The sequence below is a fragment of the Xenopus laevis genome, chromosome 9_10L, assembly GCF_017654675.1.
Source record: "Xenopus laevis strain J_2021 chromosome 9_10L, Xenopus_laevis_v10.1, whole genome shotgun sequence".
Taxonomy (NCBI): Eukaryota; Metazoa; Chordata; class Amphibia; order Anura; family Pipidae; genus Xenopus; species Xenopus laevis.
Window position 1 is genome coordinate 10,304,137 of NC_054387.1, and position 144,179 is coordinate 10,448,315.

At 41.8% G+C, this 144,179-nt stretch overlaps 1 protein-coding gene and 1 pseudogene across 2 annotated transcripts; both read left to right on the forward strand.

Annotated features, from left to right (window-relative positions):
* Nucleotides 1-15,099: 15,099 nt before the first annotated feature.
* Nucleotides 15,100-27,154, forward strand: LOC108701774 (annotated as a pseudogene).
* A 12,010-nt stretch (nucleotides 27,155-39,164) lies between these two features.
* On the forward strand, nucleotides 39,165-83,720 carry ube2v1.L (ubiquitin conjugating enzyme E2 variant 1 L homeolog). Of its 2 annotated transcripts, XM_041575559.1 has the most exons (8): nucleotides 39,165-39,372; nucleotides 46,850-46,969; nucleotides 53,517-53,608; nucleotides 56,085-56,229; nucleotides 56,640-56,852; nucleotides 77,500-77,648; nucleotides 80,752-80,877; nucleotides 82,916-83,720. In XM_041575559.1, exons 1-8 carry the CDS (start codon nucleotides 39,195-39,197, stop codon nucleotides 83,060-83,062), a joined length of 1,170 nt encoding a protein of 389 aa, XP_041431493.1. In that variant the 5' UTR covers nucleotides 39,165-39,194; the 3' UTR covers nucleotides 83,063-83,720.
* Nucleotides 83,721-144,179: the final 60,459 nt, after the last annotated feature.

Below are 144,179 nucleotides of genomic sequence, written 5' to 3' on the forward strand. Positions count from 1 at the left end.
ACAGATATATAGAAACATTGGGGTAACAGTCACCCTGCTATAGTTCCAGGGGTACCCAGGGCACAAATAAGCACTCACCCCAAATCTCCCCCTAACTGGCGTTCAGACTGGGCCCCTTAGCTCATAACAAGGTTACAGATATATAGAAACATTGGGGTAACAGTCACCCTGCTGTAGTTCCAGGGGTACCCAGAGCACAAATAAGTACTCACCCCAAATCTCCCCCTAACTGGCCTTCAGGCTGGGCCCCCTTAGCTCATAACAAGGTTACAGATATATAGAAACATTGGAGTAACAGTCACCCTGCTATAGTTCCAGGGGTACCCAGGGCACAAATAAACACTCACCCCAAATCTCCCCCTAACTGGCCTTCAGACTGGGCCCCTTAGCTCATAACAAGGTTACAGATATATAGAGACATTGGGGTAACAGTCACCCTGCTATAGTTCCAGGGGTACCCAGGGTACAAATAAGTACTCACCCCAAATCTCCCCCTAACTGGCCTTCAGACTGGGCCCCCTTAGCTCATAACAAGGTTACAGATATATAGAAACATTGGAGTAACAGTTATCCAGCTAAACAGGAAAAATGAATCTGCTCCATGGTATGTGCTGTCTGATGTATTTGAGTGCACTGCACTGTGTTCCTAGAACTATAAAAATCTGCAAAGTGGGGTGTAGGTTGGTATAAGTGGGCATTCATATTACTGCAAGCATGTGGTGGGTGGGTGTGTAGGGATTGTGGAGTTTAAAGCATCAAATTAAAGGGAAACTAGGTTCTTTTAAATTGGACATACTTCCCATACTGTGCACATGTGTTTAAATTGTAGCTCTCAGCTTCATTATCAACACACAATAGGTCTTCACTTATATTGAGACCAAATCGGTTTCAGATTAGTCGCCCGGCAACAAATCTCCTCTTCTTCGGGCGAATAATCTCCCCAAACTGCCTCCCGCCGGCTAGAATGTAAATCGCTGGCGGGATGGCACTCGGAGCGCTTCGGTTTCCGAGTTATCTCAAGAGGAAACTTCATGCGACTTCGGAAAACAAAGCACTCCGAGTGCCATCCCGCCATCGATTTAGATTCTAGCCGGCGGGAGGCAGTTTGGGGAGATTAGTCGCCTGAAGAAGAGGAGATTAATCGGTGGGCGACTAATCTCTCCGAATTGCAGCGTGTGCCCTGAACCTAACAGAGGGTTACCCTTCTCTTTCACCATTGGCACACATACTGATTGGGGAGGGCCAGTAGCTGGTGTATTGCCAGACTTATATACTATACTTAGGATCAGGGAGCAAATGCCCAAAATTGTGACCAATCACATCTTGGCGATTATTATATGAGCTTTAGAATAACTGGTTACCCCAGATGTTGCTGAACTACAATTCACAGACACCTCCAGTATTTTAAATCTGAAATAGAATGCAAAAGGAAGCGCACACATAGAGTAGTATTGTCTCAATTAAGATAAGCAATTAAGCCCCTAGAGCCACAGAGTGTTTAAAAATGGTGCCTGGAGAGCTATATTGCAGAAGATCCACCAGTGTGATATTCTTCAAGGTTCCCCCTTTCGGGTATATACTCACAAGATTTCTTGGATTTTTGATGCATGTAGTAATGTTCGTTCTTCACCTTATAAGTTTTCTCCAGTCATCCACCAAGTAATATAATGAAGATATAAGCAAAATATAGTATAATATTGCTTTAATAAATATTAAAAATCACCATAAAACAAACGATTTTCTACTCACAAGGATCACACGTGATCATCACACCTTCCCTGAGGAAGCGGTCAAGAGAGACTGCGAAACGCGTTGGATATTGGAGCAGTTTGATTTATTCATTGATCACGGATATTGGAGCAGTTTGATTTATTCATCGATCACAGACGCAACAGGAGAAACCTTCCTGGACCCAGAGAACTCTGGACTTTTATTTTGCTTTGGTTACTACGTGCTTTATGATCTGGTGATCCTTGTGAGTAGAAAATCGTTTGTTTTATGGTGAGTTTTAATATTTATTAAAGCAATATTATACTATATTTTGCTTATATCTTCATTATATTACTTGGTGGATGACTGGAGAAAACTTATAAGGTGAAGAACGAACATTACTACATGCATCAAAAATCCAAGAAATCTTGTGAGTATATACCCGAAAGGGGGAACCTTGAAGAATATCACACTGGTGGATCTTCTGCAATATAGCTCTCCAGGCACCATTTTTAAACACTCTGTGGCTCTAGGGGCTTAATTGCTTATCTTAATTGAGACAATACTACTCTATGTGTGCGCTTCCTTTTGCATTCTATTTCAGATTTCCTGTGTCGTTTTAACCTGGTGTGAACGGTGATATTCAAGGAAGCAGCCCCCCCCCCCCCTTTTTGTCAATAGTGCAGTGGCGCAGTATTGGTATAAATTAATTATACCTCTTTCTATCTAAAAATTTTTTACCTCCAGTATTTTAGCATGGTATATGCATGTTGGACTCTGGGGCCCCAAGGTTCAGGAACAGATGTAAAGTCAAATACATAATCAGCATTTCAGATATGAGCTGGAGGGCCCCATCATGAACAATAATACAGTATTCAGTACAGATATTCCATGCAAGCCCTGCGCATGCTTGCCTTTCATTTCTTTGTACCCCGCCGACTCCCTAAATAAGTCTTCTCAGGTACAAGTCTGATAGATGACTAATTATGTTTCATAATGCTCCTGGCTACCGGGTCATTGTATAATGTTTTTTGATCAGTCAGCATTTCAGTTTTCCCCACAGAACTCCTTACATAATGTATGAATGTGCATGCCTTTAGAGCTTAAACGGCACGGCTACTGGAGGAAACGATTTGTGCAAATAAATTCCTTATGGACAAATGCTAGAAACCTTTTTAGTCTTTGGATCTCTAATCTTACCCATGGAATATGGAAGAGCCAATCGGCATACTCTGCACCTTGCTTTATGGCAAGCATTCTCGAGCAGAGCAGTAATCTCAAAAGCAAGGTTACTTGCCCTTTATTTAAAAAGCCTTATTTACCGTACATGTGTAGCACTGCTGCCTGAGAAGGAACAGTAACACAAAAAAAAGTTTTCAGCATTGCTTGGCTCTTACTTCTGCAGTTCAAGGGGGGCTGGCTAATAAATGAAACGCAGCACAGCCGGGCCCCCTTAACATATAGAAGCCATCGGGTCCGGGACAGTTGTCCCCCCCTGATGGCAGCCCTGAATATACTGTAATTATAATATAGTGTTACACTGCACTGGTAAATCTGGTGTGTTTACTTCAGGTAGACTACTATAGTTTAAATAACCAAGCTGCTGTGTAGCCATGGGGGCAGCCATTCAAGCACAGGGTACACAGTAGATAACAGATAAGTACTACTATAGTTCATATAAACAAGCTGCTGTGTAGCCATGGGGCAGCCATTCAAGCACAGGATACACAGTAGATAACAGATAAGTACTACTATAGTTTATATAAACAAGATGCTGTGTAGCCATGGGGCAGCCATTCAAGCACAGGATACACAGTAGATAACAGATAAGTACTTCTATAGTTTATATAAACAAGCTGCTGTGTAGCCATGGGGCAGCCATTCAAGCACAGGATACACAGTAGATAACAGATAAGTACTACTATAGTTTATATAAACAAGCTGCTGTGTAGTCATGGGGGCAGCCATTCAAGCACAGGATACACAGTAGATAACAGATAAGTACTACTATAGTTTATATTAACAAGCTGCTGTGTAGCCATGGCGGCAGTCATTCAAGCACAGGATACACAGTAGATAACAGATAAGTACTACTATAGTTTATATAAACAAGCTGCTGTGTAGCCATGGGGGCAGCCATTCAAGCACAGGATACACAGTAGATAACAGATAAGTACTACTATAGTTTATATAAACAAGCTGCTTTGTAGCCATGGGGGCAGCCATTTAAGCACAGGGTTCACAGTAGATAACAGATAAGTACTACTATAGTTTATATAAACAAGCTGCTGTGTAGCCATGGGGGCAGCCATTCAAGCACAGGATACACAGTAGATAACAGATAAGTACTACTATAGCTTATATAAACAAGCTGCTGTGTAGCCATGGGGGCAGCCATTCAAGCACAGGATACACAGTAGATAACAGAGAAGTACTACTATAGTTTATATAAACCAAGCTGCTGTGTAGCCATGGGGGCAGCCATTCAAGCACAGGATACACAGTAGATAACAGATAAGTACTACTATAGTTTGTATACAAGCTGCTGTGTAGCCATGGGGGCAGCCATTCAAGCACAGGATACGCAGTAGATAACAGATAAGTACTACTATAGTTTATATAAACAAGCTGCTGTGTAGCCATGGCGGCAGCCATTCAAGCACAGGATACACAGTAGATAACAGATAAGTACTACTATTGTTTATATACAAGCTGCTGTGTAGCCATGGGGGCAGCCATTCAAGCACAGGATAGACAGTAGATAACAGATAAGTACTACTATAGTTTATATAAACAAGCTGCTGTGTAGCGATGGGGGCAGCCATTCAAGCACAGGATACACAGTAGATAACAGATAAGTACTACTATAGTTTATATAAACAAGCTGCTGTGTAGCCATGGGGCAGCCATCTACTGTGTTTCCTGTGCTTGCATGGCTGCCCCATGGTTACAACACACCAGTTGTACCAGTGCAACTCTACATTATATTGTCATTCTTTTAAAACCCATTAATTTCTTTGTGTTACTGTTCCATTACCTAAAGACAGTGGGAGAAATAAAAGGGATTAGAAGAAGCAGAGCAAACAAAACCATCCCACTTTGATAATATTTAAATGTCTGTGACACATATCTACCGTAAAACAAAAATAATCAGAGTGTGAAAGGGGAGGTAATTGTATATTGAGTATTTAAGAGGTAAGTATGGCACTAATTGATTTTTTGATATGTTTTTTTTTTCTAGCTTTGCGTTTGGCTCTTTAATATCCGCTGTGGACCCTGTAGCCACCATTGCCATATTGAATGCCCTTAATGTGGATCCTGTACTGAACATGTTGGTGTTTGGAGAAACCATTCTCAATGATGCAGTGTCCAACATTGGTATAGATTCCACACTATAATTTACCCTTTTATGTAAAAGTAGCATATTGCACTCACTCTGGCCTGTATGTGAGCTCTCTAGCTGTTACTTTTCAAGAATCCCTGTCATTTTATGTCCCAGAATTCTCTGGCAATAGAATGGCTGTGAAACAGGAGTTCCAGCTCAATTCCTCTCTTCAAGGCTGTTAACCAACAGTTTCAGTTTTATTTAAGCTGCCGCTGTCTCTGGTGAACTTGATTGTATGGCATGGCAGGGATCGCTGAATTATTCCCCATGATTTTATTAGGTTTGCCAGTGTCCTAAAGGGGCCCTGAATACCATAGACCTTTGCCAGTATTCCTCTGTATTAAGCAGAAACCACTCCCTAAGTTTGCACATAACCTGTACAGAAAGATAAATAAAATGTCTGTATATGTATCATCCTTTAAAACTATGGCAGCATAGGTATTCCCCTGTACTAAGCACAATTCAGCAGGAACAGCCCCTAAGTTTGCTCATAGTCTGTACAGAGAGATCCCATAAAACTATGGCAGCATAGGTATTCCCTGTACTAAGCACAATTCAGCAGGAACAGTCCCCTAAGTTTGCTCATAGTCTGTACAGAGAGATACCATAAAACTATGGCAGCATAGGTATTCCTCTGTACTAAGCACAATTCAGCAGGAACAGCCCCTAAGTTTGCTCATAGTCTGTACAGAGAGATCCCATAAAACTATGGCAGCATAGGTATTCCCTGTACTAAGCACAATTCAGCAGGAACAGACCCTAAAGTTTGCTCATACTCTGTACAGAGAGATCCCATAAAACTATGGCAGCATAGGTATTCCCCTGTACTAAGCACAATTCAGCAGGAACAGTCCCCTAAGTTTGCTCATAGTCTGTACAGAGAGATCCCATAAAACTATGGCAGCATAGGTATTCCTCTGTACTAAGCACAATTCAGCAGGAACAGCCCCCTAAGTTTGCTCATAGTCTGTACAGAGAGATCCCATAAAACTATGGCAGCATAGGTATTCCCTGTACTAAGCACAATTCAGCAGGAACAGCCCCCTAAGTTTGCTCATAGTCTGTACAGAGAGATCCCATAAAACTATGGCAGCATAGGTATTCCCTGTACTAAGCACAATTCAGCAGGAACAGACCCTAAAGTTTGCTCATACTCTGTACAGAGAGATCCCATAAAACTATGGCAGCATAGGTATTCCCCTGTACTAAGCACAATTCAGCAGGAACAGTCCCCTAAGTTTGCTCATAGCTTGTACAGAGAGATCCCATAAAACTATGGCAGCATAGGTATTCCCTGTACTAAGCACAATTCAGCAGGTACAGTCCCCTAAGTTTGCTCATAGCTTGTACAGAGAGATCCCATACAACTATGGCAGCATAGGTATTCCCTGTACTAAGCACAATTCAGCAGGAACAGCCTCCTAAGTTTGCTCATAGCTTGTACAGAGAGATCCCATAAAACTATGGCAGCATAGGTATTCCCCTGTACTAAGCACAATTCAGCAGGAACAGCCCCCTAAGTTTGCTCATAGTCTGTACAGATAGATCCCATAAAACTATGGCAGCATAGGTATTCCCTGTACTAAGCACAATTCAGCAGAAACAGTCCCTAAGTTTGCTCATAGTCTGTACAGAGAGATCCCATAAAACTATGGCAGCATAGGTATTCCCTGTACTAAGCACAATTCAGCAGGAACAGTCCCCTAAGTTTGATCATAGCCTGTACAGAGAGATCCCATTATACTGTCAGTGTTCCCTTTGTAAAAGTGTGTTGGGAGGTGTAGTCCAGCAACACCTACTATATATATACTATATATACTCTCCCTGCAGAATTTTGCTTTGTACAGAAGAGTAGACTTTAACACTTGGGTAACAAGGTAGGAGGGAGGCATTTTTGTTTAGGAATGGCTTCTCATGGGAAACGATATACTTGTATATGGCAGTTGGTCTCTTTTAGAAGGCTTAACCTTCTGTATTCTCTGCCTATGGGATCGCCATATCTTGCTGCATCACCTAGGATGATGTATCCATTAATTATATGTTGCATATTGGGGGTATCTGGGTCCAATGATTAAGAAATTAGGGGGATGAATAGATCATATTAAAAGCACAAGCTGTTTCCTCTAAAGATCAGCGGGAAGGTTAGATAAAGGGGAAATTAAAAGAGAACCCTCTCTTTTCAGCCAGACCCACGGCAGGTTCATCACTGCTATAATTATGTAAGATTTCAGCAGAGCCCGGACGCCTTTGGCAACACAGAGCTGAGCTAGTGAATTGATCAGTACAAGGAAAGGCAGAGATTAGTGCCTCCAGGCTTGTCACAGTTCAGCTCCCAGGAGCGATGCTGAATATAGAACTAACAGCGGCTGCTGAGAAACATAAAGCATCGTACAAGCAGTTGTTCCGGAACAGCAGGAAGTTGAGCTGCAAACACTCAATCTTACTGATAACTTCAGCTATTATTTACCTGTCCTTATTTTACTTCTACTAAAGCCTGCACTGCAAATAAAACTCATTCCCCCAGCCCAGGGGCAGTCAGTATCCTGTGTGCACCAAACCCATTTATACTATCATGGCAAGACATGATCAAATAGAAAAATAAATGGAGAAAAGGGTATCCCCTTTGTAAGCAGCAGTCCTGCCCTGCTTTATGGCTGAGATTCTAGCTATCTGTATAACAGAGCATTCTGTCCCAGTGGCTGCACAGATCCTATCTGATCCCCATTGTAAGCAGCAGTCCTGTCCTGCTTTATGGCTGAGATTCCAGCTATCTGTATAACAGAGCATTCTGTCCCAGTGGCTGCACAGATCCTATCTGATCCCCATTGTAAGCAGCAGTCCTGCCCTGCTTTATGGCAGCTGAGATTCTAGCTATCTGTATAACAGAGCATTCTGTCCCAGTGGCTGCACAGATCCTATCTGATCCCCATTGTAAGCAGCAGTCCTGTCCTGCTTTATGGCAGCTGAGATTCTAGCTATCTGTATAACAGAGCATTCTGTCCCAGTGGCTGCACAGATCCTATCTGATCCCCATTGTAAGCAGCAGTCCTGTCCTGCTTTATGGCTGAGATTCTAGCTATCTGTATAACAGAAAATTCTGTCATAGTGTGGGACAGAAGAGAGAATTCTGACTTTGAATTCTTCTCCGCTTCTTCGGGGCGACTAATCTTCCCGATCTGCCTTCCACCGGCTAAAATGAAAATCACCTGGGGGCAGGCACTCAGAGCACTTTGTTTTCCGAAGTCGCCCATAATTGCCTCACAAGGAAACTTCGGGTGACTTCGGAAAATGAATCGAGTGCCTGCCCTTGGGTGATTTTCATTTTAGCCGGCGGGAGACAGATCGGGGAGATTAGTCGCCCCAAAGAAGAGGAGATTTGTCGCCTGGCGACTAATATCCCTGAATCTGCCTGTGTGCCCGACCCTTAACAGAGGTAACAACTAATCCCATGCTAAAGGAGGCCATATACAGCCAGATCCGCCCATTTGGTAGGTCTGGAGCCCATTTGGCCCCCACATACGGAGCCAAATTGGTTTGATGCCTTAGGACCAACAATTGGATCTTTCAAAAATATCAAATATATCTTTTCTGGTTATATTCTCTGGGCCCCATCGCAAACTGCACAGGGCCCATCAGCTCTGGATATTTCTCATTTCGCATCAGCAGTTTTCGCTCTTGTTATTAACCAGCCAGTGTCAGCCACCCCCAGAGGATTTGACAGTTACACAAGGAATTAATTATGGCTTTGCTACAGAGAGATCTGATGGTGCCCTTTATAGAAACACAAAATGGTGACATCAAGGGACCGGAGTTATTTTCATTTGGGAAATTAGCATAATTTCGTTTTTTATAAACTCGTTCTGTGAGAGGGAGACATTTTGTCTCATTTGAAGGTTTGTTATTTACTCCGTGTGCCAAGGCCAAATATATGAGCTTTAGATAATCTATCCTTAGCTAGTACAGTATGAGGGTATAGCTTATTGTGTGCCCAGAACATTCCTTCTCTGTATATTTGTATTTATACATATGGGAAGGAGGTGCCATATTGTTTCCCTTAGACAGTACAGTATGAGGGTATAGCTTATTGTGTGCCCAGAACATTCCTTCTCTGTATATTTGTATTTATACATATGGGAAGGAGGTGCCATATTGTTTCCCTTAGACAGTACAGTATGAGGGTATAGCTTATTGTGTGCCCAGAACATTCCTTCTCTGTATATTTGTATTTATACATATGGGAAGGAGATGCCATATTGTTTCCCTTAGACAGTACAATATGAGGGTATAGCTTATTGTGTGCCCAGAACATTCCTTCTCTGTATATTTGTATTTATACATATGGGAAGGAGGTGCCATATTGTTTCCCTTAGACAGTACAGTATGAGGGTATAGCTTATTGTGTGCCCAGAACATTCCTTCTCTGTATATTTGTATTTATACATATGGGAAGGAGGTGCCATATTGTTTCCCTTAGACAGTACAGTATGAGGGTATAGCTTATTGTGTGCCCAGAACATTCCTTCTCTGTATATTTGTATTTATACATATGGGAAGGAGGTGCCATATTGTTTCCCTTATACAGTACAGTATGAGGGTATAGCTTATTGTGTGCCCAGAACATTCCTTCTCTGTATATTTGTATTTATACATATGGGAAGGAGGTGCCATATTGATTCCCTTAGACAGTATAAAGATAGAGCTTTTGAGTATTTATGGGTAAAAACCTCTATTCCTTTCTATCTGCAGCACAGCGGAAGGTCTCACCAGAGGCAAAATGGCTGACGTGAGCAACTGGCAGACTTTCCTGCAGGCCTTGGCATATTTTCTCAAGATGTTTTTCGGTTCAGCAGCCCTCGGAACACTGACCGGACTGATTTCCGCATTAATATCCTTTTTTTTTTTATTTTGGGTGAATGGCTCACACAGTAATATTCTCATGCAACAACAATGTTCCCATTCAGTCACTTTCCAACCCCTCCCAACCGCAGGGAATGGCTTTATTGTGTGTCTGCTGATGGAAAAGTGCACATCGCTTGTCTGGGGGTTTTAATCTCATTCTACTTAAATTACCCTCCGAGAACTGAAGAGCCTTTATAACCAATAGGAGATATTCTATCCATCTCTGCTAGCTCCATGAGACTCTCATCATCAGGCTGGGGGTCTTGTGATGGCTGATGGCTTCTTATTCCCAGTTCACTAGTTTAATGGTGCTACTTAGAAAGCTTAGTATTTATCAACCTTTAAAAGGAAGACTAGCACAGTCAGAATAAACATATTATCAACTAACTTTTAGTATGACGTAGAGAGTAATTTTCTAAGACAGTTTCCAACTAGTTTTCATTTTTTATTATTAGTGGTTTTTGAGTTAGTTAGCTTTTTATTCAGCAGCTCTCCAGTTTGCAAGTTTATCCCTCTGGTTGCTAGGGTCCAAATTACCCTAGCAACCATGCATTGATTTCAATAAGAGACTGGAATATAGAAGAGGGACTGAATAGAAAGATGGGTAATAGAAAGTAGCAATAACAACAATACATGTGTAGTCTTAGAGAGCATTTGTTTTTAGCTGGGGTCAGTGACCCCTATTTGAAAGCTAGAAAGAGTCTGAAGAAGGCCAATAATTCAAAAATGACTGCTCCTAGGTCCTAGCAGGCCCCATCTTTTTTTTTTCTGCTTATTCACAGCACATGCTCTGGGCTGCTGTACCTTACCCTTACACTGTATATATATATACAATATAAATTTCACCCCTACGATTTCCTACGATCCCTAAGTTTGGCTCCTCCGCAGCAGCAGCAGCCCAGAGCGCACTGAGCATGTGCAGTGCCACTGACACACAAAGATGGCCTAACTGCTGCTGTGGAGGCTATAAACGCCTTTCATGGGACTACTGAACATTCTGGGCTGGTACATGAGCACACAGAATTTCTAGTCATATTCATTTTTAGACTTTAGTTCTCCTTTTATGTCCCCTTCTGTCTGCACTGTTTTAAGAGTAGATGACAGCTGCTGCCACACCAGAGAGAGGGTATCGCCTGTGGGTTTATACAAGGGAAGTCGATGAGGATTTCCGTTACGATAGAACAATAAAGGCTGCGTGCCTCGTTTCTTTATGTAGTTTATGGAACTCCAGGGTGATTTCCAATATCCTTATTTATTGGCGTAGGGATGTTTGTACATTGCAGTGCATTTTATGGATTATGTGGGGCAGTTGGTGAAGTTATGAAGAGCAGGGCTGCCATCAGAAATTATGGGGCCCCGTACAATATTTCCTGGGCCCCCTAGTCCCCGCCCATCTCAGATCCCGCCCATCTCAGCGCTAAAAATGGTAAACCCATCCCCCCACACACAAGTTCTAAAAAGCAATTGGTTGTCAGGGCCTCCTTATAAGTTAAAAAAACAAAACATTGGTGGCCAGGGTAAAAAGATTTTTTTAAAAAAAATTAGTGGCCATGGCCCCTCCTTACAAGTTAAAAAGAAACATTGGTGGCTCCATAGAATATTTTTTTAAAAAAAACATAGGTGGCCAGGGGCCTATATAGTATTAACATAATTTACTGGTGGCCAGGGGTTTAATAAAGTTCAGATGGTTCTAAGAATATTCAAGGCAGTCGATAAGTTGCCTGTCTAAATCTTAACCTATCTCAGAAGTGCTGATACAGCTATGTATTCCTATGCAGTCCATGGTAAAAGTATCTGCACACCTGAGCAGGTCCGGACTGAGAATTACAATAGGCCCTGGCATTTCAGGTACACAAAGGCCCAATCAGCCCACATAGAGGCCCAAACAGCCCCCACCAGCCCACTAAATACTGACTGTCTCTGGCACCTTATAGCAGCCCCTCTTGCATTTGCCAGAACCCACAGATTGCCTGCAACTGAGTGTCCAACATCTTATTCCCAAAACCATGGGTATGAGTATGTAACTTGGCCCCTCCCTTTGTTTTCTCAACAGTCCTTACTCTTCTGGGAAGGTTCCCACTAGATGTTGGAATGTTGTTGTTGGGAGTTGCTTCTATTCTTCCATAAGAGCATTACTGAGGTTGGGCAGTGATTTTGGAGATTAGGCCGGCGTCACAGTCAGGGTTCCAGTAAATCCCTCACGTTTGGGTTGAGGTCAGTGCTTTGGAAAGTCAGGTTCTTCTCATCTCAGGAACTCCATGCTGTAGGGACCTGGCTTTGTGCATGGGAAAGGGTCTTCCCCAAACTACAAAGAAGGAAGAATTGCATTGTCAAGAATGTCATTATACACGGTAGCCTTAGGAGTTGCATTCACTGGAACCAAGAAAAACTGCCCTATACTATTTATGTCTTCAAGCAAGTGGTGTTCTTCTGGCATCCACCATGCCTAGACTTGATCATCACATTGTCCCATTGAATGGTTTTAGCTCCAGTGAGTGTGGGGGAGCAGAGTCCATGTGCTTTTAACCATATGTTGTATCCGTAACCTTCTTATAATATAAGATCCAAAGGAGATGCTCAAACTCAAACAGGACAAACCACTGTGAATAACTTCTTGTAACAGGGGAATTGCAGAAGTACAGTAAAGGGAAGTGCTTGTAGCTGCCATTTAGGCCGATACTTTAGTTGATACTCGCGCTGCTATGTTGGAAGCAATATGTGATATTTGATCAGGTTTTGTCACTGTGACTTTCTTTTAGAAAACTTAATCCGTGTGTGAAAAAGTCTTACACTGAATAAACGCATGTAACAAGACTTTAGGTATGTGTTGGAACGCGGCCACGAAGCTCTGTAATATTTAATATTTTACACTTGGCCTTCGGAGCTGTGATCTTCGGCAAGTGAAGTCAAGAGATAAGTGCACTTAAGTTACAAATTACATCTGTGTAAGTCTTGTCAGCGTGTATAGGGTTCAGGGCATGACTTTATCACAGATAGGCAGTCATTAATGGCTTTTAAAGGGGAGCCGTCAAAAAAATTTGTCTAAATCCTATTTTATCATGTTAGTCAAGCCAAATGAACTTTAATTACACTGTATAAATTATTTGTATCTTATTTCCATCAGTCTGGGAACTCATAATTATAGCAAGCCGGCATTTTGTGGACACTGTTATTAAGGCAAGACTTGTATCATCTCAGAATCTTGTTTGTGCACCAGAATGGGGGACCTGATGTCCATCCCTGTGCCCTGGCTACACAATTAAATGGTTAAGGGAAGTGGGGGAATGTGGGGAGACTAATGGCATCTAAGAAATGCTGAATTGAAAGTGAAAGTAATTGTCTGCCCCGCCTCTATGCCTGAAGGTGGCCATAGACGCAAAGATCCTATCGTACGAGTCAAGGATTCGTACGATTTTCGGACTGTGTGTGGAGAGTCCCGACATTTTTCGTCCGGCGGAGATCGGCCATAGGGGCCGAACGTTCAGATTACCCCCGATAAAGCCTATAGCCATGCCCGTTAGTGGCATATCAGGGAAAGATCAGCTCGTTTGGCGATGATGCCAAACGAGCGGATCTTTTCGTCTATAACCACCTTAAGGCCTGGAGTAAGGGCAGGCAATATTTGATTGACAGCTGAGAATGTTAAAATGAGTTGAGGATTTCATGTTTACTTTGAAAAGGACTTTTAATACACAGCATTTTATTTCTGGGTGACAGGTCCATTTTAAAAGATTTGACGTCTGCAAGGCTTTTGTATCGTACCCAAGTCATAAGAAAAGAAAATCAAGCTGCCTTTGCTTGGCTAATCACCGGCAGTTATTATAAGAACTGAGCAAATGATCCACGGTCGTTCGCTAGTAATTAAAGGGCATCTGGTATGTAAATGAATTTTGCTCCATTTCAGCAGCGTAGAAAAATAGAGGTGGAGGCCTCTTTATCAAAGGTCGGATTTTAGTGGTTTATAGAGGCTTTTGAAACCACGACTAAACTTACAAACTCAAACTATGAATGTTATTGAATTGTAAAAAAGTATGACCGAAAATAACACGCTAAAAAATCAGAATACCTCAGAAACCTCTAAAAAAAAAATTCCTAGCGGGGAAAAAAAATGCAAAAACCAATTGATTTGAAACGGCCTAGTAGGGATCAGCGTAGATTCCATTGACTTCTATAGGACCTCGACCGCTTTTACCCAGCAAATTTTTGTATTGGTGGTTTTTACACCTTATGAATCTTGATTTTGTTTTTTTAGAGCTTTTTAATAAAAACAAATTAAGAATAGGAAAACCTGAAATTCTATTCGGCACATTTACTTAGGGTCGAATATCAAGGGTAAATTAACCCTCAACATTCGACTGTCAAAGTTGATTCAATGGATTTTAAAAGGATTTTAATCCATCGATTTAACAATTTTCCTTCAATCAGAAATTGGTTAGAAAGCCTATGGGGACGAAGTAGGGGGTCGAAGTTTTTTTTAAAGAGACAGTACTTCGACTATCGAATGGTCGAACGATTTTTAGTTCGAATCGTTCGATTCATAGTCGAAGGTCGAAATAGCCAATTCGATGGTCGAAATAGCCAAAAAAAGTTCGAAATTCAAAAGTATTTTTTCTTCTATTCATTCACTCGAGCTAAGTAAATGTGCCCCTTAGTATGCTTTAGAATGGCCAATTCTAAGCAACTTTTCAATTGGTCTTCATTTTTTTTTTTTATAGTTTTTGAATTAAATGCCTCCTTCTGATTCTTTTCAGCTTTCAAATGGGGGTCATTGACCCCATCTAAAAACCAAATGCTCTGTAAGGCTACCAATGTATTATTAAGGCTACTTTGTATTACTCCTCTTTTTTTATTCAGGCCTCTCCTATTTATATTCCAGTCTCTTATTCATATCCATGCATGGTTGCTAGGGTTATTTGGCAACCAGACGGCTGAAATTGCAAACGGTGGAGCTGCTGAATAAAAAGCGAAATAACTCAGAAACCACAACTAATAAAAAATGAAAACCAATTGCAAATTGTCTCAGAAGATCACTCTCTAGAAGATCATACTAAATGTTCATTTAAAGGTGAACAACCCCTTTAAGGCTTAATAATAAAGGTGAACAACCCCTTTTACAAGGTTCAAGCCCAGTCTTTCCTCTAACATGGAGGGGAAACCAAACAAAACTTCTGTTTGTCAAACCTTTTCCGTTCAAGCCTTTCTTGAGGGTCCAAGATTAGGCTAGGCTTCCCCTTAGCTCACAAACTGAGTACAGATATAGGAAGATAGTTATTTAGTTCCTGCCTAGGGCAGTAAATATAAATGTGCCCAACTCTCAGGAGAGCCTACATTAGTCTCCCTAATTCTCCCTAACTGGCCTTCAGGCTGAACCCCCCTACATTGTCTTCCACCCCCAATGCTATAGCCAATCTGCATGTGAAATATTCCATATACACCTCCATCTAATCTGTGTCAGAGTCTCAGGAACCCACAGCTGAGCGAGGAGCAGAGGGAGATACAGGGAAGGAGGTTATTCATAGCTTGGCCATGACTTGGCATGTTAACAGAAAGGTAATTTGAATTATTTATAGCTTGAAGTGAAGCCTGACTATGATCTGAGCTACAAAGGTGCAGGTGGAGTATTTATGGACAGAGAATTACTGCCCGTTCGTAGCTGGGGTTGGCTGGTATTTTACTGGCCTAACCAGTAAAAATGATGCTTGACCCCAATGTTATTAATAGGGAAAAAAATCTAAATGTACAGGAAGGACAGAATTTTTTTTCCAAAAGTGAGAAACCCTATTTGTAGCCAATGTCCTTATTGTATCTTCATTTTGTTTAATTCTTCATTCTCAATCCAGAAACCTACAGAGTAAATAGGAAGTACATCTTGAAGACGTTAAGGGGTGGATTTCTAAGGAGCGGTCGCACCCACAACCGTCAAACATTTTTTGCATTAAATAAAGTAAATGGCTGCCATATTGTTTTCCTTAGGGCTAATTAGATCAGTAGAACACTAACAGGGATAGACCATTCTGTACCCAACCAATGGCACATGTGCAGGCAACTGCAAAACTGTCAGTCTGTCCCTTCATATGATGAATCTGTGAATATTGTCGGTTATAGGGTTTGTGCCTGGGGAACAGCTAATCATGTACACGGCTTGTGCTGTTTCTGCGGGTATCATGGCGATCCTGTTCTCTGGGATTGTGATGTCCCATTACACACATCACAACCTGTCTCCGGTCACACAGATACTCATTCAACAAAATCTGCGGACAGTGGCCTTCTTGTGCGGTAAGGTACTAATTAATATATAGTTCACAATTGCATATATCCTTATAAACTGTGCTTAGTGATGTGAAGATACTGTACCCTGTTGTTGTAAACTATAAGGATAATAGAAATCATTTTATTGTCTCATGACCTGTATAAAAGTACTCAGTCTTCAGCATTGTACCTTTATATGGCGACTTCTGATATCCTTATCATTTCCACTAGGGGGGTACACTATCCCTTACAATCATAAGTGGTACTTAGAGTTCCTTGTATAACTCAACCTGCTGCCTTGTGCCTTTATATGGTCACAGAACAACCCCTCAGTGACTTCTAATATCCTTATCATTTACAGTAGGGGGTACATTATCCCTTATAATACATGAGTGATACTCAGAGTTCCCTATATAACTCAGCCTGCAGCCTTGTGTCTTTATATGGTCACGGAACAACCCCTCAGTGGCTTCTTATATCCTTATCATTTACAGTAGGGGGTACATTATCCCTTATAATACATGAGTGATACTCAGAGTTCCCTGTATAACTCAGCCTGCAGCCTTGTGCCTTTATATGGTCACAGAACAACCCCTCAGTGACTTCTAATATCCTTATCATTTACAGTAGGGGGTACATTATCCCTTATAATACATATGTGATACTCAGGGTTCCCTGTATAACTCAGCCTGCAGCCTTGTGTCTTTATATGGTCACAGAATCCCTCAGTGACTTCTAATATCCTTATCATTTACAGTAGGGGGTACATTATCTCTTATAATACATGAGTGATACTCAGAGTTCCCTGTATAACTCAGCCTGCAGCCTTGTGTCTTTATATGGTCACAGAACCACTCAGTGACTTCTAATATCCTTATCATTGGCAGTAGGGGGTACATTATCCCTTATAATACATGAGTGATACTCAGAGTTCCCTGTATCACTCAGCCTGCAGCCTTGTGCCTTTATATGGTCACAGAACCCCTCAGTGACTTCTAATATCCTTATCATTGGCAGTAGGGGGTACATTATGTCCTTTATATTATTTGGTGGATAACGCTTTGTACTTGTTAACCACCTACAACCACCAACACGCTGTGCATATTCTGTGTATATGGGTTCTTTGTTGTTCTGTCAGTTCATATGGCAGCCAAACATTAACAACCTGCATTTATTGCCTCGCAAATATTGTTACAACTGCATCTATATCCTGCCTTTTTACATGTCACTGTACAACAGGGAAAGAATGTTATTTACCAACAATGAATCGAAGCTTAACCCATAGCAACCAAAAGCAGTTTGCTGCTAGAATAGCAAAAGGAGACGTCTTGTTAATCAATGCTAAGAACTGCGAGCCAATAATTTGCCTCCGCACACAGTTTACTGGTTACAGTTATGAGTTTCCTTTCTTATATGTGCAGAGATGGAGCAGAGAGGCTGTCATTGGCTGGGTGAGCTGGTGGGTTTATTAGCCTCACTAGTACTCAACCGGGGTGAGGGGGTGCTTCCTAAATGTCTGCTTTATTGGAATTAAAGGGGAAATATGCCTTGTGTTAAGTGTACCTTGAAACATAGTAGGTCGGACTCCAGATACACCAAGGAGAGTCCATGGCTTTATAGCTGGAGCTATCCTTAAGTAGTTTCTAAAAGCGAACAGGGTTGCCTGTAAAGGTGCCAATGTGTGAAGTTGATCTGCGCATTGACACCTGTAACTTTTGTTACCGTTTCCATAAGTATTATGTTTTTGCTTTCTCCTTATTCTGTTCCAGAAACCTGTGTTTTCGCTTTTCTCGGACTGTCAATTTTCAGTTTCCCACACAAGTTCGAAATATCATTTGTCATCTGGTGCATTGTAAGTAATGGCCTCATGTTATTGTATTAAAAATGTCTCTCATATGTCTGTCTCATGGTAAATCAAGGCATGGTAAATGCTCCCTGTACTAAGCACAATTCAGCAGGAACAGTCCCTAAGTTTGCTCATAGTCTGTACAGAGAGATACCATAAAACTATGGCAGCATAGGTATTCCCCTGTACTAAGCACAATTCAGCAGGAACAGTCCCTAAGTTGCTCATAGTCTGTACAGAGAGATCCCATAAAACTATGGCAGCATAGGTATTCCCCTGTACTAAGCACAATTCAGTAGAAACAGTCCCCTAAGTTTGCTCATAGTCTGTACAGGGAGATCCCATAAAACTATGGCAGCATAGGTATTCCCCTGTACTAAGCACAATTCAGCAGGAACAGCCCCCTAAGTTTGTTCATAGTCTGTACAGAGAGATCCCATAAAACTATGGCAGCATAGGTATTCCCCTGTACTAAGCACAATTCAGCAGGAACAGCCCCCTAAGTTTGCTCATAGTCTGTACGGAGAGATACCATAAAACTATGGCAGCATAGGTATCCTCCTGTACTAAGCACAATTCAGCATGAACAGTCCCTTAAATTTGCTCATAGTCTGTACAGAGATATACCATAAAACTATGGCAGCATAGGTATTCCCCTGTACTAAGCACAATTCAGCAGGAACAGTCCCCTAAGTTTGCTCATAGTCTGTACAGAGAGATTCCATAAAACTATGGCAGCATAAGTATTCCCCTGTACTAAGCACAATTCAGCAGGAACAGCCCCCTAAGTTTGCTCATAGTCTGTACAGAGAGATCCCATAAAACTATGGCAGCATAGGTATTCCCCTGTACTAAGCACAATTCAGCAGGAACAGCCCCTAAGTTTGCTCATAGTCTGTACAGAGAGATACCATAAAACTATGGCAGCATAGGTATTCCCCTGTACTAAGCACAATTCAGCAGGAACAGCCCCTAAGTTTGCTCATGGCTGGTACAGAGAGATCCCATAAAACTATGGCAGCATAGGTATTCCCTGTACTAAACACAATTCAGCAGGAACAGCCCCTAAGTTTGCTCATAGCCTGTACAGAGAGATCCCATAAAACTATGGCAGCATAGGTATTCCCATGTACTAAGTACACTGCAAGTGAACTGTAGGCCCTTGGGGCTATATTTGGGCACAGAGCTAACCTAAATTCTATATGTATATTTTTGCATGTGTTTGAGCTGCCATTGCCTCAGCTGGGATATTGTCCCTAACTAGTAAGGTTTGTATTCAGGAAGCCTGTATATTGACAGAGGTCCTGAGGAAGGCAAATTGTATTTGTCCCACAAGTATTTACAGTAAGCCTCACAGAGAGCCGTACCAACTGGACAGGGATCAAGCTTCGTATGTCGACTTTAAGATATTTTATTAACTCATTGGCTGTGACCCAACAGTTAATTTCCAATAAAAAGCTTCCATTTTCCACAGCCAATAAAATAACCCACTTAAACCCATTATAGGCCACAGTAAATGCAAAAGGAGAACATATAGCAAATCCCATGGTTCTCATTGCTCTTCATCTGCCCGAAATGGATATTGCAGCTTTAGCTTTGCTCTGTATTCCTGATGTGTGCAGGGAAATCTGTGCCACTTCAGAATGTCATGGAGCTTTCTCTGCAGATTTACAGCAGATCACACACAGGGGGCACCGCTTCGCTTTGTAGATACCGTAGTAATTGTGCAAGGCACCGCAAGTAAAGGGGTTGTTCACCTTTAAATTAACTTTTAGCATAATGTAGAGAATAATTTGTAATTGGTTCTCATTTTTTATTATTTGTGGTTTTTGAGTTATTTAGCTTTTTATTCAGCAGCTCTCCAGTTTGTAATTTCAGCCCAAATAAGTACCATATCTGTTATCTACTGTGTATCCTGTGCTTGAATGGCTGCCCCCATGGCTACACAGCAGCTTGTTTATATAAACTATAGTAGTACTTATCTGTTATCTACTGTGTATCCTGTGCTTGAATGGCTGCCCCCATGGCTACACAGCAGCTTGTTTATATAAACTATAGTAGTACTTATCTGTTATCTACTGTGTATCCTGTGCTTGAATGGCTGCCCCATGGCTACACAGCAGCTTGTTTATATAAACTATAGTAGTACTTATCTGTTATCTACTGTGTATCCTGTGCTTGAATGGCTGCCCCCATGGCTGCACAGCAGCTTGTTTATATAAACTATAGTAGTTCTTATCTGTTATCTACTGTGTATCCTGTGCCTGAATGGCTGCCCCATGGCTACACAGCAGCTTGTTTATATAAACTATAGTAGTACTTATCTGTTATCTACTGTGTATCCTGTGCTTGAATGGCTGCCCCCATGGCTACACAGCAGCTTATTTATATAAACTATAGTAGTACTTATCTGTTATCTACTGTGTATCCTGTGCTTGAATGGCTGCCCCCATGGCTACACAGCAGCTTATTTATATAAACTATAGTAGTACTTATCTGTTATCTACTGTGTATCCTGTGCTTGAATGGCTGCCCCCATGGCTACACAGCAGCTTGTTTATATGAACTATAGTAGAGTTTCTTAAGCAAGCATACCAGCTGTACCAGTGCAGAGCAACATTACATTATATTTTAATTACTTTGCTACACGTTCAGTTTTTTGATGTTACTGTTCCTTTAACATATTGGCTAAGGGTCAGTTTGGAAGCAGTTTCATTATTCGTATCCTGCGCAGTGAATGTTAATCTTGTAACCTCAGACCTGTAATCCCCATTATCTATCAACAACACTCTCTTTGCGCTGCCTGCATTCCTTTAGGGCAGTGACCGATGGGGAGATATCCAGAAGCAACTTCGGGCGACTTTGCGATATGTTGGAAATACCAACATACTTAGATGCCACATACTGAGGCTAATTTAGGAAGCACAGACCTGTTGCTATTTTAGTGGTTAATAAGTTATACCCTCATACTGTACTATGTAAATATATACACAATATTGCCCTTTGATCTGTACTGAAGCCTCATTCTATATCCCTTTATAAACTTTCCACTAGTATCCAACGCATTTCTTCTGAGTTTATTGTTTTACTGCACTGTTGTTAATCCATATCTTGTCTTTTATACGCCCAACCCTCTGCTTTAATCAGGCCAATATCAAAGCTGATGTCACAGCGAGTAACTTTCCGGCTTGAGATAAAGTTCAGCTTATTGTAGGGACCTGCAGGTACTTTTGTCCTGTGGCATGATATCTATGTGCCTTAGGGAAGTTTCTCTTAGTGAGAACTGCCAGTGACACATGAAACGTGGCTGAGTCATGTGTGGCCATTGTCAGTGTGCCTTGCTGTATTATTAAATTACTGCTTGGTAATGCTAAGCCAGCACATTATTTTCTTGCCCATTGTTTTGTTTTAGCGCATCAGTCAAGCAGTATGGCTGCTCCTATTAACTTCCATCAATAAAAATATTTAGCTACGTAGAAACAATGGATTCCCTGCCATTTATACAGAATAGAATTGCTATAAAAATAATTGTTTACCTTTAAAGGAGAAGGAAAGGCTAAAATTAAGTAAGCTTTATCAGAAAAGTCTATATAAATACACCAGTAAACCCTCAAAGTAATGCTGCTCTGTGTCCTCTGTCAAAAGAAACATCACATTTCTTTCCTTCTATTGTGTACTCATGGGCTTCTGTATCCGACTTCCTGTTTTCAGCTTAAACCTCCAGGGCTTGGGCTTGAGCATGTTCAGTTTGCTCCTCTCTCCCTCCTCCCCTCCCTGCTGTAATCTGAGCCCAGAGCTATGAGTGAGCAGGGAGAGACTCAGGCAGGAAGTGATGTCACACCAAGCTAATATGGCAGCTGCTATCCTAAAAAAACAGAGAGATTCTAGAGCTGTTTACTCAGGTATGGTAAAGCATTCTACAGAATAAATATAGTCTTATAGCTTGCAATATTGTGGCTAATCTATTGACAATAAACTGCTTCTGTAGCTTTCCTTCTACTTTAAACTGCGTCTGATACTGTTATAAAATGGTCACTTGCTAAATACCCGTTTTGCTTCTGACAGCTGCTGGTCCTACTGGGAAGAGCAGTCAACATATTCCCTCTGTCCTACCTGCTCAACTTCTTCCGGGACCATAAGATCACCCCTAAAATGATGTCTATCGTGGTTCAGTGGTAAGGGATCCTTTTTAAATCGATCATATTAAAGGAGATGTTTTGTGAAAAAAAATAAGAATGTACCAGTTCATTATACTCATTAAGATATAGAAGAATTGCGCTTTAAAAAGTAGTGTTTCGGGCTGATTTATTGAATATTTCTGCAAAAACCCTAATAATCTCTTCCACTTCCTGCTCCCTGAATTCCCAGGCTCTCAGCTCACTGCACTGTAGGACAGGAACCAATCAGCAGCTTGCAGGACCTGATAGGGAACTGAAGCCTGTGCTTGTGTGACTGCAGGGCTGTGATTGGCTGCCCCTATCCTACTGTGCTTCTGGCAGGGACCGTTCAGACACGCCACATTTGAAACACAGACAGGGACTAGAGAACATCCATAGGGAGCTCCAATAAAGAGGCGATTTTTCAAGATAATATTAATTTTTAGCACCATGTAAAAGCAACACCATATATTACTAATAATTGCCTACAAAATTAGTTTTTTTTTTTTCATTTTTCCTATATGTCTACTTCAAAGGGGTGGTTCACCTTAACATTAAGTGGCAGATTTATCAAAGGTCGCGGTGAAATATTCAAATTGAAAAAAAAATTGAATTTCGAGTTATTTTTGTGTACTTCGACTAGGGAATAGTCCAAATTTGATTTGAATTGAAAGAAAATTTGAATATTGAAATTTATCATGTACAGTCTCTTTAAAAATTCGACTCCGACCATTCGCCATCTAAAACCTGCAGAATTGCTGTTTTAGCCTATGGGGGACCTCCTAGAACCTATTTGAAACCAATTGGTGGACTTTTTGGGGAAAAACTTCTAATTCGATCAGATGCGCTATTCCTTCGATTTGAACAATTCGAATTCAGCCGAATATGGACTGATTTGATCGAAAACTGACCTATTCGACCCTATTCGGTTGGTCTTTTTGAATTCGAATATTGAAGTTTTTTCAAAATTGAAATTCGACCCTTGATAAATCTGCCCCCAAGTTTTAGTATGTCATGGAATGGCTTATTCTGAGAAGTGCTTCTATTGGTCTTCATTTTTTGCTATAACTTTTAGATTAATTACCGTCTTCTGACTCTTTCCAGCTTTTACATGGAGGGACCCCATCTGACAAATAAATGATCTGTAAGGATACAAATGCATTGCTATTGCTCCTTTTTATTAATTGTCTTTCTATTCAGGCCTCTCCTATTCATAATCTCAGTATCTTATTCAAATCAGTGCATGGTTGCTGGAGTAATTTGGACCCTAGCAACCAGAAAACTGGAGAGCTGCTGAATAAAAAGCTAAATAACTATAAAAAAAACACAAATAATACAAAATGAAAACCAATTGCAAATTGTCTCAGAATATCACTCTCTACATTCTATTAAAAGGTAATTTAAAGGTGAACGACCTCTTTAAATTGTGGGTGCTGTTGGTTGATTCAACAAATCATCATTTAGTTCCCTGTGATGTCACAGGGGAAAGGGAGCATGGGCAGCTTGTTAGATAGACTTTAAATAGTTTTTTGCTGAAACTGAAGAGGAATTTAGCATTATATTGTCCCTATTATAGTCGTTCCTTTTTCTAACCATCAGGCTTGCGAGGAGCCATTCCATACGTCCTGAGCCTTCACTTGGAGCTGGATCAACAATTAACCTTTCCGTAGTGACTCCAAAACTTCCATTATTTAGCTTGTTCCTCACTGGGGAAGGGGTCGCACAACAGTGGAATCGTGTCTCACTGATTTTTTCTCAGCAACAGAATGAATGTTATATAAAATACTGATCAGAAAGTGAGCCTGAACAGCTTGTTAGACCTATAAGTCTACTAAAAAACAATTAACCTTTCTGTAGTGACTCCAAAACTTCCATTATTTAGCTTATTCCTCACTGGGGAAGGCACTGATTCTTTCACAGCAACAGAATGAATGTTATATAAAATACCCACAGAAAGTGAGCCTGAACAGCTTGTTAGATAAATTCATCAGTCTATGATATGCCTTTTTTTTTTATCTGCTCCTCTATGAAAGCGATAACGTCTTCCCTCCACACTACTGGCTGCATTTAAGTCTCCCCCACCTCACGTACCAGGCTAAAGTACTTCTCTAAATGGCAACGTTGAACTGCGCTGCTGTAGGGCAAATCGATGAAAAGCAGCAGAGACCTCTCTCTATCCGACATCTGTGATTAGTGCTCGGCAAAGTTCTCCAGCGCTGGCATGGCAAGGTCTTTGTTCTCTAAACAAATCTGCCGCTGAAGGAGGTTTGTCAGGGCTAAGTAAATATTTCCATTGCAGCCGGTGCAGGAGCAGCTCTTTATGAACACACTCTCTCCCCATTCTGCTAATCAAAATAACACTTGATGGAAAAGGTCACAGCGGGTAAGAATGTCCAGCGGGGGTGATGGAGAAGCATTTTGCTGTTAATTCTAAAAATGGATCCGTCATATAGATTTCTTTACTATGTTACTGTCATATTCTCTATTCTTTTTCCCTGCTGCAACCAAATGACTTGTGCTGGTTATTCCTGTCCTACGGCATGAGTTCTGCCATTGATTCATGATCTGACTTGTGCTGCCTCAGCATATGAATCACCACCATTAGGCAAAAGTTCTTAGATTGTAAGCTCTGTGGGGCATAATCATTGTAGGGACTACACTATTTTGGATTCGGTTGAATCCTTGGCGAAAAATTCGTCCGAATCCGAATTTTCATATTCAAATTAGGGTGGGAATTTTTTGTACTTCCTTGTTTTGTGACAAAAAGTCATATGATTTCCATTCCACCCCTTAATTTGCATATGCAAATTAGGATTCGGTTCAGCCGGGCAGAAGGATTGGGCCTAATCCGAATCCTGCTGAAAAAGGCCGAATACCGAACCGAATCCGAAATCATTGTGCCTATAATCACTTTAGTGAGCTTTCATTGGTCAGTGGGGGCAGGAGAATGGCAAGTTTTTTGGGGTGAGGTTCCTAGAAAGCACAATCAGTAACAGGGACAGGACTGAGGTGATGGAAGAAAGCTGCTTCCCCCCCAGGGAGACGATTTACATTCTCTTATGTTTGGTCAGGCAAGGACAGGGAGCATCCTGCAAGGAAAGGGAAGAGGAAGGAACATAAAGGATAATGACTGTGTTATGTAATAGCAGGTCCCTCTGGGGCTGGACAGCAACAAACACCTCTAAGTAAGGAATAATGGACCCCCTGCTGTAAATGATAAGGCTATTAGAAGTCACTGAGGGGTTGTTCTGTGACCATATAAAGGCACAAGGCTGCAGGCTGAGTTATACAGGGAACTCTGAGTATTACTCATGTATTATAAGGGATAATGTACCCCCTACTGTAAATGATAAGGATATTAGAAGCCACTGAGGGGTTGTTCTGTGACCATATAAAGGCACAAGGCTGCAGGCTGAGTTATACAGGGAACTCTGAGTATCACTCATGTATTATAAGGGATAATGTACCCCCTACTGTAAATGATAAGGATATTAGAAGTGACTCAGGGGTTCTGAGACCATATAAAGTCACAAGGCTGCAGGCTGGGTTATACAGGGAACTCTGAGTATCACTCATGTATTATAAGGGATAATGTACCCCCTACTGTAAATGATAAGGATATTAGAAGCCACTGAGGGGTTGTTCTGTGACCATATAAAGGCACAAGGCTGCAGGCTGAGGTATACAGGGAACTCTGAGTATCACTCATGTATTATAAGGGATAATGTACCCCCTACTGTAAATGATAAGGATATTAGAAGTCACTGAGGGGTTCTGTGACCATATAAAGGCACAAGGCTGCAGGCTGAGTTATACAGGAACTCTGAGTATCACTCATGTATTATAAGGGATAATGTACCCCCTACTGTAAATGATAAGGATATTAGAAGTCACTGAGGGGTTGTTCTGTGACCATATAAAGGCACAAGGCTGCAGGCTGAGTTATACAGGGAACTCTGAGTATCACTCATGTATTATAAGGGATAATGTACCCCCTACTGTAAATGATAAGGATATTAGAAGTCACTGAGGGGTTGTTCTGTGACCATATAAAGGCACAAGGCTGCAGGCTGAGTTATAAATGTACACACACTGGGCATATACTTTCAATAATTTTGTCACAGTCGTATGTCTGTTAATTAATGTATTGACTCATTTATGTGTATTTTAATGATTTTAGGGAAACACCATTGAATCTGAGCATTTGTCAGAGCTGACAGAAGAGGAGTACGAGGCTCAGTACATCAGACATCACAACCTCAAAGGGTTCATGTGGCTGGATGCAAAGTATCTCAACCCTTTCTTTACTCGCAGGCTGACCCCGGAGGTAAGTACTCTGACTCCACTTATAGTATATACAGTTAGTTTCGTATTTATAACCATGGTTACACCTCCTTCTTCTCCTGTAGGACCTTCATCACGGGCGCAAACAGATGAAGAGCTTGACCCACAAGTGGTATGAAGAGGTTCCGCCAGGGGCCTTCAGGGTCAGAGGATGATGAGCAGGAGCTTCTCCAGGATTTTATTTATACAAAATAAACAGACGTCGGGGAGTTGCTCCAGAACATTGTGCTGGTGTCTCGGCATGGAAAGATCTGGGCAATGTTTAATACAAGTCGCCTATAGACTAATGTTTACATGATAAGCTGTAGGATCTGCTATGGGAACAATGGCAATAATCCCCTCATTTATCATGGTGTGTCATGTGGCTTTAGCGTTTTTTTACTTCTTTTCCATTGGTCTTCAATTTTATAGCTTTTCAATAATTCTGCTTCTTTCCAGCTTTCAAATATGGTTTACTGACCCCCAGCTGCCAAAAGACTATTGTTTTGTTGTCACTTTTTATTCCTTATCTTTCTATCCAGCCACATTTCTATTCATCTTCCATTCTCTCCTTCAAACGACTGCCTGGTTGCTAGGGTAAATCGGACCGTAGCAACCAGACAGCTGCTGAAATTTCAGCCTGGAGAGCCGCTGAATAAAAAAACAAAGCCATTGAGGACCGATTGCAAACTGTTTCATAATGTCGTGGTCTACATTATAGTGTAAAAGCTTATTTAAAGGTTAACTACCCCTTTATTTTGTATATATTATATATATATATATATATATATATATATATATATATATATATATATATATATATATATTATTTTTTTCTGTTATGTGGGAAGGTAGAACACTGCTGTGTTTTTTACTGTGTATATATCTGCCTTTGGTGGTGCATAAAGCACTTTATTATGGGACACTGGAATTATTTATGATGGTTGTGCAGGGTCACTGTTTTTTGGTTGTATGTAAGTAACGCTGGTGCAGCCTGTCCTTTAGTTAACATCATATCAGGCCATCGGGTGCTTGTCCGAGACAAACAAACCAGCCTGTATATAACAAAGTCAGTACCAGGGCCGCCATTAGAAATCACGGGGCCCCGTACAATAAAAAGGGACCCCGGCCCCCAAGACCCACTCCAGATCCCGCCCACTCTACATCACAGTTGGAAAAAACTCTCTCTACCCTATAAGTTAACAAAAAAAAAAAAAACAGTGGTGCCAGGGCCCCGCTTCGGGACTTCAATTTCGGCTGTTTTCTTGACTTCGGGTCTTTTCGCTGACTCAGGACTTCGGCTGTTTGGCTTTACAACACTTCCGCATTCAGGACATCGGCTTTTGGGCACTTCTGCATTCAGGACTTTGGAAGGAGGAGGCACGGCTTCGGGCTTCGACAATGTCAAGGGGGGCCCGGCTCTTACAAAAGTTAGGGGCTTCAATTTCGGCTGTTTTCGTGACTTCTTTTCGCTGCTTTTGGACTTCAATTTCACCTGTTTTCATCACTTTGCATCTTTTCGCCGCTTCAGGACTTCAATTTCGGCTGTTTTCGTGAATTCGGGTCTTTTCGTCCGCTTTGGGACTACAATTTCACCTGTTTTCGTGACTTTGCGTCTTTTCGCCGCTTTTGGACTTCAATTTCGGCATGTTTTCGTGACTTCGGGTCTTTTTGCTGCTTCGGGACTTCAATTTATGCTGTTTTTGTGACTTCGGGTCTTTTCGCCGCTTCAGGACTTCAATTTCGGCTGTTTTCGTGACTTTGGGTCTTTTGGCCGCTTCGGGACTTCAATTTCGGCTGTTTTCATGAATTCGGGTCTTTTCGCCGCTTGACTTCAATTTCACCTGTTTTTGTGACTTCGCGTCTTTTCGACGTTTTTGGACTTCAATTTCAGCTGTTTTCGTGACTTCGGGTCTTTTTGCTGCTTCGGGACTTCAATTTCGGCTGTTTTCGTGACTTTGGGTCTTTTTGCCGCTTTGGGACTTCAATTTCAGCTGTTTTCAAGACTTCGGGTCTTTTGGCCGCTTCGGGACTTCGGCTGTTCGGCTTTACAGCACTTCCGCATTCGGGACTTCGGCTTTTGGGCTCTTCTGCATTCAGGACTTCGAAAGGAGGAGGCACGGCTTGGGGCTTCGTCGCTGACAAGGGGGCCCTGCTCTTACAAAAGTTTGGGGCTTCAGTTTCGGCTGTTTTCGTGACAAAGGTTCATCACTGACGAGCCCCCCTTCAGGCCTGGGCCGGTACACTCGTACCCCCTGTGCCCCCCTGATGGCGGCCCTGTCCAGTACTGTAGCACAGACAGATCTGATCTAATGCTGTGGAAATAGTAAATGGCTGTTATAATGGGCTTTACTTCTCCTTTAATTCTCTGAATACCTTTACCGCCATGATTACAATGTGATATTAAAGTAAAACGTAAACCCTCGCACAAATAATGAATGTAAAATTGATGAGAGTCTGATATTACACTGGAACAACCTCACAAGACTTTTCCCTTTTTTATAATCTAGAGTTTGTGCTTCCTGTATTCTGTACCAAGGTATCCGTTAACGCTGGGTTTACTGTACAATAAACATTATTATAGCTACAGTACAATCCCCCATTTTAGGTTTTTCATGGGACCAGAAAAAAATAGTGCAAAATCAGGGAAATGTATTCTGCACAGTATATAGGTGGGACCACAAAACAAAAATGTAAAATGAGGGAAGTCTTAAAATCAGGGGATGTGAAATTGAGGTTTCAGTGTATATAGAATTTAGCTTCAGTGCCATTGTACTCTCCTGGTATATTTATCATCCCTGCGTGAGATGCAGCACAGATACAGCTGATAACTGATGCCCCACTAACCCTCTGTGTGCCACAGATACCAACGTTAGGCCCCACTCAGAACAGCAAATGGCCCGGGTTACAGTGAATCAGACACTGGGAATACAAATTCTGCTGCAGACAAAGCCGGAGATGAAAGTATAGGGGGTGATGCTGCTGGTAGGATGGCAGTATAAATATGGAGGTTAAATCAGGTTGGCACTGGCCTCATGACAGACAGAGCAGAGAGACTGAATGCTATTCAGGTAGTGATGCCTAATTTAGCTGCCCCAGAGAAACCCCTGTAGGCTAATGAGGGGCATCCAGTTCCTACAATCCATTCTGCTGCTGAATTGCACAGACATTCACCCACACATATTCTTTCCTTCTCTCTCCCCTCCCTCTATCTCTCTCTCTTCTTCCTTCCCTTTCTCCTTCCTTCCCCTCTCTTACCTTCCCTTTCTCTCTCTCTCTCTCTCTCTCTCCCACCTTCCTTCCTTCCCCTCACTCCTTTCCTTCCTTACCCCTCTCTCTTTCGCTCTCTTCCCTCTCCTTCTTTCTCTCTCTCTTATTGCTTCCTCTTTCTTTCTTTCTTTCTTTCTTTCTTTCTTTCTTTCTTTCTTTCTTTCTTTCTTTCTTTCTTTCTTTCTTTCTTTCTTTCTCTCTCCTTCCCTCTCTGTCTTTACTCCTCTTCTCTCTCTTTCTCTCCTTCACCGCTCTCTTCCTGTTCTTTCTTCTCTCCTTCCTTCCTTCTCTCTCTGTTTCTCTTCCTTACCCCCTCTTTTTCACTCTCTCCTTTTCTCTCTCCTTGCTTCTCCTTTCTTTCTTTTTCTTTCTTTTCTCTCCTTCCTTCTTTCTCTTCCTTACCCCTCTCTCTTTCACTCTCTCCCCTCTCCTTCCTTTCATCTCTCTTTCCTTGCTTCCCCTCTTTCTTTCATTCTTTGTCTCTCCTTCCTTCCCTCTGTGTCCTTCTTCCCCTTCTCTCTCTTTCCCTCCTTCCTTTTCTCTCTCCTTCGTCCCCCTCTTTCTCTCTCTCCTTCCTTCCTTCATTCTCTCTCTCTTTCTCTCCTTCCCTCTCTTTCTCTCCTCCCTTCTCTTTCTCTATCTCCTCCCTTCTCTTTCTCTATCTCCTCCCTTCTCTATCTCTCTCCTTGCTTCCCTCTCGCTCCTGCCTCTACAACAAAGGGGAAGAAAAGCAGTCAGAATAAGCAGAATAAATACTGCCTATAGCACCAAGAAATGTATTAAGGAGGGATATTGAAAGTAAAATTTAGTGATATTATTTGTGAGACTCTATAATTCCATGAATTAAATACAATAATCAAAAACGCTGTTCAAGTAGAACTAACATGCAACACAAAATAGGCTGGAAATGCAAAAGCAAATTATGTTGGGGTTGTATGAATATCTTTGCCTCTGAAGATGTCCCCACAGTAGCTCCCAGTCTACTTTTCTGCTCATCCCCAGCACATGTTCTGGCCTTCTGTCACTTACCTGAGCTTTGGGTCGGCAGGAGAGGCATTTGCTTTGTTATTGGGCCAAGTGGTATTGCCCAATCTCTGTTCTGTTGCCCCCTCACTGCCACAGCTATTTCTATGGAAAATACTATAATATATATATATATATATAATGTTTGCATGTGAAATGCATGTGCTTGTAGTTCATCTGAAAGATGGGACATAAAATCAGATCTCAACCTGGCACAGAGATGGGCACACAAGGCTCCCAGTGCACAAGCCGTTTCCAGGCCTTTGTTTGCCCAATTCCTTCCAGCCATGGAGGTTGCCAAGGAGGGAGCAGGTGCTGAGCAATCGGTTATTAGAAGAATCACTGAACCATAATCACTGGTAACCAGGGAGCTTAATAATAGATGTGCCCCTGGTTTATTCCTCTGCACCGTCACTCTATGATAATTGCTCTGTTATATTTACTGACACCCTCCTAGCAATAGAATTGCCTCTGCCCCCCAGAGACTGGAATATGTACCCACTCTCGTTTTATCTGAGACAAGACCATTCCTGCACTGCTCCCCAAGTCCTCCAGCCCCCCAGTCTTATTCCTGTGCTATAATATAAATATAGACTTCTTAGCAGGAGGACTACAAACTGTAACCTCCTATACATTATGTCATTATATATAGGAGGTTACAGTTATGTCATTGAGGAGTTATGTGGCCATATAAAGGCACAAGGCATCACTCATGTATTATAAGGGACCCCCTACTGTAAATGATAAGGATATTAGAAGTCACTGAGGGGTTGTTCTGTGACCATATAAAGGCACAAGGCTGCAGGCTGAGTTATACAGGGAACTCTGAGTATCACTCGTGTATTATAAGGGATAATGTACCCCCTACTGTAAATGATAAGGATATTAGAAGTCACTGAGGGGTTGTTCTGTGACCATATAAAGGCACAAGGCTGCAGGCTGAGTTATACAGGGAACTCTGAGTATCACTCATTTATTATAAGGGATAATGTACCCCCTACTGTAAATGATAAGGATATTAGAAGTGACTGAGAGGTTCCTCTGTGACTTATAATATCTGTGTACATCATCATTAGATAATATACAGGTCATCTGTTTCCCCCTCCTCGCTCCTGTAATATAATAGAAAACCCCAGCGGGTGACCGTGCCATACTAAACCACACATCCTGAGCTAATGTCTATGGGCTTCTGAACTCTGTCTCATTTAGTGGGAAGTTCTTATCAATAAAATGGCTCCTGAACAATAATAATAAAATGAATAAATCATTTAACTGCTCAGTAATCTTGGGCACGTCGCTGCTCATGACAACTGGGAGAGGTATTTATTGCCCTCTTGTGAACAGAATAGATAATGCACCTTATCTTCTGCCCTTTCCTTGAAATATTTCATGATTAGGGATACACTGAATCCAGGATTCGGTTCGGTATTTGGCGAGGATTCAGCCTTTTTCAGCAGGATTCAGATTCGGAAGAATCCTTGCGCCTTGCCAAAACGAATACTTAAAACCATGTGACTTTTTAATACAAAACAAGGAATTAAAAAAATGTTTAGCCCCGCGCTGCGCATGCAGCTATTTTTTCCCCTACCCCACACTGATGTTCATAAGCCAATGAGGGTTTGATTTGGTATTCGGCCTTCACGAAGGGTTCGACCGAATCCAAAATAGTTGTATTCAGTGCAAAAATTGTGGATTCAGTGCATCCCTAGTAATGATGCATTAAAAGCAGCATCTGAAAGAATTTTGCTTATTACAAATATCATTATATCTGTAGAGTTCAAGCCAAGACGAAGGTCGGGGCGTCTTTTCATTCTTTCATAGAACTGAACCCCAACCTGTGTCTCTCTGCTCCCAACCTCAACATCTTTGTCTTTTGTGCATCACTTACATGAATACTAGGGATGCACCGAATGGTTCACGATTCGGCCAGGATTCGGCCTTTTTCAGCAGGATTTGGCCTAATCCTTCTGCCCAGCCGAACCAAATCCGAATCCTAATTTACATATGCAAATTAGGGGCGGAAATGGCGTGACTTTTTGTCACAAAACAATGAAGTAAAAAAAAATGTCCCCTTCCCACCCCTAATTTGCATATGCAAATTAAAGGGATACTGTCACGGGGATAATTTTTTTTCCCCAAAATGAATCAGTTAATAGTGCTGCTCCAACAGAATTCTGCACTGAAATCCATTTCTCGAAAGAGCAAACAGATTTTTTTATATTCAATTTTGAAATCTGACATGGGGCTAGACATATTGTCAATTTCCCAGCTGCCCCAAGTCATGTGACTTGTGCTCTGATAAACTTCAATCACTCTTTACTGCTGTACTGCAAGTTGGAGTGATATCACCCCCTCCCTTTCCCCCCCCAGCAGCCAAACAAAAGAACAATGGGAAGGTAACCAGATAACAGCTCCCTAACACAAGATAACAGCTGCCTGGTAGATCTAAGAACAACACTCAATAGTAAAATCCAGGTCCCACTGAGACACATTCAGTTACATTGAGAAGGAAAAACAACAGCCTGCCAGAAAGCATTTCTCTCCTAAAGTGCAGGCACAAGTCACATGACCAGGGGCAGCTGGGAAATTGACAAAATGTCTAGCCCCATGTCAGATTTCAATATTGAATATAAAAAAATCTGTTTGCTCTTTTGAGAAATGGATTTCAGTACAGAATTCTGCTGGAGTAGCACTATTAACTGATGTGTTTTGAAAAAAACATGTTTTCCGATGACAGGATCTCTTTAAGGTTCGGATTTGGTTCGGTATTCGGCCGAATCCAAAATAGTGGATTCGGGGGTTCGGCCGAATCCAAAATAGTGGATTCGGTGCATCCCTAATGAATACAGTATGAAACATTCTAATTTCTACATGTCTTTATGTGCACTATATCAGTTTAAACAGCTTCCCCTCCCAACACTCAACCTTTCATATGAAATCCCCAGTATAATGCAACAGTCTCATTTAATCAACCTGAATTTACCAACAGCAGGAGGGCCATCTCCAGATACGTAAACGAAATACCTTATATTTTTAATGCTCCCCTCCAGATGTGAGCAAGGTATAACAATTTCCAGACAAGGGCTAATGCTAGTTTATTTCTGGGCCAGTTAGGGTCTTATCAGTCCCTGGATCAGCTTTATATTAAAGGGGTAGTGAACTGAAGAAGATGCTCGAATGAGTAGTGAAACGTCTTCAATGATTACTGAGCAAGTCCCGTTGCTCTAAAATGACTTATACTAGATATTAAAGGGGTAGCTAATTATAAGCAACTTTTCAAATTGGCCCTCATTTTTTCTTCTTTTTAGTTTTTGAATTATTTGCCTTCTCCTTCTTTCCAGTTTTCCAATAGGGTCACTGACCCCATCTAAAAAACACATGCTCTGTAAGGATACAAATATATAGTGAATAAAGTACCCCCTCGTGTAAAATATAAGGATATAATACACAAAAGCCATGAATATCTTGTAAATTATATCCTTATAAACAGTGAGTTCTGATGTCATCAGTTATAAACGGTGAGTTCTGATGTCATTTCTGTCACATGAATCACTGAAACTTGTGTATTATAATAAATAAAGTACCCCCAGTTGCAAAATATGAGGATATTAGAAGTTACCTCGGAGTTCCATGACCTGTATAAAAACACTCAGCCTTCGGCCTCGTGTTTTTATATGGTCATGAAACTCCTCGGTAACTTATAATATCCTTATATTTTACAAGAGGGGGTACTTTATTCACTATATTATAAATTACCGAGGAGTTTCATGACCATATAAAAACACAAGGCTGAAGGCCGAGTGTTTTTATACAGGTCATGGAACTCAGAGGTAACTTCTAATATCCTCATATTTTACAACTGGGGGTACTTTATTTATTATAATACACAAATTTTAGTGAGTCATGTGACAGAAATGACATCAGAACTCACCGTTTATAACTGATGACATCAGAACTCACCGTTTATAAGGATATAATTTACAAGATATTCATGGCTTTTGTGCATTATATAGTTATTACTACTATTTATTACTCATCTTTCTATTCAGGCCTCTCCTATTCATATTCCAGTCTCTCGTTCAAATGAATGCATGGTTACTAGGGTCATCTGGGCAACCAGATTACTGCAACGGCAAACTGGAGAGCTGCTGAATAAAAAGCTAAATAACTCAAAAACCATAGAAAATGAAAACCAATTGCAAATTGGCTCAGAATATCACTCTCTACATCATACTAAAAGTAAATTTAAAGGTGAACGACCCCTTTAACAGTGACCCAGTGTTTTCTTTATTTAGGAATAGGCAATAGAGGATACATGCTAGAAAGTAAGGAATTAATAATAGTCAATCTATTAGGCACATGAGATGCTGGAATACAGTGGAATGACTCCAAGCAGGGGCATAACGTCTGGGGGTCGCCCCTTCGCCCCACAAATTGTGGGCCAGTCTTGGACTAGAATTCAAAATAGGCCCTGGCACTTCAAGCACAGAGGTCCAAACAGCCCACTAAATAGTGATTGTCTATAGCATCTTACAGCAACCCCTATGGCATTTGCCAGAATCCACAAATTGCCATTTCAGACCTATTGAGGGTGAAAAATGACCTCCCACCCCCTGCACAAAGGTACAAGGAGGGTCTGCTTCCTCTATAGCTCCATTACTGATAGCAAGTAGTGAGCATTTAGTAGAGCAAGAAGAGCATTATCAACAATTGCCACTAGATGGCACAGCACCATCACATAATATACAGTAGCTTTATTATACGTTTTAGCCATCATTCAAAAGGACACTATCCAGGGCTGCCTTTATTTATATGAGTAGAATAAAGTCAAAGGCAACTGGACATTTAAGTTGCCTTTGACTAAATACTGTACTTAAAACATGCTATTGGCTGAGGCACAAACCTTATGTTCCCCCGAGATGGGCTAGTGATAACTGACCAGCAGGTGGCGCTGTTCACCCTCAAGTAAGTGATTGCGCATTGGTGTTTGTGATGTTGGCTATTGCCATGGATCTAATCACTTGAGTGGCATTGATTCACTGATTAATAACAAATGTTCAGCACATTCCATAGGGACTGACTAATTAAACATCTAATGAATTTGCTTTGTGTGCCAGAGTCGGGATCATTACTGAGACCGAGAAAGATGCCACTCCCTATCTGTTTGCTTCAATTGCAATTTTTATTCAACTGCTATTTATGCCCTATAGTCTCTCTCTTGCTAAGCTCCTGGCTCATGGTGACTGATAAGATAAGGATAGATCCATGAACAAATATAGAACCTCAATATACTGGCTGATTAAAGGGCTACAGTTCACTTTCCTGCTGAATTGTGCTTAGTACAGGGGAATGCCTATGCTGCCATAGTTTTATGGGATCTCTCTGTACAGACTATGAGCAAACTTAGGGGACTGTTCCTGCTGAATTGTGCTTAGTACAGGGAATACCTATGCTGCCATAGTTTTATGGGATCTCTCTGTACAGACTATGAGCAAATTTAGGGGACTGTTCCTGCTGAATTGTGCTTAGTACAGGGGAATACCTATGTTGCCATAGTTTTATGGGATCTCTCTGTACAGACTATAAGCAAACTTAGGGGACTGTTCCTGCTGAATTGTGCTTAGTACAGGGAATACCTATGCTGCCATAGTTTTATGGGATCTCTCTGTACAGGCTATAAGCAAATTTAGGGGACTGATCCTGCTGAATTGTGCTTAGTACAGGGAATACCTATGCTGCCATAGTTTTATGGGATCTCTCTGTACAGATTATGAGCAAATTTAGGGACTGTTCCTGCTGAATTGTGCTTAGTACAGGGGAATACCTATGCTGCCATAGTTTTATGGGATCTCTCTGTACAGATTATGAGCAAATTTAGGGACTGTTTCTGCTGAATTGTGCTTAGTACAGGGAATACCTATGCTGCCAATAGTTTTATGGGATCTCTCTGTACAGACTATGAGCAAACTTAGGGGCTGTTCCTGCTGAATTGTGCTTAGTACAGAGGAATACCTATGCTGCCATAGTTTTATGGGATCTCTCTGTACAGACTATGAGCAAACTTAGGGACTGTTCCTGCTGAATTGTGCTTAGTACAGGGAATACCTATGCTGTCATAGTTTTATGGAATCTCTCTGTAAAGAATATGAGTAAATTTAGGGGACTGTTCCTGTTGAACTGTGCTTAGTACAGGTAATAAAATGGAGTCTATGGGAGACAGCCTTTCCATAAATCTGAGCTTTCAGGATAACAGGTTTCTGGATAATGGATCCCATACCTGTACCAACTTAAGGTGGCCATATACAAAGAGATCCGCTTGTTTGGGGATGTCGCCAAACGAGTGGATCTCTCCCTGATATGCCCAACTTGAGGGGGGCAGCATCGGGCTGATCCGATTGTCGGGCCCTACACAATTTACCCCACACAATTTACTCCCACAAGTAGGGTTGTCACCTTTTCTGGAAAAAAATAGCGGGCTTTCTATATTTTTTTCCTATAAATAACATTGGCATTAAAGGAATTGTTCAGTGTAAAAATAAAAACTGTGTAAATAGATAGGTTGTGCAAAATAAAAAAATATTTCTAATATAGTTAGTTAGCCAAAAATGTAATGTATAAAGGCTGGAGTGACTGGATGTCTAACATAACAGAACTCTACTTCCTTCTTTCAAATCTCTTGGTTTCCACTGACTGGTTACCCTGGTTACCAGGCAGTAACCAATCAGAGACTTGAAGGGGGACCCCATGGGTCATATCTGTTGCTTTTGAATCTGAGCTGAATGCTGAGGATCAATTGTAAACTCACTGCACAGTTATGTCCCATGTGGCCCTCCATCAAGTCGCTGACTAACTCAGAGTTAGAGAGCTGAAAAGCAGGAAGTAGTGTTCTGGCTATTATGTTTGACATCCAGTCACTCCAGCCTTTATACATTACATTTTTGGCTAATTAACTATATTAGAAACATGTTTTATTTTGCACAGCCTATCTATTTACACAGTTTTTATATTTATATTGAACAATTCCTTTAAGCAACATTTTTACTGGCCAGGTGGCACCCCCCACAGATTACCTCAGGATTTGCCTCAGTCGGGGGCAGACAGGAAGCAGAGACCACTGAGGGGCAGTGGAACCTATGGATGATATTGCCCTTTCTGGATACGAAGTTTAGCAGCTTTAATACATATATATGCCTGGATACAGTGATAAAATGTAGAATAATCAATTAGACACACATCAATAAATGTTTTTCACTTTGATGAAGAGAGCTAGCCAAAATGTCAGTACTTTTTAATAAATAACTTTTTCACTTTCTAAGACCTGAGAATGCGGACATTGCGGTTCGATTGTATAGTGAATACAGTACCCCCTCTTGTAAAATATAAGGATATTATGTTACCGAGGAGTTTCATGACCATATAAAAGTACGAGGCTGAAGGCCGAGTGTTTTTATACAGATCATGGAACTCTAAGGTAACTTATAATATCCTCATATTTTGCAACTGGGGGTACTTTATTTATTATAATACACAAGTTTTAGTGAGTCATGTGACAGAAATGACATCACTACTCACTGTTTATAAGGATAAAATTCACAAGATATTCATGGCTTTTGTGTATTATATATATAAATGTTCAGAAAGTACCTGCACTCAATACCTTCCGATTCATGGTGGGTGCTGGGTCAAGTTTATAACATACAATTTTTTCAGAATGGACCCGCACTCCAAATAGTTCAATCAAAGTGAATTTTATTGAATCATCACTCACGTGTCCAACATTTCGGCCCACATTAGGGCCTTTATCAAGGATATATATATATATATATATATAATTATATAACCATGATTTCAGGCTTAGAAACTCAGAAGAAAAATAAGCAGCCCACCCCCCCTTTCTAACTTGGTACATTCCTCAAGTCAAAGGTCAGACATAGGACTGGCTACCCCGTCTAATGGCTCTTTTATTACTGCGTTAATGTCACTGTCCGCTATATATATATTCCCACAAATGTACAACCGTCCCTGCTCAAGTTAAGAGAAAGGCGGGGCCTCGGTCTCAAATTCGGTTCTAAACATAAACACCCAACCTTCCCTGAAACAGGCAGCCGCCCACTGACCAGCACACTGCGCCACCACCCTATCTCATCCCACAGCTATCACCCTATTGGCCGGCTGTCACTGAGATGCCTTGCGTGTGAGTCTGAGGATTGGTCAACATTTGACAATACTCGCCAACTATTGGTTCCTTGTTCCCGCCCCTCATCCTGCTCCTCCCAATCAACGTCCGAACTGGCGGCACCGTGCTGTGGGATTGGCTGGTGGGGAGGGGAACATGGCGAGGAAGGCGCAAGAAGGAGCGGAGAGTGAGAGCCGGCTCTGCCCGATGGCCGAGGAAGGGGTGAGCACCGAACGGTGCGGGGAGGCTAAGAGCGATCCTTGTATGGAGGGCAGCCCGAGGTGGGGGCCCCAGCACGCAGGAGCAAAAGAGTTGGCGGAACTTTACTCTTCAGGTAAGAGCAGGGTTCGGGCGGCACAGCGGGCTCCGATAGGCTGGGCATGACTGGTTCCTATCCACGAGCAGCTGCTGATCTTAAACTCCATCTCCCAGCATCCTCTGAGGACACGCCGCCGACACAGCCTGGCACTGTATTCTGTATACCCAGCCCAGGCCACTAATGCCCTCACCCCTCCCTGACATGTCTCTTACTGGCAATGTTACACAATGGTAAACTGGTTTTAGGGGATGCCAGGGCCAGCAGTAATGCCATCCTTATTGTGTCCCCTCCTTATTCTGTCCTTTCCTTGTTATGTCCCCTCCTTATTCTGTCCCCTCCTTGTTCTGTACCCTCTTTGTTCTATCGTCTCATTATTCTGTACCTCTGTACCCTCCTTGTTCTGTCCCCCCTTATTCTATCCCCTCCTTGTTCTGTTCCCTCCTTGTACTGTCCCCTCCTTATTCTGTACCCTCCTTGTTCTGTACCCTCCTCGTTCTGTCCCCTCCTTGTTTTTTACCCTCCTTGTGTAATACCCTTCTTGTTTTGTACCCTCCTTATTCTGTTCCTTATTCTGTCCCCTCCTTGTTCTGTCCCCTCCTCGTTTTGTTCACTCCTTGTTTTGTACCCTCCTTGTTTTATACCCTTCTTGTTTTGTACCCTCCTTATTCTGTTCCTTATTCTGTACCCTCCTTGTTCTGTACCCTCCCTGGGAATGACATAGGCTGTTCCAGGGTACCTGATTCCCAAGCAACAATGGCATCTCCAGTCCAAAAATGCTGCCGCTGCCAACCCTGGCATCATGTACCTGAACTGGACTGACACAATGTATCAATGGAGTGTTCTTGCCAACTGTCATCTCTCATTTATCCCTATGTAGAACTGGCACAAGCTGACAATAAGTGCCCAAAGACAAACTGCTGCCAGTCTCATCATTTGCATGTGTTTGAATTGAGCACTATTTACTCTCCGATGCTTCAGAGCTGGCACCTTACTTTATCTAATTTTCCCTGCTGGTCCTACGTTGGCACAGCTCCTTCATGCCTTGCCCATGCCAGCAGCTCTGTATGTTGGTATTGTGCCTTATCTTTGGGCTTTTAGTTTTATATTAGGTATGGGGCACAGGGAGTTAACATGACATTCCTTGGCATTCCAAATGCTCCCGGAATCTGTAGCTTATCCGTATGCTATTCCACTCTGCACTTTGCCTGTACCTGCTGATCGCTCCTTATTCTGACTCCTGAAACAATGTAGCACAAGTCAGTGCTCCAGATCTATTAATCAGTTGGCTTCTGCTGCATTGTGGCCAAATATCCGTGCGATTGCAGTTATAAATAACGCTGATCTTTATCATCATGTCTTGGAAAGTTGCTCGGAATGATATTTTCTTTCATTCTGTGAAAAAAATAAATACAAACCAAAACAGATTATGTGCGTAGTTGCCCTTTAAAATCAATGCTTACAGTATATACACTGGCTGGCTACAGCACATTAGTCACGTACCAAATGCTGTCTATAGAAGGGACGGCAACCGGATTGGTTAGAAGTTTCGGTCACCTACACACACTCCCTATTACTCACGGAACCCTATTAAAGGCACAGATTAATTAAACGTAATTGATTTTTCAAGTTCACCTTTAAGCCTTTTATTCGTCAGCTCATAGTCACATGATGTCTTTTTGTTCCCCTTTTCTGTATGCGGTGTATCTCTCTCTAATGCACTGGATATGGCACATAGCACAGTAGGGTGGGTTCACTATACACAGAACTTTGGGTCTCATTGCTTAGAAAAAGGGAAGACTCTTTCTTGATGTGAAATATGGCAAATGAAGTCTAGAGTCCAGGGTTCTATTTATCTCTAAAAACAAGGCCTGCCTTGAATCAATATCTTGACAGCTTGCATTATCACACACAACTCGCATTAGTTCCCCTTTAAACGGGGCTGTACACAAATGAGTGCTTTGGACCTGAGCGAATCACAGAGATCGGTGCAGGAAACATCTGACAGCTCTCTCTACTGATTGGCTACATGGAAAAAAAAAAATCTGTGCCCTCTGTTCAAGGTGTTTTATTCCCAGCGAGGCGTTACCTGTGCTGCACATTCCATTTTTATCACTAAATACTCATGGATTTTCATTGTGTGGAAATTGAAATTTGACTCGTACAACTGGTTGGTTTGCAGTATAGATCAGCTTGTTGCTTAGTTACAACTGCCTGTGGTATGTGTTTATTATATGGTGTTAATACAGCTCTCAGCTATTTGCAGTGTGGCATCAAACTCTATAATGAATAACTTGTATATCCTTACTATATATCCTGACTGCAGCAGTGTCATGGCTCATCCAAACTCATTAATTCCCCTTATAAATATATGAAACAATCACTGATATCTATGCCCTGCATTTTTATATGTATATACTTACATTGTCCCTTACTCCGAGTCCCCTATAACTCAGCCTGCAGCCTTGTGTCTTTATATGGTCACAGAACCCCTCAGTGACTTCTAATATCCTTATCATTTACAGTAGGGGGTACATTATCTCTTATAATACATGAGTGATACTCAGAGTTCCCTGTATAACTCAGCCTGCAGCTTTGTGCCTTTATATGGTCACAGAACCCCTCAGTCACTTCTAATATCCTTATCATTTACAGTAGGGGGTACATTATCCCTTATAATACATGACTGATACTCATAGTTCCCTGTATAACTCGGCCTGCAGCCTTGTGCCTTTATATGGTCACAGAACCCCTTAGTGACTTTTTATATCCTTATCATTTACAGTAGGGGGTACATTATCACTTATAATACATGAGTAATACTTTGAGTTCCCTGTATAGCTCAGCCTGCAGCCTTGTGCCTTTATATGGTCACAGAACCACTCAGTGACTTCTAATATCCTTACCATTTACAGCAGGGGGTACATTATCCCTTATAATATACAAGTGATACTCGGAGTTCCATGTATAACTCATCCTGCAGCCTTGTGCCTTTATATGGTCACAGAACCCATCAGTGACTTCTTATATCCTTATTATTTACAGTAGGGGGTACATTATCCCTTATAATACAACAAGTGATACTCAGAGTTCCCTGTATAACTCGGTCTGCAGCCTTGTGTCTTTATATGGTCACAGAATGCCTGGATGTTGGCATTAATTGGGGCCGGTGAAGAAGAAAGCTGATTATAAGCCTAATTTACTGCTTAATTAGTTTAACTGTTAAATTACACTCCGTTAACAACAGCTCTTCCCAAGTGATATTTTAAAGGCACTAGCCAGTACAACACTAGTGTGTGCCCCAGCAGCACTTGGTACCAGTAACCAACAATAGTCTCTTTGATTATAAGAGCAGAAGCTTTTTCTTGCTGAGCGTATGCTTTTAGAAGAGCTCTGTTTGATTAAATGTTAACATTAACCCAAATGTCACACAAGAAAAGCCCGGAAGCCTCTGAATATAGAAAGGTTTTATAAAGTTCATTTCTAGTTTGTCATTTCCTTCATCATAACATTCCTTTACACCACATAAACACCAGCTTTTTCAGGGGATTATTAGTGGGTGTGTAGCAGAACATTTGAAAAAGTTGTAATAACTGTTGTGCTTGCATGGGAAAGTATGGCCTTCTTCCTCGTGTTTTATGGCTGAGATTCTAGCTATCTGTATAACAAAGCATTCTGTCCCAGTGGCTGCACAGATCCTATCTGAGCCCCATTGTAAGCAGCAGTCCTGTCCTGCTTTATGGCAGCTGAGATTCTAGCTATCTGTATAACAGAACATTGTGTCCCAGTGGCTGCACAGATCCTATCTGATCCCCATTGTAAGCAGCAGTCCTACCCTGCTTTATGGCAGTTGAGATTCTAGCTATCTGTATAACAGAGCATTCTGTCCCAGTGACTGCACAGATCCTATCTGATCCCCATTGTAAGCAGCAGTCCTGCCCTGCTTTATGGCTGAGATTCTAGCTATCTGTATAACAGCATTCTGTCCCAGTGGCTGCACAGATCCTATCTGATCCCCATTGTAAGCAGCAGTCCTGCCCTGCTTTATGGCTGAGATTCTAGCTATCTGTATAACAGAACATTCTGTCCCAGTGGCTGCACAGATCCTATCTGATCCACATTGTAAGCAGCAGTCCTACCCTGCTTTATGGCAGCTGAGATTCTAGCTATCTGTATAACAGAGCATTCTGTCCCAGTGGCTGCACAGATCCTATCTGATCCCCATTACATACCTCCCAACATTTTGGAAGTAAAAAGAGGGACAAAAAATTTTTTCCCGCACGTAGCACAGCAATTTTTTCGACCACACTCCTTTCTGTGGCCACACCCCCTAATTACCATGTTTGTTTTACAAAATTTGGCAGGTTATGAAAGTTTGAAAATATTTCTCCTTATCTAAACTGTGTTTTTGTGTCTCAAAATTGTTACAAAGTATCTTATTTGCACCTGTTAGCTGTTCTGGGCTCTCTGCTAAAAGCCAATCAAGTGAGAAACTTTGTTTCTTTTTCTGGCTGTTCAGTGCAGAGAAAAGAGGGACTTTCCAGTACAAATGAGGGACTGCGGGTTGAGCTGTCAAAAGAGGGACTGTCCCTCCGAAAAAGGGACAGTTGGGAGGTATGCCATTGTAAGCAGCAGTCCTGACCTACTTTATGGCAGCTGAGATTCTAGCTATCTGTATAACAGAGCATTCTATGAATTATGTGAATTACAATACATATGCTCTATGTAGATTTAGACTTTGGGCAGGCCATAAGATAAGCCTCCAGTAATTTACTGACAATGTTGTTGGGGGACCCAATGTAATTGGCTGGTTACATAGCAGCGTTCATACAGCCTACTGATTCTGTTGCCAGTCTATTGCACAGGGCCCTCTTTGGCAATTCAGATTTGTGCCTGAGCATTGAGCTACTGGTTTAATTTTGAACATAGAAAAATAATCCTGATAATAATATAGTCGCATAATTAATCTGTTTTTTTTTATACTGGGGGTCACTGACCCTAGCAACCAAATATTAAAAGAAATATATAATAGGTATATGATTAAAAAATAGTGCAGTTCTCTATTGCCTAGAGCCGTCACCCCCCTCAGTCTGTGGGGCTTCCAACTGGGAGTTGTAGATGGGTAACAGCTGGGGAGTCCCAGGATGCAGATCCCCGGCCTGTAGAACAATTACATTATAAATAATATAGAAAGTGGCTGTTGCGGCTGAGAAACTCGAGTTGAAATTAAAGGCCGGAAGTGGTGCAGTGTCGCTGCTGTACATTGCCCCCAGCATGTCTGCAATAGAGACTCGCACACTCCCTTCCTCGTCACAGATCTCTGTTACTCACACTCACTAGGGGCCACTCAGCTGCAGTACCTGTTGGGATAGAGATGCAATTAGCAGCCAATAAACCGTTGGTGCAGGAACATCTCACCCAGCGTCTGGGATTATTGCTTAATTATAGAAAGGAGAACTCACTAAATCCTCTTTGTCCTGTAACTTCTCGGAACTCAGCCATTATTGTTACAACATTAAACCTGCAATGTACCATAAGGCAATATATAATAATTTAATAGCTTTTCTTTAAAAAGCATGATCTCTCCTCTTCACCTCTATATTGGTGCCTATAGTAACAGTGGATAATAGTCTCTGGGAAGGGAGTGTGACTGTGGGATAGCAGGTATAGTAGGGAGAGATGATGTCTATAGTAACAGTGGATAATAGTCTCTGGGAAGGGAGTGTGACTTTGGGATAGCAGGTATAGTAGGGAGAGATGGTGCCTATAGTAACAGTGGATAATAGTCTCTGGGAAGGGAGTGGTGACTGTGGATAGCAGGTATAGTAGGGAGAGATGGTGCCTATAGTAACAGTGGATAATAGTCTCTGGGAAGGGACTGTGACTGTGGGATAGCAGGTATAGTAGGGAGAGATGGTGTCTATAGTAACAGTGGATAATAGTCTTGGGAAGGGAGTGTGACTGTGGGGATAGCAGGTATAGTAGGGAGAGATGGTGCCCTATAGTAACAGTGGATAATAGTCTCTGGGAAGGGAGTGTGGCTGTGGATAGCAAGGTATAGTAGGGAGAGATGGTGCCTATAGTAACAGTGGGATAATAAGTCTCGGGAAGGGAGTGTGACTGTGGGATAGCAGGTATAGTAGGGAGAGATGGTGCCTATAGTAACAGTGGATAATAGTCTCTGGAAGGAGTGTGGCTGTGGATAGCAGTATAGTAGGGGGAGAGATGGTGCCTATAGTAACAGTGGGATAATAGTCTCTGGGAAGGGAGTGTGACTGTGGGATAGCAGGTATAGTAGGGAGAGATGGTGCCTATAGTAACAGTGGATAATAGTCTCTGGGAAGGGAGTGTGGCTGTGGGATAGCAGGTATAGTAGGGAGAGATGGTGCCTATAGTAACAGTGGGATAATAGTCTTACATAGCAAGGGAAGAACTAAATCCCTGCTCCCCTATGCCAGTTATTGCATTACATACTTCCGTGTATTAGTTGACTCATAGTGCAGTAATGAGACATCAGGCAGCTTATAGGCCGGACACAGCAATTGACTCTCTCAGGCTTCTGGTTTCCTACTCACTCCCTTATTGGCAGTATTAACCAAAAAGTAGAAAAAAACAGGACGTGACATATTACTAAGTCAGTGTCAAAATCTAAATGGAATTAAAAATGGAAATTGTGCACTTCAGGCCAGTCCCTGTCACGGATAGAGCTGGAACTAAGTAATGTTTTGTGGCTCTATATTGTAGCCGCTGTAGTAGCACTACAACTCCATTGTTCTTTCCATTTCCATTATGTCCTTTATTGGAAATTGGGAGCGTGTGTCTATTTAGGAGGCTTTTATCGGTTTATAAGCAAGAATTGTTTTTGTATGCCATGCTGTTCTATCTTTCTATCTCACATAATTTGCTAAAAATTGTGTATTAAAAAAAAAAAAGTACCCTCTGTACATAAGCAGTGTCATAAGTTTATATGGTCACAGAACCCCTCAGTGACTTCTAATATCCTTATCATTTACAATAGGGGGGTACATTATCCCTTATAATACATGAGTGATACTCAGAGTTCCCTGTATAACTCAGCCTGCAGCCTTGTGCCTTTATATGGTCACAGAACCCCTCAGTGACTTCTAATATCCTTATCATTTACAGTAGGGGGTACATTATCCCTTATAATACATGAGTGATACTCAGAGTTCCCTGTATAACTCAGCCTGCAGCCTTGTGCCTTTATATGGTCACAGAACAACCCCTCCGTGACTTCTAATATCCTTATCATTTACAATAGGGGGTACATTATCCCTTATAATACATGAGTGATACTCAGAGTTCCCTGTATAACTCAGCCTGCAGCCTTGTGCCTTTATATGGTCACAGAACAACCCCTCAGTGACTTCTAATATCCTTATCATTTACAGTAGGGGGTACATTATCCCTTATAATACATGAGTGATACTCAGAGTTCCCTGCAGTAAATGATTTGTTGTCTGACTTCTCACAGGAAAGCGCTTGCAAGAATGGATTTGTGTGATTCTCTGCTTCATTCTCCTCTGCTTCAACTTCGTCAGCCTCATTCGATATTTCAGCTTCGAACACACGGCCAGCATCATTATTAGCATCTGTAAGTACTGAGACTTTTATCATTTAGGGCATGAGTGATGTGTAAACCTGGGTTCTGGTCAACTTTGCTCCCTATTCTTCACATCAAATTCATACACACACAGACATACATTTACATGTGTACACATACATGTGTATATATATATATATATATATATATTATATATATATATATATATATATATATATATATATGTGTACACATATATACATACACTGAATTACGGGAAGGTTATCTTCCATAGACTTCATTTTAACATAATTCAAGCTTTTTAAAATAATTTCCTTTTTCTCTGTAATAAAGGCGCTCCTTGTACTTTATCCTAAAATACAATTAATCCTTATTGGAGGCAAAACAATACTTTTAGGTGTAAAGGGATTGTTCACCTGCAAACACCTAGTTGGTTTCAGATTGTTCACCAGAAATAAAGACTAGGGTCCAAATTCCCTTAGTAACCATGCATTCTTTTGAACAAGAGACCGCAAAATGAATAGGCGAGGCCTGAATAGAAAGATGAGTAATAAAAAGAAGTAATAACAATACATTCATAGCCTTACAGAGCATTTGTTTTTAGATGGGGTCAGTGACTTCCTTTTAAAAGCTAGAAAGAGGCAGAAGAAGGCAAATAATTCACAAACTATAAAAAAATAAATAATGAAGACCAGTTGAAAAGTTGCTTATAATTGGCCATTCTATAACATACTAGGGATGCACCGAATCCAGGATTCGGCCAGGATTTTGCCTTTTTCAGATGGATTAGGATTCGGCTGAATTCTTCTGCCAGACCGAACCTACTCCGAATTGGCATATGCAAATTAGGGGAGGGAAATCTCGTGACTGTCACAAAACAAGGAAGTAAAAAATGTTTTCCCCTTCCCACCCCTAATTTGCATATGCCAATTCAGAGTTGGTTCGGTATACGGCCAATTCTTTTGCGAACGATTCGGGTTTTCAGTGCATCCCTATAACATACCAAAAGTTAACTACTCCTTTAATCCAAGATCTTACATGATCTCCGCCTGTGAATTTAAAGGTCTGCTGAACATATGGATTGTCTTACCTACAGGTGTTACCGGATCTGCAGGGGGAGGAGGGTTACGCATACATTCCAAGGCTATGCCTCCTTACAGGGATCTTTTCGTTCTCATTACTCTGCCCATTAAGACTCCAGCATTATTTCTCTTACCCATAATGCACAGTTATATTGCTCTATAGAAACTACTGGAAGGGCAGTGTCTGTTCTAGGCTGTAGTTGCCCAGGTCACGGAAATATATCATTGAATCGACTGAAACCCACATGTATTTGGATGTGTATTTTATTTCAAAATAGTATTATAGCCTGTGCCTTCTATATATACCTTCTCTCTATCACTGTCGGTTCCTACTGTCAGAAACGCACAGTGAATCTCAGTCTGGAACTGGAATGACTGGTGGGCTTGGAAGTAGGGATGCACCAAATCCAGGATTCAGCCTTATTCAGCAGGATTCGGCCGAATCCTCGTTTGTGGCCGAACTGAATCCAAATCCCAATTTGCATATGTAAATTAGGCGTGGGAAGAGAAATCACATGACTTTTCGTTTCAAAACAAGGAAGTAAAACATTATTTTAACACTTTTTCCTTTCTCGCCTCTAATTTGCATATGAAAATTCGGATTTGGTATTCAGCCGAATCTTTCACGAAGGATTCAGTGATTCGGCTGAATCCCAAATAGGGGATTTGGCTGAATCCCAAGTAGTGGATTGTTGATAATATGCTAAAGTATGTAGGAACACATGAGCGAAGTATTACCATCCCCTTAAAGGAGAACTAAAGCTTAACTAAAGAAGTAGTTAGAAATGTTGTACATTATGTTTTGTGTTTTTGTACCAGCCCAAGGCAACCACAGCCCTTTAGGGCAGAGACAGACGGTCAGATTTGGAGAAATTAGTCGCCCAGTGACAAATCTCCTCTTCTTCGGGTCGACTAATCTCCCCGAACTGCCTTCCCGCCTGCTAGAATGAAAATCGCCCGCGGGATAGCAATCCGAGCACTTCGTTTTCCGAAGTCACCCGAAGTTTCCTCATGAGGTAACTTCAGGAAACAAAGTGCTCTGAGTGCCATCCCGCCGTCGATTTTCATTGTAGCCGGTGGGAAGGCAGTTCTGGGAGATTAGTCGCCCCGAGGAAGAGGAGATTTGTTCCCAGGCGACTAATCTCCCCGAACCTGACCGTGTGTCCCTGCCCTTAGCAGTATAGATCTGGGTCTCCAAAGATGCCCCAGTAGCTCCCCATCTTCTTTTCTGCTGATTCACTGCACATGCTCTGTGCTGCTGTCACTTACTGAGCTTAGGGACCCACTCACAATATACAGTACACATATAGAAATGTCACAATATAAGGCTGATTTATTAATACAGATAATTACTACATGGCAGCACAGAAACCAGTGCAATTAGCATCAGAATTTAATAATCAGCAAACCTGTAGCATCAGCTTATATTACAGGGGAAGCTCATTTTCTGCTGGATAATTAGTGACGAGCCCTAAGCTTAGCTTCTCAACAGCCAATCAGAGCCCACTGAGCATGTGAGTGTCACAGACACTTTCCAAGATGGTGACCCCCTGTGACAAGTTTGAAGTCCTGGATCATTGCTGCTATTGACAAGCTGAAACTTTAGCCTCGTGCAATAAGTTCAGTATATAAAATATGACATTTTTAGCCCTATTCATTTTTAGGGTTTAGTTCTCCTTTAAAAGGCCACAGCTTCCTGGGAATATTCTTTGCAGCAGTGTCACAGAGCATTGTCCATATGATTATCCAGTTAGAAGCTGCAATTAATATTCCTTTATGTTTAAACCAGAAATAATACAGAGGAGAGCAGCAAAATTAATAAGTGGACTGAGGATGAGGATACTGCAGCATTTCTTGCATGAAGGTTGCGACATTGCTTTATACTTAGTGTATGGATATAGACTCAGGCTGTCGGTGCCACTGGTAGAGGAATTACAGTAGCTGGTGCCTGTATGCAGTGAGACCACATTGTATTGCTGAGTTGGCTCATAGGAGCACATTCTGCAGGATATATTCCGCTGCTAATTATAACTGTATTGCATCTGTACACAAACAGAGCGAATTAATTGGCCGGCGGCACAAGTCTCTCGTGGGGGGCAATCTCTTTCCTGCATTAACACATCTCCCACGGGAGTAGGCTGGGATCTGAGAAATCTTTTGCATTCCATATAATATGAGCTTTCTGCCAGCTGCAAGATTCGACATGAAAAGGCAGAAAGCAGGGAGCACATTAGGTACGGCTAAAAGGTTCTCCGTAGCCGCGTATTTTCTTTATCAGCCACCCGTGCGATATTGATATCAGCCCGTGTGTTTGTTTACTATGAGTTACTGCAGATCACACAGTCATTTGTATTGACAACTAACCTTTTACTAAGGGGGATCCAAGGATTATAAATGTATCGTTCTTTGCTTTATGCCAATTGCCTTTCTATCTAGCAACAGAAATGAGCAGAGAAGTGTCAGAAGAAGCCTCTTGTACTGGTAACTTAAAGGGAGTCTGTCATAATTTTTATGATGTCGTTTTTATTTCTAAATGACACTGTTTACACTGCAAATAATTCCCTCTACAATATAAAGTTTCACTCCTGATCCAATAAGTGAATATTTTTTAGTTGTAATATTAGTGTGTAGGTGCATCTCAGGTCATTTTGCCTGGTCATGTGATTTCAGAAAGAGCCAGCACTTTAGGATGGAACTGCTTTCTGGCAGGCTGTAGTTTCTCATATTCATTGTAACTAGGGTTGCCACTTTTTCCAGAAAAAAATACCGGCCTTCCTATATATTTATTATTTTTCCCTATTAATAACATTGAGATCAACCATCAGTTTTACCGGCCAAGCCGGTAAAATACCGGCCAGGTGGAAACCCTAATTGTAACTGATTGTGTCTCAGTGGGACCTGGATTTTACTATTGAGTGCTGTTCTTAGACCTACCAGCTGTTATCTTGTGTTAGGGAGCTGTTATCTGGTTACCTTCCCATTGTTCTTTTGTTTGGCTGCTGGGGGGAAAGGGAGGGGGTGATATCGCTCTAACTTGCAGTACAGCAGTAAAGAGTGACTGAAGTTTATCAGAGCACTAGTCACATGACTGGGGGCAGCTGGGAAACTGACAATATGTCTAGCCCCATGTCAGATTTCAAAATTAAATATAAACAAAATCTGTTTTGAGAAACTGATTTCAGTGCAGGAGCAGCACTATTAACTGATTCCCCCCACCCCCCCGTGACAGTATCCTTTTAAGGTTCTCACACAATTCAGGATAATGGCAGTGCTAAATTGCTAATATAAAAACTGAAAAAGTGAAAACAAATTATTTTATGTGAAGTTGTTTGGATGGTAATATGTTTTGATCGGGAATTGTAGTTCTATAGGCTGAATTGGCCTCATGCTTGGATGGGGAAAAGGTATCATCTGCTCATTTAGCCAATAGAAGAAGAAGGGCGGAGCCGCCTCTGTTTCTGCTCAGACAGTGGCAGCATGGTGGTCATTAGTGATGGGTGAATCAGTCTCATTTCCGAGAAATTTGTTCCAATGGGCATCCAATTAATTTTGAAGTGTGACAATTTTGATGATTGTCCCACAGTGACAGTTTCACGAAAACATTCGTCCTCTGCGGAGTCTGGAAATTCGCCGCAAATCCAATGTTTCTGAATAAATTCGCCCATCGTTAGTGGTCTTTTATCCAAACTGGGAAAATTTGCACCTGGAGGTAACCCACTAGCAACACGTTCGCGATTAACTTTTTTCAGGCAGTTGATCAACATACAACAGTCAAAGTAAAGATTTGATTGGTTGCCGTCGGTAACTGCTCAAGTACAGATTAGCCCAGCGTTGATAAATGAGTGGTAAGACTGCAGGGCAGTTAATCCTCAGATTTTGTTCATTATGGTGATATAAATGATTGAACATTTTAGGCCTCATGTCCTGACCACCACCAGTTTCTCAGATCTGCTTCCAGCCTCAGAAATGGCAGGGCAGGGGTGGCCTATGGAGTGTAGCACAGCTTGTGGCTGGTGTATATATGGGATGTAAAGTCCTGGTATAGTCTGATGTCTATTCTGTTGCTCTTCCAGCCAGAGTAAACACAGCGTTATCTCTAGGGATGATCATATCGGCCGTGCTCTGATACAAGTGTTTAAACAGTAGCAAGTGATTAGGGAAATGATTAGGATACAGCTGTAGCCATGAAGAGGCGCCATAAAGCCATAAATTAGACTATGATAATAGCTGTGTGCCTATTCTCTGGCAAACAATGTACATGTAATATTATAGACTCTGTGATTCCATACTCTGATTGGTTTTTAGCTGCTTTAATAAAAAGGGAGTTTTCTGGCCAGTGTCGCATTCCTGATTGGTCAGCCGATGTGACATTTAGAGCGGGCAGTTGCACCGGTGGGTTTGCCTTTAAGTTAAATTTTTAGTATGTTATAGTATGACCAATCCTAAGCAACTTTTCAATTGGTCTTCATAGTTTTTGAATGATTTGCCTTTTTCTTCTGACTCTTTCCAGCTTTCAAATGGGGGTCACTGACCCCATCTAATAAACAAATGCTCTGTAAGGCTACAAATGTATTGTTATTGCTACTTTTTATTACTTATCTTTCTATTCAGGCCTTGCCTATTCATATTCCAGTCTCTTGTTCAAATCAATGCATGGTTGCTAGGGTAATTTGGAGCCTAGCAACCAGATTGCTGAAACCGGGAGCAGCTGAATAAAAAGCTAAATAACTCAAAAAACACTAGTAATAAAAAATGAAACCAATTGCAAATTATCTCAGAATATCATTCTCTACATCATACTATCAATTAATTTAAAGGTGGACAACCCCTTTAACATTACACAGGGTGAGGCTTACACACGCCACACGGATCATGTCAAGGGGCTGCATGTGATATGAATTCTCTATAGGGGAGAATAGAAAGGGGATGGGTAAAAGGGGAGTAAAAAAGAAAAAAATGTATGAAAAAAGCAGACAGGAAAGGCGAGCTAAAAGGAGCAGATGGGCAGATACAAAAGGGAAGGGAGAGGAGGTCAAACAGTTGGCAATTGTGATCCGTTGCTAGCCTCACTGGCCATAGCAACCATGCATTTGCTCAAGTTCCAGACTGATTAATAAACAAGACAGGGCCTAAAAGGAAAGATAAGCAAGGCAATGTGATGACAATACGAATCTAGCCCCACTAGCGGGGGGGGGTCACTAATCCCGCGTTTCACTTTGGAAAGATGCAAAATGCAAGGGAACAAATCGGGATCAAAAGCCCATTGTCAAGTTCAAATGACATTGCCTGCATCATGCGAACATGTCATTTTATTGTTAACTTCCCCTTTAATGACTGCTAATGTTTTCAGCCTTCTAATAAGTATATAATTACATTTCCAGGGAGTCATGGGATACAATTTTGCGCAGCCATTATGTTCCCCAGAATCCTGGTTCTTTTAATTCATTAGATACAAATCAGACATTAACCCTCTTCTCATCATTCTTTTTCTACAGTTGCAGGGATCATTACTGCAGATTTTGCCTCTGGACTAGTCCATTGGGGAGCAGACACTTGGGGATCCGTGGACCTGCCGATTGTTGGGAAAGTAAGTTTTGTTAATGCACCGTGAGAGCCACTGAGATGAGCTTTACTAAACAGCCACGATTTATGGTCACAGAACAACCCCTCAGTGACTTCTAATATCCTTATCATTTACAGTAGGGGGTACATTATCCCTTATAATACATGAGTGATACTCAGAGTTCCCTGTATAACTCAGCCTGCAGCCTTGTGCCTTTATATGGTCACAGAACAACCCCTCAGTGACTTCTAATATCCTTATCATTTACAGTAGGGGGTACATTATCCCTTATAATACACGAGTGATACTCCGAGTTCATTGTATAACTCAGCCTGCAGCCTTGTGTCTTTATATGGTCACAGAACAACCCCTCAATGACTTCTAATATCCTTATCATTTACAGTAGGACGTACATTGTCCCTTATAATATACACGTAAAACTCCCATGTATATACACGCGAATATGCCCGTAAATTATATTCTTATAAATGGAGCTTAGTGATTTCATTGGTTTTAATCGGAGCGTAGTGATTTTTGTCACATGACTCACTGAAACTTGTATATTATAATAAATAAAGTGCCCCCTGTTGCAAAATATGAGGATATTAGAAGTTACCTTGGAGTTCCATGACTCGACCCTCTGCCTCATCTTTTATATGGTCATGGAGCTCCTCTGTAACTTATAATATCCTTATATTTTACAATACTTTATTTACTATATATCAAGACTGCAGCCTAGTGCCTTTTTACTTATTTGCTTTCTACTACTGTTTGTATATTTACTCCATTTGTATTATCAGTGACTGTACAAATACACAGAGAGTCAAACATATTGTCTCCTAGCTACTGTTCCCATTACATACAGAGACCAGATTTTCCAGTTTGGGTCTCTGAAATCTCCAGTGGGAGACAGCAAGGAGATTCACTGTTGCTTGTGTAAATGATATATGTTAAGGGCAACACAATCCTCCCTACAACTATGACCTGGCTTTCAGTGCATATGTTTTTATGCCTCAGGCCTGGGCACTGGATGCAGGAAAAATATGGCAGCCCCCATGTCTAGGCATGAGGAGGAAGAGGCAGACTCTGGTTGAGCTGCTGGGGAGGGGGGGGCTGTGAAGGGGAGCTACAGGTATGGGACCAGAATGCTCAGGCTTGGGGTTTTCTGGATAAGGGATCTTTGCATAATGTGTATCTTCATAGCTTAAATGCCCCATACTTTATACTTACCCCTCGTCGCAGATTCTGGCTCGCAGACTTCACGGCATCCATCTTCAGGGTCCTTGGTAAGCTGACTGGGAGATCGGCAATCTCCGCCAATTTCGTTGTATTCGCAGTTGTCGAAAGCCGCCAAATTGCTCCAACTGCGCATGCGCCGACATACCGATCTCCCAGTCAGCTTATTGAGGACCCGGAAGATTGATGCCGTGAAGTCTGCTGCCAGAATATGCGATGAGGGGTAAGTATAAAGTATGGGGCATTTCCCGGGGGGGGGGGCAGTTAGCCTGGGGGAGGATGGAGTGTGGTCTACGTAGGGGTGGGGGGTATGTGTTTTTTTCTACAGGGTTTCCTTCTCCTTTAAGGACAGAGACACGTGCAGAGATACGGCGAGATTTAGTCGCCCTGTGACAAATCAGCTCTTTTCCCCAAGCTGCCTTCCCGCCGGCTAGAATCTAAATTGCTTGCGGGACGGCACTCCAAAGTTGCCTGGAAACGCGGAGATTCAGGGAGATTAGTTGCCCGAAGAAGTCGCCGGGCGCCTAATCTCCCCGAATCTCCACGTGTGTCTCTGCCCTAAGTATGCTAAAAAAATCTTTAAAACATTAATTAAACCCAATAGGCTGGTTTTGCCTCCAATTGAGATTAATTAGATCTTAGTTGGGATCAAGTACAAGCTACTGTTTTATTAGTATAGGGAAAAAGGAAATCATCTGTAAAAATTGAATTATTTGATTATAATGGAGTCTATAGGAGATGGCCTTTCTGTAATTCAGAGCTTTCTGGATAACGGGTTTCTGTAGAGCCTGTACTGAAATACGGGTAAGGCTAACACCAGCCTGTAGCAAATAGAGCATTAGCTGCAGTAGAAAGGGTGGTTGTGTATTGTTTCTGTATGTTAAATTCCATTAGTTCCAGAAAATCTTCAGTATCCAGTTCAAATGATATAAACGAGGTAAATAAATAAATGCGTGCTTTTCTTCTATGCTCAGTACAGTTGTCGCTTTGCTCTGCCACCCGCTGGTCAGGAATATGTAGTTCAGTCCTGTCTTCTAACGAGGTTCTGGTTATGCGTGGGGCCATAGCTGAGCTTTGTGACATCCGCCCAACAGGCACGAAACGCGTTAGGCCTTCTCCTGTATGTCCCAATAAATGGATTGAACTTTTAACTATATTATGGTCATTATTTTTGGAGAAATAACTCACAATTTCAGCTTTGTGACATCAGAACATGCTACAAACTAACACTAAAATACTACTCACATCCTTTGTTGTGTTCTAGGCCTTCATCCGACCTTTTAGAGAACATCACATCGACCCTACTGCAATTACAAGACACGACTTCATCGAGACCAACGGGGATAACTGCATGGCAACGCTCATTCCCTTGGCCTGCATGGCCTACAAATTCATGTTCTACACTCCAGGTATGTAGATGAGTTGAATGAATGAATGTTGTCAGTATTTATCTATGAAAGCAGCAGAGTATGTGAGTCGGTCAGAACACCTGCCGCTAAGCTCTATCAGCAGCATCTCCCCGGGGAACCCCCAGAGCTTTCTTTTCAAAGCCAATCCTAAAATTAAGTTGGACTGGCGTAGTCATATAGTAAGAAGCTAGGCTTTCAACTCATAATAGAGAACCTGCTGATTAAAGGCAACATTGCACGGATTCTCTTGCTAAGTTTGTCCCTGAATCCAAAGTTTGACTTCAGATATTGTGCATCACAACATAAATGTAAAGCAGTCTATTGAGCAGTTAATGTGGGCTGAATCAGGATTGTGTATTCTTCATGGTTCCATGTATATGATTCATGTGATTCTCTTCCCGCTGCTGCAGATCTCATTTACAAAACGTACCAACTTGAGTGCTTCATCTTTGCCCTCGCCATGTTTGTGACACTTACAAACCAGATTCACAAATGGTCTCACACCTATTTTGGTCTTCCTGGCTGGGTGGTCTTCCTTCAGGACTGGCACATCATACTGCCCCGCAAACACCACCGTATCCACCATGTGTCTCCCCACGAGACTTACTTTTGTATCACTACAGGTAAGAGCTTTGGCATGTGTTCCCAGCTAAGCAGCTCTTTGCAGTGACTGAACAGGAGCAACGGCAGTTCATTTCATTCTTACTTCTGTATATTTGTATCATATGGGAGGTCATATGGCAGCTTCTGAGCTTGAGGCACAATAGCAGTTTAGAGTGAAACTGTGACCAAATAAAGGCACAAGGCTGCAGGCTGAGTTATACAGGGAACTCTGAGTATCACTCATGTATTATAAGGGATAATGTACCCCCTACTGTAAATGATAAGGATATAAGAAGTCACTAATGGAGTTCTTTAACCATAAAAAGGCACAAGGCTTCAGGCTGAGTTATACTGGAAACTCTAGGTATCACTCATGTATTATAAGTGATAATGTACCCCCTACTGTAAATGATAAGGATATTAGAAGTCACCGAGGGGTTCTGTGACCATATAAAGACACAAGGTTGCAAGCTGAGTTATACTGGAAACTCTAGGTATCACTCATGTATTATAAGGGATAATGTACCCCCTACTGTAAATGATAAGGATATTAGAAGTCACCGAGGGGTTCTGTGACCATATAAAGACACATGGTTGCAGGCTGAGTTATACAAGGAACTCTGAATATCACTCATGTATTATAAGGGATAATGTACCCCCTACTGTAAATGATAAGGATATTAGAAGTCACCGAGGGGTTCTGTGACCATATAAAGACACATGGTTGCAGGCTGAGTTATACAAGGAACTCTGAATATCACTCATGTATTATAAGGGATAATGTACCCCCTACTGTAAATGATAAAGATATTAGAAGTCACTGAGGGGTTGTTCTGTGACCATATAAAGACACAAGACTGCAGGCTGAGTTATACAGGGAACTCTGAGTATCACTCATGTATTATAAGGGATAATGTACCCCCTACTGTAAATGATAAGGATATTAGAAGTGACTGAGGGGTTGTTCTGTGACCATATAAAGGCACAAAGCATTCTATTTTGTATTATGAGATTTATATCTTTCCATCACAAGGTTGGTTGAATTACCCGCTGGAGATTATCGGATTCTGGAGACGTCTCGAAGACTTCATCCAAGGAGTCACGGGAGAAAAGCCGCGGTCCGATGACTTGAAGTGGGCACAGAAAGTGAAGTAGCCTTTGCGCCACCCTGCACGAATCCTTGAATGAGTTGCCAACCTTTTTAAAAGAAAAAAAAAAGTAACATGAAAACTAAAGCCATTAGCCAAATATGTAAGCGGACTTACAGAAAATAACTGATGTTTGAGCGCTAACTGTTTTAACAATGTACAGACTGCAAGAAAACAAACTGTCACGCTCTCTGAAAAGGATCACTGGAAACCCTGGGCACGGAGGAGCGGCCCAACTCTGTTACAATGAGCTATATCAGATTCCGTTTCTTTTTTTTTTTTTGCTGATGTTTTGATGACATTTCACCTTTTTTGGCGAGTCTCATGAGGCCATCACGTGAGTCAGGAATGAGGAAGATTGTGTACTAACTTGCACTATACAGAAACACATCACATCAGTGAAAATTAATCGGCATTTTGTTGTATCAACATGAATTTGCTGCCCTCGAAATCTAACACATCGTTCAAACTTAGCATAGAATGAAGTTTTATTATTCTTTTTATTTTGTAGTTGTCACCTTAATCTGCTAGAAGGGCTAACGATGCACGGCATATCAACCTAACGAAGGCCTAACGGTGAGATAAAGAGAATGCCACCAGTGCGGGCCTTCTTAAAAGGATGGTTCACCTTTAAAGGAGAAGAAAAGTCTTCTTGCACTTGGGGTTTCCAAATGTTAGGCACCCCCAAGTGATTGTATTGACTTAGCAGAAACCCTGAGCCGGTGCTCCTATCAGCAGAAAACTGCACCGGCCCGGGTTGACACCAGTGAGCACCACAAATCGATTCTCTTCCGGCTTCTTCTTTCTTCAAATTTCCCGGAGCAGACGCATGAGCAGTAGAACGAAATAGCTGAATTTGTAGTTGAAGTTCGGGTTTTTTTTCCGATCTACTGAGCATGCGCAGCCGCGAGAAGAAAGAAAGAAAGAAGACGGAAGAGGATCTCTCCGTGGTGCTCATTGGTATAACCCAGGGCTGGTGCAGTTTTCTGCTGATAGGAGCACCGGCCCGGGATTTCAGGTAAGTCAAGTCAAATTACTTGGGGGGTGCCTAACATTTGGCACCCCCAAGTGCAAGAAGACTTTCCTTCTCCTTTAAGTTAACTTTTAGTATGTTATAGAATGGCTAATTCTACGCATCTTTTCAACTGGCCTTCATTTTTTCTTTGAAATAGTTTTTGAATTATCTGTTTTCTTCCTCTGACTCTTTCCAGCTTTCAGGTGGGGGTCACTGACCCCATTTAAAAACAAAAAAAACAAATGCTCTGTAAGGCTACACATTTATTGTCATTGCTACTTTTTTATTACTCATCTTTCTATTCAGGCCTCTCCTATTCATATTCCAGTCTCTTATTCAAATCAGTGTGTGGTTGCTAGCGGAATTTGGACCCAGCTCTCCAGCTGAAATTGCAAACTGGAGAGCTACTGAATAAAAAGCTAAATAACTCAAAAACCACAAATTAAAAAAAATGAAAACCAATTACAAATTGTCTCAGAATATCACTCTGTATATCATACTAAAAGTTAGCTCAAAGCTGAACAACGCCTCAGTTGCAGTTTTCATTGCGTTATAGAGTTGGCTTGTACAAATACACTCTCCTCTTCCCTGTAATTCCAGTTTAGTTTTGCTTCAGCATTTAATCTAAAATTCGCCCACACCGTTGACAGTGTGCCAGTTTTATATTTTTCACAAATTTTTGTTTGCACGCCTCATTTAACTTGCAGAAACCATGAATTGAGCCCCGTAGCCTCTCACCATTCCATTAATGTTATTAAAGAAACAGAACAGCTTCCTGATACTGACCTCTGTATGTAGCACTGTAGCAATGAGCAGCTGCTTGTATTCATTTATATTTCTTAATGGTGGCCAGGAGCTTATAATTATAATTAATAATTGAAAGCTGACCTCCAAAATCAGTCTGCTTTCTGGTTGTTGGGGTCACTGACCCATCCAACGAGACTGCATTTGAGAGATAGTAGGAAATAATGTAAAACACACACAAAACCCCCCAAACAACAAAAAAAAAAGTTAGATTATGTATCCACTGAACAGATATTTTGAGGTATACTTCCCCGTTAATATATAGGTATCATGGTTGTACAATATATAATATATAGGTACCGTGTGCTAAAGCATCTAGGGTTCAATGCAGTGTGCAATGTAGGGATCAAGCAAATCCAAGATTGTTTGGGATTCGGCCCTTTTCAGCAGGATTCGGCCGAAACCTTGTGCCTGGTCGAACCGCATATGCAAATTAGGGGAGGGAAACCACGTGACCTTTCGTCACAAAACAAGGAAGTAAAAAAAAAAATTGTTTCCACTTTTTCCTTTCCCTCCCCTAATTTCCATATGCGAATATATATAATCTGCATGTATGAATCTTTCACAGAGGATTCGTTGAATCGGCCGAATCCCAAATAGTGGATTCGGTGCATCCCTAGTGCAAAGTCCAAAAAACAGATGCACCCAAATATTGCACTTTGCAGACTGTGCTCCCAGCACTTGTGGTTCCTTATAGTGCTGTTGGCAATCTATTTAAGAAGGGGAGGCACATTAGAATCCCTTCTCTTTCTTTTCCACTTCTGGGGAGCGGCAGAGGGCACAGACTACAATGGGACCCTGTGCTTATGGGAGACGGGCTGGCCTGCACCCTCTGATGCTGCACTCTGCACCTTGCATGGATTTTATATTGGGCGAGAGGCTTACACTGTAGCCATTGCCCTGGGCAGAAGTGATGTCCGAATGAGCACTAAGGGGCATGCTTTTGTATGTGTTGCCCGGGGGAATCATAAATAACCCCAAATGTTTTAATGCAGTCGTTAAGTAAATGTAGGGTGTCCAATCACGCTAGGCCACACTAGGGTTGCCACCTTTTCTGGAAAAAAATATCGGCCTTCCTATATATTTATCTTTTTTCCCTATTTATAACATTGGGATCAACCATCATTTTTACCGGCCAGGTGGCAACCCTAGGCCACACCCATGGCTCATTGTGAGCCACTTGTTTAGTATGTGTGCAATTAGGTCTCTGTGGGTTCATCAGTAGGATCCAGATTTGGACCCTTTACCCCCAGTAGGAGGAAATATGAAGGATTTTGTGACACGGAGCAATAATATTGGCATAACATGCAAACCTTCATCTGGAATTTCATTAAACATCCAACTTTTATTATCCTCAAGGCAAATTTAGTAAGAATATATATATATATGGCGGTTGGCATTTCTTGTTTTGATGTCACAAGAGCGGAAGCTCTGCCCATGGGATGTGATAGATCACCAAAGCCAGTGATTATCTCATGACCCTCTAAAAACCACAAGGTAGAATTGTGATCTTGTTGGCCGGTGCTTGTGCTTAGTCAGCTAGTGAATCACTTCAAAGCAAGTGCAAATACTAAGTCCCTAGTAACCACAACAAATAACTTAGAAGCTTGTGTGGCTATATAATCGATCGTGTTCTAGTATAGACGTCTCTTACTCTATTGTAGCAACTCAAAGTAGTAGCAGCTTGAAATTCTAGCACTTTGCACGTGTTTGTGCAGTCATAGCCAAGCGGCCATTTGCCACCAACCCAGCCACATACCAGTTCTCCCAGTTGCCCTTATTTACACGGGGCCGTCCTGACTTCTGAGCCCCCCCCCCTGTGGGTTGGAGATTATCGGGAACAGGTCCGCGTTTAGGGCACTTTGGGATCACGTCTTTGCAGGTTGGACTTGGCACAAACCACTCCATTTTTAAGGAAGGGAATGTTGGGAGGAAGGTGTTTAATATTTTGTTTCTTGGGAAGCCAGGGGAAAACCCCCTTTTTTTGCGGTGGGGGGGTGGTTCCTGGGACTTAAAGTGGAAAAAATATAATCTGCGAATGTAAAGTTGAGGGTTCTACCATATTTCCTATTTCATAATGATCTAATATACGGTTGTTTGTTTACCCGCTGGAAATGAGGTTATGTCTTTGCTTTAAAGGGGAAAATAAAGTTGTTTCACACTTGGGGGTGCCAAATATTAGGCACCCCTAAGTGAATGTATTTACTTACCTGAAAGACCCGAGCCGGTGCTCCTATCAGCAGAAAACTACACCGGAGCTGCACCACTGAGAGATCTTCTTCTTTCTTCAAATTTCCCGGGGCAAACGCATGCGCAGTAGAACGAAATAGCCGACTTTTTAGTTTAGTTTCGATCTACTGCGCATGCGCAGCCACAAGAAAAAGAATAAGCCTGAAAAGAATCTCTCCGTGGAGCTCATTGGTATAACCCTGGGCCAGTGTAGTTTTCTGCTGTGAGAGCTCTGACCCGGGGTTTCGGGTAAGTAAATACATTCAATAACATTTGGCACCCCCAAGTGGTAAACGACTTTCCTTCTCCTTTAACAGACTCTGAGACGGTGAAATTATTTTTTCTTTCTTTATATGAAATAGAAAAAAATTGTATTTAAATCGTATTTGAGCATGTTGCAGTAGGTAAAAAAAGGAGGCAGAAAATGCATCAAAGTAAAATACATTTATATTTGTACACGTTTAAAATAAAAGCTATGAAATAATCCGAGTGCAGGACTTTGTACCTCCTCCCTGTGGAACTGTTCAACGTTCTCAAGGATCCAGCCTCATCATATACCATCCATTGTTTAGAGGGCTGTAATGTTCATTATGAATTGCATCGTGTTCCCGATACTACTATAAGGTGTGGCCCTTAAAGGGAATGTCAACCCAAAAAAAATATTTTTAACTAATAAAAGAAAACATTATTCTAAGCAACTTTGCATTATACAGTTTTTTTATGTTTTTAATGTTATTTGTATTGCTACTGAAAGCTGGGTTTGTCTGTCTATTCTCTGCACTGATGGTTCAGACTGTTGATACAATGTAAGGCAGCTGATTAACAGACCTGGGGATCTACCAGGAGATGAGCAAATGCTTCTTTCTACAGCAACTGTTTTTACAAATAACTTTAAAAACATTTAGGTGCCGATTCACTAAGGGTCGAATATCGAGGGTTAATTAACCCTCGATATTCGACCAGGAACTAAAATCCTTCGAATATCGAAGTCGAAGGACTTAGCGCAGATAGTTCGATCGAAGGATAATTCCTTCGATCGAACGATTCGAAGGATTTAAATCCAACGATCGAAGGAATATCCTTCGATCAAAAAAAGTTAGCCAAGCCTATGAGGGACCTTCCCCATAGGCTAACATTGACTTCGGTAGCTTTTAGATGCCGAACTAGGGGGTCGAAGTTTTTTTTAAAGAGACAGTACTTCGACTATGGAATGGTCGAATAGTCGAACGATTTTTACTTCGAATCCTTCGATAGTCATAGTCGAAGGTTGAAGTAGCCCATTCGATGGTCGAAGTAGCCCAAAAAAAACTTCGAAATTCGAAGTTTTTTAACTTCGAATACTTCACTAGAAGTTAGTGAATCGGCCCCTAAACATTTATAATAAATCTTATTTTGGAAAAAAAAAATTAAATTAAACTCGATTCGAGTTTTAATTTGAATTCCAATTTTGAGAGTTATCATACTTTGGCCTTTAAGAACTCGAATTCGGCTATTCGCAACCTAAAACCTGCCGAATTCATGTATACGTCAATTGGAGAGGTCCAGTGATCAGTTTGAAGATGTTTGCAACCTTCCTGACATTTGAGTTTTCGAGTCGGTAAAATTCGTCCGAGTTTTAGATATTCGTTTTTTTTAATATATAGTCGAACATTCGAATTTCGAGTAAAATCAAATTCATGTGAGTTAAAAAAAAACACATGAATTCGAAATTCGACCCTTGATAAATGTGCCACTATATGTCTCACCGGGGAACTAGAGAGATTCCTATCCATTACAAATCCCATACACCTACAGTATATTAGTGATGTGCGATTCGGGTTTTACCCGCACCCACCTGATATCCACCCGCGCCTGTCCTCTGGGTTCCTTTTATAGACCTGCCCCACCAATGATGTCACAAAAGGGGCGGGGCGAGCAGGCGTGTCCTTCTATAAATGTTGAACCTGGAAGTCGGAATTGTAAGGTCGCGGGGGTAAACCCGCGGGTATCGGGCCGGCCCGCACATCACTAACCCATATCTTAGCAAACAACTTTGTTTTTTTGGCTGTTAGCCTATAGTAAAATCAAAGGCTCCAGCTCCACACTAGGGTCAGAGTGGCCCACTGGGGCCCTGAAGAAACATCTGATGGGCTTCACGTTGGTCTTTGCCAGAACTCACCAACTGGGTGTCCTTGATAGATTCTATAGTTTGATCTTACTCTGGCAGCAGAAATGTGGGCAGTAATACAATAATAAAAAAAAAAAAGTAAAATTATAGATATTAATCATCAAACATTCACGGTTGTTTGGTGGATATATTTTGTTTCAATGCCAGTGTTACTCCGCTTTGACACCTGGATATAGCCCACAAATACCGACTTACCGTGCATATATAAAGCCCTTGAAAATACTTTCAGCTTGTCCCACGGCAATTAATACTCCAGTCGGTGCTGCGATCCTTCAGAACATTGATCCCTTCCTCTGAAAGTTTTATAGGATCTCCTCCATGATGGATGTTAACGCGGGGTCAGCCGTCCATTAAAGATTAAACTGCTTGCCCGGCACATTCAGCCTGATGCTAAAAGCTTCCTCTGACACTCAAAAACGAATCAGTCAGGGCAGCACAAACTAACATTATGTGGGAACTGACCAGGCAAAGATTGATTATATCGTAGTGTTTTCTCCCAATGAAGCAGGATGGGATTCTGATAGGGTTGCCACCTTTTTTGGAAAAAAATACTGGCCTTCCTGTATATTTTGATTTTTTTCCCTATTAATAACATTGGCATCATTTTTACCGGCCAGGCCAGTAAAATACTGGCCAGGATGGCAACCCTAGATTCTGAACAGAAAATTTTGAGCACATTAATTTTTCACTTAATTCTATCACTTTGGATATTCACAGTCAAAGCTTATGTATAATAAACTCCTCCTGGGTGCAGCTGGCACATACCTCCCAACATTTTGGAAGTAAAAAGAGGGACAAAAATTTTTTTTCCGCACGTAGCGCAGCAATTTTTTGACCACACCCCTTTATGTGGCCACACCCCCTAATTACCATGTTTGTTTTACAAAATTCGGCAGGTTATGAAAGTTTGAAAATATTTCTCTTATCTAAAACTGCGTTTTTGTGTCTCAAAATTGTTACAAAGTATCTTATTTGCACCTGTTAGCTGTTCTGGGCTCTCTGCTAAAAGCCAATTAAGTGAGAAACTTTGTTTCTTTTTCTGGCTGTTCAGTGCAGAGAAAAGAGGGACTTTCCAATACAAATGAGGGACTGCGGGTTGAGCTGTCCAAAGAGGGACTGTCCCTCCGAAAAAGGGACAGTTGGGAGGTATGCTGGCAGATGAAGGAAGGAGATTGTTTATAGAGACAATGTGCAATGTGTTGCTGGTATGATGGGTGGGGAATGGCGGGTTGTGCAGGCCTGGACTGGAATTCAAAATAGGCCCTGGCATTTCAAATACACAGCCCCCATCAGCCCACTAAATAGTGACTATGAGACCTTACAGCTGCCCCTCTGGCATTTGCCAGAATCCACAGATTTCCAATTTGGGCCTGGGTTTGTGCAGTTTTGAGCCTGTGAAATGATTGCTGGAGCCCAGGGATGCAAGTTATGCTGGTTATTAGTCGGCAGGTCACTGAGGTACATATATCCTGACTTTGCATGGGACTTAATAAGGTCTAGCTCCAAATATCTTCTTGGATCTTTATATCTTTTATGCAATTTTAAAGCAGCCTGTGTTGCTCACTTGGGTTAATTCCCCTACTGGCTCTCCCACGAGTACACAGATAAAGAACTAATACAAGGATCACAGAACCAATAAGATAAATCTCATTCTCTGGCGTGAATAGCAGCAGAGGCTTAATCCTAGCGGTCAAATGTGGTTATTTTTAGTGACCTATGGTGGCAAGGGGATTACATGTACAAAAAGCTTGTCAGACAGCTAACAAGAGTTAAAGATACAAGCGAATCTGGTGCCCTCTGCTGGGAAAAATAAATACAATGCTAATCTTGGTTATTCTACTGCAAATTCATGTGAACTGAACTTTCTCTGTGTAAATATGTGTGTGTGTGTGTTTGTGTATAGGTACGGATTCCTTCTCTGTATATTTGTATTTACACATATGCGGAAGGAGGTGCCATATTGTTTCCCTTAGACAGTACAGTATGAGAGTATAGTTTATTGTGTGCCCAGAACATTCCTTCTCTGTATATTTGTATTTATACATATGGGAAGGAGGTGCCATATTGTTTCCCTTAGACAGTACAGTATGAGGGTATAGCTTATTGTGTGCCCAGAACATTCCTTCTCTGTATATTTGTATTTATACATATGGGAAGGAGGTGCCATATTGTTTCCCTTAGACAGTACAGTATGAGGGTATAGCTTATTGTGTGCCCAGAACATTCCTTCTCTGTATATTTGTATTTATACATATGGGAAGGAGGTGCCATATTGTTTCCCTTAGACAGTACAGTATGAGGGTATAGCTTATTGTGTGCCCAGAACATTCCTTCTCTGTATATTTGTATTTATACATATGGGAAGGAGGTGTCATATTGTTTCCCTTAGACAGTACAGTATGAGGGTATAGCTTATTGTGTGCCCAGAACATTCCTTCTCTGTATATTTGTATTTATACATATGGGAGGAGGTGCCATATTGTTTCCCTTAGACAGTACAGTACGAGGGTATAGCTTATTGTGTGCCCAGAACATTCCTTCTCTGTATATTTGTATTTATACATATGGGAAGGAGGTGCCATATTGTTTCCCTTAGACAGTACAGTATGAGGGTATAGCTTATTGTGTGCCCAGAACATTCCTTCTCTGTATATTTGTATTTATACATATGGGAAGGAGGTGCCATATTGTTTCCCTTAGACAGTACAGTATGAGGGTATAGCTTATTGTGTGTCCAGAACATTCCTTCTCTGTATATTTGTATTTATATATTACCTCCCAACTGTCCCTTTTTCGGAGGGACAGTCCCTCTTTTGACAGCTCAACCTGCAGTCCCTCATTTGTACTGGAAAGTCCCTATTTTCTCTGCACAGAACAGCTAACAGGTGCATATAAGATACTTTGTAACAATTTTAATAAGGAGAAATAGTTTCAAACTTTCAAAACCTGCCAAATTTTGTAAAATGAACATGATAATTGGGGGTGTGGCCACAGAAAGGGGTGTGGTGAAAATGTCACTGTTCTACGTGCCTAAAAAAATTTTTGTCCCTCTTTTTACTTCCAAAATGTTGGGAGGTATTTATACAGAATATTCACACAAATAAGCTTTGTACTCTGCTGTTTAAGACAAAGTCTACTGACAAGAACATTTCCACCTGGAGGTAAGTTAGAGTTAACTACTTTGGTAATATGTTTACTCCATTTAGTTTTCCTTTAATATATATCAATTTCACAGTTTTGCCATTTCTACATTTCCCTTATCTCGGATATCCGCCCTGTTGATGACGCAGAACCGCAGCCACTCCGTCTCACGTCTTCCTGTCTCTATGGTGCCTGTCAGTCAGTCGTCTTACCCCGCCCACTCCCCGCCTGACAGCTGGCGAAAGGTCTCCGCCCTTCGTGGCGTCACTGGGAGGCCGGCTCAGGACCACTGCGAAGGCAAGATGGCGGCCACCACGGTCTCGGGTGAGCTGGGTGACGGGGCGCAGCGGGAAAGGGAAGCGGGTGGGAGGGCTGCTTAGAGGGAGGTTTCGCCGCTGACCAGGTCCTGGTTAATGTGTAATTGCTGTTCTGTACCTGGGCGGTGCCTTGACCTGGTTAGCGCTGGGGCCTTCTCAGCTCTCGGCACAGTTCTGCCCTGTCAGGATCCCCAGGCTTCCTGCTTGTGCCGGTGTAGGGCTGAATCAGGGGCCCGTGAAGGGCCCGCGCTTTCCCCTTGTATTTCCCATCCCTTCCTTCTGTGCTGTTACTGCGGACTGGGCCACTTACTCCTCCATGGGGGTGTCTGGGCTCCCTGTACTCACTTCCCTATATTATTGCAGCCCAATGGTACATGTTTGACAGCTGCAGTTTAAAGGGAAACTCCAACCAAAAACACATTTTTTTGCCCAATGAACTTCCTAATATTCATTCCTTATACATTTTCAATGGATTTAGTGTTACAAGTCAATGTATTTAACTCTGAAACCAGCCTCTGTCTGTACACTGCTGGCTCTGACTCCTGAAACAGCCTCTGTCTGCACATCTATGCACTGCTGGCTCTGACTCCTGAAACAGCCTCTGTCTGTACATATATGCACTGCTGGCTCTGACTCCTGAAACAGCCTCTGTCTGCACATCTATGCACTGCTGGCTCTGACTCCTGAAACAGCCTCTGTCTGTACATATATGCACTGCTGGCTCTGACTCCTGAAACAGCCTCTGTCTGTACATATATGCACTGCTGGCTCTGACTCCTGAAACAGCCTCTGTCTGTACATATATGCACTGCTAGCTCTGACTCCTGAATGCAGCCTCTGTCTGTACATATATGCACTGCTGGCTCTGACTCCTGAAACAGCCTCTGTCTGTACACTGCTGGCTCTGACTCCTGAAACAGCCTCTGTCTGTACATCTATGCACTGCTGGCTCTGACTCCTGAAACATCCTCTGTCTGTACATCTACGCACTGCTTGCTCAGACTCCTGAAAGCAGCCTCTGTCTGTACACTGCTGGCTCTGACTCCTGAAACAGCCTCTGTCTGTACATATATGCACTGCTGCCTCTGACGCCTGAAACAGCCTCTGTCTGTACATATATGCACTGCTGGCTCTGACTCCTGAATGCAGCCTCTGTCTGTACATATATGCACTGCTGGCTCTGACGCCTGAAACAGCCTCTGTCTGTACATATATGCACTGCTGGCTCTGACTCCTGAATGCAGCCTCTGTCTGTACATATATGCACTGCTGGCTCTGACTCCTGAATGCAGCCTCTGTCTGTACATCTATGCACTGCTGGCTCTGACTCCTGAATGCAGCCTCTGTCTGTACATCTATGCACTGCTGGCTCTGACTCCTGAATGCAGCCTCTGTCTGTACATCTATGCACTGCTGGCTCTGACTCCTGAATGCAGCCTCTGTCTGTACATATATGTACTGCTGGCTTGACTCCTGAATGCAGCCTCTGTCTGTACATATATGCACTGCTGGCTCTGACTCCTGAATGCAGCCTCTGTCTGTACATATATGCACTGCTGGCTCTGACTTTTGAAACATCATCTGTCTGTACATATATGCACTGCTGGCTCTGACTCCTGAATGCAGCCTCTGTCTGTACATCTATGCACTGCTGGCTCTGACTTTTGAAACAATGTAGCAGAAACCAGCTGGAGTCAGAACCTGTGGACAGACAGACCAACAGACACTGCTTTCCATTGAAATTACATTTACTTGGAATTTTTTAAATCATCTCCAATGCCAGTTGCTTAGAATAAAAAAATCTAATTCTATTCTACAGGCCCAGTGGGTAACACAGGCACTTGTTTCCAATATTTTACAGTCTGGGTGGGTACAAATAGTACATGATAACATCACAGTAGAGAGACAATAAAGCTGCCCATACACTGGCCGATTAAAGCTGTTGACGACCAAGTCGGCAGTTTGTGGGCCCCTCGGACGGGCTTTCCCGATCGATATCTGTCTGAGCCCTAGGGCCCTCGATTGGATCAGCCCGATATCTCCCACCTCAATGTGCCATAGAGCTTATATAACCTATGGACAGGAGCCAGTACCTTGCGTAATTCCTGGTGCACTATTAGTACAGAACATACCTTCATATGCTCAACCCATCAGCTCAACCCAACCGATCCTGATCAATATGCTGCCTCGGTGTATTATTCTCGTGTGCTTTGGTACCTGTTCTGGAAAGACACGGAGACAGTGGGCTCTGTCAGAGGGCAGCATAGTTGACTGTAAGTTCAGGGGCCTTAAAGGAATTGGTCACCTTTATATGAACATTAAGTATGATGTAGAGAACGATATTCAGAGAAAATTTGCGATTGGTCTTATTTTTTTCATTTGTAGTTTTTGAGTTAGTTATTTTTCGCTTTTTATTCAGCCACTCTCCAGCTTGCAGTTTCAGCAGTCTGGTTTCTAGGGTTCAAATGACCACAGCAACCATGCATTGATATGAATAGGAGACTGGAATATGAATAGGAGAGACCCTGATCAGCAATACAAAGCAGCAATAACTATAAATGTGAAGACTTACTGAGCATTAGGTTTTTTGTTTTTTTTTTTAGATGGGGGTCAGTGTCCCCCATTTGAAAACTGGAAAGAATAAGAAGAAGAAGGCAAATCAAATGATAAAAATGAAGACAAATTGAAAAGCTGCTTAGAAGTGGCCATTCTATAACATACTAAAAGTTAACTTAAGAGCAGAGACAGACGAGAAGATTTGGGGAGATTAGTTGCCTGGTGACAAATCGCCTCTTCTTCGGGCGACTAATCTCCCCAAGCTGCCTCCCCGTCTGCTAAAATCTAAATTGCCGGTGGAAGTGCTTCATTTTCCGAAGTCGCCCAAAGTTGCAGTTTGGGGAAATTAGTCGCCCTAAGTAGAGGCAATTTGTCACCAGGAGATTCTCCCCGAATCTTCTCGTCTGTCTCTGCCCTTAAGGTGAATCACCCCCTTTCAAGCTGCTCCAGTAAGCGATTTAATTAACTTTACAAATCAGGGCTGTAAAATTTCCAGCCTAAGGAATGGCCTTAGCTCTGCACTTCATGGTTAGATCTGTAAGTCACATGAAAACAGAGAAGGGGAGTTTCGCAGTTTCATTTTACTCTCAGTACTTTGTGGCTTGCAGGTGACACCAATAAGGAATCTTCAGTTTGCCAAGTACAGGTATGGGAACCCGTTATCCAGAACATTCTGAATTACAGAAAGACCATCTCTCATAGACTACATTTTATCCAAAAAATCCAAATTTTTAAAAACGATTTCCTTTTTCTGTGTAATAATAAAACAGTAGCTTGTACTTGATCCCAACTAAGATATAATTAATCCTTATTGGAGGCAAAACCAGCCTATTGGGTTTATTTAATGGTAGTAGATTTAAGGTATGAAGATCCAAATTATGGAAAAATCTATTATCTGGAAAACCCCAGGTCCCGAGCATTCTGGATAATAGGTCCCATACCTGTATTGCCTTCCAACCTGTAGGCTATCCTCTGATATAATGATACCCAGTTCCCATTCTGTATGATTTCATTGGTAATTGCCTTGCTACTAATTTAACAGGGAATTTACCTCTTGTAGTCACAGCCTTTACACTCGCCCCCTTCCTTCCTGATTAAATGTTGCAAACGTTTGCAGCTCTTCCCTTGTGGTTTATCGTTTTTTTTTTTTTAGCCCTTATAGTTTTTGGTACAAAAAGATCTGGGTATGCTTGGTACAGGTATGGGATCTATTATCCGGAAACCCGTTATCCAGAAAGCTCAGAATTACAGAAAGGCCATCTCCCATAGACTCTATTTTATCCAAATAATCCAAATGTTTAAACATGATTTTACTTTTTCTGTGTAATAATAAAGCAGTCGCTTGTACTTGATCCCAACTAAGATATAATTAATCCTTATTGGAGGCAAAACCAGCCTATTGGGTTTATTTCACGTTTACATGATTTTCTAGTAGACTTAACGTATGGAGATCCAAACTATGGAATGATCCGTTATCTGGAAAACCCCAGGTCCCGAGCTTTCTGGATAACAGGTCCCATACCTGTATTGTAGTTGCTGCCCATGTTGTCTAGACAAATAGCGATGCTCCTGTCTAGATGCTGTTGCCAGCTGCCTCATGCAGAGTTCCGTTTCTTTAAAGGGGAACTATAGCAAAAATTTAAATTTAATAAAAGCTTCCTCATACTGAAGTAAGAAACTATCTAAATACAATCAATTAAAAATTCTGCATTGTTTCTGAAATAATCAAGTTTATGTTCACTATTCCTCTCTCAGCATCTGTTTCTTCTCATTCTCTCTTCATGCAGCAGTTGGGTGTCAGAGGAATGATCCAATATATCTTATAGGGGAGCTCCCTTTGATGAATTAGAGCTCTCTCAGATAATTGATTCCAGTACAGGTATGGGATCCGTTATCCAGAAACCTGTTATCCAGAAAGTTCCGAATTACGGAATGACCGTTTCCCATAGACTCCATTATAATCAAATAATCCAATTTTTTAAAAATGATTTCCTTTTTCTCTGTAATAATCAAACAGTAGCCTGTACTTGATCCCATCTAAGATATAATTAATCCTTATTGGAAGCGAAACCAGCCTATTGGGTTTATTTAATATTTGCATGATTAGTCTTAATGTATGAAGAGCCAAATTACAGAAAGACCCGTTATCCAGAAAGCCCTAGGTCCTGAGCATTCTGGATAATAGGTCCCATACCTGTGCAAACAAAATCTTACAAAATAACTGCCTTTTGCACAAATTCTGCATGTAGAGAGACATGATGTCTGGTGATTTTAATAGTGAGATCTAATACATGTTCTAGGCAAAAGGAGCCCCCCTATAAGATATATTGGATCTAACTGTCAATGAATATCTGACCCCCAACTGCTGAATGAAGACAGAATGAAGAGAAACAGATGCTGAGAGAGGAATTGTGAAGATAAACTTGATTATTTCAGAAACGGTACAGAATATTTAATTGATTGTATTTACAAAGTTTCTTATTTCAGTATGCTGAAGCTTATATTACATTTTCATTGTCACGATAGTTCCCCTTTAATAGTCCAATCCTTTCTTTTGCTTTTATTTTGTAATGACAAATGTCGTTTCTCAGCTAGATTAATGCCAAGGGCAGGCGGTTGGTCAAGTGTTTTCTGTATCACAGAGACCGTTCCCAAATGAAGGCAACAAAAGCGTCTTGCTGTGCTAGCACCTGTGTTTTTTGGCAGGCGATGGGCAAGGGCCGTCTTTGTTGGAAAGTGCAGGTTGTGCCACTGACAGAGAATTAATTGTGCCCTGTTAGATCTGGACAATGAAACGGTGCCTAATTGTATTCATGGGCAGGGCAAGTGCCATCTTTATTGGAAAGAGCCTTAATTGTGCCTTGATAGGTCAGGACAATGAAAAATGTGCCTCTTACCATTCTTGGGAAGGGCAGTTCTAAAATTAGCTTTATGCAAATATATGACAGCAAGTGCTTTGTTCTGAGTCAGTTGATAGGTGTAGCAATGTATTTGGGTATCCAAGAAGAAGGTGTGTAGGTAACTAATGTGTGAGTAAGCAGTATATTACTGCACTGTGATCCAAATCTACCTGGAATGGAATAAATGACCCTGCTGCGCTTCTATTGTGGACAAATTCCACTGAATGCTTGAGACCTGGAGTTTTCTTTATGAGGGATCTTTCTGTAATTTAGATCTTCATACCTTAACTCTACTATAAAATCATGTAAACATGAAATAAACCCAAATAGGCTGGTTTTGCTTCCAATAAGGATTAATTATATCTTAGTTGGGATCAAGTACAAGAAAAAGGAAATAATTTAAAACATTTTGGATTGTTTGATTATAATGCAGTCTATGGGAGACAGCCTTTCCAGACTTTTGAGCTTTCTGGATAATGGGATTTCGGAATAAAGGATCCCATAGCTGTACAATGGCAATTGCAGCCCCTGCCCTTGATTCACAAATTGGGCCGATCCAAGTTGATTCACAAATTGGGCCGATCCAAGTTGATTCACAAATTGGGCCGATCCAAGTTGATTCACAAATTGGGCCGATCCAAGTTGATTCACAAATTGGGCCGATCCTAGTAGATTCACAAATTGGGCCGATCCTAGTTGATTCACAAATTGGGCCGATCCAAGTTGATTGACAATTTGGGCCGATCCAAGTTGATTGACAATTTGGGCCGATCCAAGTTGATTGACAATTTGGGTCGATTCAAGTTGATTCACAATTTGGGCTGATCCAAGTTGATTCACAATTTGGGCTGATCCAAGTTGATACACAATTTGGGCTGATCCAAGTTGTTTTCTCTAATTGGTCCAATCCAAGTTGATTCTCAAATTGAGCCGATCCAAGTTGATTCACAAATTGGGCCGATCCAAGTTGATTCACAAATTGGGCCGATCCAAGTCGATTCACAAATTGGGCTGATTCTAGTTCATTCACAAATTGGGCCGATCTAAGTTGTTTCACAAATTGGGCCGATCCAAGTTGATTGACAGTTTGGGTCGATTCAAGTTGATTCACAATTTGGGCCGATCCAAGTTGTTTCTCTAATTGGGCCGATCCAAGTTGATTCACAATTTGGGTCGATCCAAGTTGATACACAATTTGGGCCGATTCAAGTTGTTTCTCTAATTGGGCCAATCCAAGTTGATTCACATATTGGGCCGATCCAAGTTGGGCTGATCAAAATTTCTTGTTTTTTGTGCAGAACCATTGGGTACGGACCTTGTCCGTTGTTCAGCCAATGGGATTTTTTAGCCTTCCATGTCAATTTCTTACCACGCCCTGATTAAAATGGGCAAGTGACCTGCAGCCAATGGAGAGGACGGTATTGTCACCTGTACAACCAGTCCAGTCTTGAGTTAAAGTATTATTATTATTAAGACTAATTGAAAAGTTGCTAAGAAATGCCCATTCTGTAACATACTTACAGTTAACTTAAAGGTGAACCACCCCTTTAATGATATCAGTCAATATTTGTAGCATTCTAGAAAGCCGTAGGGAGATTGTCATCTCCAGTTGACAGCTCTCTGTCCCGCCGGCTGCTTTTCTTATGAGCAATGCGAGTGCAGCTGCTGATATTTTACACGTGTAATTGGCCCTCAAGCAACTCCCATGATCCTGGAATGCTGACGATCGTAGTTCACAGCAGTTCTGCTCTCCACTGCCCATTGGTCTATTCAGCGCCCTTGTAAGCTTTTTCAGTCTAATATGATAAATTTGTGGTGCTATTATTTGATTGGATAACACCCAGGATATGTCTGAATTAAGGAAAATGTAGTTGCACTGCGACTCTCGCTGAAGATTATCTGCTATTCTGAAAGTCGTAGTTCAGCAACATCTGGAGGGCTGTGAGCTGCTTGTCCTTGCAATGGATCATAGCACAAAATTCAGCCAGTGTCTGTTTTGCACTTCTCCGCCTTTGGTAAATAATATCACCCAACAACTTTATACCTTCTTTATTTGTGGCTTATGAGTTGTATTTATCTGGGGGATAAACGAAACCATTACATAGAATTCCCTGTATCACTTCCTCACATTACACATCATTTCCTTTCTGAATTAGTTTCCTTTTCTCATAATTCTGCTTCCACTTTTATTTCTTTGTAAAGGCAGCAGTGTGTTACCAGCAAACATGTATTAGCAGAATAATCAACTGTGCATAGCAGTGCTATTTGCGCATATTAACAGCCTAAGTTTCTTGATTTTTGGTAGAATTAACCTCTTCTTTAAATCTCTACACCGTTTAAGCAGATGTTTAAGATTACAAATGGGGGTGGCTTCCTATATTTTATAGTACAGGGGAACACTTTACAGGTATACTTTAAATGTGTGTATAGTAAGAAATAATATATTACCTTCTATATGTAATAAATGTCTGACAGCTTTGTGCCTTTATATGATCACAGAACAACCCCGTAGTGACTTCTAATATCCTTATCATTTACAGTAGGGGGTACATTATCCCTTATAATACACGAGTGATACTCAGAGTTCCCTGTATAACTCAGCCTGCAGCCTTGTGCCTTTATATGGTCACAGAACCCCTCATTGACTTATAATATCCTTATAATTTACAGTAGGGGGTACATTATCCCTTATAATACATGAGTGATACTCAGAGTTCCCTGTATAACTCAGCCTGCAGCCTTGTGCCTTTATATGGTCACAGAACAACCCCTCAGTGACTTCTAATATCCTTATCATTTACAGTAGGGGGTACATTATCCCTTATAATACATGAGTGATACTCAGAGTTCCCTGTATAACTCAGCCTGCAGCCTTGTGCCTTTACATTTGAAAGATATAGATTGGTGCTGTCAACAGTGTGTGTTTTGTTCACTTCGCTAGTCCAAATGATATACATAAACCAGGCCACTGTGCTCAAAAAAACCCTCCATGGTGGGAGGAGGTATTTCTCTTATTAACTGCCCAATCAGGGGAGCCTTGTGGACCAGCCTCCTTGTAACCTGACTTCTATAATAAAAACCTTTGGTGGGAAAAAAAAATGAAAAACGCCTCTATGTAATCAACCCAAGTGCTTTAAACAGATCAGCCCAGTGTGCGTGCGTGCGTGTGTGTATCACAACTGCCGTGACTGTTAGGCACAATTCAGATCCATGTAGGTATAAATAGAGCAGCAACTAGGGGTCCAGGCCTGTTGGGACACTGACCAATAAGCAGCTTCATTTTAAAAAAAATTTTACCCACGAGCCTCACACTGCTGCTGTTCTATGTGGCTGCTTTCGTATTTGGGGTGACTGTTTATTTGTGCCCTGGGTTCCCCTGGAACTATAGCAGTGTAACTGTTACCCCAATGTTTCTATATATCTTTAACCTTGTTATGAGCTAAGGGGGCCCAGTCTGAAGGCCAGTTAGGGGGAGATTTGGGGTGAGTGTTTATTTGTGCCATGGGTACCCCTGGAACTATAGCAGGGTGACTGTTACCCCAATGTTTCTATATATCTGTAACATTGTTATGAGCTAAGGGGTCCCAGCCTGAAGGCCAGTTAGGGTGAGATTTGGGGTGAGTGCTTATTTGTACCCTGGGTACCCCTGGAACTATAGCAGGGTGACTGTTACCCCAATGTTTCTATATATCTGTAACCTTGTTATGAACTAAGGGGGCCCAGCCTGAAGGCCTGTTAGGGGGAGATTTAGGGTGAGTGCTTATTTGTGTCCTGGGTACCCCTGGAACTATAGCAGGGTGACTGTTACCCCAATGTTTCTATATATCTGTAACCTTGTTATGAGCTAAGGGGGCCCAGTCTGAAGGCCAGTTAGGGTGAGATTTGGAGTGAGTGCTTATTTGTACCCTGGGTACCCCTGGAACTATAGCAGGGTGACTGTTACCCCAATGTTTCTATATATCTGTAATCTTGTTATGAGCTAAGGGGGCCCAGTCTGAAGGCCAGTTAGGGGGAGATTTGGAGTGAGTGCTTATTTGTACCCTGGGTACCCCTGGAACTATAGCAGGGTGACTGTTACCCCAATGTTTCTATATATCTGTAATCTTGTTATGAGCTAAGGGGGCCCAGTCTGAAGGCCAGTTAGGGGGAGATTTGGGGTGAGTGCTTATTTGTGCTTATGTTTTATTCTGTGAATTTTGATTGCTGCTTCTTGATGGATCTTCGGTGAATCATTGGCCAATCCCTACTTAAAGTATCTGTATTGTATTTGACATCTTGCAATCAATTCAATCCATTTGCTTATATAAATGAAGAATTTTCACGGTCCCTTGGCCTTGCTGAAGCAGTATTTTGGTTGCAAGCTCATTACCTCCTTCTCTGTAATTTGTAGGCGTTAAAGTTCCTCGTAATTTTCGACTTTTGGAAGAACTTGAAGAAGGCCAGAAAGGAGTGGGCGATGGTACAGTTAGCTGGGGACTTGAAGACGATGAAGACATGACACTCACAAGATGGACTGGCATGATTATCGGACCTCCTAGAGTAAGTATTGGGAGGAGGATGAAAGTTGTGGCCATTTTTGAAACAAAAGAGAAATAAAATCCATCACCCTCTTTAAGAAGAATCTAACTAAAGGCTGATTATACCAACTTATAGTCTCCCCTAAATAGCTTCAATTTGGGTGACTGTAGCCTTTAGTTTTGCTCCAGGAATGATTTGTTTATCTCTTATTTAGCCCTGTGGCTGCAAGTGTGGTGCTTTGTTCTAACAGAATTCAGCGAGGCCAGGGTTTTAACCACTGCTGCTGCTTGATAAATTAAGATGACTTTAATACATTAAGATATCTGAAATCCTATGGTAACTAGCGTAAAATTTGGTGCAGCGCCCTCTTTATTACTTCAAATGACCACAGGCCTGCTCAGTGTATACTACAACATTAATGGGGTTATGTAATTAAAGGCACTAAGTTTGCCCAGGGGCAGTAACCTATAGCAACCAATCAGCAGGTAGAATTTCCTGGTCACATGTTTAAAAGCAAACATCTTATTGGTTGCTACTGGTTACTGCTCCTGGGCAAACTTAGTGCATTTTATTACATGTGGGGGTAAATGTACAATAGAGCAGGTTAGTGCAATTGTCAGCATTACTGTGCTAATATCGTAGGTTCAATTCCATCCAGGACACTATCTGCAAGGAATATGTATATTCTCCAGTGTCTTTGTGGGGTTTTCCCCAGCTACTCAGGTTTTCCCCTGCACTTCAGAAATATACACAAAATGTGTGTGAATGTGATGAGAACTGCTCTGGGATATATATGTAGCCCTCACTGTATAGATCTGCTTTAAAGGAGAAGGAAAGGCTAAAACTAAGTAAGCTTTATCAGAAAGGTCTATATAAATATACAAGTAAACCCTCAAAGTAATGCTGCTCTGAGTCCTCTGTCAAAACAAACACCACATTTCTTTCCTTCTATTGTGTACTCATGGGCTTCTGTGTCCGACTTCCTGTTTTCAGCTTAAACCTCCCAGGCTAGGGCTTGAGCATGCTCAGTTTGCTCCTCTCTCCCTCTCCCTGCTGTAATCTGAGCCCAGAGCTATGAGTGAGCAGGGAGACACTCAGGCAGGAAGTGATGTCACACCAAGGTAATATGGCAGCTGCTATCCTAAACAAACAGAGAGCTTCTAGAGCTGTTTACTCAGGTATAGTAAAGCATTCTGCAGAATAAATATAGTGTTCTAGCTTGCACTATTGTGGCTAATCTATTGGCAATAAACTGCTTCGGTAGCTTTCCTTCTCCTTTAAGACGCCAAGGGATCTCATTGTCGATACCATTTAGGAAAGCTGGGGAACCAGTCAGTCAAATGCTGCAAGAGTTCCTCTCCCATTGTCTGAATGGGGCCCTTAAGTAGCTCTGTCCCAGTAAGGCGAGAAGTAAAAAAAGGCAGTAAAATCAAGATACAGGTATGGGACCTGTTATACAGAATGCTCGGGACCTGGGGTTTTCCGGATAACGGATCTTTCCGAAATTTTGATCTTCATACCTACTAGAAAATCATGTAAACATTAAATAACCCCAATAGGCTGGTTTTGCCTCCAATAAGGATTAATTATATCTTAGTTGGGATCAAGTGGAAGATGCTGTTTTATTATTACAGAGAAAAAGGAAATAATTTTTAAACATTTGGATTATTTGATTATAATGGAGTCTATTCCGGATGTAGGGACCCTGAGATTTGCTCATGCAGTTCCCATTATGTCAGTAAACACCTTAGGTTCCCTTCATTGTACTCAGTTTTGTCCCCCCCCCGCGGGGTCCAGAATAGTTAAAGGGGTTGCCCACTAGGGGGTAATATTCAGGAGTATAAAGGGATTCGAACCCCGGTGTTCAAGGTCTTGCCTGAGACCTCACCTCTGTAAGTTTGATACAGGTCTTGGGTCCTCTATTTGAATAATAGGAGGCCAGATAGTAACAGTTGTGCTTGTAATAATAGGGTACCAAGACAAAAGACCCCGGGCTGAAAATCCCTGTGAGCAGCACTTCATTTTTAGGAGGGAGTTACACAGGATTGTGGTACTCTGTATGTTACCCCATGAGAGCGATGGTGACTACTGTCATTAACTGTGCTGTGATCGAGAATAATTTACCATTTTGTTCCTGTTAATAAACCGCTTAATTTGCTGCAAGAGTTCTCTCTCTGATTTGATCTTTGCTGCATGGAACTACACAGGTACCGGGAGTTGCTGGGAGTTTCAATAGTACAAGCGGAGTCTTTGGGCACTATACAAGCAGCATAGCCGGGTCACACACAAATCCACAGCTAAAGTGCACTTACGGGTGTGCTACACGTAATTCAGAGCTTTCTTGATAATGGGTTTCCGAATAAGGGGTCCCATACCTGTATAAAAGTTATGTTTTCGATCCATTGCTGTTATTTATATGCAGTAGTCAATTGCAAACCCATGAACGGAATTGTCCTGGCATAGATATTGACAGTTTAAGTTAACTTTGTATATGTTGCTTTGTACAAATGCCTTGTTCGTAGCAACTTTTCAATTGGTCTTCATTTCTTTCAATTTTTTTTTCTTAATGGGTTTCCACCTTCTTATGCCAGACTCTCGTTCAAACCACTGCCTAGTTGCTAGGGTAAATTAGACCCTAGCAGCCAGATGGTATTCCAACCTGGTTAACTGCTGAACAAAAGCTAGTTTAAAATATATTAGAATATCACAGTCTCCTCCATACTGAAAGTTAATTTAAAGGTCAACTTCTCATTTAGGGACAGGGCACACGCTCAGATTCGGGGGGGGGATTAGTCGCCCGGCGATAAATCTCCTCTTCTTCGTGGCGACTAATCTCCCCGAACTGCCTCCTGCCGGCTAGAATGTATATCGCCGGCGGGATGGCACTTGGAGTGAATCGCCTTCCAATGTCGCCCGAAGTGAATGTAAATCGCCGGCGGGATTCACTCGGAGCACTTCGTTTTCCAAAGTCGCCAAGTTTCCTCGTACAAGCATCACTTTGCTTGGAAGTTTGGCACTCGTATCATTTTGCACTATGCAAGGCCAACTAACTATAAAATACTACTATATTTATTTCCATTTCTGATGATCTGATCCTGATTTTCTGCTCCTCTCTCTCTTTCAGACAGGTTATGAAAACCGAATATACAGCCTTAAAGTAGAGTGTGGTCCCAAATACCCAGAATCACCTCCATATGTTAGATTTGTAACAAAAGTTAATATGAGCGGAGTCAATAATTCTAATGGAGTGGTGAGTAGAGTTTCTTGTATCCTTAGATATAAAGGCTGCCGTCATAATTGGTATTGTGTAATCAATTATCAGAACTGTCTTCATTTTTTTTTTCTGCACTTCCTAAGAATTGTTTTATCGGGCTTCTTGTGCTTTCAGCCTTTTGCTCTTTCTCTTCCTTTGTGTAATATTATGTACAATGTATACCTGTACAGCCAGATTCTTTTCATACACTCGCCCAAGGGGATTCCAGCAAAATGTCTGTTGTAAGGAACCTATCACATGGGTTATCGCTGGGTTATGACTTGGGGAAAGTAGTAGATCATAGGCAGATCAACGCCGACCCCCCGTTAGTGCACTGCTTTAGAGCCATTTAAAATGCTATACAGGGGAGTAAATGCAAATTAAATAGGCATCTGATTGGAGAACCTTCTGCATATGAAATGAACCCCAGCATTGCAGATCTCTTAGAGAATTCCTGAGCAACTAACTATATATAGTTATTTGGAACCTGTTATCCAGAATGCCCGGGACCTGGGTTTTCCTGATAACGGATCTTCATACCTTAGTTAATGGGCATGTAAAGGCAAAAAAAAAATAAAATCCCATTTTTACTTTCTTTAAGGAAAAAATAAACCTATCTCCTATATACTCTAATTAAAAAATGTGTACTGTTTCTATAAGAAACCTGACTGTATGCAGTGAAATTCTCCCTTCATTTACTGCTGTGGATAGGAATTGTCAGACGCTCCCTTATACTCCGCTCATACTTATGAACAGCAGGGGGTGCCCCCTCCTTACTTCCCAGCCATGCAGAACTCAAGCAGCTTTGTTTGTTTCCCTGTAGAGCAGTCGGCGACTGTGTAGAGATTTGTATTGGATTTTATTTTTGCCTTTACATCCCCTTTACTGTTTCCAACTCCAGCTGCAGGGACAAAGATCATGGAGCCTGATTTAAACAGATAAACTGGGATTCTATTTGGAGGATTATATTGCTGCAGCCACTGGTTCTGCAGAGTTTGAGAAAGTTTGTATTAAGGTGGCCATACATGGAGAGATCCGCTCGTTTGGCGATGTCGACAAACGAGCGCATCTCCCTCCGATATGCCCATCTTGAGGTGGGCAATATCGGGCTGATCCGATCGTGGGCCCTAGGGCCCAACGATCAGATCCTAACGATGCCTAACAGGCGGTGGGATCGCGGGACCGTATCAACGAATAGATGCGGCCGCGATCCGGTGAAGCCTGTCGGGGGGCCCCATACATGGGCCAATAAGCTGCCGACACGGTGTGTCGGCAGCTTTTATCGGCCCGTGTATGGCCACCTTTAAATAATTAATACAAAAACTATAAAATCCACATTAGATTACATGACAACACAGGACCCAGTGCAGTCTGTATTTTCTGATTATTAATCAGTCTTGCTGTATCTGCTTCTGGCAGATATTATTTGACTTATTATTCAAATAATCAATATATATTATTGATCATTTCTGACAATCCCTAAGCAGCCCAGACCACACTGAGCATGTGCACAGTCTTGGTCTTGCAAAGATGTATAACAAAGTTACAAGATGGTGACCCCCTGTGGCCAACTTTGAAAGCATAAATCATTTGTTTGATTAGGCTTGTGGTGCAGTAAGTTCATGTTTATGTTTAGTATACAAAATACAGCATTTCTAGCCTTATTCTATTTTAGACTTTACTCCCCTTTAAGTCTACTAGAAAATTATGTAAACATTAAATAAACTCAATAGGCTGGTTTTTGCTTCTAATAAGGATTAATTATATCTTAGTTGGGACCAAGTATAAGCTACTGTTTTATTATTACAGAGAAAAAGGAAATCATTTCTAAATATTTGGATAATATGGAGTCTATGGGAGACAGCCTTTCTGTAATTAGGAGCTTTCTGGATAACCAAACCTGAATATATAAGACTTTAACATCCGCTGAATTTCTTTTCATTGATTCGTTTGTACATTTACCCGTCCGAATAACCCCGCTTTTAATTCGGTCGAGCTCTGACTTGTTTTTTATTTTCTCGTTTCCTCCGTTTAGGTGGACCCCAGGGCCGTCTCCGTTCTAGTAAAATGGCAGAATTCCTATAGCATCAAAGTTGTACTCCAAGAAATGCGGCGTCTAATGATGTCCAAAGAAAATATGAAATTACCACAGCCTCCTGAAGGACAATGCTACAGTAATTGAAAAAAACGAAAAACAAAAGTTCATAAAAATTCATGAAAAGAAACGGGAAAAAAAAACCGAAAGGAAACATTCACGCCCAATGTAAAAAAAAAAAAAAAATATTAAGCTTTCTTCATTTTACACAGTAGTAAATTTTCTAGATACATCTTGTAGGCCTCAAAGTACCGCAAACAAAAGTGAAGCTCCTGAGATAAAAATCTGTTTAACTTAAAAACTTTACTAATATTTTTTTTTTTTTTCTCCGTTCCCATCCGAAATCTAGAACGATCATGTCAGGTCTAACCACTGTCTAAATAGTTTTGACTTCTGGTGTCAAGAAAAATCTATTTAAATTTATTACTGTACGAGAGGAGTGTGGCACATTAACTCGACTGTGAAACCGTCTATCACACAATCACATTGCTGCAGAATTTCATTTTTTTTTTCTCTCTTTTTTTTGGGCCTGGTTTAATTTTCTTGCTTTCGACTTGTAGTTAATGAGCTGTTCATGAGTCCCACAAACGTCCCCGTACCTGCTCCCCTCACCTGCCTTCCCCTCCCCCTCTATTTTTATGTGTGCCTAGCTATAAACTGGGCTTCATGGACTACTAATGGGAATGCGTGCTAACATGGGTCATCCCTCCCTTTGTGTTCTCTTTAATAAATGCTGAGTGTGGCATATTGTGGGCTGATTTTTTTTTTTCCACATTTTTGCTTGTTTTATTTTTTTTGTTTGTTTTTAACAGAATATAAACCTATGTTTGCCCATGAGTTTGTTTGGTTTAGCTATCCTAATGCTGACTTGCGCTGCTTCCTGTCTGTGGGCTGAATCCCACCCACGTTTGACCAACCAAATGGACCAATGTTCCATGTTGAATCAGGTTTAGTTCATGAATGTTAAAGGAGAAGGAAAGCTACCGAAGCCGTTTATTGCCAATAGATTAGCCACAACAGTGCAAGCTCTATTTATTCTGCAGAATGTTTTACCATACCTGAGTAAACAGCTCTCTGTTTGTTTAGGATAGCAGCTGCCATATTAGCTTGGTGTGACATCACTTCCTGCCTCAGTCTTTCCCTGCTCACTCATAGTTCTGAGCTCAGATTACAGCAGAGAGGAAGGAAAGGAAGAGGGAAAGAGGAGCAAACTGAGCATGCTCAAGCCCAAGCCCAAGCCCTGGAGGTTTAAGCTGAAAACAGGAAGTCTGATACAGAAGCCCATGAGTACACAATAGAAGGAAAGAAATGTGATGTTTCTTTTGACAGAGGACTCAGAGCAGCATTACTTTGAGGGTTTACTGGTGTATTTATATAGACCTTTCTCTAATAAAGCTTACTTAGTTTTAGCCCTTCCTTCTCCTTTAAAGAAGATCAGTTGTATAGGAGTTCATGCAGCCCCTGGAAGGGTTATTGGAAGCAGTTATTTTCTTCTTGGAGTGGTGAAGACTCCCTAAATCTTCAGTATTCACTACCGATGCCTCTCTGATTTCTGAGGCTTCAACAAATTGCCAGCGTTTTTGATCTGATCTAGAGATGCATCGAATCCGCTATTTTGGATTCGGCCGAATCCTTCGCAAAAGATTCGTCCAAATACCGATCCGAATCCTAGTTTGCATATGCAAATTAGGGGTGGGAAGGGGAAACATTTTTTTACTTCCTTGTTTTGTGACAAAAAAAAAGTCATGCAATTTCCCTTCACGTCCCTAATTTTCATATGCAAAAAGGATTCAGTTCGGCCGGGCAGAAGGATTTGGCCGATCCGAATTCCTGCTGAAAAGGGCCAAATCCTGAACCGAATCCTAGATTCGGTGTATCCCTAGTCTGATCACATACCAGATATACACTATCTGCTGGTTTTTAGGCTGTTGGGGAGAAGTTTATTGATTTTGGTAGTGAGAAGCAAAGGATTGCACATTTGGAGGGAAGAGGGGTGTCGAGGCCGATGTATTTGCTCGGCAGAAAGGAAATGGGGGTTGAAGAGACCCATGTATTTGTCCTCTGCGTCTCTCTCTCTCTCTCTTCCCACCAAATACATTCACCTCTGCAACCCTCTTCCCACCAAATACTAAACTAACCGGCCATTATCTCTTCTCGCCAAATACATTGGTGGCAAGAGAGAGAGAGAGAAGCAGAGGCCAATGTATTTGGCGAGAAGAGAGAGATGCAGAGGCTATTCTACAAAATATTCTTATTGGAGCAGCAGTGGAGGCTGATAAGTTTAAAGACCGGGATTAAAGGGGAGCTGACGCTTTCAGGGAAATACCCCCAATATATAATTGCACAAGACAGTTTTGAAATGATCACATGACCTAGAGCAGTGATCCCCAACCAATAGCTCGTGAGCAACATGTTGATCTCAGTGGCCTCAAAGCAGGAGCTTATTTTTGAATTCCAGGCAAGTTTTGGTTGTTTAAAAACCAGAAGTACTGCCAAACAGTCTCCTCTAGACTGCCAGTCCACTTAGGGGCTACCAAATAGCCCTTATTTGGCACCCCAAGAACTCTTGCATGCCTGTGTTGCTCCCAAACTCTTTGTTTGAATGTGGCTCATGGTTAAAAAAGGTTGGGGACCCCTGACTTAGAGCCATGCCATTAAAGGAGAACTAAACCCCCCACCAATAAGAAAAGCCCCTTCTTCTACCCTAAATAGTCTCCCCTTCATGCTTCCTCCCTTTATAGTACATTGTTCCATAAAGTGTCCCTGAATATCATACTCACTTAATTGTTCAGAGTAGAGCAGTGGAGCTCATGGGCACCATGTTTGATCTTCTGTAAAGCTAACCATACAAGAAGAGATCCGCTCATCTTGTGATATGGCCAAACGAGTGGATCTTTCCCCCGAAATTCCCACCAACAGCAGGGCTATATCGGGGGAATCCGAACATTCAGTTCTAGGACCAAATGACCAGATTACAATGAGGAGCATTGAGCTGCGACAGGTCGGTCGCAGGAAAAATTAAACCTTCGCCATTGATATCGTGGCCAAATATCGATCGGGAAGACCCGTCGAAAGCCCCCATACTCAGGCAGATAAATTGCTAAAAGGACTGATATCAGTAGCTTTAATCTGCCCGTGTATAGCCACCTTAGGGACCTCCGACATTGAGATTTTTGGCACACGCGCAATTGGAGTAGTCTTGTATTCGTACCAATTGTGCATGCGCCGAACAGTTCTGTAAATTGCTGAAGGGAAGGAAGAGGATCCGAAGATGCAGAAGATGGCTCCCATGAGCTCCACTGCATAAATAAGTGAGAATGATATTCAGGGGCACTTTCTGGAATAAGGGGAGGGTATTTAGGGTAGTGGATGTGGGTTTTCTTATTGGGGGGTTTAGTTCTCCTTTAAGATCGAGTTGGTAATCCATGGTGCGGTGTACCCCTGCAGCAGTTAATATGTAAGGAGTGAGATCCTAATGACATTCAGAACACCACTGGGCTCAGAAAGTCTGCATTTTTTTTTTTAAAAATGACTTCGAACTAATTATGTTCAATTAACCTGCCTGTGTGTGTTTTGGAGTGTGGGAAGAGACCAAAGGAAACCCACGTAGGCAAGGGAAGAACATAACCAATTCCTTGAAGAAGTGCTGGAATCAGAGGGGGAGAGTTGTAGGGGGCCCCGAGGGTAAGGGGGGCCCCGGCCACACAACACTTGCTTGATTAGCCGGCCCCCCATCTTTCTGAGAGCTGCTGACTCCGGGAAGGCATGGACGTTTAAGGGGCCCTGGCCACCAATTTTCTTATAATGTGGGGGGGGGCTGGCCACCAATTTTTTTTTCTCATGTGCGGTCCTAGCCCCCAATATTTTTTAATGGGGGGGCCCCGGACACAAATGTTTTTTTATGGGGGGCCCTGACCACCAATATTTTTTTTGTTTTTTTACTGTGTGGTGGGGAGGGCGGACCTGTAGGGGGGGCTTGCGGTAGGCGCAGCCCAGGGGCCCAGGAAATTTTGTCGTATGGGGCCCTGCGATTTCTGATGGCGGTCCTGGCTGGAATTCATCCATGGACCCCAGCTTCAGCTAATCAAAACTATGCCATCATAGGTATTCCCCTGTACTAAGCACAATTCAGCAGGAACAGCCCCCCTAAGTTTGCTCATAGTCTGTACAGAGACATACCATAAAACTATGGCAGCATAGGTATTCCCCTGTACTAAGCACAATTCAGCAGGAACAGTCCCTAAGTTTGCTCATTGTCTGTACAGAGGGAGATCCCATAAAACTATGGCAGCATCAGTATTCCCCTGTACTAAGCACAATTCAGCAGGAACAGCCCCTAAGTTTGCTCATAGTCTGTACAAAGAGATACCATAAAACTATGGCAGCATAGGTATTCCCCTGTACTAAGCACAATTCAGCAGGAACAGCCCCCTACGTTTGCTCATAGTCTGTACAGAGAGATCCCATAAAACTATGGCAGCATAGGTATTCCCCTGTACTAAGCACAATTCAGCAGGAACAGCCCCTAAGTTTGCTCATAGTCTGTACAGAGAGACACCATAAAACTATGACAGCACAGGTATCCTCCTGTACTAAGCACAATTCAGCAGGAACAGCCCCCTAAGTTTGCTCATAGTCTGTACAGAGAGATCCCATAAAACTATGGCAGCATAGGTATTCCCTGTACTAAGTACAATTCAGCAGGAACAGTCCCTAAGTTTGCTCATAGTCTGTACAGAGAGATACCATAAAACTATGGCAGCATAGGTATTCCCCTGTACTAAGCACAATTCAGCAGGAACAGTCCCCTAAGTTTTTCTCATAGTCTGTACAGAGAGATCCCATAAAACTATGACAGCATAGGTATTCCCTGTACTAAGCACAATTCAGCAGGGGCAGCCCCAAAAGCTTATGCATGGTCTGGAGAGAGAGAGAGAGAGAGAGATGATTAATGTTTTTATCACTGAAATCAGACTTCAATGGTTGTTATTTATGGGCAAGTGCTGTAAAATTTGAAGATGACAATTCATCCAGAAAGCCAATTTCATTTTAACTATCTCATGTAACATACACTAGAGGGAGCTAAAGGACTACACATCTCTACTGCAGGCAAAATTACAGGGTTGCTGCTCACTGCACCTGCTTAATTATGGCCGATAGAAAGTTGTCTACTCTACTTCCCCTTTATTGCATGGCATCTATAAAATAATGTAAACTTGTTTAATTTAGTACAAGTATCTTTTTTTTATTAATAACCGTGTTGTGTTAAAGGGGTAGTAAAATCATATTACAGAATTATGTTTGCATTTTCTCTCAGTGGAAAATATTGGTGCAACAAACATTCCTCTCTTTATATTAAATTCAGATTATAGTGAAAATTATAAGAACTGTTGAAGGTATAGAGGTAAAATTCATGGCCTGGATTTGAACAGAGCCTTCTGTCCCAGTGGCTGCACAGATCCTATCTGATCCCCATTGTAAGCAGCAGTCCTGCCTTGCTTTATGGCAGCTGAGATTCTAGCTATCTGTATAACAGAGCATTCTGTCCCAGTGGCTGCACAGATCCTATCTCATCCCCATTGTAAGCAGCAGTCCTGTCCTGCTTTATGGCTGAGATTCTAGCTATCAGTATAACAGAGCATTCTGTCCCAGTGGCTGCACAGATCCTATCTGATCCCCATTGTAAGCAGCAGTCCTGTCCTGCTTTATGGCAGCTGAGATTCTAGCTATCTGTATAACAGAACATTCTGTCCCAGTGGCTGCACAGATCCTATCTGATCCCCATTGTAAGCAGCAGTCCTGTCCTGCTTTATGGCAGCTGAGATTCTAGCTATCTGTATAACAGAGCATTCTGTCATGGCCACTCTATAAATTTATGAACTACCCAACTTAGAAAGTTTCAAAATAATGAAATTTGATGTTTAAAGGAAAAAGGAAAAGATAGTATTCCTTTTATTTTGTCTATTTTATTTAAATGTTCAATTTCGACAAAAATGGCCGTTCCACGAGGAAGTCGAGGCAGATTCGAGAGAGAGCTGGAACGCTGACAGAAGGAGAGAAGACCCTCGCTATACAGGGATCTTTGAAAATGTAAAAAAAGCAGAATCCCATAGCCCCCCTGGCTTCAACTTCTGTGTAAGATTTGCAACCAGATGTTTCTCAGCTGCCTGACCCTCGTCCAGCTGAAACCCAGAGAAAAGAAATACGCTGGGTGTTTAAAGTAATAATCTAAACAGATCTGGGGGTCTCTCCCCCCCCCCCCAAGCCCATCATTAAAAACTTCCCACGATCCTCTGTGCAATGCGAGTTTCCTCGGAGAGTATCTATGTTTTATGCATTGAGCTTTGGATATCCTGCTTGGGTCAGTCATGGCCGACCACCTGCTAGTCTGAGTTCCTCTAACACGTCTCCCTTCTCTACTCGCTGGCGCCAGAGAACCTTGGTCCTACACTATGTGATTATTTGTCTTAGCAGATCATTTAGAACAAGGGGGCGGTGGGGGTGGGCGAGCAAGTGAAATCACTATTTGCCTCTATGTATAAACACACGCAGACAAATTATTTTAATTGTGCACTATATGCTATTGAAATCGGAGCATTCGGGGTGGAAATTAGAGGTGGAAAGTCCCCAGGGTTGTTTCTGAGAAATAAATGGAGATCATTATAAACTGTTACACAGTACTGGGTTCATAACTGCTGCCTGTGCAATTCCTGCTCGGTGTTTGGTAAACCGTCCCGAAAAGAATGCGTTTGCTGCCCACAACACCGTACGAGCCAATAGTATAATCTGCGCTGAGGTTACCGGACCAACACATTAGAGACACTTCTAATAAATGCAAGATGTCGGGCTGCACTGATTGCAAACTGATTGCAGTGAAGTAAAATCCTAGACATCTTAGAAGCTTGGACAATTTTTTTGGGCATGCGCAGCTGGTTCTGACTATGAGAACAATGTCAGAAAAAGGAGGGACAGCTGAGAACATAAAGGGTTAGCAAATATAGGTATGGTATCCGTTATCCAGAAACCCATTTTCTAGAAACTTTAAATTAAAGGTAGGCCTTCTGCCAGACTCCATTTTATCCAAATAATCCACATTTTTAAAAACTGTTTCCTGTTTCTATATAATAATAATATAATAGTGCATTGCACTTGATCCAAACCAAGATAAAATTAATTAATCCGTATGGGAGGCAAAACCAGCCTATTGGGGTTATTTAATGTATCAAAGATTTTCTAGTAGATTTAAGGAGTGATCCAAATTATGCAGATCTGTCATCTGGAAAACTCAAGCATTCTGGATAACAGGTCCCATACCTGTGCTGTTTTAAATTGCATTTAATAGCAGTGGGATAATAGTCTCTGGGAAGGGAGTGTGACTGTGGGATAGCAGGTATAGTAGGGAGAGATGGTGTCTATAGTAACAGTGGATAATAGTCTCTGGGAAGGGAGTGTGACTGTGGGATAGCAGGTATAGTAGGGAGAGATGGTGCCTATAGTAACAGTGGATAATAGTCTCTGGGAAGGGAGTGTGGCTGTGGGATATCAGGTATAGTAGGGAAAGATGGTGTCTATAGTAACGAGAGGGATAATAGTCTCTGGGAAGGGAGTGTGACTGTGGGATAGCAGGTATAGTAGGGAGAGATGGTGCCTATAGTAACAGTGGATAATAGTCTCTGGGAAGGGAGTGTGGCTGTGGGATAGCAGGTATAGTAGGTAGAAATGGTGCCTATAGTAACAGTGGATAATAGTCTCTGGGAAGGGAGTGTGACTGTGGGATAGCAGGTATAGTAGGGAGAGATGGTGTCTATAGTAACAGTGGATAATAGTCTCTGGGAAGGGAGTGTGACTGTGGGATAGCAGGTATAGTAGGGAGAGATGGTGTCTATAGTAACAGTGGAATAATAGTCTCTGGGAAGGGAGTGTGACTGTGGGATATCAGATATAGTAGGGAGAGATGGTGCCTATAGTAACAGTGGGGATAATAATCTCTGGGAAGGGAGTGTGACTGTGGGATAGCAGGTATAGTAAGGGAGAGATGGTGCCCTATAGTAACAGTGGGATAATAGTCTCTGGGAAGGGAGTGTGACTGTGGGATAAGCAGGTATAGTGGGAGAGATGGTGCCTATAGTAACAGTGGATAATAGTCTCTGGGAAGGGAGTGTGACTGTGGGGAATATTCAGATATGTGGGATATCACTAGTAGGAGAGATGGTGCCTAAGTAGTGGGGATATAGTCTCTGGGAAGGGAGTGTGACTGTGGGGATAGCAGGTATAGTAGGGAGAGATGGTGCCTATAGTAACAGTGGGATAATAGTCTCTGGGAAGGGAGTATGACTGTGGGGATAGCAGATAAAGTAGGTACTGAAGAGATGGTGCCTATAGTAACAGTGGGGATAATAGTCTCTGGGAAGGGAGTGTGACTGTGGAATAGCAGGTATAGTAGGGAGAGATGGTGCCTATAGTAACAGTGGATATAGTCTCTGGGAAGGGAGTGGTGACTGTGGATAGCAGGTATATAGTAGGGAGAGAGATGGTGCTATAGTACAGTGGAAAATAGTCTCTGGGAAGGAGTGTGGCCTTTTGTATATGGCAGGTATAGTAGGGAGAGGGTGCCTATAGTAACAGTGGATTAGTCTCTAGGAAAGGGAGTATGAACTGTGGGATAGCAGGTAATAGGTTAGGGAGAGATGGTGTCTATAGTAAAGTGGATAATAGTCTCTGGGAAGGAAGTGTGACTGTGGGATAGCCGGTATAGTAGGGAGAGATGGTGCCTATAGTAAAGTGGATTATAGTCTCTAGGAAGGGAGTGTGACTGTGGGATAGCAGGTATAGTAGGGGAGAGATGGTGTCTATAGTAAGCAGTGGATAATAGTCTCTGGGAAGGAGTGTGGACTGTGGGATAGTCAGGTATAGTAGGGAGAGATGGTGCTATAGTAACAGTGGATTATAGTCAAGGGGAGTGTGACTGTTAGGATAGCAGGTATATTATTCAATGAGGATAATGATACTGGTGGCTGTACATTACATTACATTACAGGGTTAACATGAAAATAAACATGTTTTAGAGGAAAATGTGACGTTATTACAGGGGTTACATATTCTTATAGCACAGACAATTCATGATAATTAAAGCACCCCCCTCCTTAAACAAAAGTGTTTTTTAAAAAAATTCTCTTCTGCCTACGTAAGGCTGAGGGGTTGAGACACAGGGGGTGTAATTGGGAGCAAATGTATAAGATGTTTCAAATCAAGGCACAGAGGGGAAAGCCCTGCACATGGGGCGAAGGCAGAGATTGCCTTTGAGATTTTGCTTTTTCCAAGAGTTAAAGGGATTCCTAGAGCCTGTGATTATATATAGAAAAGCCTTAATGGGGAATGTCATGTTGTACAAATATGTGCATCTGGTAGCACTTTATAACATCCTAGATAAGAGACAGGGAAATCATGTTTTCTCCCAACTACCATCGTTATTTGTTATATGATCACTTATTGCTCCTACATAGAAACTCTAGGGGACAGTGAATTAAGAGGCCTTGTTGCATTGACAATTCTACTATTTTAATCATCATTTGTATCTAAAAGATACTGAATTCATAAAATAAGATGCACTTAGGGGACTGTTCCTGCTGAATTGTGCTTAGTACAGGGGAATACCTATGCTGCCATAGTTTTATGGGATCTCTCTGTACAGACTATGAGCAAACTTAGGGGCTGTTCCTGCTGAATTGTGCTTAGTACAGAGGAATACCTATGCTGCCATAGTTTTATGGGATCTCTCTGTACAGACTATGAGCAAACTTAGGGGCTGTTCCTGCTGAATTGTGCTTAGTACAGAGGAATACCTATGCTGCCATAGTTATGTGGTATTCTTTGTATACAGACTACAAGCAAGCCTCTATCCTATTTATGTTACTGTTTGGCTGTTTATGCCCAAAGTTTCATCACACCCCACTTATGCAGTTTATGAAACTCCCATGGAATGAGTTAGGGGACGTTGTAGGCAGCGAACTTGAAAAACAATGGAATTTAGACATAAATGTGAATGCCATAAATAATGCCCCCAAATTTCTATTTAACCTCTATAAACATAACCAGTGCTGCCCATTGTCCCCTCCCCAGTATTTCCCCCTATATAGACTTGCCCTCTGCTTTCTGTCTCTCTTCTGCCGAAGGTAATTCTCTGTCGCCACTTCTCTGTGAATCATATAGAAATGTGAGTGTAATTTGCCCCACAGTATAATAAACAGAGCTGATTGACTGGTGAGAGGGAAGCGGGGCAGGTAGGGAAAGCTGGGCATTTATTTATCTAGTTAAATCATAGCGTTACTCAAACAGGCATGTGTTGAAAAGCTTTCAGTCGCCATTAAGGCCAAAAATCCCCAAAACGAGCAGTGAAATATTTATTTTCCCACCTTGTTTATTGTCTTTGTTTCATTTCCACTCATCTTTTTTTCTCTCGGTCAGAGTGCTTTCATTCCAACTGAAATCAATAGGGCTGCAAAAGAACAGCGCCACCATGCAGATAAGACATTATGGTTTGAAAATTCCCCATTCCTAATTTTGAATTTATTTATTTATATTTTGAACTGCCTCTTTTCAACTTAAGTATTTAATTTAATATGTTATTCATTTTATGCTCTAGAAGGGAAAAAAATATGGCAGCTCCTTCCACATGTATAAATACAAATATATGAGGAAGGAATGTTCTGGGCACACAATAAGCTATACCCTCATACTGTACTGTCTAAGGGAAACAATATGGCACCTCCTTCCCATATGTATAAATACAAATATACAGAGAAGGAATGTTCTGGGCACACAATAAGCTATACCCTCATACTGTACTGTCTAAGGGAAACAATATGGCACCTCCTTCCCATATGTATAAATACAAATATACAGAGAAGGAATGTTCTGGGCACACAATAAGCTATATTAAACCACATAAAATTTTCAAAAAGGATTATTTTGGATTATTGTCATATGTGGTATGTTGATGGTAGAGTGATCTGGGCAGTAATTGGCTTGAATCAATGACTGTTATTGCTCCTCCTCCTCTATATCTGGCAGCCTAATTCTTGTACCAGATTAAAGGGAACAAAGGCTCAATGTGGCCCCATTGTTCCGATCACCTCTTCTCCCTACGGCCCTATTGCGTAAATGACATTAGCTGAGCCCTTATCAATAATCACTTGACGTGAATAGATTTACGGAGTCCAGTGGCTCTTATTTAGTGCATAAGCCTCCTAATTGCTTAAAATGACCCCCCCCCTTTAACACCCTTTAATACAGCTCCGTTAGAATGCAAGCTCAGCGTGTGTCGGACTATGAGTAGCAGAGGTGAAGCCCTGAGACAAAGGGACGACATCATTAAGCGACTGTCTCATTGTCCTTCGACACTGACTTTATAAATGATTCACGTGGTGAATGGCGGATTGTTTTCACGCTGCAGGATCTGGACATAAAAACAGATTCAGCACATTAAAGGAAAAAATACAGCAACATTGTAGGGACATTTGTTCCCGTCAGGGAAAGACATTTAGGCTAAATGAGTTTTACAAAGTGATTAAAGTGGCAGCTGAATATCTGACCAATGTGAGTTGTGCCCAAAACTGTCATGGATTATGGTACTCGTTTCTGACGCTGGAGCTCAAATAAATGTAATTTATATATAGTGAATAAAGTACCCCCTCTTGTAAAATATAAGGATATTAAAAGTTACAGAGTTTCATAACCATATAAAAGTACAAGCAGAAGGCCGAGTGTTTTTATACAGGTCATGGAACTAATTCTAATATCCTCATATTTTACAACTGGGGGTACTTTATTTATTATAATACACAAATTTCAATGAGTCATGTGACATCAGAACTCACCGTTTATAACTGATGACATCAGAACTCAACCGGTTTATAAGGATATAATTTACAAGATATTCATTGCTTTTGTGTATTATATATATATATATATATATATATATATATATATATATATATATATATATATATATATATATATATTATAGTTTGTGATGTTTAAGTGTGAGTGAAGCAATACTCTTAATACATTATATGCAGTGATCTTATTGGTATGTCTGGGTTTGGTGTAAAGCTAATTTTCTGTTTTCTACAGAGATCTTAATGACATGCTGCGTAAGTGCAATGCTCTGAATCCTGTTCCACTAGCATATTTGGGGTGGATGCAACAATTGTCATTCATTTTCTGCAGAGATCTTGTCTTGGCTATTCTGGGGTTAATGCAATGCTCTGAATCCATGTTCTGCAGTGATCCTACTAGCATGTCTGAGGTTGATGCAAAGCTTGTTATGCATTTTCTGCAGACATCTTATTGGCATGTGCTGGGTTAGTCAAATGCTCTGAATCCATTTTCTGACATGACTCTACTAACCTATCGAGGGTAAAATGCAACATTTGGTACTTTTTTTGTTTTTTTTTGTAAAAATCTTAGTGGCGTCTCTGGATTTAATGCAGTGCTCTGAATTCATGTTTAGCAGTGACCCTACTAGCATTTCTGGGGTTAATGCAACAGTTTTTACCATTTTCTGTAGAAGTCTTGCTGGTGTCTCCGGGTTTAATGCAATGCTCTGAATCCATGTTCTGCAGTGATTCTACTAGCATGTGTGGGGTTGATGCAACTAGGGTTGCCACCTTTACTTAAAAATAATACCGGCCAGTGGGGGGCGGGCACCAAAAGGGGGCGGTCCGCGTCGGGGAAAAAGGGCGGAGCTACATGGGGTGCTGCAAAAGGGGCGGAGCAACATCGCAGAGACGTCCACGGCGCTGGAAAAAGGTAAGTTCTTTGCGAATTGGGGACAGGCCAGGGGCTTTTTTTAAAGGGTATTACAAAGTACCGGCAATTGCATTCCCGGTAAATTTGTAATACCGGCCCCGGCCTTGGCAGGTGTTTTACCGGCTAGGCCGGTGAAATACCGGCCGGTTGGCAACTCTAGATGCAAAGCTTGTTATCCATTTTCTGCAGACATCTTAGTGGCATGTGCTGTTTTAGTAATGCTCTGAATTCATTTTCTGCCATGCCTCTACTAAAATATTTGGGGTTAAATGCAACTTGTTTTTTTCTGCAGAAATCTTGCTGGTTTCTCCGGGTTTAATGCAATGCTCTGAATCCATGTTCTGCAGTGGTCCTACTAACATGTCTGGGTTTAATGCTGCATTTGTTATCTGTTTCCTGCAGAGATATTACTTGTGTATCTCTGGGGTCAATGCAGAGCTCTGAATCCAATTTCTGCAGTGATCTTAATGGCAGTTTGGCTAAAAGTTACTACATTTTTATATTATATTTAGTGCTCAAATGAGCCAAATTCCAAGTTGGTAGTCCTTGTCCTACACCTAACAGTGTTTAAAGTCTTCTAACATGACTTTGCTATTGCCTAAGAATCCCACGTGGCAGCTTTGCAAATTAGTGCATTAGTGTCACACATCATGTGTTTTATGGATTGTTGTTTTTATGGATTGTAAGGAAACATATCATTTTTATGCACAATCCCCAGGTAATTTATAATAATCGTGGGACACGATGACACAGTGCACACTCCTCCCAACGCATCACTGAATTGCATCATTACTGAGTTTCCAGGAATAGTAAAGGTTCCCGTTGCTGGAGAGTTTTATGGGCTCTCGTATTGAATCTGACATCTGTACCCCCATGAGCTCATCAAGGCCTGGAATGGGCAGGAATACAAATATGCAGAGGGGGAACTCAGTATGCAGATATTTTTGTCCCTTTTCTGCAGGACTAAACCCATAAGAATCATCACTAGCAAAACTTGAAATCTGCTCTTTGGACCCAAACTGTCTGATTACATGATTATTATTATATGGGCCTGTGGTTATGTATAACAGTATAGTAGAATGCTCAGCTAGCCCATTGGCAGATGTGGAATTAAAGGAGAAGGAAAGGTTAAAACTAAGTAAGTTTTATTAAAAAGATCCACCTATTACACCAGTAAACCCTCAAAGTAATGCTGCTCTGACTCTGTAAAAAGAAACACAGCATTTCTTTCCTTCTATTGTGTACTCATGGGCTTCTGTATCAGACTTCCTGTTTTCAGCTTAAACCTCCAGGGCAGGGCTTGAGCATGCTCAGTTTGCTCCTCTTCCCCCCCCCCTTCTCTGCTGTAATCTGAGCCCAGAGCTATGAGTGAGCAGGGAGAGACTCAGGCAGGAAGTGACGTCACACCAAGCTAATATGGCAGCAGCTATCCTAAACAAACAGAGAGCTTCTAGAGCTGTTTACTCAGGTATGGTAAAGTATTCTACAGAACAAATATAGCCTTCTAGCTTGCACTATTGTGACAGATCTATTGGCAATAAGCTTTCCTTCTCCTTTAAGAGGACTCTGTAGCCTCAGTATAATTCATAGGGTCCAGAAGTAAACTAACCCCCTTTCTATCAGCTGGGGGCCACCAAATACCTCTGAAAGATGATAGGGTATGGAGTTAAATACACAGAAACTGCAAGTCCTTATCAGATTACATATCATGGCTACTGTGAACCCCCCACCCCATAGAAGTAAAATTCTCTTATCCGTTGGTTATTATACACATTTAACCACATTGTTATATGAACCAATACTTTTGGGATCTTTGTTTTCCATCCCAGCATGGGAACTTCTCAGCGTGGATCTGGCCCTGTTTCTAATTGCTTACAGGTACACTGCAGAATTTAGAAGCCTTCATTCTTGTGAATCATCCTAGCACATTCCTGCTAATGCTATACCCCTCTGTGCTGATTAGCCCCCTCTGTGGCTCCCAGTGACCTCCTGCAGAGAATGGGGGGTTAGTGTCTGAGGCAGGGGGGGTGGAGAACGGCAATGATAACATTAATGCTGGAATGTTAGTACCCTCAGAGTTCCACCATCAACACTGGACAGAATAGCAAGAGAATATTTATGTCTTTAGGGGGTGCACACATTATTTGTCATCCAATGCAGAGCAGCTGGTTTAGAGAGAGTGAAATTAAAAAACTCTATTGTATATTATATAGTGAAATATTATTAACTTAATAATATAGAATGGCAAGTTAAATGATTGATAATGAGGACTCCACACTTGGACAGGGTCAGCGGAAAAAAAACCCAGTGGGTCCCATCTCTCCTGGGCCTAGGGTTGCCACCTTTTTTGGAAAAAAATACCGGCCTTCCTATATTCTTGCCATTTTTTCCTATTCATAACATTGGTGTCAAGCATCATTTTTACTGAAAAATACCGGCCAGGTGGCAACCCTACATGGGCCTCATTGACCCAGGCCTGCTCCCTGTCTGAAACTGTTTGTGCTCCCCCAAACCTTCTATCCTATTGTGGCTGCAAATTTGAATGCAAGGTATGCAAGTGGGTTGTGACATAAGGTGGGCTATCACAACTGGGGCTCGGGAACTGGGGGGGGACTGCGGTGGCAGCTAGGGTTGCCACCTTTTCCTGAAAAAAATACCGGCCTTCCTATATATTTGTCATTTTCCCCTATTGATAACATTGGGATCAACCATCACTTTTACCGGCCAGGCCGGTAAAATACCGGGCAGGTGGCAACCCTAGTGGCAGCCCATATGGGCCCCGAACTCCCCAGTACAACACCAGGGGGGGGGCTCTGTTTTGGTTCACTAATGAGCAACCAATAGGAAAGGCCCAGATGGCACAAAATGTAATTAATGCTATAGTTATCAAAAAGCAGGAGAGCTGCAGCCAAAGCAAATCAACGATATTGCTAAGCTAAAAGCAGCTTGATTGGTCATCTCAAGAATTGACCAAACTGCAGGGAATCAGCCGACTATGCAATATACTCTACTCAGCCCGAGAAGGCACAACAATATTTATGCTGCTGCCATGGGGACTTCAGATGTGCCTTCAATTAAACTCCCAGCATGCCCCTGTTGCTGCCCAACTTCATCTGCCACAGCTTTACTTTAGTTCATAGTCCAGATTCCTCCCATACAAAACAAGGACACCAGCAACTGTAAATAAGCGTCTAGGTGCCAAGAGGAATGACCAAAATAAACAAACAGTGTCACTGGTGGAGATTTATAGAATGGAAGAGCCTTTCGCCCTTAATATCCCAGACAAAAGGTGCACTGGTGCCTTCTCCACATGAGAGGGGCCTGGACTGTTTTTATAGCCTGTTTGTTTGATGCAGATACATGGCAGCTCATTGCTGATAAGAGCCGCACTGTCCCGTCCCATTGGCTCCTTTGCAAACTGCTGCTAACATTCTTGTAGGGACCCTTCCTGTTATAAAACCCCAGGTGGGCTTCACTCGCCTGATAAAGTACCAGCCTGGATTATTCCCATGGTGGCCTAATCTCCTCCAGTCCTTTGTTATTCTATGGAAATCACTGCCTTAAAAAAATAAATACAAAAATAGCAAAAGGTCTGTGATTCCTAAATTAGCCCCAATATGGGGCATCTAACCGAATATACATGCTGTTTCCAGCCAAGGCTTTATCACCAGGAAAGGAAAAGTTAATTTTAAAATAAAAAAAATGAGGATTTATTTACTAAATGGGCACAATGATTTTTTTTAATGCTCAAAATGTACCTTGCTCCAGTTTTTTTTTTGTTCCCCGCTATTTTCAGTCAAAAATCATGGACTGTGAGCACCTGCTGTGTCCGGGGTGTCCTCATACTTGTATGGTAAGTGTCATATATTGTGTGCCCAGAACATTCCTTCTCTGTATATTTGTATTTATACATATGGGAAGGAGGTGCCATATTGTTTCCCTTAGACAGTACAGTATGAGGGTATAGCTTATTGTGTGCCCAGAACATTCCTTCTCTGTATATTTGTATTTATACATATGGGAAGGAGGTGCCATATTGTTTCCCTTAGACAGTACAGTATGAGGGTATAGCTTATTGTGTGCCCAGAACATTCCTTCTCTGTGTATTTGTATTTATACATATGGGAAGGAGGTGCCATATTGTTTCCCTTAGACAGTACAGTATGAGGGTATAGCTTTTTGTGTGCCCAGAACATTCCTTCTCTGTATATTTGTATTTATACATATGGGAAGGAGGTGCCATATTGTTTCCCTTAGACAGTACAGTATGAGGGTATAGCTTATTGTGTGCCCAGAACATTCCTTCTCTGTATATTTGTATTTATACATATGGGAAGGAGGTGCCATATTGATTCCCTTAGACAGTACAGTATAAGGGTATAGCTTATTGTGTGCCCAGAACATTCCTTCTCTGTATATTTGTATTTATACATATGGGAAGGAGGTGCCATATTGTTTCCCTTAGACAGTCAGGCCCGGATTTGTGGAAAGGCCACCAAGGCCCGGGCCTAGGGTGGCAGGATTTTAGGGGGCGGCATGAAGCCCAACCACATCCGCATTGGTTTGGAAGCTCTGGGGCTGATCATGAGATACAAATTTTTTTTTTAAATTTCCCATGCACCAATCACCAGTGCTCCCAACCTAATGATGAAAATTTGTGTATGTGCACAAATGAAGGGGAGGGGACAGGGGTGATGAACTGCAGCGAGCCTAGGGGCGCCCGCTATTTAAATCCCGCTCTGTAGACAGTACAGTATGAGGGTATAGCTTATTGTGTGCCCAGAACATTCCTTCTCTGTATATTTGTATTTATACATATGGGAAGGAGGTGCCATATTGTTTCCCTTAGACAGTACAGTATGAGGGTATAGCTTATTGTGTGCCCAGAACATTCCTTCTCTTTAATTTTATATTTATACATATGGGAGGGAGGTGCCATATTGATTCCCTTAGACAGTATTGTACAAGGTTATTGCATATTAATTCAATAGGATGGGTTATTTTAGAGCAGGCTAAGAACACGTTGGGTCTGGGTATTTGGAGCGAGATAACGTATGGGCACAGTGCTCAGTAGTTCCCTCTGTAGCTGACAGGGTGCACAGACTTAACTGTGCGTCTCAGTTTGAGTCCAGGAACAGAAGGCTATTGATGCCCGAGACTGCTCAGGTGCCATACCATAGTTTGTGTCCTGACAGCGGTCTGTGTAATTTAATGTAAAAAGGCCTCTGTTACTGACCAGGCTAAATGAGAGGATAAGGCTGCAAGTTGTGCACAAGTTCTACGTGTGGATGAAGTGTTGTCTGTTCTAGGCAAGTGCAAATGGGGATACAGTTTAACCTGTCAGTGCCGGGCTTCAGAATGGGGCCACAGAATCTTTAGTACAAAACCGCTACCATTTCAAACAAATACTTCAATTAAATCTCTGTAGGACTGTAGGTTAGCACCTAGGATATTCTCCAGTTCGCACCAGTCTTTCTGCTGGCAGAGCATCCAATCTAAAGTCTTTAGTACAAGCAACAGAGCTGAGACTGCTCACATATAATGGGGTCCCTGCAGAAGAACAGTGGAAGGAAGTAGGAAGAATGGGGTATTAGGTGTAGCAGGACATGATGGAGAAACTTGGTCAAGGTGGTGACAGTAGGTCAAGATGGCAGCAGAACGTCAAGATAAAGACATTAGTAGGGCATGATGAAGACATTCGGGCAATTAGAGCATTTATTTCAGTGTTTCACAACTTATTCAAATATGACATCACATATAAAGGGAGATGAAGAGAGTATTAAAATGACATAGTTATGGAATGCCCAACCAGTGGGCCATCAGTTTTATTTGAAGTTTTTCTTCTTTTGCTGCTGTTGGATGATGTGAATTGTACTTCAGTCAGATACCATATTGTTCTGCTGTCCTCATTATGTTGACATATAGTTTTTCTGTAAAATACCAGCCAAGGCCGGGGCCGTTATTAGAAGTTTACTGGCAATGTATTTGCAACTAAATTTGTAATAATTAAAAAATCCAACTCTGTCCAGCATCCAGCCCACCCTAATCTGCCTTCCAGCTCCTACAAGAAGTCGCTCTACCAACCTAATCTCTTCCAGATTTGGCCCTTAATTTGATGACTCTGCCCCTTCATGTCACAATCCCTCCCTTTTACCTCCTTGTGGACCCACCCCTTCCCTGACAGTAAATTGTTTGTTAAGGGAAGAGACACACGATCAGATTCGGGGAGATTAGTTGGCCAGCGGCAAATTTCCTCTTCTTCGGGGTGACTAATCTCTCCGAACTGTCTCCCGCGGGTAGAATGTATATCTCCGACGGGATAGCAATCGGTGCGCTTCATTTTCTGAAGTCGCCCGAACTTGCCTCACAAGGAAACTTCGGGCAACTTCAGAAAATGAAATGATCCGAGAACTATCCAGCCGGCGATTTAGGTTCTAGCCGACGGGAGGCAGTTCGGAGAGATAACTCGCCCCAAAGAAGAGATTTGTCGATGGGTGACTAATCTCCCCGAATCTGAGGGTGTTTCTCTCCCCTTAATCTCCCCAAATCTGAGCATGTCTCTTCCCTAAACGGTAGACACTCTATTTATTGATAAGGGTTTTCCAGAAGCATCATGTTTGTGTAATTAGATATTAGGGATGCACAGAATCCACTATTTCGGAGTTCGAACGAATCCTTTTTGAAAGATTCGGCTTGGGTTGCTATCTGTACCGGCCTGTCAAAAATGATGGTAGATCCCAATGTTACTAATAAGGAAAACATTATAAATATATAGGAAGTCCAGTATTTTTTTCCAGAAAAAGGTGGCAACCCTTGATTCAGCCCAATCCCAAACCGAATCCAATCTCTAATATGCATGTGCAAAGTAGGGCTAGGAAGGGGCAAACGAAACCAACTGTGGCTAAAAAGATTTTTACTTCCTTGTTTGAGTGTCGAAAAGTCTCAGGGCACGTAAAGCCAAAGGGAGTTATTCTCAGGAAGAAACTGCCACATAATTGGGGATCCCCCCCAGCAGCTCAGAGATAAAACCATCTGAAATATTATATAAATTGCTCCTGGCTGGCAGGCTGTATGTATCATGATTATTTAAAGGCACAGTGTCCTGTAAATAAACCCATCAACCTCTCCTCTGTGTGTGTGATTGCGGATCAGAGAAGTACCCAGGGAGGGGTATCACAACCCAATCTGTCCTGACCCTGGGTGGAGGCATGCCAAATCATAGAGTACCTGCTCTCCATTATAGCTAGGGTTGCCACCTTTTCTGGAAAAAAATATACCGGCCTTCCTATATTCTTCATCAAGCTTCTTTTTACCGGCCAGGCTGGTAAAATACTGGCTAGGTGGCAACCCTACTTATAGCAGAGTCACAGGACTACTGTAGAGCCAAAAACAATCAGTGCTGGATTTCCTGCAGTAGAAGAATAGGGCTACATATACATAATCCATATGATGTACAACTTTACCGTGCCTTTAGTAACTAAACACCACTAGAATATCTTCCCTGCAGTACACAACATTTCTTCCCTGTAGTTCCCCTTTGTATTACACACCATTCCACCCCTGCTGTACATTGCATTCTTGTCCTGCATCAGACAACCTTCCTCCTTTGAAGTACACACCATTCTTCCCTTGCATTACACAGACGTCCCACTGCAATATGCACGATTATTCAGCCAGATTCATCCACCTGCAGTACTTCTACATTCCTCAGCCTGCACTACACACCATTCCTCCATTCCTAATTCACCATTCCTTAAGCCACATTTATTTCATAGAGTTGCCACCTGGCCGGTAAAAATGATGGTTGATCCCAATTTTATTAATATATTATTTATTTTCTCCCGGAAAAGGTAGCAACCCTAAGCATGCAGCGAGCATGGAGAATGAACTGGGAATTTACTCGACGTCACAGAACAGGAAGGAAGCATCGATACGGAGATATAGGAGAGAGAATTATGGAATTTAGACTTTGCAGCTGCAGCGTCACTCAGGATTGTTCCCATCTGCAATTTATTAAACGTGAATGTAAAGTTAAACTTCCCCTTAAATTCTTCCAGTCCCACACATTGCATTCCACTAAAGCAAGAGATTTTCCCTTTAAGGAAAGGGAGCTGCTACTTTCCAGCTAAAATGTGCCTGTAATTTGGTTCCTCGCCTTTTCACTGAATGGATTCGCCACCCTCTGTGATGGATTCCGTCTACTGAATCTGAGCCTTGCTTTTCTGGGAGACAGGCTCCTGGTCTCCTGCTGGGATGGTGCAGAGGTCAACGACCTTACAACGAATTAAAGGACAAGCTAGCTCTTATGAAAGCCTCCCCAGAGCAAAAAAAAAAAAAGCCAGAAAGATGAAAATAATTTTTGAATTCCACTTGACACCTGAATCTGTTTGGGGGAAAAACTATGTTTCCATTGGCTAATAACTTGACAGACAGATAGGCTCTGTGCATAGCAACTCTGTGTTGCTTTAGGGATTCTTTAAATATTCCACATGGCCAATGTTGTTCTTTGGGCTGCCATGTCAATGCTTTTTTAATGATGCAGCCTTAGAGTCTCAGTGTCTACTTATCAGCTACTTTGCCTTCCCCCAGGCCCCTGACATAATCGCAGCACTGTTCCCTTGTTCCAATGGCAGGGCAACGCCAGGGCTCTTACATGCCGTATAATCTAGCAGAGATCTTGGGAAAATATATTGTTCTTAGGCCATATTGACGGGTGCATGATGTCATCGTATTTGGCTGCGTTTTATTTCCGAAATTCCTTGCCAGGGTATATAACATGCAACGAGAGGTTCCGGAACATTTGCAGAAAAAGATCTGTACATTTTATCAGGTTAAACAGGGACACATCGTGAATTCAGTCACTCCAATAACATTATATATGTATCAGGGAATTACCATCATCATCATCAGCCTGTAAGCAATGCCAGTGATCTCAGTGTTCTCTGTGTGTAGAGCAGGTGCTACAGATTTGTCTGTCTTTCTATTTATCATAATCAGCCTATAGTATCTATCTATCTGTTTATCTATTTAGCTATCTACATCTATATTCTTTATCTATCTCATCTAATCTATCTATCAATATTTCTATCTATCTTTTTATATTCTTTATCATATCTATCTAGTCTTTATAGTATAATCTCTCTGTCTGTGTCTGTCTATATCTATCTATCATCTATCTTTCTATCTATCATCTATATATTTATCTACCTACCTATCTATTATATATATATATATATATATCTCCATCCATCTCTCTCTCTCTTTTTATCTATTTATCTATCATCTATCCATCCATCCATCTCTATCTATCATCTATCTATCCATCCATCTCTCTCTCTCTCTCTCTCTCTCTCTCTCTCTCTCTCTCTCTCTCTCTCTCTCTCTCAATCTCTCTCTCTCATCTATCTATCTATCTATCTATCTATCATCTATCTATCTATCTATCTATCTATCTATCATCTATCTATCCATCCATCCATCTCTCTCTCTCTCTCTCTCTCTCTCTCTCTCTCTCTCTCTCTCTCTATCTCTCTCTCTCTCATCTATCTATCTATCTATCTATCTATCTATCTATCTATCTATCTATCATCTATCTATCTATCTATCTATCTATCTATCTATCATCTATCTATCCATCCATCTCTCTCTCTCTCTCTCTCTCTCTCTCTCTCTCTCTCTCTCTCTCTCATCTATCTATCTATCTATCTATCTATCTATCTATCTATCTATCTATGATCTATCTATCTATCTATCTATCTATCTATCTATCTATCTATCATCTATCTATCTATCTATCTATCTATCTATCTATCTATCTATCTATCTATCATCTATCTATCCATCCATCTCTCTCTCTCTCTCTCTCTCTCTCTCTCTCTCTCTCTCATCTATCTTTCTATCTATCATCTATCTATCCATCCATCTCTCTCTCTCTCTCTCTCTCTCTCTATCTCTCTCTCTCTCATCTATCTTTCTATCTATCATCTATCTATCCATCCATCTCTCTCTCTCTCTCTCTCTCTCTCTCTCTATCTCTCTCTCTCTCTCTCTCTCTCTCTCTCTCATCTATCTATCTATCTATCGATCTATCTATCTATCTATCTATCTATCTATCTATCATCTATCTATCTATCTATCTATCTATCTATCTATCTATCTATCTATCTATCATCTATCTATCCATCCATCTCTCTCTCTCTCTCTCTCTCTCTCTCTCTCTCTCTCTCTCTCACAGGCACATTTGACCGGCAGTTGGACAGTCCTATTTTAGCTGATCCATAGGAAGGTGAAATGGACTCTCTCTCTCACAATCTTTTTATTTCAGTACCTTGTGATGCTGGGACTTCAGTACTTTCTAGTATAAAGGAGAGGTCTATACCTCCATTCTTTTGGGCCAAGCAAGGGTTATATACAGAATATTCATCCTGATGGTTCTACCCTTACAAAACTGTAATGTTCAGTGAAAGAAGCGCTGAGCAGAGGGAGTCTCGGTATGAAAGATGGAGTCTCTCTTGTGAGTAGATGCTGACATGCCTGTCACTACACAATAACAGTGAGGCCGAGGACAGATTCAAGTGAATGTGCTGAACAAATACTTAATTGCTCCTCAGTCTGTCAGCATGAGGGGGCGTGGGGGGCTAACAGGTCCTCACATGCTTTGTATGGAGATGCTCGGCAGGGGTCACATCATGGACAGGAATGCCCCTGTGCTGTCCTGCAAGAGATAAGGCTCCAGGGGTCATTCCGCATCACTGCCTTCCTCTGTGGGCCTGACCCTTACAGCAAAACAACACACTCTATTGTCAGCCCCTGATTGGAACCTTGTATGCACTTATGTGTTCCGTGTCACAGCAAAGAGTTAAATAGCAGGATGTGAACTGGCTTTTACCAGGAGGGATTTGGTTAACTTGACTCAATCACTGGGGTCATAGTGTTGTAATTAGAATTAGAAGTTACTGGTCCCCACATTTAAACTCTAGGAATAAGTCATTGTTCCTAATATATGACATTGCATTGAAACGACTTATCAGTCAGTGACCCCTACACCTCCTAGGCCTTTTAGCAATTTCCATTGCATTGTGTTTAGTACAGAAGCTGCCATAGTTTTATGGGATCTCTCTGTACAGACTATGAGCAAACTTAGGGGGCTGTTCCTGCTGAATTGTGCTTAGTACAGGGGAATACCTATGCTGCCATAGTTTTATGGGATCTCTCTGTACAGACTATGAGCAAACTTAGGGGGCTGTTCCTGCTGAATTGTGCTTAGTACAGGGGAATACCTATGCTGCCATAGTTTTATGGGATCTCTCTGTACAGACTATGAGCAAACTTAGGGACTGTTCCTGCTGAATTGTGCTTAGTACAGGGAATACCTATGCTGCCATAGTTTTATGGGATCTCTCTGTACAGACTATGAGCAAACTTATGGGTCTGTTCCTGCTGAATTGTGCTTAGTACAGGGGAATACCTATGCTGCCATAGTTTTATGGGATCTCTCTGTACAGACTATGAGTAACTGTAAGATACAGTTGCCCTTTTATTTACCAAAGTCATTTCTAAGTTATCCCCTCCATCCCACCCTAAAACTTAAAATCGTCCTTGTATTTAATTGCCACTAGATGTATTCCCTGTCCCTAATAGCTAAACATCTCCTGTCTGTAGCCTGGAGCACAGTAAAAAGTCACTGCAGGTCATCAGTTCTCAATAGTGACTCTCACACCGACCCCCTCCCCATCCCAGTGGCTGCTTAGTCTCTCAGTTATTCAAGTCAAGGACCCATCCATTAAGAGTTTATCTCCCATCTGGTCACTGACCTGCTGACCCACTCATGAAGGTGGTGGAACACCATGATCCACTTAGCCAGTGGCCAGAGAGCGGGACAGGCACAAACACCCAGGGAACAATTGGCCAATTTGTTATTTATAGAATCCATGTATGGCAGCCTGTTTTAATCTGCACTGATTGGGGGGAAACCCCCTCGAGCCAACCTGCGCCCTACCACAAATAATTAGTCTGATGATTTTAATTAGAACAACATCTTTGCCCCCGGTGCAATTTAACGGGAAGGAGCAGCTGAGTATCCGAAAGGTGCATTCAATTCCCATCAGCCGCTCATGAAAGAAAATATAACCTCCCAGGATGCATTTTCACTGGTTTTAATGTTATGTGTAAATGTAGCTGCCACTGAAACAGTATCTGACTGTCTGTCCCTCTCTGTCTGTTCCTAGTTCTGACTCCTGCAACAATGTAGCAGACATCACTTCTCAAGGTCTGTTAAACTGCTGCTTCAGTAGCCAGAACCATTACTGCAGAAATATAAAACAACCAGTACAGTTCTGCTGCTGCTAGAATACACCTCTGCTGAAGTTCATTATTGGCACTGAATACTGTGACTGCAACAGCTGTTGGGAGAAGCAGGTGGATGCAACTTGTAGCCAGTGCATCTATCACTAAAGGTGGCCATACACTGGACTCGTTTGGTTAGGTTGCCAAATGAGCCAATCTTCCCTCCGACGGGCCCTCCTACGGTGGGCGATATTGTGATAATGCAATCATTTGGCCCAAGGGCCAAACAATCGCATTACAAGGAAGGAAATATAAAAAGTCTGAGTGAGGACTGTATCATTGAGCCGACGTGGTCATCGATCCGACAGAAAAACAAGCCTCCCCAATCAAGATCTGGTCAATTTAATGCCAGATATCGATCATGGAGGCCTCGTACACGTGCAGGAAAGCTGTTGAATCAGTCTTAAGGACCCAAATCGGCAGCTTAAATCTGCTCGTGCCATGTAAGACATCCGTAAATATATATCGGCAATATGCTATACCATCATACTATACAGTTTACAGGAAACAATATGGCACCTCCTTCCCATATGTATAAATACAAATATACAGAGAAGGAATGTTCTGGGCACACAATAAGCTATACCCTCATACTGTACTGTCTAAGGGAAACAATATGGCATCTCCTTCCCATATGTATAAATACAAATATACAGAGAAGGAATGTTCTGGGCACACAATAAGCTATACCCTCATACTGTACTGTCTAAGGGAAACAATATGGCACCTCCTTCCCATATGTATAAATACAAATATACAGAGAAGGAATGTTCTGGGCACACAATAAGCTATACCCTCATACTGTACTGTCTAAGGGAAACAATATGGCACCTCCTTCCCATATGTATAAATACAAATATACAGAGAAGGAATGTTCTGGGCACATAATAAGCTATACCCTCATACTGTACTGTTTAAGGGAATCAATATGGCACCTCCTTCCCATATGTATAAATACAAATATACAGAATAAATACAAATGTATATTTTTAGCTGTAGGTAAAAATCCACCTACAACTGAGTAATTACTGACTCCCAACCATAGCTGCTAACCTCCAGAGAAAGGGGGAATGAGAGGAGTAATACATGTACACTGTAGTAAACAACATTACAAATAAGCCCTTTCCCTTCTGGCAGGCTGTGCTTCCTGTGCCCACACATCATATACATCATTTTGAATCAGCATTGCTATCACTGTCCTTTAAATATCTACTGCTGGTTTCCTGGTTCACGTCCTGTCTTTGTTAATGAATTTCCAGATCTCCCCATTGTGATTTGGATTTGAAATGACACTTTTCCCTTAACCTTTTGCCTGCAGACAAACCTGACGCACAATTTTCGTCCCGGCACCTGCCAGCTCCTCCTCACCTGCTAGTACTCTGGGGGGCACTGGCATGTTAAGCTGACAGCTTGTTGGCAAAACCCAGAACTGCCTCTACATTTTACAGTCAAAAACTTCTCAGTGTCTTCTAATATCCTTATCATATTCAGTAGGGAGTACATTGTTCCTTATAATATATGAGTGATACTCAGAGTTCCCTGTATAACTCAGCCTGCAGCCTTGTGTCTTTATATGGTCACAGAACCCCTCAGTGATTTCTAATATCCTTATCATTTACAGTAGGGGTACATTATCCCTTATAATACATGAGTGATACTCAGAGTTCCCTGTATAACTCAGCCTGCAGCCTTGTGCCTTTATATGGTCACAGAACCCCTCAGTGACTTCTAATATCCTTATCATTTACAGTAGGGGGTACATTATCCCTTATAATACATGAGTGATACTCAGAGTTCCCTGTATAACTCAGCCTGCAGCCTTGTGCCTTTATATGGTCACAGAACTCAGTGACTTCTAATATCCTTATCATTTACAGTAGGGGGTACATTATCACTTATAATACATGAGTGATACTTAGAGTTCCTTGTATAAATCAGCCTGCAGCCTTGTGTCTTTATATGGTCACAGAACCCCTCTCTGACTTCTAATATCCTTATAATTTACAATGGGGGGTACATTACCCCTTATAATACATGACTGATACGCATCAGAGTTCCCTGTATAACTCAGTCTGTAGCCTTTATATGATCACAGAACAACCCCTCAGTGACTTCTAATATCCTTATCATTTACAGTAGGGGTAACATTATCCCTTGTAATACATGAGTGATACTCAGAGTTCCCTGTATAACTCAGCCTGCAGCCTTATGCCTTTATATGGTCACAGAACAACCCCTCAGTGACTTCTAATATCCTTATCATTTACAGTAGGGGGTACATTATCCCTTATAATACATGAGTGATACTCAGAGTTCCCTGTATAACTCAGCCTGCAGCCTTGTGCCTTTATATGGTCACAGAACCCCTCAGTGACTTCTAATATCCTTATCATTTACAGTAGGGGGTACATTATCTCTTATAATACATGAGTGATACTCAGAGTTCCCTGTATAACTCAGCCTGCAGCCTTGTGCCTTTATATGGTCACAGAACAACCCCTCAGTGACTTCTAATATCCTTATCATTTACAGTAGGGGGTATATTATCCCTTATAATACATGAGTGATACTCAGAGTTCCCTGTATAACTCAGCCTGCAGTCTTGTGCCTTTATATGGTCACAGAACAACCCCTCAGTGACTTCTAATATCCTTATCATTTACAGTAGGGGGTATATTATCCCTTATAATACATGAGTGATACTCAGAGTTCCCTGTATAACTCAGCCTGCAGTCTTGTGCCTTTATATGGTCACAGAACAACCCCTCAGTGACTTCTAATATCCTTATCATTTACAGTAGGGGGTATATTATCCCTTATAATACACAAGTGATACTCAGAGTTCCCTGTATAACTCAGCCTGCAGTCTTGTGCCTTTATATGGTCACAGAACAACCCCTCAGTGACTTCTAATATCCTTATCATTAACAGTAGGGGGTACATTATGCCTTGTAATACATGAGTGATACTCAGAGTTCCCTGTATAACTCATCCTACAACTCCGAACCCCTGTACTTTGTATCTTGCATTGACTGAAACATAGGAGTGTAAATTTTTTTAAAAACCTTGATTTCCCCTTTAAAAACCACAATACCGCTGCCCAGTCCCTCAGAGCTATGTAGTATTAAAAGCAAACACAGTCAGCATAATATTTGTATTATTGTCCCGATTTCAGGAATTCTGTTATTCCAGGACAGCCACTGAATTCCGAACACAAGAGGCAGTTATTTATGTTAAGAGCTGTGGTTAATGGCACATGATGTAGCAGGGAAAAAATAAAAAATATCCCGAGACGCCAGTCTCAGTGGGAATGCAGCTTCTACGAGGGGGTGATTGACAGAGCTGGTTCCCAAGAGGTTCATAGAAGTCTGTAGTTTTCAGGTCCGTGTGTTGAGGAATGATGTGTTGGAGGAACCCATGTGCTGGTATTTATTATATATATGATGCACCCTTCCCATTATAGGGGGCAATGGCACAGTAAAGGTTGAAATAGTCATTTCCTGAGCTTACAAAAAGGAATTTTCTGGTGCAGCCTTAAAGTATATTGTCCGTTTAATGTCCCTACAAATCTGTTCACAGAGTCCCCTAAGTGGCTGAAGTCTATGGGAATCATGTGTTTGAATAATACACCATTCTGTCCCATAGGTGTCTATAAATCATCCCAGAAATGGCGTATTTCGCTGTAAAAAAAACAAAACAAACCCTGTGTAACCGTTTCGACACTCGAGGTTTGGGAGCGCTGCAGACGGCCAGCCATTTACCAAAATAACTCCCAATGTCCCAGGCCGGTATTTTTTTTTCTTCCCTCGGAGGAGATTTATTTGCTTAAACTGTGAAGAGACAGAGGTAGCGTGAGATTTTGACCCAAATCTGCTCCGTGCGGAGAGTTCGAGAGGATTCGCTGTTGCCCTTCAAGGAAAAAAAAAAACAAACAATTTTTCAAGACACTTCTTAATCTGGAGCTTCCTCTGAGTTTCATTTGTGGAAATGAGCTTTTTATTTGTTTGGAAAATTGAAACAGTGACTTTATTGGGCAAATGAGGAGCTAAATATGAAGGAGAATTCCCGAGCTGGTATGATTGTTTTTCTTTAAAGGCAAAGTAAACACTATGGCTTAAAACAAAGCTTGCAGAGTTCTCTTAGCACAGAGCTGCCCTTGGAGGTGGTCGCCTTTAATGGTACTGGAATTCTGCTGGAAAATTCTGCATTGTGGGTAAAAAAACATGGCAAATTTGCACATTGAGCTTGATTCCTCAATGAGCCATTGGACTTTCTTGCTCTATCACCTCCATCTTTTCTGTACTGTTGCTATCTTGCTGTGTATATGGGGAGTCCAGAGCAGCCACCCTTACTTCCACTGTCCTAGTTACAACTCCAGTGGTAGGACAGTGGCATAATTGAATTTACGCCACCAAACAAGATTATCTGCTTTGCATATGTCCTTTAAATGTCTTGGTCAGGACCCCTATATCAGTGCCTCCCCTGTGCTTTAGGTTCTGACTTCCAGGCATGTCCAACTAGTCAGCACCGTATAAATCTCCCACCACCATTCCACCAAACGGAGACCTTTGAATCTCCAAATATACAATAGTTGAATCCCATGACAACTCCCTTTGCTGAATGCAGGTTGGGTAACACTGAAGTGACCTGTTACTGATGCCATCTTGCCTTATTTTGAATATTGTACCCCCCCCTTTAACCATATTGGCCTACTGTTGTCACCTTGCTCATTCATCTCCAACATGACCTTCTGTTGCCAGCTTGCTCTGCTATATCTCCTTCCATAAGTCTTCTTTCCTACAACTGTTGAGGTCCTCTAATTATTTAAGACCAGGTCAGCTACCAATATTTACATCCCTCCTAAAGACCATTCTTTGGTAGGGCAGTGGTATAACTAAAAGTTACTGAGATTCATTGCAAAGTTCTTTTTGGTTCTTATGGCCCCTATTCTGATCTGTTTTGCATATGTATATTACATTTTTTGGTGAAGAACCTTATTCTTGTGCCCCTCAAGTTGAAAATCTATTCTTTATTTCCCATCAGCTGGAGGCCTTCAAACCTGGCTTCAAAGCTAACCCATTGGTGAGCATCATTATTTAGGACCTTCAAAAGATATTATTGGCAGTCTGGTCTCCTATACTGCCCCATATTTATCCTATCACTATTCCATCACCAGCTGGGGACCATACTTTTGGTGAACATCATTATTCAGCAGAACAACACATACAAAAAATTGTTACTGGCGGTCATGTTGGTTTTGCAGATGGAACATAGTAACATAGTAAAGTAGTAAGTTAAGTTAAAAAAAAATATATAACCTGCCTAACTAGTTGATCCAGAGGAAGGCAAAAAAAACCCCATTTGAAGCCTCTCCAATTTGCCCTCTCCAAGACGGTGAAAAAATCCTTCCAAGATACAATAGGACCAGTCCCTGGATCAACTTGTACAATGAACTATTTAATATTAATTTTCTGATTAGTCAGTTCACCTATGCCACGTTGCCTATGCCACCATTATTCCACCAACTGGAGACCTTTGTTGCTCCATCGCCCGACTATGCAGCAGAACAGTACGACACCTGCCGGAGCTGTTACTCTTTGTATTTATCAGCCTCGCTCAGCTCTTTCCCTTACAGTACAGCTTACAGGGAAAATCTAAATCACCTTTTTCCCATTTCTTTATACAGAGGAGCGAGGCAAGGGGTCCATTTTTCGTCCCTGGAAACTATTTGCACAAGCTTTTGATAAAACACTCTGTCAAACAAGAGACTGAATAAATCACGACGTGTTACTGAGAAGCATTACAGGGTTTTTTTTCCCTTCCCATTTTTTTTCAAAACAACGATCATGGCATTTTTTTACCCCACGGATTGATGTGCGCAGAAAATGCCAACTACAGCAGCCTAGCTGGAGCCATGGAACATCTGGATTGCAGTAAAATTACCCAGAAGCAAGAGAGCATTTCAGTAAGGGGTCAGCAGTACAGAAAGAGGTTGCTGAAAAGAGGCGCCACCCTCGGTCTCTCTGCATTTCCTTCTATAAACACATGTGGCCAAAAGGCATCTTTGGTCACTGTTCCCCCCTTCTCTTATTCTCTCTCTCTCTCTAGAACAGACTTCCATAAAGGCTACAAACAATGACCCTATTATTGTTCAGAGAGAACTTTCTTCCCCCCCACTTGCTGTAGAAATAAAGGGAAAGCCTTGCGAAGAAACAGATTTTTTTCAAGACAATTGAAGAACAGTCCTGCAAGTGCAGGATTTTTCCATCTGCTTCCATTTTCTTGTGTCAGATGCTGTCACAATGTTACCTCCTTATCATATATGCATCTACAATGTTAGGGGTATTAGCCCTTGCCCTCCCCACCCAGAATCATAGGGTATGCTCTTTGGGAGAAAACATTGTTAATAAAAGCACCACAAAGTTCTCATGAAGGATGCTGGTCGCAGGTTGGACATCCCCTGAATTACAACTTTTGAGGCCCCATCTTTTCTACAATGCCTTGGCCCCCACATCTCTACATAAATGTAGAGGAATTTGGGGCTTTACAGTTGCTTAGTTATTTAAATAGCCCAGGCTACCATTATATTCACATGCTAGACTCAGTAGGCAAGGTGAGGATGGTCCAAGGTAAATAGGAATAGTTGGTATGTGTACAGATCAGGCGTGTCCAGGATATATTCATCAGGTGGTTAAAAAGAAATTGTATTTGTATTTTTAAAGGAAATTCCTAAAAATGGCTGCCTATGAAGACACTATCGCCCTACGAATGAAGAGACCCAAGTTGATTTTTAGCGAAGACCCTAGTGCTAACTACTCAATGCCGACTTCATTGGCATTAGAGACCACAGATGGGCCAAATCTGTTGGTAGGAACAATCTAACAATTCCAAAGAACCGCGGCAAATATGTTTCCACTAGTATGTTCCTAGTCTGAGGAACTGCCTTGGTGCTTTAAAAGACTGTTAAGAAGGTTTCTAGTGGCGTGCCTAAGTAAAGCCTCAGTGCCTACATAAAGAGATTGATCCAGGGATCACAAGTGTGTTTGTACAGGGGTCCCCACTTCAAAGTATTGTTTCTATAAGTAAGGGCCGATTGTGTTTTTAGTGGAGTCTTTTAGTTTTAAAAACTTCCTCAGTGCCTATATGAAGAGATGACTCCAGAGAGGGTCAAGTGAATCTCTAGTGGAGTCACCAGTGCTAAGTGCTGTCTCAATACCAACATAAAGGGATGGATTTAGAAATTTAGTTGGATTTTTGTTAGAATCCATAGTTTTAAGTAATGTCCTAGTGCCTAGGTCATGGGATGGTTCCAGAGGGACAAGTGTTTTTTAGTGGAGTCCCTAGTGTTGTTTGTTTTAGAACACAAGAACTCCAGTACGATTTTCCACTGTAGTTAACTTTTCCACAGTTAACGTACTGCCTATATCACTAAATTACCCCATAAACCAAAAAAGGGTCAAAACCTATATCAGTTAATGGTGTCAAAGACTAAAAAGTGTCCATTGGCCCTCAATGCATACATGTGTAGTGTCAGTATTTCTACTCCTGAGTTTTGTCTCAGTGACACGTTCATTGTTTTACTGGGACAAGTAGTTTCTTTAGGGCTGAGTACTACTACAGTGCCATCATCAGGAGTTCTAAAAACCATAGTGGGATAAGTGTGTTGGTCTTGGAATCTATCTGTGTATATAAGGGGAGGACGTACTTGTGGAGATGCCAAAGTGCTTATGAATGAAGTCCTTAGTCCTAAGTACCATCTCAGTGTCCATATCAGGAGATGGTTCCAGAGTATCAACTTTGTTTTCAGTGAACCTTCTATCTATATGTACTATCTCAATGCTCAATGTACTCTCTCAATGCCTAAACTAAGAAATGGCTTCCATGGCACCAGGCGGCCAATTGTCTATATCAAGGTATGCCCCAAAGATCTAAAGCCGACCCTAGCGCTAAGCACCTGCTCACCAGATCACCTGACAACCAGTTTATTAGCACCTGCCATAGATATGAGTTGTGTAAATCCCCACCGATTACTGAATTTTTGGAGAAATAACATCTCCTCGTGAACATCCACATTTTTGATACTTTACGAGTCTTATAAACCAACCATGGGCAGCTCCTCAAAATGATTGCTTTCTTGTTGCACCGTTAGAAGCCCAGAATTTATGCCACATCAGCTTCCCAAACTCTACCGGTAAAGTAAAGAAGCAAGAAAGACAAGTTGAGTGTGGGATGGAATTTCCTGTCTGTGGCCCTGCTGGGTTATAGGGTGGGATGACTAAATTCCTACTGTGTCCAGGAAATGCCCTTCCATGATTTATTTCTGACACGTGGGAAATTGTTCTATGGTCAGAGTTGCTGAATGCTGCTTAAATGTATTATGCCAAAATCTGGCATTCTAATTGTAGCACAAATAAACACTCAAATAAACACTCACACCAAATCTCCCCCTAACTGGCCTTCAGGCTGGGCCCCCTTAGCTCATAACAAGGTTACAGATATATAGAAACATTGGGGTTACACTCACCCTGCTATAGTTCCAGGGGTACCCAGGGCACAAATAAGCACTCACCCCAAATCTCCCCCTAAGTGGCCTTCAGACTGGGCCCCCTTAGCTCATAACAAGGTTACAGATATATAGAAACATTGGGGTAACAGTCGCCCTGCTATAGTTCCAGGGGTACCCAGGGTACAAATAAGCACTCACCCCAAATGTCCCCCTAACTGGCCTTTAGACTGGGCCCACTTAGCTCATAACAAGGTTACAGATATATAGAAACATTGGGGTTACAGTCACCCTGCTATAGTTTCAAAGCTACCCAAGGCATAAATAAGCACTCACCCCAGGCTGGTGGGCCTGTTTGTTAGGTAGGCCGTATGTTGCCTATGTAGTGGGACGCATATACCTTCTTGGGGCCCAGAGATCTTGTGAAAAACTGCTTGTATCTTTAGGCAGTCATAATGTCTAATGTTCCTCTAAAGTTCAACTGTGCCGTATGAGAAACTGATACTATGCTTCTCCCCAACAATGTCCTCCGCAAGATCATTCAATATAATGTGTTTGAAGACTTGCATGAGATACTGATGTCTTTCTTAATGCATTTTATCTTCTCTGTGTAAATAAACCTGCTCCAACACTGCAATGGCTTTGACTTATTGAATTCACCATTACGGATGTGACCGAATCGCCCCTGTCAGCTCCATGATAAGTCATAAAAAACACTTGAATTTTAGAGATGTTATTTGTCCAGACCCTACAGTCTAGCCTTTTAGTTTTCAGTGAATTTTATCTAATCTTCCTTTTTTCCAGGGGAAAGGAGGGCCCAGGAGTAACAAGGAGAAAGAACTGTGAAGGGTGAGAAGTGGTGCAAAGAGATTGCAGACAGCCCCTCTCAATGCCTGCTTTGTTTGTAGCATACAGCCAGACTCCTCACTGAAATAAACCGTAGGTACCTTCCTCCATTGGCTTGATAATTAGAAATACAGGAAAATATTAGAATCCAGCGAGTGAACAACTCAGGGTTCCTTTATTGCTGAACCGTTAAAGAAAACAATAGGAAAATGTGTGTTTTGCTCAAAACGGTGGCTGGTGTAACGTAGGGGTCCCAATACCCAGAACTAACCCCAAGATCCTAGTCATGGCTCACACGTCTGCCTATAACCGCCACCTTTCACTCTGCTACTTGGATACCGCCAGGTCTTAAAGTGAGAGGACCAAAGGGAGAGTTCTGGGCAGGCAAGGGAAAGGACAGAGAACAAGCAGAGTAGTAGGCCTATTGTTCTTTGTCTTAACTCAACACTTAGGTTGTAAGCTTTGAGGGCAAGAGACAGACGGGGATGGCATAATTCTTTGTGGCAGTAGCATAACTAGATGTTACTGGGCCCCACAGAAAATTTATTTTAGGGCCCACAACATATCCAGAGGTTGTCCTGTTCTACTAATAGATTGTGAAATTGAGCATTATTTGGGCCTCATGGGGCCCCTATACCTCCTGGGCCTCCCTGCAGCCGCAGGGTCTGTGTCCTCTGTAGTTATGCCCATGCATTGTGGTTTGCCCCTTAAAATTATCAATGAATAAACTATCATTATATATTATAAGACTTTTCTGCAGCAAGTTCAGGTCTCGCCGATGTATCTAGGATGAGGGTGCTTATAATCTTGCCCGCAGAATGTTCTAGATAAACTCATCTGTGATGTTCACACTTCAAAGCCCTATATTTTTCTCAACCAGCTCAGTTTATTTTAGTGGTGAGGCAGGAAAACGTCCAACTCCGACTGTCAAAAAATAGAGTATAACTGGGATTCCCATAGGACTTGGCCATTGACAGTAGTTGGAAAGTCAATCTTCTGTACGTACATGAGAAACCGCATTAAGATATTTCCTGCCTTCTAATCATGTTGAGGCACACTGGCTGCAGCTTGTGGGCTAAATACTACCTACAGACATTAACTGCCATTTAACTCATTTCCCCTCCTTTCTCTTGTAAACCTGAAATATTTAAGCTATATCAAGTTGCCCTTTGCGAGTAGTAAGTACATGAGTAGTATGGTTTTCTGTGGGAAATGTCATTTGGGTAATTTAGTGAGGAGTCTTTATCACAAACGGCAAAAAAAAGAAAGGAAAAAGAATGTGAGTGTTGTAATAAGTTGAGGGTTATGATGAGGAGGAGGAGGAGAAGGATTGGGCCGTAAGTGTCTTTGCTTTGCTAAATCTGATGGAATTAGAGCTATGTGAGATATGGGAGTTTACATCTGGATTTTATATGTCGTTTTATAACATATTTTGCTCAACAAGAAAACATAACGCATGGTTACTGCCTGCAGAGTAGGGGCTGCAGTCCTTTACACACATAGGATTTGTTGGCAGAGAGAACCAATCAATCTTATATGCCCATTGTATTGTATGGGATGGGTATTCTGATTTTCAGGTCCTTGAAGATGTTTTAAATCTGAGCTTTACATGATAAGTAACCAGAAGCCAGAAACCATTAGAACAGGGATAGGGCTAGATGAAGCTGTAGCCAACTAGAACACTAGAACAATCACATCACTAGGCTAACCAACATTAGAGATAGTTAGACAAAGGTGTAGATATCTAGTACACTAATCAAATGGCTATAACAACCATTATCCCATCATAGCATTACAACTTGGACAGATTTAGACAAAGGTGTAGATATCTAGTACACTAATCAAATGGCTATAACAACCATTATCCCATCATAGCATTACAACTTGGACAGATTCAGACAAAGGTGTAGACATCTAGAACACTGATCATATGACTAGACCAACCAATATTCAATCACAGCATTAGAACATGGACAGGACTAGAAAATGGTATAGCCAAGGCTAGACAACCTGTTGCCAAGTAGAGCAGAGCATTTTTTGTCAGAATATTTGCCAGCATGTAGCCAATCAGAATGTCAGAACCTTCACATGACTAAGTTAACCCAATATAAAAGATTCTTAATGATAATTACCCTTGTGGATTTAATGTCTATGGCACAAAGAGAAATTTAGTAGCAGATGGTGGGTAATACACCCTGGCATGAAGTTGTAAATAAAAATGGTCATGTTTTAATGATAGAAGGACAGGTGTCAAAAATGTACGTCTGGGCTAGAAGAGTGGGCATTGTGCCATCCTCACCCAAATCTTGCTTCCACCATGATCACAGCCTTGCCGATAAGGCTAGAATCAAGGGGAAGCAAAGTTTTCTCCCCTCAGACTTCCTGTCTGTCTAACATGGCCTCATGGAATTAATGTAAGTGCAATGTGGCATATCTTGGATTCTGTAAGCATAGAGGAATTTTCACATATATATTTATGCATGATATGAGATGTCTTTCCTTACTGGGCCAACTTGCATTTTATCTTTAGAGTCCCTTTAAGCTTCTTTCCATTCCACCTTGCAGGCTTCTTATCTGAGGTCTTGGCTTGACTTTCTTGTCATGTTTTTGTATCTCCCCTCGTGCCGAGATTGTTCTCTGTCGTTATGTCACTCTTTGGCTTCTTCCCAATGTCAACAACCCAGTTCAGTTAGAGAATTAAAGGGCAAGGAGGAAACGCTGCACAGTTATTTTCATTAGCACGTACAATTAATGCAATTAATCTTTCAATATGTTCAAGCTCTTCACGCAAACAAAACTGAGACCTACCCCCAGAACTTAGCCAGGAGATCTTGATTAGGTTAGCTCTGGGAATCGGCCCCAGCAAATACCGATATTTGGGAAATATCTTCTGTTAAAAATCCAGGGTCAATGAAATTAGTTTTAGACGGCCTCTGAACCCTTTCTTATTGAGCACTTAATTGTCTCCAGGTGCAACCTGTTGCTAATTCTTCTCAGATCGTCCTGGGATCCTGAGTCAGTAAAATGGAACAGGAAGTTGACTTCCTGCTAAGTTCGAGGTTTTTGGTGTTTTTCTTTTGTACTTTATTGAAAATGCTATAAAAAAAAAAAAAAAGTTCTGGCACTGGAGAAAAAAAATATCTCATTACCTATCTGTGTCAGCCATATCTGTTTTTTATCACTGGCGTATTATTGCAAGCGGCTATTATGTTCCAAAGAGAAAGGTCCTCTTGTAAAAAAGAATAGTTAATATATAAGGTAGATTGGTTTCATCTCTCTTGAAGCCAATTCATAGATAGTACAGTTTTGTTGCATCTCAGAATCATACAGAGGAACATAACAAGATTACAGATATATATATAGAGAAACTGGTGTAACTGTCATCCCACTATAGTTTCAGGGGTACCCAGGGCACAAATAAGCAATCGCCCAAATCTCCACCTAACTGGCCTTCAGGCTGGGTCCCCTTAGCTCATAACAAGGTTACAGATATATAGAAACATTGGGGTAACAGTCACCCTGCTATAGTTCCAGGGGTACCCAGGGTACAAATAAGCACTCACCCCAAATCTCCCCCTAACTGGCCTTCAGGCTGGGCCCCCTTAGCTCATAACAAGTTTACAGATATATAGAAACATTGGGGTAACAGCCACCCTGCTATAGTTCCAGGGGTACCCAGGGCACAAATAAGCACTCACCCCAAATCTCTCCCTAACTGGCCTCCAGACTGGGCCCTCTTAGCTCATAACAAGGTTACAGATATATAGAAACATTGGAGTAACAGTCACCCTGCTATAGTTCCAGGGGTACCAAGGGCACAAATCAGCACTCACCCCAAATCTCACCCTAACTGGCCTTCAGACTGGGCCCCCTTAGCTCATAACAAGGTTACAGATGTATAGAAACATTGGGGTAACAGTCACCCTGCTATATTTCCAGGGGTTCCCAGGGCACAAATAAACACTCACCCCAAATCTCCCCCTAACTGGCCTTCAGGCTGGGCCCCCTTAGCTCATAAAAAGGTTACAGATATATAGAAACATTGGGGTAACGGTCACCCTGCTATAGTTCCAGGGGTACCCAGGGCACAAATAAACACTCACCCCAAATCTCCCCCTAACTGACCTTCAGACTGGGCCCCCTTAGCTCATAACAAGGTTACAGATATATGGAAACATTGGGGTAACAGTCGCCCTGCTATAGTTCCAGGGGTAACCAGGTCACAAATAAGCACTTACCCCAAATCTCCTGCTAACTGACAGGTTACTGATATATAGAAACATAGAAGCTGTTGTGGGTGCTATATAATAAGTTTAGGTATGGAGAGGGTTTGATCTGAACAGGACCCTAATGACCCTAAAGTAGCTCTGCTTATGATTTAGAACTTGTCCAACCTCCTCATTAAAACATATTGTTTCAGACCTCAAGTTTCAATAAACACTCTGCCTCTCGGCCCCACTCTGGATAATTTCTCTGTTTATATATCTAGTACGCCCCGTCTTCGCTTCCCTCTCAGGGTGCGTGGAAATTACTGGCAGCTTTCATGATTCTGTTCGTTTACCATTCCATTCTAATAGCCTCCATTCCGATCACTTTCCCACTTAGAAAGTGCTCCACTTCACTCTCATACCTCCACTTCTTCCCGCCGTACCCCTCTTTGTGCAGATCCGATGTCATTAAATGGAGAATAAAATCAGTGGTAACTCACTGACGCGTATACAAAAAAAATCACTTTAAGTGCTGCTGTAACGTATTGCGTCTTCCGAGGGGAAGTCATCTTCTGCTGATGGATCACCCAACCAGGGGAGAGAATTAGCCACATCACAGAGCTCCCTTTCTCATTCCCCCCTGTCTTTATCTACATTAAAACAAGTCCCTACTCTTTATGAGAGCAGAACAAAGCCTGCGTATAATGACTTTGGGAAATAGCAGAGAAGGTGATTTATGTTATGTGTAAAGAGAACACACATAATCAAAGAGAAGCTGGCGTTGTGCAGAGAGATTGGGCTTTGACTTTGAACATGAAGGTTATAATTCATCACAGGATTGAATTTCATTATCCTGTTTAATACTTATCTTAATTTTTAAAGGTTCGGATTGTCACACATTTATATATTTTAAATATTTAGTGGTTCTGTTTGCTCTGCCTCTGCTGACCGAGGCCTTCTACTCACCTGTGAACCCAAGTATGTTCCAAAGTGCTTAGTGGCTACAAGTTAGTCGAGGCCTGTGACCTTTCTGGTGCTCTGATTGAATTCAGGTTAATCCAGCCCATTTTTGTTCCAATGCTGGCTGTGTGTTGGTCTAATGATGTGAATGCTCTCATGCTCTGGTTGGTTTAGGTTGGCTCTCTCTCCACCTATTATAATGGGTTTTTCCAACTCTCGGTTTACAAGCTGATGCTCAGTGCCAGACTGGGTCTCCTAGGACCCACAGAGATTCTGACACCCTGGTGCCACAATGGTTTAGATTCTTTTTTATATTGGTTCACAGTGGAAATAAAGATGGGCTGATGCTGTGTTGGACTGGGGTACCTAAGGCCCACCAGAGAACTTTGCTTTGTATTGTATGGTGCTATCTTACCATGAGCCTGCCACAGACAACAAGGTAACTACTCTTTACACTAGAGAAAGTATCCGCAACCTTTTGAACCCGTGAGCAACTTTCAGAAGTAAAAGTAGTGGGGGAGCAACACAAGCATGAAAAATGTTCTTGGGGTGCCAAAGAAGTGCTGTGATTGGCTATTTGGTAGCCCCTATGTGGCTTGTCAACCTACATTGAGACTCTGTTTGGCAGGACACCTGGTTTTTATGCAACAAAAATTTGCCTCCAAGCCAATATTTCAAAAATAAGTACCCACTTTGAGGCCACTGGGAGCAACATCCAAGGGGTTGAAGAGCAACATGTTACTCACGAGCTACTGGTTGGGGATCACTGCACTAGAGCATACTCATTCTAGGGGTCCTTAATTTAGCAGTGGCACTCCAGTGTTACCGGGCCCTCTGTGCTGTGTGCTCATTAGGGTTGCCACCTTTTCTGGAAAAAAATATATTTTCATGGTTTTTCCTATAAATAACATTGACATCAAGCAACATTTTTACTGGCCAGGCCGGTAAAATACCAGCCAAGTGGCAACACTAGTGCTGATGCAATACACTAAAGCACTGCTGCACCCACATGGAACACAAAAATGGCAGTGGGGTCGCCAGGCAGTCTAATGGCTGTGCCACGGTTGTGGCTTGTAAATGTCAGCACAACTTTATAGAGTACCAAGTGCAATGCTGGCAGTGAAAAGTCTCTCCAAATTAATTTTCGTTGTCTGTGCAAAACTCTTTCCATTACTTTCCCCCAACAAGGGTGAGCCAAAAATCTTTCACTCACTGGGGTTTGTCTCTATGTTTAAACTGGATCCCACTCTGCCCCAGTGTTGATGAAAGATTTTCCACTGCCCGCGGCGCTTGTAAGCTCGGTAAAGACTGGGATGGCCGGGCCAATGTGTTTGGAGAGTGAGTAAGGTGCTTTAACCGCTCACACGTAGACACGGGAGGGTTCAGAATGTTTGGAAAAACAGAATGAAACCACACACAGGGGAATCGGCGCTGGCACAGGATCTTTCTGCAGGAGGAATGACCAAATCATAGCAAAATATGAGCTATGCTTCCCAAACAACAGGTGTGCACGAATGGCGTTCAACACAGGCTAACATCGATATTTTTAGGTTTTTTTTACATATTAAAGGGGAACTTTGCCTTGAAATAAAAAGTAGAAAGCTATAGATGGAAGTCACCCAAGAAACTCAAGACGATGAATTGTGCACAAATGGGCACGATTTGCACCTGCAACATGGGGACTCCCATGAGCAGCTCCCCACTTTCCCAATAAGAATACAGTGCTAGCAAATGCAGATGAGCACATATTAAGGCTCAACATTCCCTATTTTTGCAGTTTGCACATTGTTCCTGGCATTGTAAATGAAGCATAAAAAGGTAAGGGATGAACTGGCCTGTTGGGACAATCCTGGTTGGCCCTGGTGTTCCTTACTTGGCCCTCTGCAGGGTAGCGAAGAAGAGCCTATGGTGGGTGGATGCACCTCAGTGGCGGGTCTATGGGTTGTTATTGGTGGGCCAAAAATTGTTGTCTGGTTGACGCAAATGTTGTGATTATTTTATTAACACTGTGTTGCATTATGGGTAAAAAAGTGGTGATTAATGTCCAAAATTGCACTCTGTCTCTTTCTCCCTTCCACACTTCCATATCCGCTTATATCATTAAGTTGCATCATACCCTGATTATGACATCAGTTCCTGCAAAAAAAAGGTCCCGTGCCAAATCCCTGCAACATCTCACAATGAAAAGTCAATTTAGTAAACGAGGCCCACGTCCATTTAACTTACAACTTAGTTCCTAAGTACAAAAACGTATAGAGAACGCGGCAGACGTGATGAACTCAGGTTTCCATTCTTTTAAAAATAATAATTCCAGGGAAATAGGTGTTTTCCCACCACTGTTCAGAATTTCCAAGCATTAAACACGCGGCACCGTTTCCATTTTTTGCTTCTGAGCTCAACGAGAACAGGAGAAATAAAGGTTTTTTTTTAATGCAGAATGAGTTAATTGGTTTTGATAGGGGGGTGATTCACCTCCAGTTCGAGGAAAAACAAGCGTTGTGCAAGTCTTGCTCAAAATCTCCTCTTTTTCCAATCGTGCACATAAAGCTCCTTTTTTCTCTTTACAACATACAGGGGGTTTTGCATTTGATAACGGTCAGGGAAATATTTCTTTTTTTTACACAAACCACTGGCTGAATTGATTGTCTCGTGGGACGCACTGGCATCTGCATGAAGTAACTGCTTGCGGTATTGTGTGCTCTGCTCAGCGCCCCAGCCCAAACTCAAGGCTCCTTATATGGTTTTATCCAGGCCTGTAAGCAATTTTTATTGGTCGCAGGAAGAAGACTCTTTCCATTAATGAACAGAATATAAATTAGAGCGAAACATTCAATTGCAACTTCGAAGCCCTTTAACCACAGTGACATCACAGAGAGAGAGAGAGAAAGAAAAAGATACATTTCATTTAGACACATAATAATTATCAGCTATTTTCATAATCTTCTTTTTTTTCCTGATGCCCAGGACGGATTGCACTTGGTTTCCTTTATGAAATGCAGATGTTTGGGGAGCTGTACATCATTTGGGAATGGGATTGAAATAGCTAACATGAAAGATACTGCGAGTAACAGGTGGTTGTGGGCCATAAAGGGGAAGTAAAAAAATAAGAAAAGTCTCCCATAGGCTATGTTTTTAGACTTGTAGTTTTAAAACTCAATAAGAAGAAGATCCAAATAAGTCTTGGCTTAGCTGGGTCACCAAACGGTGTACCAGATTGTGTGCCCCCCAAGGCTCCAACTATCAGTATATTGTCAAGGGTTAAAACATATTCTAGTCCAGCAGCATTGAGATAAATAAGCAAGGACGGCAGGGATAGGAAGTCATTTTGGTCAGAGATGGCCAACCATGCTGTTCTACTTTGTGTTTTATCATAAGGTACAAGGGTGTGGGGAATTAATGGGGTGCATGGGTGGTGCAGTGCAGGAGAGGGGCCTCTGTGGGGCGCCTAAAGGTGGCCATAGACACACAGATATTATCGTACGAAACTAATTTTCGTACGATATTCGGTGCGTGTATGGTGGGGAAAGAGCCGACCGATATCGGCAGAAGACTTGGAAAATTTTGATCAGGTGCCTTTGAAGGAACCCAAACATTGCCCATTGTTAGTGCTGAATCGGCAGATACCGAATTCTATTGTTTCTACCTGTATAGCTGACGATTCTTCTCTACACGTGTGTATTGAAACGAACGATCATTCTTAATCGCCTATGATTAAGGGAGTGATTCCCGAAACGCGTAGGGTGTTGGATCCTTGTTTGAACCTGGAATAAAAGTATATTCCATGCACCGGAGTGCCGTCCTTTTCTTTTGGATGTTTATGTAAAGGTGGCCATAGATGCAAAGATCCGCTCTTTTGGCAACATCGCCAAACGAGCGGATCTTTCCCCGATATGCCATTAACAAACATGGCTATATCGGGTGTAATCTGATTGTTCCGCCGTATGGCCGAACGATCCGATTACGATGTGCCGTGGGCTCCAGCGGGAACGGTCGGGTCAAAATCAAACCTGACCGATCGACCAAACGGCCGATCTCCGCCGGACGAAAGATGTCGGCACACGCCACACACGATCCGAAAATCGTATGAATCCTCGATTCGTACGATAGGATCTGTGTGTCTATGGCCACCTTTAGTATTACTTGTTGCTAGTGTTTTAGGGCCTTGCATCAAGTAGAAAGGGGCTAGTAAACCACAGACCATTCCCCATTGTATAAAAACTCCCATGATGTGCCCAAACTTCAACCATTATCCTGTAGCCCCATCTCCTTTGCATCTTCAAGTCTATTGGAGCCCCCTGGTGTCCTCCCTGTCCCCTCTTATGGCAGCCCTTATGGGTTCTGTAGGCAAAACATTCATTAGATATTCATCTTGCACTAAGGTTCATACGTTGGAAAGCTGTGGAGCACCATGGGAGACTTGTGTGAAGGTTAAGTTGCTATACACAGAAAGATCAGCTCTTCTGGCAAGGTCACCAACAAGCTCATCTTTGTCCAGACTGGCCACCTGTGCCAATCTGATTGTTTGTCCCGCAATCTGGTCACAATAAAGGCTTGTGGACACCCATTGGGAAAGGACCACATCAATGGCCTCATGATAGCTGAACCCTGGCTATATACTTATACTTAAGGGATGCACCAAATTGGTTCGGGGTTCAGCCTTTTTCAGCAGGATTTGGGTGGAGCCTTCTACCCAGCCGCACCCGAATCCTAATTCGCATATGCAAATTAGGGGTGGGGACAGAAATAACGTGACTTTTTGTCACAAAACAAGGAAGTAAACAAATGTTTCCCCTTCCCATCCTAAATTTGCATGTACAAATTCGGATTTGGTTCGGTATTCGGCCGAAGGATTCGGGTATTCGGTGCATCCCTAATACTTGTCAATCATTTTGTCCTCATACAGCTAATACCAGTCCCTTTTAAAAATAGACAAAGGGCAATATTTACTGGAGTGGTTCTTGGAGTGTTGAACCTCTTTCAGGGTTCTAGAAGAGCATCAAGGAGAAACTTTTTCTTTCTCCAGATCTTGATCTTTCATAAATCGGCCCTTAGAACAAGGTCACTAGGGAGACCTTTGGGGGTAATTTAGACCTTCTGAACCCAAGAAATCACATTACCGATGCTGGTTCTGATTACAGGATATTAAAGGCAAATCACCGCATTATTTTGTAGGTGTTGGGGGGTTGCTTCCTACCTCTCCTAAATCATTTATTATACGAAACTTTTCACGTCCCCAACTGGCGTCTCTCGCACGTTTATGGAAACATTAGTCACAATCCCTTCCCAGAGCCGGACATTTAATTGAAAAATAAAAAGAGTGTTATTGAAACCCCTACCGTATAAGGAAATTCCCCACATTGCAGCACATTAGAACTTGTTGAGTCTATTTTGGCATGTGACGACTTTATGGGGGTTTAATATTATCAAGGTGTATCGTTTGCACCCTCTGACACGCCACTTGGAAGTTAATTGTTTTCCCAAAACAATTTGGGGGGGTTTGATGCAAAATGGAGATAGCGTCAGTGTGTCCTTACTCTGTTCTCCACCTGTTGTTATTACGGTCTCTGCTCCAATCAACCTGCTAGCCAGGCTGGAGCCAAAGACCATCTGGAAAAACTGCACTGTTTATAAAACTGCCATTAAGAAGCACCCCAGAGGCTCGACCTCCCACACAAATCTGGAAGTGATTAAAAATGGCTGTTTTCACTGCTCTGAGCTGAGCTCTGGGATCCAAATCTCAAGCACATTTGGAGATCTCGTTAGCAGAGCTGGAAATGTAGCCAGTTTGCTCTTAATTGTCTGTTTTTTGTTAGTTTTAAAGCAGACAGGAGCTTCAAAAACCTTTTTTGTGTGTGTGTGTGTCGAAGAAGAGTCTATGTGGGACGGAAGGGAAGGGGCAAAACATATTATAGTAATTTTTGCACTGCAATTTGAACTTTATTAGCAAGCTGATTCGATTTTGATGTTTTTTGTTTTCATTTGTTTATTTCTTAATTTTACTTAAATTGTGGCCTTAGTTGAAAGCAACAGTCTTTATTATTCTTTTTTTTTTTTTTTCTTCTTAGTTTTGAATATGAAATGGGTTTGAATTAAAGGGAACTTGTACTCTGTAAATGGTAAATAAGTATATAATATAAATATTGGTAGATATTATAGTTTAAGATTCATTTGATGGACTTGATGGACTTTGGTCTTTTTTCAACCCAAGTTACAGTAACTATTTAACTATTTACTATGTAACTATGTAAGTAGAAATTAATGTAACCTTCTATTTTAACAGGGGTGCTTCTTGCCATTTTGTCCCATTAGGTGGCAGACCCAAGTGCACCTAACTCCTTCATGTACTTACCTCTAGGGCAGAGACACTTGGTCAGATTCGGAGAGATTAGTCGTCCGGCGAACAATCTCCTCTTCTTCGGAGCGACTTATCGCCTTCCCCTGCCTTCATGCCGGCGAGAATGAAAATCCCAATCAGTGCACTTCGTTTTCCAAAGTTGCCTCACGAGGAAACTTCGGGCGATTTCAGTAAACTAAGCAATCCGATTTTGATAAAGTGCCTAAAGGCATGAAACTCATAAGGTTATGTATTAATTTACTCTGTGAGCTAAAATAAAGTTCTCAGATCTTTTATAAGCCTGTCTGTGGGATCTGTGAGTGCCTGCCATTTTCTCCTTTGGTTGGATATCTCCACCTCGAGCTGTAGGTCTGGGGCATGAGCACCCAGACTCCATGTACTACTGGTGAGATCATAAACTTATTGGCCTTACATTGGGATTTTTTTCTTTCTATATGCTTACTAGTACTGTCTAATTTGGAGGGGAGACATGGGGGGCCTCACATCTAATGTGTGACTAATTACGTTGCCTAGATCAATAACTGGCCCCATGTTTGGCACCAACAGATGTATTTTCACCCTCCTTTGGTGCTAATGGTGCAGACTTTCAGTTTTGCTGTCTGTTGATCCTAAAAAAATCAGGGGCATAATTATAATTACGCCTGGCGAATTTGCGCAACGGACGTAACTACGCAAATTCACTAACGCGCGAATGATTCAGAACGCTACCTTTTACGCCAGACTTCCTTCGCCACCTCAGACCAGGCGAAGTGCAATAGAGTAGATAGGGATTGCTTCAAAAAAAGTAAAAAAATTTTCGAAGTCCCAAAAAACGCTGGCGTTTTTTCATTTTTTATGGGGCTACCCTCCTTCCCCCCTACATTTCCTAACTCATGGCAACTTAACTATACAGTGGGCACATGTGTAGGGCAAAATACAATTTTATTTGATGTTTTGAAGTTTTCCCAGGCTTGTGTAGTGATGCTACGAATACTTCCATTGAAAATTGAATTTGGCGCCGTATGCAAATTAACTATCGCTAGCGTAGTAGGCGAATTAACGCTAGCGCAACTTCGCAACCTTACGCTACCCCTGAGCGCAACTTCGGATTTTAGTAAATTTGCGGAGCGCTGGCGAAAATACGCCTGGCGAAGTGTGGCGAAGCGCGGCGAAGCCGACGCCAGCGCAACTACGATTCTTAGTTAATGTCCCACTATAGGTAAGAGCATATAGGTATTCTCCCCTACATGAAGCCAGACCTCTCTTTATTGGGGTACATGCCTGGGGGCCCCTCATACAGTGGGACCTGCAAAGCAGCAGCAGGGAGTAAGGGGAAAGCACGGATGTCAACTGGCAGTTTATAGCAGTCATACCCCAGCAGCAGCCGCAGCAGCAGTACAGTTGTTGTTGTTGATGTACAACTCCCTGAACCCTTTGACAGCAGAAGAGCTGACGTGCTATTGATGGGTGAATGCATATGTGACAATCACCTTCTCTTGACCTGTGCTAGCCAGTTGTTTCCAGAGATACAGTTGCTGCATGTGCTGATTCATGTGCCCCTACAGCCATTCCCTAGAAATGTGTTTACACTTTAACTCCCCCCCCAGGCATCTGGGCTTTAACTTGCCAAAATGCAGGTTTCTTCCTCGCCTGACAGGGCACTGAGCCTTTGACCCCAAATGTCTGGGAAAGTAACACGAACATGACAGGAGCTGGAAGCCTCCATGTAAAACACAGAGACCCCTAAACAGTCTCCGGGAAATGAGGAACCTCCAGCCTGCAACTCCCAGCATCCTTAGCAGCGAAACAGCTTGAGCATTTCAATGACTTCTTAGACTATAACTGTGTCTATAAATAAAGCAAGAAGGTACCAGTAACTATTTATACAAGCGCATTGTATGCTGGGACCCTTTTAAAGTTAATGAATGCGCCTATGTAACGTGGCTGCTATTCCACGACCGTATTTACCATTAGGAAATTCTGTGTTTGCCTCTGTCTGACAGTTTGCACATATCCCTCCGTGTCTCCACCTTGGAATGTGCAGTCCAAGCCATCCCGGCCGGATATGGGACTTTTTCATCATAACATCTGGTCGCTGGCAGTGCCTCCGTGGGATTGGCAGAACGAATGAATTCGCCGCGCCTTCAGTCCTGCGTGGTAAATGGGAAATCTCCTGCATTTAACCTGCGTGAACGGTGACTCAGATAGACGGGGTGCGTCCCCCTGTCATCAGTCATCTGCACTCTTTTTTTCCCCAGCTATCATTCTTGTGGGATTAAAGGGGAACTTAACTGTACTATAAATGTACACAATTATTATTATTATTAACATTATTATTATATTATTATTATTAACATTATTTATATAGCGCCGGCAGATTTTGCATCGCTGTAAAGTAAATGTGTTTATACAACTAAATCACATTAATTACACACATAGAACATATGGAGTTACATACATCACAACCAATATGCTATAAAAGGTGAGGAAGGCCCTGTGCAAAAGAGCTTACAATCTAAAGGGAAGGGAATAAGGCACGAGGTGTGGGAGTGGGCAAGATCAGAATTAAGTAAGTAAGAGATGTAGCACTGTATGTTAACAAAATATATGAAAAGGTGTCCAGAGTCCCTAGGATTAATGGCAGGGTTTATTTCCCACTGAGGCAACTTTGGGCGACTATTGAAAACGCATCGCCGCGTGTGCTTTAGCGCAGGCGACTTTTCATTGTAGCCTATGGGAAAACACGTTGAGGCAGTTCGGGGAGATTGTCGCTCAGAAGACGAGGCGATTAGTCGCCAGGCAACAAAATCTCCCCGAATCTCCTCGTGTGGACTAACCCTAAAGGGGTGGTTCACCTTTAACTTTTAGATTGTTATAGAATGGCTAATTCTAATCAACTTTTTAACAGGCCTTCATTTTTTTCCAGTTTTTTTTATAGACTTGTTTGCCTTCTTCTGACTCTTTTCATCTTACACTGACCCATCTTAAAAAAGGGGTGGTTCATCTTTAAGTTAACTTTTAATATGTTATAGAATGGCCAATTCTAGGCAACTTTTCAATTGGGCTACATTTTTTCTTTTGAATTGTTATTGAATTATTTCCCTCCTTCTTCTGATTCTTTCCAGCTTTCAAAAGGGGGTCACTGACCCCATCTAAAAAAACAAATGCTCTGTAAGGCTACAAATGTATTGTTATTGTTACTTTTTTTTATTCATCTTTCTATTCAGTCCTCTCCTATTCCTGACTGTTATTCTAATGAATGCATGGTTGGTAGGGTAATTTGGACCCTAGCAACCAGATCACAAGTCACATGGCTTGGGGCAGCTGGGAAATTGACAATATGTCTAGCCCCATGTCAGATTTCAAAATTGAATATAGAAAAATCTGTTTGCTCTTTTGAGAAATGGATTTCAGTGCAGAATTCTGCTGGAGCAGCACTATTAACTGAATCATTTTGACAAAAAATGTTTTCCCATGACAGTATCCCTTTACGTGGACAAAGTTTATTCCAAGTACGATAAAGAGTTGAAATAAAAAAAATAGTAATAGTATCCCTTTAATTTTTAAAAAAAATGAAAGTGTTTAGTCCGACTGACAGTGTAACACAGGACACATTTCGCTTGTACGCTTTCAGTATTCGATTCAGGATAATAATTGGCTTGATCTGACTTCAGATTATATCATTTTAGGCTGTTATTTTATGGCAATGATTCATCTCATTCTCAGAAATAATATATATATATAAATATACTGAGTCAGTGCTTAGAATAACAGAACTTGATTTGATATTACCTCAGTGCGGATACAATTTCCCATATGAAACTTGTACTCCCAGTTTAAGTCATTTAATAGGGCACTTTGAGTGTTCATTAAGAAAAAAACAACATTAGGTATGTAACAAGACTCTCTCTGTGTCCCTACAATAGGCACCATCTCTCCCTACTATACCTGCTATCCCACAGTCACACTCCCTTCCCAGAGACTATTATCCACTGTTACTATAGACACCATCTCTCCCTACTATACCTGTTATCCCACAGTCACACTCCCTTCCCAGAGACTATTATCCACTGTTACTATAGACACCATCTCTCCCTACTATACCTGCTATCCCACAGTCACACTCCCTTCCCAGAGACTATTATCCACTGTTACTATAGACACCATCTCTCCCTACTATACCTGCTATCCCACAGTCACACTCCCTTCCCAGAGACTATTATCCACTGTTACTATAGACACCATCTCTCCCTACTATACCTGCTATCCATAGTCACACTCCCTTCCCAGAGACTATTATCCACTGTTACTATAGGCACCATCTCTCCCTACTATACCTGCTATCCAACAGTCACACTCCCTTCCCAGAGACTATTATCCACTGTTACTATAGGCACCATCTCTCCCTACTATACCTGCTATCCCACAGTCACACTCCCTTCCCAGAGACTATTATCCCACTGTTACTATAGGCACCATCTCTCCCTACTATACCTGCTATCCCACAGTAACACTCCCTTCCCAGAGACTATTATCCACTGTTACTATAGGCACCATCTCTCCCTACTATACCTGCTATCCCACAGTCACACTCCCTTCCCAGAGACTATTATCCCACTGTTACTATAGGCACCATCTCTCCCTACTATACCTGCTATCCCACAGTCACACTCCCTTCCCAGAGACTATTATCCACTGTTACTATAGACACCATCTCTCCCTACTATACCTGCTATCCCACAGTCACACTCCCTTCCCAGAGACTATTATCCACTGTTACTATAGGCACCATCTCTCCCTACTATACCTGCTATCCCACAGTCACACTCCCTTCCTAGAGACTATTATCCCACTGTTACTATAGGCACCATCTTTCCCTACTATACCTGCTATCCCACAGTCACACTCCCTTCCCAGAGACTTTTATCCCACTGTTACTATAGACACCATCTCTCCCTACTATACCTGCTATCCCACAGTCACACTCCCTTCCCAGAGACTATTATCCACTGTTACTATAGGCACCATCTCTCCCTACTATACCTGCTATCCCACAGTCACACTCCCTTCCCAGAGACTATTATCCACTGTTACTATAGACACCATCTCTCCCTACTATACCTGCTATCCCACAGTCACACTCCCTTCCCAGAGACTTTTATCCCACTGTTACTATAGACACCATCTCTCCCTACTATACCTACTATCCTACAGCCACAGTCCATTCCCAGAAACTATTATTCCTTTGCTACTGTTATATTATTATATTATCCCTATTTTTGTAACACAATAGAGACAGCTAAGGGCAGCTCAACTTCCCTGTGAATCCTGCAATATCTCATCTCTAAAAAAAACATCCCTGGCCTCTATTTCATCATGGATTTTGAAAAAATTCCCTTCTATCTGGACCAGTAACATTTATTCAGCACCCACAGTCATTAAAAAAAAAGTTGCCAGTCCCCACAGGTTTCCATAATAAAAATGATATTTGGCTCCGTTGAGGCTGCTCGTTGAAATCATCAATCTCTGATTCGCTAAGCAGCTCAGGGATGTGTTTTTAATGGCCACAGGCCTCTAACACATGGAGTTTCCAGGCTGGCACCACAACAGAGATCCAGCTCATCCTTCTGTTGAAATAATGTCAGACTTACTCTCAGCAATCCTGCACTCACATCTGCTCACCAGACCCCCGGCACCATCCTAAGAGTGAGAAACTGGTACCCCACACTGAGAGAGGTCCAGCTGTGGAATCTGAGGCTTCTTCATTCTTAACCCTTTATGGGCAAACCTTTAAGCTCCACTGGGATAGGGACTGATGTTGGATCAGTGTGAATCAAGGTTCACATTAACATACAGATACCGACCTCAATCCGATGGGAAAATCAAATCTGCACGATTGACATTGGTCTGATTTTTGGCAAGATATGGGTCTGATGGGCCTGTCAAAGCACCCAATACACAGGCAGATAAGATGGCAATTTAGGCCACTAATCTCCCCAAAATGCCTTCCACCTGCTAGAATGTGAATTGCCGGCGGGATGGTTTTTCGAAGTCCCCCGAAGTATCCTCGTGAGGCAACTTCGGGCGATTTCGGAAAATTAAGCGATCTGAGTGCCATCCCTCTGGTGATTCACATTCTAGTCGGCGGGAAGGCATTTCGGGGAGATGAAGAGGAGATTTTTCGCTGGGTGACTAATCTCCCCAGAACACAGTATGTGCCACCACCCTAAATATGCCTATTTCCTTAAACAGCTACTTGGGTTCTATATACCTAAAACACAATTTCCCAGGAGACCTCCAAAACGAATTTCTATATATATATATATATATATATATATATATATTTATATATTTATATATATATATACCACATCACCATATTCAGAGGTCTCTGTGTGTTTAATGTTACAGTGGCGTCTCCTTTATTATGTCTCAGGCAAGGTGATTGGTGTTTGTTTAAAAGCCAAATACACTGTGAACACTGCTTCAAAGAGGACCATAATTTGTAACGCTCACGCCTCTGTCCTTGATGATGTGGGAAACATAAAAGTTTCTAAATTAAATGAAAATGGAAGATTTAACTTCCTTTTGTTTGTAAATGGACAATGATACATAAGGGCATAACTGTGTACAGTGGTATAACTAGTAGTAGGTATAGCTTATTGTGTGCCCAGAACATTCCTTCTCTGTATATTTGTATTTATATATATGGGAAGGAGGTGCCATATTGTTTCCCTTAGACAGTACAGTATGAGGGTATAGCTTATTGTGTGCCCAGAACATTCCTTCTCTGTATATTTGTATTTATATATATGGGAAGGAGGTGCCATATTGTTTCCCCTTAGACAGTACAGTATGAGGGTATAGCTTATTGTGTGCCCAGAACATTCCTTCTCTGTATATTTGTATTTATACATATGGGAAGGAGGTGCCATATTGTTTCCCTTAGACAGTACAGTATGAGGGTATAGCTTATTGTGTGCCCAGAACATTCCTTCTCTGTATATTTGTATTTATATATATGGGAAGGAGGTGCCATATTGTTTCCCTTAGACAGTACAGTATGAGGGTATAGCTTATTGTGTGCCCAGAACATTCCTTCTCTGTATATTTGTATTTATACATATGGGAAGGAGGTGCCATATTGTTTCCCTTAGACAGTACAGTATGAGGGTATAACTTATTGTGTGCCCAGAACATTCCTTCTCTGTATATTTGTATTTATACATATGGGAAGGAGGTGCCATATTGTTTCCCTTAGACAGTACAGTATGAGGGTATAGCTTATTGTGTGCCCAGAACATTCCTTCTCTGTATATTTGTATTTATACATATGGGAAGGAGGTGCCATATTGATTCCCTTAGACAGTACAGTATGAGGGTATAGCTTATTGTGTGCCCAGAACATTCCTTCTCTGTATATTTGTATTTATACATATGGGAAGGAGGTGCCATACTGTTTCCCTTAAGCTGGCCATAGATGCAAAGATCCGATCGGACTTTCCCATCTCCCGACCCGCCACTAACCATTCAGATCAAAGTCTTACCAGTCAGATTAGTTAAAGAACAGATCACCCAATGTTCTGCCCCTGACAGCAATCGTACGATATCTATGTCCAACCAAAGCTAGTGACAGTCTCCCACTGAAAATCGTACGATCGGCAATACACGCAGAGATATTATCGGCAGCCGACAGAAATTTTCTAACCTGTCCGATCAACCAAACGACCGATCTCCGCCGGACGAAAAATGTCGGGACTCTCCACACACGTAACGAAAATCGTACGAATCCTCGATTCGTACCATCAGATCTTTGCGTCTATGGCCAGCTTTAGACAGGACAGTATGAGGGTATAGTATTTCTAATCCAATGAAGCTGATAAGAATTTCCCAGTGTTCTTTATCCCCTGTCTGAAGCCAGACACTCAAACGACTGGGTCTCTTCTCTACTCACCACAAGGCAATGGCAGGTCTGTCTGACCCCGTCATCTTTGAGTCGTTACAATTTCCTGTTTATCCTACAAGTTTTATATAGAACCCGAGCTATGAAATAGCCATATTTTATTACAAGATATCACAAGGAAGGTTGCCTAGAACAGAACAACCTTGGAACTCATAACAGTAATAGGACGCTCATTAAAAATTTAAAGGGGATTTATAAATACTTTTTTACCCCATGCTTATATCTAATTACATGTATTTCATTAATTATATTCTATAATTAATAATTATATTCTCAATTAAGCATTTGTGTATGTTTATTTTATGCCTGTGGTTATTACATATGACTGCCGCCATGACACCTGGAGGTACTTGATCAGTCCCAATGTGTGACAGGCCAAATCAGTTCTTGTTCTGCTGAATGCAGGCTTCAGTGAGTCAGAACTGACACTTAACAGACTACAAGAATAGTCTTGCACTTACTGCACATGTTCATGAGTCCATCTAGGTGGAGTTTAGTGACGGGCAAATTTATTTGGCAAAAGCGAATTTGCGCGATTAGGATGCTGGCGTCAAAAACGAGACGCTGGGGCCGTTTTGTGAAATTTTTGCAGTTTCGTGAATTCCACACAAAATTCGCAAATTTTCGGCGAAGAGAAATGGCGCAAATTCGCCCATCACTAGTGGGGTTCTAAATTGTGCTTATCGCAGTGGCGTAACTAGATGCTACTGGGCCCCACAGCAAAATAATTTAAGTGCCCTCAACATATCCAGAAGTTGCCCTGTTGTACCAATATATGCTGAAATTGCTTATGAATTAGGGTCTCATGGGACACCCTATACCTCCTGGGCCCCCCTGCAGCTTCAGGGTCTGCTCTCCTGGATAATCGTGATCTGTATTAGAATGGATAAAAATTCAGGAAACATTGGACAAAAAGGAGGAAGGAAATGGCATTATATAGAGGAGTAGACCAGGAGATATAAAGTAGTTGTGAAGGAGGGTGTAGGACAGTGATCCCCAACTAGTAGCTTGTGAGCAACATGTTGCTCTCCAACCCCTTGGATGTTGCTATCAGGGTCCTCAAAGCAGGAGCTTATTTTTGAATTCCAGGCTTGGAAGAAAGTTTTAATTGCATAAAAACGAAATATAGTGACAAGTAGAGCCTTCTGTAGTCTGCCAGTCTACATAGGGGCTACCAAATGACCAATTACAGTCCTTATTTGGCACCCCAAGCGGTCTTTTCATTCTTGTGTTGTTCCCCAACTCTTTTTACATTTGAATGTGGCTCACAGGTAAAAAACGTTCAGGGGGCCCTGGTGTAGGAGATACAACATAGTGGAGCACAAGATTGGCTTGGAGTCATGCAATGTCTGAGGGTCAGTTTGTTGTGCACAGACCACAAGGCATAAATGAAATACATATTAGTCTATTGGCTATGTGAAAACAAAATATTGGGAGATAGAAGACCACAAGGGCCTAGATGAAGAATTGGAATGAGAAACACTGAGCTAAAGGCAGAGGAGAAGATAGAAGTCTAACCAAGACAGAAGATACCAGTGGAGAAAAGAAGGAGAGTAACAAAGTGAATTTTGACTTGACTTGGAAGAAGGAACCAGAAATGGAGCAGCAATAACAAACTGGAGAACAAATTAGGGGACCATAGATGTTGAAAACAAGAGACAATCATGATAGAAGGTTATATTGTCAGTGTTGGGGTGGGGAGTAGGAAAGACAGAAGGGGAAAGTGAAGCAGCACACCAAAAAAAGTGGAGCTGAAATGAGGAAGAGAACAGTTTGCCTTCCAACAGCACAAGCAGAAACAGAAACAAAGGCAATAATTAGATCCTTCTTCCCCTGGTCAGATAAGGGGCTCTTGCTCTATTAAATAATGGTGCATTGTTTCCCTTCCAGATAAAATATACAAACAAGTCGACTCAGAGAGACGTTCACTTCCCCTTTTGACGCTCGCAATCACCGAGCTGTAGAAGAAAGTCCAACATGTGTCTGGCACCGCTGCAAACGCTCTAAATCGTGTTTTAGGATAGACCTGTCGGTGTGTTCCTATCTTCCAGTCCATGGTCCAGTCAGCTTTTCCATATATCCTGCCGGAGATCATTAGAAACATTGTTTTGGCAATCTGTGGACCGGCTTGAAGTCATTTTTGTAGCCCTGTCTGAAGCAGCCACCATTATCAGTGCAAGAGGCCTGAGTATTCACTGTTGGATTAAAGCCACTTTCAGGGCCCAAATAGGGGCAAGCAGCAGAGGCATGTGCTTAGGGGGCAACTGGGTGGCACGAGGGTCTTAGACACACGACTCTGCTGCACTCAGCACTGGAATTCATGGATTGTGTGAGTGAGGATGGTGGGATAGCTGGGTCAAGAATTGGTAGTAGGGTTGGGTCGTGAGCGGGAGTGGTTGGCTATCGTGGGGGGACACCTCTTACTTGGGTGCCTGTACCTTTTAGCCTGGTGCTTAAAGTGAGTAACCTCACTTTCTGCTAATGTTTTGTTATTTTAAAATTACCCCTAAACTTAATTTTCCAACAGTAGCCCAGATTACTCTGAGCATGTGCAGTGCCACTGGCACCCAACAAGATCCAATATGGTCCTTTTAACAACCTTGCAGGCCTGGATTATTACCGTTTTAGGGCTGCTGAACCTATGGGCTGTAAGGTCACTATACAGTTATGGGATCCATTATCAGGAAGCCCATCATCCAGAAAGCTCCAAATTACAAGAAAGGCCATCTCCCATAGACTCCATTTTATCAAAATAATCCAAATGTTTGTAAATGATATTCTTTTTCTCTGTAATAATAAAACAGTACCTTGTACTTGATCCTAATTTAAGGTGGCCATACACGGGCCGATCAAAGCTGCCAACAGCCGTGTCGGCAGCTTATTGGCCCGTGTATGGGGCCCCCCGACGGGCTTCACCGATCAAGATCTGGCCGAAAATCGGCCAGATCTCGATTGGATGGGACGAAAAATCCCGTGGGATTGCGGCCGCATCTATTCATTGATGCAGTCCCGCGATCTAAATGCCCATTACTATTCATTAGGATCCGATATTGCCCACCTCAAGGTGGGCATATTGGGGAGAGATCCGCTCATTTGGCGACATCTCCGTGTATGGCCACCTTAAGATATAATATTAGAAGCAAAACCAGCCTATTGGGTTTATTTAATGTTTACTAGATTTTCTAGTAGATTTAAGGTATGAAGATCTGAGCATTTTGGATAACAGGTCCCATACCTGTTTCTAGACATATTTTTTTAGGGTTTATTTCTCCTTTACAGCAGATATTTCAGGGAACACACCAGCATGTAAGGAACTAACACTATGTAGTCAATAGTGTACAATGGGTAACAGCGTCAGATGGATGGAGATGTTGCTTGTTGTGATGGTATCTGTTTATAAACACAGATAGCTGCCATATTGCTTGATCTGCTACAGAAATAAAAATCTCTTTATTTATAGACACTGCCCCACCAAATGGATTGAGATATGGTGACTTAGAACAGCTGTATGGTGCAGAGTGGTCCCTGCTATGCAATGCACATTCTTATAGCCAGAGCAGAAATATATATAACTCAACATGAGTCCGTTTGGCCAGTAACCAAACAAACATCCCAGGAACATCTGCTGGGCTGGAAAGCTCCACTATTGGCTCTTTCTATTCATGAAATAATTGGTATTTTCTTCTGCTTCTAATTGTGATTCTTGGGCTGTGTCTGTCAGATTCTTATACTCTGTGCCATATAATATTTATGTCAGGGATCATTTAAATACCCGTATATTTTGTAATATTTAGATTGGGATTATTAGGACGTAAACTTGGAACTTCTCTGCTTTCTTCTTCTTTTTTTTATGAATTCAGCTGTATTAGCCTTTCCCCTGTGGAGTTCGGCATCACACTCAGAATTTATTTGGATTATGTTACTATATTAAGAAATTTAATTTTCAATTCAACCTTTTTTTTTTTTTGGTTTTGCTTCCGTAGCCTGTCAGCACCAGGATTGTGCGGCCACCAACCTTGAGTTCCCCCCTGCGATCTGCTCTTGAGCTAAGGGCATATCAGGGATTAAGCGTGCACCACAAGGGCCCATCATTGCTAACAAGACTTTATATTAAGTATTGCTATTTTTTGTACAAGGCTATCCCAAGATATACTGTCGTCCATATCAAGTACCTCATGCACCAGCCCATTTCCACTATAGGGACCTGCTTTTGGCTGCAGAGAAAGAGGTCATGTTGCAAGGCTGTTGATGGCAAGGAGGCGAGCAGTGATGTCAGGGGGTGGGATAGTGACATTTAAGGGTGGATCTATGATCAGCGCCAAGTCCGGACTGAGAATCAAAATAGGTCCTGCCATTTCAGGTACACAGAGGCCCAATCAGCCGACACAGAGGCCCAAACAGCCCCCACAGAGGCCCAAACAGCCCACACCAGCCCACTAAATACTGACTTTCAATGGCACCTAATAGCAGCCCCTCTGGCATTTGCCAGAACCCACAGATTGCCAGTCCGGGCCTGATCAGCGCCATTTCCCCCGTGCCCCCTTATCTGTCCGGGGGGGTGGGGGGAGGCCTCAACACTAGTGCGGAGAGCGCAATTATGCTGTCTCGCCCTAGTAAAGCCGAATTTCCATTTTTTACTGCTCCTTGTAACCTATCTGACGCTTCTGCCTGAGGCGAGATAGATCGATGATAGATAGATAGATGATAGATAGATAGATAGATAGATAGATAGATAGATAGATAGATAGATAGATAGATGATAGATAGATGATAGATAGATAGATAGATAGATAGATAGATAGATAGATAGATAGATAGATAGATAGATAGATGATAGATAGATAGATAGATAGATAGATAGATAGATAGATAGATGGATAGATAGATAGATAGATAGATAGATAATAGATAGATAGATAGATAGATAGATAGATAGATACAGTATAACATAGACAGACAGATGGATAGACATAGATTGATTGATAGTTAAATAAATAGATAGACAGATACATTTTAGATAGCTAGATTGATAGATTGAGAACTGACAGATAGACAGATAGACAGATAGATAGACAGATAGATAGACAGATAGATAGATGATAGATAGACCCAGTAATTTCCAATAAAGTGATAAATGGCTACTGAGCGATATAAAGAAATATGGGTATATTTATCAAAGAGTGAAGTTAGAGATCAACACAGGCCACTAGAGTGAAATTCCGCCGCTCTCCGTCCATTTGTATAGCATTTTTAAAGGCATATTTATCAAAGGATGACCTTTCACTTTCATCCATAGCTAAATTCTCTTTTAAAAAACCCATGGAAATTAATGGAGAGTAGCGGAATTTCACTTTAGTGGACTGTGGTAATCTCTAACTTCACTCTTTGATAAATATACCCCATAGAGATATAGCTAAACAGAGATGATAGATAGATAGACAGACAGACCGATAGATAGATAGACAGATAGAGAGATAGACCCAGCAATTCTTTTTTTTCAGCAGACTTGCTGTTTAGTTTCCAATAGAATGGAATAAAATATATATATATATATATAAATATATATATATATATATATATATATATATATATATATATATATATATATATGCTGTATTAAGCAACCGCACTCTGTACACCGGACTTCTTGTTATTGTTTGCGGGTGCAGGGTCAATTGTTTTCATATGCAGAAGTAGTATATAGACCCGCACACCAATGTTTCTTTCCAATAAAGTGTTTATTTAGTACATTAATCCAATGTACTAAATAAACACTTTATTGGAAAGAAACATTGGTGTGCGGGTCTATATACTACTTCTGTATATATATATATATATATATATATATGAGGCATAAGAGTGAAAGGTTACTTTGTTACAGTACTCCCTTCGTAGCCTTCCCTGTCCTGAAACAGACACACATCATTCAGATTTTGATGCCTTAACTTGTGGGGTTTCTGGGGCTTTAAGGAAGTAACTCCGTTCGTCCCCCCTTTGGTTTTTAGAATCGGACATGAGACTGAGCAAGAGCTGGTGGCAGTTCTTTCAGCAGCAGAATGTGTATAAAGGCTATGACTCCCAATGAATAGACAAAGGTGTTGTTATAGGCAGTGTGAGGTCAAACGTATGTTAATAGAATGCATGATAAACATTGGGCCTGTTATTATATTGGGCCTCTTCCTGTCCATCAAAAAAAATTACATAAAAAAGTATATTTAGTGATGAATGGGAACTCGAGTACACTGAACTGTTGTCATGTTCTAAAAGTGCCGCTGGCGTGGCCATTGTTGTCTTTTGTGGTTTCCTTGTCCTTTACATTATAACAATCAACTGGCAATATTATGAACGTAAAATGTCGCTATAACATTGTATTTTTAAATCTTTTTATAAAATGTAGCAATATTTTAAATTAAATATTTGGAACACTAGATTGTTCCTTTTTTCACTCACAGCATAGCAGCCCTGCTTTATGGCAGCTGAGATTCTAGCTATCTGTATAACAGAGCATTCTGTCCCAGTGGCTGCACAGATCCTATCTGATCCCCATTGTAAGCAGCAGTCCTGTCCTGCTTTATGGCTGAGATTCTAGCTATCTGTATAACAGAGCATTCTGTCCCAGTGCCTGCACAGATCTTATCTGATCCCCAATGTAAGCAGCAGTCCAGCCCTGCTTTATGGCAGCTGAGATTCTAGCTATCTGTATAACAGAGCATTCTGTCCCAGTGGCTGCACAGATCCTATCTGATCCCCATTATAAGCAGCAGTCCTGTCCTGCTTTATGGCAGCTGAGATTCTAGCTATCTGTATAACAGAGCATTCTGTCCCAGTGGCTGCACAGATCTTATCTGATCCCCATTGTAAGCAGCAGTCCTGCCCTGCTTTATGGCAGCTGAGATTCTAGCTATCTGTATAACAGAGCATTCTGTCCCAGTGGCTGCACAGATCCTATCTGATCCCCATTATAAGCAGCAGTCCTGTCCTGCTTTATGGCAGCTGAGATTCTAGCTATCTGTATAACAGAGCATTCTGTCCCAGTGGCTGCACAGATCTTATCTGATCCCCATTGTAAGCAGCAGTCCTGACCTGCTTTATGGCTAACTAGTGTCCAAAGAGTGCACACTCCAGCAATATGTAACACTGTGAGGACAGGTCACTAAAGGGGAAGGGGTCACCTGCAATAAAGTCAGCTGTCACTGGCAGTTCTCGTCACTGGGGACCATTTTATTACCTTACAG

Excerpts from the sequence above, each read along its gene's own strand:
- ube2v1.L (XM_041575559.1), top strand. The coding sequence starts at position 39,195 with ATGGCGAGGAAGGCGCAAGAAGGAGCGGAGAGTGAGAGCCGGCTCTGC. Across the intron at positions 39,373-46,849 it reads GGCGGAACTTTACTCTTCAG|GAAAGCGCTTGCAAGAATGG; the intron begins GTAAGAGCAGGG and ends GACTTCTCACAG. Across the intron at positions 80,878-82,915 it reads TCAATAATTCTAATGGAGTG|GTGGACCCCAGGGCCGTCTC; the intron begins GTGAGTAGAGTT and ends TCCTCCGTTTAG.